A 134,465-nucleotide genomic window follows, 5' to 3' on the forward strand; every position below is an offset into this window, starting at 1 on the left:
AAACAACAAAAAGAATCAAGCTGGAGGCAAAGCAGTGAGCTCATGGAGAAGATGTCTTTAGCTGGGTTTTAAAAGAAATAGAGCGTGCCTGTTGGTGGAGTTGACAGACAGATGTTCTAAGTGCAATGTAAAGACTAGAGCTGAGACAGAACCATCATGTACTAAAGATGTAAGACCATTTTAGGCCCGGAAGAAACAGAAGAGACATTCTGGAGAGTAGTGCTATGGAACTGCATAAAGAAATTGAAGCTAATGAAAGGCCTTGAATGCTACCTCAATGGTGTGTGCTTGATACATATAACAATGTGTACAAGATCACAAAGCAGTGGAATAATGAGGTAGAACTAGCGATTTAGAAGCAAGCCATCTGCCATCAAGGGAGTGATGGATTATGTTAGGAAAAAAATCTCTAAGTAGGTAGAGAGCAGGCATAAAGGCAATTCCAATAATCCCCAAATGAGGTGATGTCTGCCTGAAATAGGATAGCAGTGAAGAGTCCAGCTTCACGCTGAAAACCTGTGTTTGACCATAGGTGATTACCAAGGCTTCACTTGCTGGCCTCCCAGGGAAAGGCAGCCCTCCCCATGCCAGACTCCCACACAGCCTGTGCATTGCAGTCTTGGAAGGGAGTTGCTGTCGAGGACTCGGCCCCCTGGGCAGCGTGCTCTATGCATATCTGCAGTTCCAACCCAGCACCTCCATTCAGTGGCCTCTTCCTCCAAGGCCTTCCATGGAGGCCTTCCTCTGGCTCCTCCGCGGTGGGTGGGGGGACCTTGAAGACACTTTTATACACTCTGACTCAGGATTTGCTGCTTTTCCACACCTATCCCTGCGCTCGCCAGTTGCCCCTCCCCCCACCCCACTCCTGGATCCATAAAATGGCAGGAACCTTTGTTTGGGGCTTCCTGGTGGTGGGACCACTCCCGCCCACCCCTCCCATCTGTGATGATACATCTGACCTGGGGAAAACTAGAACACTGAGGGAGTTGGAGCTTTTCCCTCTTGCTTCTACTACCTCGGAAAGTAATTAAAGGCCTGGCTGGTAGTTTCAGGTTGGCTTGTTGTCTTAATTGACTATCCAACACCTGCCAGCTCAGCTCTTGACAGGTGGCAGAGGGAATTGAAAAAATGTCGAACCTAGAAGAGCCCCTAGTTCTCATTGCCATTCTTGTTTGAAGCAAATTTCCTACATTCTCAGTCACCAGAAATATAAACTGTATTTACAGAACATTTGGCAAAACCTTATGAATAGACAAAAATTCATTTTAAATTCTTTAAACCACGATCACTGCAGAATTTCAAATGAAGGATAAATTTCAAATTTATGTACAATATACGAGAAACCCATATTTCATGGTATGGACTAATTTGAACAAAATTTTCATGTCGCTAGCATTTATAACGTAAATTGAAAAGTCAAGAGATCTCTAAATTATTGCATTTCAAAAACCCTTGCTGAAAAGTAATAAACTATGAGGATCTAAGGTCTCGTACAACTAGGACAATGACTGAATACCTAACATCTCTTTAAATGTAGGAATGTGGGAAAATGCAAAGGAAAGGATTTGTTTACCTCCATTGTACCCATCGCTGGCGTTGAACATTCAAGCCCATGCAAAACGCAGTGTGAATATTTGACTGTGCATCGATGCTGGGATAACTGTTGGGGCTTTTTATGGGAATATTGCTGCACTGCGGTTGCCAGAGAAGCTCGGCCGTCGGTGTTTCTCAAATGCCGGCAGCTCATCAGGGCAGCCTCGTCCGGGGAGCACGCAGCTCTCCCTCTGCCTCATCCTGCAGTTGTCACGTCTCTGGACCGTCGTCACCATTCCCATCATCTTTCTCTTGCCTCTTCTTTCGTTATCATCTGCTCGCTTTCCCACCTGGCCTAAAAGTTAGACACCTGAGTACTTGCTCATTTAGGTACCTGAGTACTCAGTCGTTTCTAAACTGGACAGAGGGTGAATAAAGGAGGGGGCCTAAGCATCTTTCTCTTCTTTCACCCTGTAAATCCTGACGTGTGCGTTAGTAACGTCACATTTAGGGTATTAGCAGAGTCCATAAGAAAAAGTCTAGTATAAAAATCTTTTAAAATCTATTCTAGACACTACTGTGTTGTTGTAAAATTCTTTGCATATAAGATTTTCAAAATGTAATAATAACATCTTTTCTACTCAAACTGTGAAACTGTACTGTTTTGCATAAAGCTATTAAATAACTGTTTGGGATCAAACTTTGCTTCTTTTTTCCCTAATTCTATTAGTTGGGCATCTTTTGTCACTGACTGTTTCCTGAGAAATAGCTACTATTTAATATACACACATTAAGATGGCTTTTTGTATTTAAAAGCTGCATAAATTTCAACATAGGCCCCCAAATCCTCAATAATTAAAGTGAAAAAAAACTGGGTGATTTTTAATAATGATTTTTATTTATTTTTTATTCATTCCTTCATTCATTTTTTTTCTTTTCTCTTTATTTTTTTTGAGGAAGATTAGCCCTGAGCTAACATCCATGACCAATCCTCCTCTTTTTGCCAAGGAAGATTGGCCCTGAGCCAACATCCATGCCCATCTTCCTCCACTTTATATGTAGGACATCTGCCACAGCATGGCTTGACAAGCAGTGTGTAGGTCTGCACCAGAGATCTGAACCAGTGAACCCTGGGCCACCAAAGTGGAACATGCGAACACAACCACTGAGCCACCGGGCTGGCCCCTTATTCATTTATTTTTTGTGAGGAAGATTTGCCCTGAGCTAACATCCGTTGCCAATCCTCTTTTGTTGCTTGAGGAAGATTAGCCCTGAGCTAACATCTGTGCCAGTCTTCTTCTACGGTGAATGTGGGTCACCTCCACAGCATGGCTGACGAGTGGAGTAGGTCCACACCCAGGATCTGAACCTGTGAACCCCAGGCCACAGGTGTGGAGTGCACAAAACTTTAACCACTCGGCCATGGGGCCAGCCCCAAAACTGGGTAATTTTTGTTTTCCTGGTGGCAAAGGGCCTGATGACAACAACGGTCTCTGTGAGAGACAGAAGCAGGCTAAGCTTCAATCTCCTGGGAAGGCTTCTAGCTCAGAGCCCCTCCTTCGGGAAGAGCCACCAGCTGTGAGCGTAAATGCTCTTATTGAAATACAGCATGCAGCCCAACAGTTTCAATAAACTAATTTGAAGTACGAGAGTCAGAAACAAGCTTGCAGAGAGGTGATCAGTTTCCCCGTAATAAATTGAGGATTTGCTGAGAAAGGAGGGCTGGTAATATTGCTCCCTTTAAGGAACATCCTTTTGAGAATAAACTACTGATCTCTATTAAAAGGAGAAAGTAGATTTAAAACACAAAGATAGTTTGAGAAACATCCAAGGATACATGGACTTTTGCATGCAATTTATTTTCCTTTTGCATGCAATTTATTTTCTTACTTTCCCAGTTTTAGAAATGGAAGAGAACTTATCTCATATGAGTTAAGCTTGTTTGGCTCTGGTTTCATAAAATCTGCCCTTAGCTAACCAGCCCAAGGCTGGCACCAACGGCTGGACAGAATGACTGTTTGCTCTAGAAGCAGGAGTGATTAAAAAACACGTTGTTTCACACACATCTGCACAAATATACACCACAAACCACATGCCTTTCTTTTCATTCTAAACTATGGAGTGAAATCATAACCTCACATTGACACCAGGAGTGATTTGTCTTCTCTTGCAAGAACAAATAATTTTACCACAAATGCATATTTATATTCCCTGCGTGTCTTCCTTGTTTTCTCCTTTATTTTCCAGTTATACATTTTAGAAACTGAGATGGAGATTTAAAAATAAAAAATTAAATGAGAAAATAAAAACTCATCATTGCTTGAGTCCAAAATGCTTCCAGCCCCTGATAGGCTAATGGATGATATTGTTACAGTTCAACAAACATGTATGTCATTGTGACATAATAACTAAAGGTGATTTCTCTTCCGCTGGTCCAGGGCAGGTGACACCAAAGGTGGGCTAACCACAGGGAAAGACTGCCATCTGCTGGATTTTAAGAGAAGGGAAAAGAAAAAATGTCAAGTCTATAAATGCTCACAGTTAACCATTCTAGAGTCCATCCATGTCTACAATCTGTAACATATCAATGTTGCTATCAATCCTTGGGAATAGAAGGCTGGCAGAGTGTAACAGGCAGAGTACAATGTGTGATGCTGTGCTGCTACATTCTGGTAGGTCCGATTCTACAACCTCTATAAATACCATGTGTCTGTTCTCTGTGATTTTCCACATCCTATTGTTGATTTCTGTCATCTGTGGCTTCCCATCAGCTTGACTCTGGCTAGATCTGTGCCATCAATCAAATGAGGTTTGCAAACCGACCTCCAAGAAATTAATCAGAAGCGGTCCTTAGAAGGGTCAAAGCACAACTTAGCCCCCAAATGGACACATCCATAAAATCAGACATTGCTCATTCATTCCTTAATTTGGGCTTTTAAACTGAGTTCTCATTTTAAAAACTATTTCTTAATGAGGCAGGGGGATAGCTATTTATTGAGAACTTACCATGCTATTTCACTTAGGCTGCACTGCACTTCCATGAAGCAGGTATTTTTAACTCCGATTTATGGATAAGCGGAGTGTCAGAAAGGCGCGGTAGCTTGCCCAAGGTCGTACAGGTGAAGGAGAAGTCATTCACTCTTCAGTTCTACCTGATTCTGGGGTCTGCACTTTTCACTGTACAAGCTGATTCTAGGCACATGATATTTTTGTATCTTCCAGTGCCGGAACCATTTCATGCCACTTTTTAATCATACAACTGTTATAGAAGATAGTAGGAGCTGTCCATAAATACTGACTAGACACCCTGATTCTTCACTCATCATCTGGTCCTGCTTTTGGCCACTGCTTTGTGAAGACCTCCAGATTAGTGAGACTGTGCTCAACAAAGAGTCAAGAGAGATCCTGTCTCCTTTCTTTCTTAAGTACAGTTTAAATGTGCTCCAGACCCTCAGTTTGCTTATTTGTACAATGGAAGAGGTAGATGAGGAAGCTCCTAAGACCTCTTCCAGCTGTGCATTCACAGCAAAGGAAACAGACTGAGTTGAGGGTTCTTTATTGTTCTGCAATAACACACGCACAGAATCAGTATATATTGTACTCATCATTCAGTCATTGAAAGAAGTGGCATTTATTTTTTAGAATTTTTGTTTTTGTTCATAATGTCTCATGGCAATTGAAGTAAAACCACGTACTCAGAGGTGGTCTATTTTTACACACGAGCAACCACTGGGGATGTTTTCTCACCCGATGGAAAATTTGAAAAAATGCAGCCCTTACTCTCTCAGTGTTCTGAAAATGAAATGTGTGCTTCACCTGCGAAGAAAAACAGCCATGAGCAAAACTTACGACACATGTAAAAATGAGAAAAAAGTGTTTTTATAATAAAAAGATCATTTTTATGAATTGCATAAATAGAAATATCAGATATCATATCAGCTCCTTAAGATGTTAACAGTGTTTTCAAATTTCCAGGTTACAAATTTTGTTTATTTTACCTCCAAAATGAATAAAAGTGGTCTGAATATTGTTTTGAATATTCATGTAGAGGGGAAACGTAACCTCATATAAATGTTTTGGATAATTAGTCAAATTCCTGCATTCAAATATCCAGCAGGTTGACTAGTGGACTCAATAGTGCCATCTAGTGGAATGATCCAGAAACGCTAGTTTTCTTTCATCGTTCCAGTGCCCAGCAATAACTAATGCAGAGGTCCAAGGACTGGTGGGAACCTCCCTTTGTTATTTCTTTGCAACAAAATGTTGTTTGCTTGAGACGAACTTAAACTCACTTACGGAATATACTGAACAATTTAACGGAATATTATAAAAACATAAATATCTAACTACGAGCTTATTCTTAACCAATCTCTCATCACACAAGATGTTGATAAGTGGTCTTGCAAGGGGTTAAATTGCGTGTGTGTGTGTGTGTGTGTATGTGTGTGTAGCAATGACTCGTTCACTCATTTATTATCAATCATTCTTGATTGACAGTTTCCTTTATTCCTACTCCTGCAGCTGTGTTTATCTTGCATAAACTCCTGCACTCTGCTTAATTTTCTGCACATGGCACCAACTTGAGCCCCAGTGTGATGCCACCTTGCTCTTTCTTGCTTTTGCTATTACTGTTGCTTCCTGAATTATCCGGGGCACCTGGCTCATGCTGCCCTTGCTCCGGATAGTTCCATTCTTGCTGCTGTAGTAAAAATTTGTCCCCTTGCTGGCTCTGTGGCTGAGTGGTTAAAGTTCTGTGCACTCTGCTTTGGCAGCCCAGGTTTGCAGGTTCAGATCCCAGGCTGAAGACACTCTCCACTCATCAGCCACGCTATGGAGGCATCCCACATACAAAATAGAGGAAGACTGGCACAGATGTTAGCTCAGGGCTAATCTTCCTCAAGCAAAAAAAAAAAAAAAAAAAAGAGGAAGATTGCCAATGGATGTTAGTTCAGGGTGAATCTTCCTCACCAAAAAAATCCAAACAAACAACAAAAAACGTCCCCTCCTAGGCAAGGTTGTTCTGAAATGCTCTTCTAAGTTAATTCTGGGTAGTGGTAAGACCAAGTTAGTGAAGCGAAATAACTGGCTTCTTGATAAAGTGCCACCAGAATGAACAGTCCCTCTGGGCACAAACAGACTTATCATTTATCCCTGACAGCAACCAGAGCCAAGATAAAAGAGAATATAGGTCTGTGGGGGTTTCAGAATCAAAAGACACTGCTAACTTTGTACTGTGTATATACTATGTATATGTATACTATGTGTATATAATACTATGTGTGTATATATAAATCTATACTATGTATAGATTTCAAATAATGCTCCTACTCAAAGATGGTCTGAGAGATTGGCATTGCATAATTTACTGTGTTTGTTTGGGTTTATTGTGAGGAAGATCGTCCTGAGCTAACATCTGTGCCAATCTTCCTCTATTTTGTTCCTGAGACACCACTTAGATGAGTATATATGAGACGTGGCTTAGATGAGTGGTGTGTAGACCTGGGATCTGAATTTGTGAACCCCGGGCCGCCGAAGCAGAGTGCGTGAATTTAATCACTAAGCCACTGGGCAGGCCCCTACTATGTTCTTTTTTTTCTTATTTTCCAGCTCAGAGATCCTAGAAGCTTGCACTGATGCTGAGTCTCCAGCAGCCTAGGTCAGAGGCTCTGATTACAAAACCCAGAGCCCCTGCCCCTGCCTTGTACCCTCTTGAATCAGGAGTAAAAAGTAAATATGTATTGTTATTAAGCCAGTGAAATTTGGGGATTGTTTGTATTTGCAGCATAACCCAGCCAATCCTGATGGAAACAAAGGGTTAGTTAAACGTAAAATAAATAAGGTAACGCATAAATTCATGTAACTGGATAAACAGAAATACATATTAATATGCTGATCTCTCTGCATCGGGGAACTCCCACTTTTCCTGAGGATACTGTGTACATTGTATGTTGTATGTGACATGTGAATCGTGACTTGCTGACACATTGATTGAATGAAAGTCCCAGAGTCAATGGATATTTAACCTCTCTGATCTTGCTTCCTCCTGGCTCTGTAACCATATTTCTGCTTGATAATTAAGACAAATATTCAGTCAAAAGAGAACCTTGTTTTAGCTGGTATGTCCCATGGCAGAGGATCTCAAAGGGGCCAGGTTGTTCTTTGAACTTTCACTTCAAAGGAGTCATGTTTGTTTCTCCCAGGGGGAGGCGCTCCTCCCTTGGAAAGTAAGACATTTAGATAGCACAGCTTAAGTCATGAGAACAGAAATGAGAAGGACAAGCAATGCCAGGGGGTCATTAGGTGTGAATGTTCCCTCTTCATCCCTAGACCCATGAGTGTGGCTATGGTAACAGCACTTGTCACTGGTTCTGAGTATATACTGCATCCTACTGGAAAGTACTGCCAACTTGCAAGGTGTTATTTGTCAGATGGTTCAATAAATTAGTCTTCAAAAAGCCAATCCATCATTCTTAAAGACCAGCTATTCTGGGCAATGAGGTGAGACCAATTATTCCATAAAAATCAGCCTTACTTCTCTTGCCCTAAAACAATTTCCTCGTCCAGAAATAGTGTCGTAAAGGACACTAATACTGCTAATTAGGCATTCAGAAAGTTCACAGCTGGTGTCAAAATGCAAATCTGTTTGCAAAATAAGAATCTATTCCAGTGATGGCAAATGCCTGCTTCCTTCCTATTAGGAGTGGTCTAATATATCCAATCAACCACTAGGTGACATGGTTGCCTCCCGTGCCCCTCAGGATACGATGCCATATTGGGGACCATCAGTTGATCGATGCTGCTGGCAGTCTGAGTGATCAGCAGTGGTAGAAGCCGCCTCTAATTTGGCAAGTGGGGGGATCTTTTTGATTGAGCCCATGAAAAACTGCCATGCCTGCTAACGTGGCCACTTAGTCCTGAACACACTGAACAAGAACTGGAGGAGGTGAAGACAGAGGCTAACATTACAGGGCAAGTCATCTTTTCCACTTGGTGATTAAGAGCTCTGTCTTCAGTGAGAGCCCTTTGGTGAGTGTTTACTTGAGCCACTAATGTTCTCACATTCCGGGCCCATTATTGAATATCCTGCCATATACTCTTACTTACTCATCATCAATTCTCCAATTTTACTTCTTCCAAGTGCTGACCAACCACCAAAACTATGAGCAAGTCCCCAGGAATTGGTGTAGATCCAGTCCTCTTGCAACATCTCTTTCCAGAAAAAGTGGATCATGAGACATACTACTTAAACAGCAGGTGACTGAGATGCCCTTCTCCACTCTCCTGAAGGCCATTTCTGAGTCCTGAGTACTATAACATTAGAGCATGTCGCTCCTGGCTAATGCAGAATGTTGTGTAGAGCCATCTTGGAACCAAACTCCATTGCCCTTCTTCCTCAGATAACTCCGTATAAGTTCACAGATGTGAGTTGAGAAAGGGATGGATGGCAATAAGCTTACTAGGTCATTCAGGGCTTCTCTTACCCCATATAATCCTTTCAATTTAATGTTGGAGAATTGTAATGATTCAAGGCTGGGAGGACCAGACAAAACTTATTTCATGATGAGACTCTCAAGTCTGATAGTTACCCGGCATTTCAAAGCCCAATAGTAAGCCGAGAATTCTCTCCAAAGAATATTTACTTTCTGAGGAGAACGTGGTTTTGTTCCAAAACCCTAAGTGTTTTCACTCTGATTCACCTGTTGGAGCCCACCACAGGCTCCACACAGCATCCCAATCAGGCGCAGACTCTTGAAGCATCACTGGACCCACCAGGACGTTGGCAGAACTGCTTGCATAGCAAACTGGAAAAATGGAAGGATCTTCTTTTATTCTGGGCCACACTTTGACTTATTGGGTTATTCAGTATTTGGATTGGAGCAGTACACCAAAATATGGTATATGTTGCCTCTTCAACCCAAGATGTCCAAGAAGAAAGCTTGCTTCCCCAGCGGTACTTAGTACAAGCGGCTGCCACCTGCCTTCCACTTTAAAAGTTACGTACTATCATGACCCAGATTTCTGAATCCCCAGACACTTCACAGCAGTGACAGCTCCCTGATATTTGTGGGAAAGAGCGCCCACCTCTGATATATATGTATATTCATAGGCTATCCGGCTCACAAAATTTTATCAACATGATATCTCCCAAGTCCTAAATCAGGAATAGATCTTGCGGAATGGTGACATAATTAGGCTCTCTGCTGACTAAATTATAGCAGAAAACGAAACTATCCCCAAGGGAAGAGAGTAAAATTTACTTCAGTGTAAAAGCAAACTTCTGGCATTCTCTGCTTATTGGGAAAAAGAGAGAAAAATGCATTTGCCAGATCAATAGCTCCGTATAAGTTGCTGAGGGCTGTGTTTTTGCTCCAACAGAGACACCTGTATGTCTGCAGGACTAGATACTGTAAGCTGCTGTCCTGATGCAACACAGCTAGATCCTAGATAAAGTGAAACAAATGGAAGTTTGATGCATTTCTAGCTCTTAAGAAAACATAAGAAAGCTCCAAGGGAGGGCGGGAAAACACCACTGAGTTCAAACCTAAATGTGAGCAGTAACCCAAACCAAAATTCAGGATTTTCCAGAAGGCAGAGGTTTCATAGAAAGTTAGAACCCAGAGACTGAGCCTCAGGCCCACAGAAAGGGGAAAGGGAAGCGGGGAACCTGGAACTCCCACGATAAGTCACAGCCCTTGAAACGTCTAATAAGGTCGGGGGTCAGAACAATGAACTCGATCCAGGCAGAAGCACATGTAAACCCCGCTGGAGGAGAGTTTCACCACTTTAGGAGCTCAGTATCTCTACAAAGTCTGTCCTACCAGACGTGGGCTCACAATTTAAAACACAAACAAAACAGATTGCCCAGAAAATACCATTTTTCATACTGCTAGTGCGTTTGTTTTTAATCTGATTTTCAATGACTTTTAAAAAATTTGTCTTGTTTCAGTGAGAGGGGATTTATTGGCAATGTGAACACAGACGTGATCAGACTGACTTGTTTCTGTTAGCCCTACTCTTAAAGATTTATCATTTTTTTCCATGACGTTGGTGTTCAAACCTCGTCTCAGGTTATGAGATTAGATATTGCTTTCTCTTACCTTAACACTCTCAAAGCTTTTAGCAATTTTTATGTGAGGCAAGAATAAATGAACTGACAAGTGCACATTCTTGTGGGTAATTTTTCTTTATGCTTTTCAGGGTTGTAAATCGTGCACGTTAGACAGCAATGCTACATAGCGTGAAATGCTGGGGACTTAGTATTCTCCCCAGCTATACCACCAGAGGGCACCAAAGCGCCATTAATCAGCAAAAGTAAGCCAGAAAAAAGACAAAGATTGTATTGTTTTTTCCATAGTTTTTCACAAGAACACATCTGGCCAGGGTGAATAATCTCCACTTCTTGAGATACCAGGATAAAAGAATTACCAAGGCACGAAGGTGTGAGTCGGAACAGAGCATAGTCCCCTGCTCACGGCGCTTTGTGTCTTGGCACTAAAACGTTTACTGAAAAGAAATACATTTTAAAATCAAGACACTGGGAAAAAATTACTTCCCTCTCTAGTGATTTTATAGGTGGTATTGAATTAAAAATATTTCATTTATATAGAAAATTATTCTCCTGTGCCATCTCGCTGAATAATTGAAATGCAATGCACTGTGGACATATTTGCCTCTTTCTGCTATTAATCGTTGTGACGCTTGTTGGGCCTGAGTGTTTTTCTTCTATTGACAAGTTCCTTTGTTATGGAATTTCTGGCCAAGGATACTTGACTGCTTCGGTTCACCAGAAAATATGTTTGGTGCCATCAGATATTTAAAGTTGAATATGGATGACACATAGTAGGTGAGCAGTAACCAGTGCACGCCGTTGTCCTGAAGAAACCCCTGATGGGGTCCACCCGACTGTGTTCAGATCCCCCCAGAGCTGGACCTTGAGCTAAATTTCCAGAACCTGTTTTTCCACGTCTTTACCACACTCTGTCCTGTTCTCTGAATTCTCTCCTCAGGTCTCGCTCTTCCTATTCCCTGGGCCAGGATTCCTCTCCACCTGCTGGAACAGTGCCTGGCTAATAGGAGCACAATGAATGCTTGTTGAATAATGAATGAATCCCAAGAATATTATGATTGATCATGTTTATAAATCACCAACCACGGAGGAGCTAGTAATGTAGCAGCTATTATGAATTTTTGTTAGACTCTTAATTTCTTGACTCCTATTCTGGTTTGAACTGACTTTTTTCTAAACAAGGAGTCTTGAAATTGACTTTCAAGGTATTGACCACCAATTTTTCTTTAATGCCATTGAAGAAGGGTAAATGAGCACATCCCCATAGTCGAAGTGCTATTTTGTGAAACTTAAATTGCAATTGTATGTGTGGTATGAGTGTGTCATAAAAGCACAACAGACACTGAAATGGACCGAGTGTCCTTCATAGATTGGCCTGGAGATCTTCCACCTCACAAATGGGTCTTCCTTGCTGGACGGGAACTAATCAACACAGGAGACTTAGATTTGGAAGGGTTATTCCCTCTGGCCTCATCTAGTGATTCCAATCAGGAAGGCAGCCCGCCTGTTTTATTTCCCAAACCCTTCCAATAACATCACCCAATTTAGCACGCAATGCAGCTCAAAGAATATGTTGCAGAAAGAAACAGGTAAGACCATCGTTTGGATAAGACTATCTGTTTCTCCAGCAATGCTGTGGGCGACCTGAAGTTTTCCCTTGGAGTCTGAGCCACTTCCAGTTCACGGGTCACACAATGGGCAGCAGCATTCCACCACAGCGAGCTCTGCTCGGCCTTAGACAAGCCAGGTTCCTGCCCATCTCCACGCAGGGCGAGGGTCTCATCCATCTGGAAGCTTAACCTTCCTAGACCATTGAACCCGTTGGGAGTAGAATCTTAGCTAGGTGATTCAACGTGACATGTGCCCTGCCACCAACCCACTTTAACGTTTATTCTTTAATTAATAATCAATGCAATTACAATACGTTATTTCTTAACTCTCTAAGTCAACTGGAGAAATCTTAAAGGCGGGGCTGAGAACTCTCCACTTTATCACAAAAACAAAACTTCCAAAGAATGTTTAAAAGTGTTTTGATGCTGTCTGTATTACCACCCATCCTGTCCCAGGGTACAAGCAGTGTCTGGCCCATTTAAAATGCTGAATAACACACGCAAATGAGAAATGTAAAGCTGGTGAAATCTGAATAAGGTCTATGGATTGTACCAGCATCAATTTCCAGGTTTTGATACTGCGCTACGGTTATGTAAGATGTCACCATGAGGAGAAATGGGCAGAAGGTACCATACATAGGACCTCTTTGTGCTACTTTTGCAACTTCTGATGAACGATAATAATTTTTTTAAGGATCAATAAAGACCTTTAAACAATGTATTGTCTCCTTCCCATCCATCATCCTTTCCAAAACCAAAATGATTGTTATATTACTTACCAGAAATGTGTTTCTAACTCATAGGGATGGGCAGGCAAAGGAAAACTTTCAGAACCTGTTAATTGTCTTGCAGGAATATTTCATTATCAGAAAGGTTATCAGATATTAAGTAGACACCCAATGGAGAGAAATAATGTAATACACTGATTTTAAACAGAAATAAATATTCGGAACTTGGCAGAAAAGGTGCTGAGTAAATACTAGTGTAAATGACTGTCTCAACTATTGTTGTATAATCAAGTGTAAGGAGCTGGTGATCAGTGAACTGTCAGTCTTTAAGTTGTAAGTCATGGGAGACGGAACAGCTTCAGGTCCCTAATCTCTTTGGGGTGCTGAGTCTCCTGATCAGGTTTCTGACATGTTACTTTGACCACTGTAACTTCCTGGATACCGACCCACAGTCTTGCTCCCACACGAGAGGATTCTGCGTTTTCCTTAGCTCTCCTAATACCAGTGACAGTGTGGAACTTTTTCTGAGCCCTGTGCTCCCAGAAAGAAGCATTGTTTAAGAAATTCACTACCTTTGATGTTCTGAGAAGCAGCTAATTTCCAGGGCCACCTCCCCCGAACATTCCGAGAACAATGGCTTCCAACCTTCCTCGTGACTTCCTTGTTTACCTGCCTTTTAAAATCCCAAGCCTCTTTCCGTTGCTTTGACACCCTCTTGTGCAGAAATGGACGTTCTCCCAGTTGCAATGGCCAGAATAAACTCATCTCCTTAACAGCCTGGGGCCTTTGGTCTTGCACAACAACTGCCAGCCAGTCAAAGCTTCATTTCTTGTTTTTTCCTGGCCCTCTTATTCCAGATGGTTAAAATGAAGGTAAATTTTTACATACTTTTCAAGATCATTAATAAATTAATCTACATGGTTGAGCTAAGAAATTGATTTTTTTCCATTTTTACTAGAAAACACTAGAGCAAGACTCGCTGTTTTGCATCAAGTGAAATAACCACATAATTGTTCTACAATTATTTGTAAAAGAAAACATTTGTCTTTGCTAAGAGACCTTAAAGTCTGTGAACTGCTCAGCTGTTCCTCAACTCCCCTATATTTCACAGAAATAATAAAAACCTGCTATGCGCCAAGAATGCAGAAGGTCCTTTTCCCACATGTTTGTTTCCCACAGCAATTCTGAAAATAAGATCATTCCCGTGTTTGTGAGGAACCAGCACAGCCTGTGTGCAGGATGCCAGGCTTTAAACATTGGCTTTACCACTAACAACCCTCCTGAGCTTGGGCACATTACTCACCTATCTTTACTTCAGTTTTCTCCTTAAAATCGGAATGATAATAGTACCTCCCTCATAGGGTTATAGTAGCTCATTTAACAGTGAGGTCAATATACGCAAAGCACAAGTAATGCCAGGCACATGCAACTCAATCCACATCAGACATTACGTTTGGACAAGTTATTCTGTTATGAAACTGAGTAAACTTACCCAAGTTCACACAGCTTGAGAGGGGCAGAAGCTGAACCCAAACTCAAATATTTCTGACTTCAGAGCTGATATTCTTTCTCTCACCTAGCACCACATAAGCCAGAAGAACAGTTTAAAAGAGTCTTAACTAATAAAGGTGATCCATGGCCCCTCCAGGACCAGTGCAACTGATCCCATCTCTTTCCAACAGAATGATTAAACGTAGTCTTTCATGTGCAAAGTCACCTGGCCAGGCATGCACAGAAGAAATCTTGACCTGAAATGATCTCAGAACCAAAGATCCTCCACCCCTGGAACCAAAGGACCAGGACATGACCCGAATTTGAAAGTAGGATTCTCATCAGAAGCGAGGGGTACCCTCGCTGAGGAGGTATTAAAATTCCTTCCTCACCTCATCATAAATGTTTAGAACCCTGTCATAAAAGTTTCAAACCTTACCATCAATACTTGAAGCTCACCAATCAAAACCTGTGCCACCAGCATCTCTGTGTGCCAGCCTGTTCTCCCTAACCTCTTAAGTTTCACCCCAAATCCTGAATCAGAGAGACAGATCTGAAGGCACATGCCCCCATCTCCCCGTAGATCAAGCTCATAGAGTAAAGCTGATTTCTCCCCCAGAAGTTCATGCCATAATTAATTGGCTGTTTATGCACATTGGGCGAGAGATCCCAATTTTGTGTGGTAAGAAGTTGGTGACCATGAAGGGACAAGGTCCCGTGACCACCTCCTGAGGCTCTGGAATCCCTGGATGGGTATGGGGGCTTTTCATTGACCCTGAGTAGCCACCTAGACCATTTTTGTCTAGAAGCTTGACTGGATTCCATTTTCCCGCTGCTGTTCTCCAAGCCTCAAGGAGTTTTTTTCTTTTGGGAGAAGTAAACTCCTCCAGGATCAGACGTCTTTTGGGTGAGTGACCTTGTTAAATGCGCCTGTGCCAAAACTTGTCTAGTGTTTAATCAGGATCATGGGTTAGAGGCCCCACTGGGAGATTTTTTGCTGGGTTAAAAGTACCAAGGCTAGAATCATGGGTTCAAGGGAAACAATATAAAAGGCTTACAGCCACTGGGGTACTCAAAGGATTGGGTTATTGGCCCAAGCTCTGGGATAGGGTCTCAGAGTACTCTGGCTTAGAGTTCCAGAGTATTAGATTTCTGTGTCTGTTCATGTTTCTCTCTGTCTATTTTACTTGTTAAAATTTGCCATTTGAGGACTGAGTTTCTCGGTGATTGTAACAAACTCTCTTTAGAAATTGCCTCGTTTGTTGCAGCCACCTTAGGAAAAGCCCCCTAAAATGGGGATAACAGTAAACAGCTGGCACGATAACCTTGGATGATTTAAAATTACAGTGGCCGCTTTGGGCTCCTTTGAACTTTCAAACTGAGAAACAAAGAAATCTTTACAGAGTCAAGGACTCCACCGTTCAAACTAGAGGTTCCAGAAGCTGTAAATATTTACAGAGAACAGTAGAATCTTACCAAGCTTGTTCTGTGTCCTGAGGGCTTGGCTTGATAATCAGGTTGGGGGGAGGGTCTCAAAATATGGTCGGACAAAAATTCAGTTACACTCCATTTTGCAGTCAGAGACAGTCAGACAGAAATGCAGGTTGCAGTCCCATTGGTGGTTCAGGGTCCTACCAAACTGCCATCAGCCTCAGAGGAATTACATTGGCTGTTAGAAAGAAACCTCACTCTGGCCTTCATTGTGAGGGTTTTGGTTTTCATACTTGTCTACGCCGAGTATGAAGGAAGAATTAGGGGATCTGCTCACAGAAGTTCTCTTGGCTTGGTTTGGTTTCGAGATCAGATTCTAGCTTTTGAGCAGCCACGTCTAAATTCTGAAACAGTGGGAAACGCTAATTTGATCCCCACCTGTAGCCCCTTAGGCTGCATTCTCCCAAACTGGGCAACTTTTAGCTACAAGCCCATGAAAGAGGAAAAGGTGATATTCTTTTATAAAACTGCATGGGCACAATATTCTTTAAACTCTGGAGAAAACGGCCAGACAATGGATCCTTCAGCAACTCCGAGAAATCTGGTTTGAGTACTCATTGGTTTATTGATCCTTATCCTCCTAGAGAGGGTCACTAGTTTTCCTCTTCTCTGTCTTTTGCATCATTTGTCATAAAAAGGAAAAAGCTATAGGGTAAGATCCAGGCATCTCCATAAGCCTGTTGTCTGGGTGGGCCAGCAGTAAATTTTGCTGTAGGTTAGTATGTGCATAAGGTGAAAACTATTGCTAAGGGGCATCTTGAAAGCCAAAAAAGGCCACAAAATTGGTGAGCATGGGTCAAGCTGTTAAAAGCCATTAGGGCACTCGCCACCTCAAGGACTCCCATGATACGGATCACTTGGTCACAGAACGGGGTAGATGATGACAGATCCCCCACCAACCTCAAGAAAATGTCCATGCAACAAGGTACTCTGTAAAACACACACAATCCCCAACCCTGTGGCACCTCCCTCCTAGGTATTGTTTGGCTCCAAGGGACCTAAGGCTTAGCTAAAGATGTTAATATGCTTATAAGATGAGGTTTTATTTCTTTTGTCTTGTACGTTTTGAGAGCTTGGCTTTGTGACCTCTTTGGTCTCTGTTATCTGGAGGATGCATACTGGCAGGCATCGTGGTGGCTAGTTGAGTAGACTGAGTTCCAAGATGAACTCTCTTTCTTTGGCTATATCAGTTCTCAGAGAAGTTTGTCACAAGGGGTCCCAGTCCTCACAGGCCTTTCGTTGTATCAACTTTCGTTGCTTATTAGCGCAATACCACCTGTGCAGCGGAGGCCTTTGCTTTCTTGGACTCTTTTTGGGAGTGAACTTTCTGGATCCTGAGAGGGCTGCTTCTTTTGTACTCTCTTTTGGGGATGACTCTTGCGTCCATAATTAAGCCATAAAAGGCTACTGGTTTGAGATGCTATTAAGATCCTACTCATCCTTAAATTGGAAAAACTTCTAAATGGGACACATTTTTAGAGACCTCTCATAAGGACTAGTCTTAAGAACTGAATAAAATTTGGAGTCTCCGCTTCCTCTCATGGTCTCACAGATGCTAAGGAAAGCTCCACCTCCACCTCCAGGGTAAATTGGTTTAGAGTTGAGTTGTGCACTTGGAAAGAAGGTCTTTATTAAACACTTTGTGCAGACTTTTTAAAGGTGTGATACATTGTCCTGAAGTTTTAGAACATAAAAATCTTTTGATCCACCTCTTAAGTTAAAAATCTCCCAGATATAAAGAAGCAATTGGAAAAATGCAGCTGGAAGGCTGAATCAACCTCTTTTTTTTGTTAAAGATTTTATTTTTTCCTTTTTCTCCCCCAAGCCCCCCGGTACATAATTGTATATCCTTCATTGTGGGTCCTTCGTGTTGTGGCATGTGGGACGCTGCCTCAGCACGGTTTGATGAGCAGTGCCATGTCCGCACCCAGGATTCGAAGCAACGAAACACTGGGCCGCCTGCAGTGGAGCGCAGGAACTTAACCACTCAGCCACTTGGCCAGCCCCTGTGAACCAACCTCTTTTATCATTCAGTCTGTAATCCAGTTCTTTGGGGAACTGGAAACGACCATTTTTGTCTTGCAAATCCCTGCAAGGGCCAGAGGTATGGCTCTAGAAGGCAATTAAAAGCTCACTTGTCCTTTTTCCAATCCCAAGGCCCACCCCCCCTTTTCCTCTCAAAATGCTTGTAGATATTGGGAAGTTAGAAATGGATAAGGCAAATATGCCCCAGAAACTCCATCTTGGAGAAAACTTGAATGGTTTCTCTGTGCCTCTGTGATGTGGTTGGACAGGTAGATCAACCTATAATGCCATTTAAGTTACAACTCAATTTCTGCGGAATTAAGAGCAACTGTCCTGAAAAAAATCCTTGCAAGACTAGAAATACAGCTCTAGAGGCAGTTCAGATTCCACCCATTTCCCTTATCTCAAAGAGCTTGCACACTCTTGGGGAACCATCAGCCCATCATCACTTCCTAAGACTGAAGAAAAAAAGGAAAGAAAAATGGCCATAAGAGCACCCTCACCCAAAACCTAGCATCTTGAGTGTCTTCTCCACAAATATTACTAAAAAAGCTTAAAACAAAATTTGAATTCATAACTAGGGAGCCTTGTAGTACTGTATCTGATTCATGGCAGTAATTTTAAAACAACAGCTGTGGAGTGTCTGTGTATGTGTGTCTATCTGTCTGTGTGTGTGATATCTTACCTCTGGATGGTATAATTTTTTTCTTAAAGGAAGACTGACTCTGAGCTAATATATGATGGCAGTCTTCCTCTTTTTTTTCCTCATTTCTCTCCAAAGCCCCAGTACATAGTTGTATATCCTAGTGGCAAGTCCTTCCAGTTCTTCTGCATGGGATGCCGCAACAGCATGGCTTTATGAGTGGTGTGTAGCTACATGCCCAAGATCAGAACCACTGAACCCTGGACCACAGAAGCAGAGCTCAAGAACTTAACCTCTATGCTACTGGGCCGACGCCTGAATGGTATAATTTCTAAAGAGCTCTATTCAATTGGCTTAAAGTAAGTGCTTATATAAATTATTTCTAAATGTGATAGCAGCTAGCCCAAATGTCTTTCAAGTTAACATAATATAAATTAATCATTGGTAAATAGAAGCTTATTTAAGACTGGTTTGATTAAAATGGACATGTTCTCAAAATTATCAGCATTGGATATGATGCAGACATGCAGCATTTATTCTATGTTTATTTGTCAAATAAGGTCATGTTATTTCTCTCACAAAACTGGTTAGCAAAGGGGCTGGCCCCGTGGCCGAGTGGTTAAGTTCGCGCGCTCCGCTGCAGGCGGCCCAGTGTTTTGTTAGTTCGAATCCTGGGCGCGGACATGGCACTGCTCATCAGACCACATGCCACAACTAGAAGAACCCACAACGAAGAATACACAACTATGTACCAGGGGGCTTTGGGGAGAAAAAGGAAAAAATAAAATCTTTAAAAAAAAAAAAATTAAAACCTTTAAAAAAAAAAAACTGGTTAGCAAAATAATAACTCAAAATGACCGCTAATTTTGCCTAATGTCTCATGAAGTTTTGTAGGCAATCTAAATAATTATCGGGAACAAATAAACTAAGTAGATGTGAAAAAAGATAAAAGTTTTTGGGCGAACTTTTTAACAATAATAATGTGTTATGGCACATGTATTTAAAATAACTCCCAAAATTTCTTTGGTAACTTGAAACTTTGAAGTTTTGCTAGGTGAAATTAAATGATAAAAACTCATTGAATATCTGGGTCATTTTCAAATAAGATAAAATACTGAAACATTATTGCTAAACATGTCTCTATCTACTTTGGGTTCTTATTATAGAGAAACTAAGAGATGTTTGGGTCTATTAGTAAACGTGTCCTGCATTTTATTAAAAATTGTACTGTGAAGTAGTATGTTTCTAGAAATTATGAAAAGTATTTATAAATTTGTCAAGCCACAGAATGCTAATGTAAAGGACAGATCGTCATTGTTTACTTCTTAGTTTTCAATGAAAATTAAGGTCTGTAAGTGTTAAGAATTTTAATTAGTGTGCAATTAAAGCTGATAAAAATTAATAAGGAAAATATCTTTGTATTCAAGTAAAGTAAGATGCATATTTTCAATAAAGAAGGCATAAAGAATTGAAATATTTTTATTTGTTTTGTTAAGAAAGATAAATTTGTCCTAAACTACCAGGAGGGAAGAAAGAAGGCATGGGACAAATTCTGAAAGTAAAAAGAAAGTTATAAAAGGGTTGTGGAAGAGGAACCCCGAGGAAAGAATTTTGTGCGTAGTCAAGCTGGCTAAGATTTAAACAAATTTAATTAACAAGTTTTTTTGTTTTGTTTTTTACATTTTTTAAAAGATTGGCACCTGAGCTAACAACTGTTGCCAATCTTCGTTGTCTCTTGTTCTTGTTCTCTTCTCCCCAACCCCCTCCCCTCCAGTACACAGGTGTAGATTCTAGTTGTGAGTGCCTCTTGTTGTGCTATGTGGGACCCCACCTCAGCATGGGCTGATGAGCAGTGCTGCATCTGCACCCAGGATTCAAACCAGTGAAACCCTGGGCCACCGGCGCAGAGCATGCACACTTAACCACCTGGCCACGGGGCTGGCCCTAATTAATAAATTTTATTATAAAAAGTAAGCTGGTGTAAAAATTAGAATTTGGTTCTCTCTCTCTTAAAAGGATAATCTTTTTGAACTTTTTTTTAGTCTACTCTTGATAAAGAGATTATAAAAGGTTTTTCTTTACTTTTGAGTAAATCTACCTAAAAGACAAATTCTATGTTTTGTCAAAATAATTTCCTATGTTCAAAAAGCTAAGGTCTTTCTATTAAGAAAACAAAGGTTTAAAAAAATTTGTTTAGGGGCAGCCCAGTGGTGCAGTGGTTAATTGTGTACGTTTTGCTTCGGCAGCCCAGGGTTCGCCGGTTTGGATCCTGGGTGCAGACATGGCACCACTTGGCACACCATGCTGTGGTAGGTGTCCCACATATAAAGTAGAGGAAGATAGGCCTGGATGTTAGATCAGGGCCGGTCTTCCTCAGTGCAAATGAGGAGGATTGGCAGCAGTTAGCTCAGGGCTAATCTTGCTCAAAAAAAAAAAAAAAAAAATGTGTTTAATTCTCTTTGTTTCCCTTAACATCTTCTGTCACTTTGACTAAATGGATAACTAAGCATTGTTGCACAGCAAGCAGTTTCCTATTTGACCAAGTGTTTTAAAACCTTTTGATATTTTTGACAAGCTTCCCCCCAAAATTCAAATCCTAGATGAAGTCTTTCTTTTGACTTGAAGGGAAAAAACATTTTTTTTTGAGAATTTTCAGAGGGCTCCTGGGGCTTCTCAAAGAAATTTGTTCTCCTGTCCTATAAAGAGGGAAGTATAAACTAATTAGGTATATTTGTTATGTTAAATTACAGAGAAAGCTCTGTCAAATAAGTGATGACAAACCTTCTTAGATTATATTGTGTGGTTAAATGTTATTAACATGTGTTTTAAAAATTATGTAATATTCCTAAAATTCTGATCTATCCTGGTTATAAATCGTAATTCTAATTATTATCTTGACATGTTGTACGTCACAGAAATAGCCAAGTTTCTTTGTCAATTGTCCTTTTTGAGTCTTTTTTCATTTGCAGATAGCTGTTTTACTCTGATGTTTTTGCAGATATATTTCACCTTCAGAGAGATTCATGCAAAGGACTCTGACACTCGCTTTAGCATGTAGGTTTCTGGTAAACAACAGATATAAAACTGAACTGGGAAAGAAATTATAGAGCTCTAATGGAGAAATTGATGGCCTCATGAAACTGCTAGCTGAGGGTTAGATCAAAAATTGATTACCTGGGACTGAATGAATTGATGAGGATGATTATAATTTTTATGACTTTTTCTTTGAGATACTGCTGATTTTTGATGTTTCGTTTTCTTCAGATTTAAGGAAACCTTTTTCTCTTTTCTCTTAAGCTAACTATGACTTACAGCAATTTGGTAAAATTATACCTTTGTAAGCAGAATTGAAACATTTATCTTTTTTCTCCCTATCTGATCCCTCCAGAATTTGGAATCTCTTAGTATTTTCTTCATGGCAATACAATTATGTGCATAAGTTCAATAAGAATCTGTTCTCTTTATAATAGGAGACAATGGGAAACACTGGTTATATTACCAAAGCTTTGACTGGAAGGTCATATTTGAGAGAAACATGCAGACTCAGATATGACAAGACAGCTAAGTGACAAAGATTGACTTCATGAAATAAAAGTCAGTTGCAGATATTGGCTTGGTACCTTGCTTACAGGTTCCCAACAAACTTACTAGATGAATAACGAATGTCAATTCCATGGCAAGCACAAAGGACCTCAGGATATTTTGGGGAACCTCAAGACCAGACAGGAATTCCTTATACACAAATCTATAGGTACTGCAGGCAGAGTCTGATGACAAGCCTTTGGCTTGGCTTCCCTGGCCTTGAGTAAGAGTCCTTTAAAGTTCAATCTGAGATTCCTTATGAAAAGTTCTAGCAAAGCAGATATAAAAGAGCCTACATGGGGGCCAGCCTTGTGGTGTGGTGGTGAAGTTCTCACGCTCTGCTTTGGTGGCCTGGGGTTTGCAGGTTCAGATCCCGGGTGCAGAATCACACATTATGTATCAAGCCCAGATGCGCAGTGTCCCAGATATAAGGTAGAGGAAGACTGGCACAGATGTTAGCTCAGGGACAATCTTCCTGAAGCAAAAAGAGGAAGACTGGCAGCACGTCTTCCTCTTTCTTTGGCTTCATAGCCAAAAACACAAAAAGAGTTTATATGATCAATTGCTATTCTTACTGTACTTATGTAAATAATTGGGCCACGTTTATTGAAACTAGACCTATTTTGCCAAACAATTAGTCCTAATTTGGCTATCTTTGGTAAAAATGAAGGTGATTTTAGAGAGAAAAATTATCTTTCAATAGAAACTATACTATACATCCATGGATATTAAATTCTAGTTCTGCTAATTGTTTTTGAGGATTTGTTTTATATCTGTAAACTGGACCAGATCCTGAATTCTTCTAGTCTCCTGAAATATCTGGCTACAAATCTCCATACTACTGTTTTCAATTTTTTCCACCATTTTCATTTGGAATCACTGAGAACTGAAACCATCCTTTTTCCTGAAGCCCTGGAAACTGAAGTTGGACAACTTGATATAAATTTAAGAGAGATTCATGTCTGTTGCTGTGTATCAGAAAGATACTTGAATACCCAATGACATCATCAGAGACACTTCAAACTGCAAAAGATGCTACAATCCTGACATCTAGAAATCTTTTTGAATGGCTGCCCCCTGGGTTCAGAAACTGGTTTATAATTTGCTACAGACATTGACTTTGTCTTTCTTTTTATTTCTCTAGTAATGCTTCTTATTAAATACCTGGTTACTTGCTTACACAATATAAGCCTAACTTTGAGAGCCCACCTGCATCACCATCTTACCAAGAGACTGGTTCAATAAGACAAAACAACCTATGCCCCTTATCGGCTGGAAGAAACTAGAGCAGTTGTCACTCTATATCCATCAAGACTGAGGAATGAGCAACCAAAAGGGGAGATTTGTAACCACAGGCCCTCCAGTACCAGTTCAACTGACCCCATCTCTTATCAACAGAATGATTAAGAATTCTTTCAGAAAATGTGCAAAGTCATGTAGCCAGAGTATGCGCAGAAGATCTTCATCTAAAATGACTTCAGAACCAAAGATTTTCCTCCTCATGAAACCAAAGGACAAGGACATGACTAGAAGTTTAAAGTCAGACTCTCATCAGAACCAAGGGGTCCCTCATTCAGGAAAATCCTGTGTTAAAATTCCTTTCCCACCTCATCATAAATGTTTAGAACTCTATCATAAAAGTTTAGAACCTCATCATGAATGTTTAGAACGCTGTCATAAATGTTCAAACCTTACCATATATGCTTGAAGCCCACCAACCAAAACCTGTCATGCTAACATTTCCACATGCCATCCTGTTCTCCCTAACCTCTTAAATTTCACCCCAAATCCTGAATCGGAGAGACAGATGTGAGGGCACACTCCCCCTTTCTCCCTGCATATCCATCTCACAGAATAAAGCTAATATCTCCCCTAAAAGCTGATGCCATAATTAATTGGCTGCTTATACACATTGGGCAAGAGAACCCCAATTTTGTGCATTAACAAAAGAAAAACTGATCAATCTGATTATATTAAGAACTTTGATTTATCAAAGGCACCATGAAAAGAGTGAAAGTGTGAGCCAGAATGTGATGTGTGTAATTAACAAAAGGCTCAAACTGAGACCATCTGAAGAATTCTACAAGTCAATTAAGATAGACAATAGAGAAGGGGCAAGACCTGAACAGGCACATTTACACAAGAAAACCAAATGAATGATAAACATCTGAAAAGAAGTCAAACCTTTTAGAAATCAAAAAAACATAAACTGAAACCAGAATAAGATACCATTGGACATCCACCAGCCTGGCAAAAACTAAGATCTGCAAAACCAAATGCAGATGAAGTATAAGCAAAGAGAACTTAACACTTGGGAAAACCACTTTGGGAAAGTTTGGGATTACGCAGTAAAGATAATAATCGGAATCTCCAAGACTTAGACATTTCCAATGTTAGGTGTGTTTGTCAGATTGGGGTCTGCAATTAGGGAGAATAGGACACTTTGTTCATGGGGACAGACTGCTTTATGGGAACCAGCTCTGCGCTCTTCTAAACTGATCTGGCAACAACACACCCCAGCTTGTGGTCCCCCTTCTCCAGCTCCCCTCACGAGGGAAGGTGTGCTCCTCCAGGATCTTACTAGGGCATGTTGCCACAGGGAGGAAACCTTGGCGGTGGAGAGAGAATTGGACAATTCCCTTAATAAAAGCACTCTTTTATTGATCCCATCTCACTAAGAGTTACAGTTATTTAGCAATTATTTATCAAAATTTGTAATATACGTATCATTTTGATCAGTTTTTACTATTGCTGATTATAGAAATAACTTACTAACCAAAATAACTTTTAAACATTAAAACATTGAGGTCACAGAAAACTTTGAAAGCTCAACTCCAATTTATGTACGTATTTTTGTTGCAAACAAGCGTGATAGCTTTATCAAGAAAAGACTTTTGAAAATAGAACTCTCTCTACTATTATCCATTAGGATAGAATTTTTCTGGGGAAAAGGCATACATACATGATTTTAAGAAGAAAAGAGAATGATAAAATTTTTAACAGTGAGGAAGAATTTGTTCATTAGAAAATGGTTAAAAATATCAAATCATTGTAGCATTTATATTCCATCTGATATATTTAGATACATTTTTTAAAGTGATGTAAGTCTTTAAAATGCTAATATTTACAATATGCCAAAAATTACTTGGGTTATACTATTTTAGCAAGATGAAAATTTTAGATGTTTAATAATGTTAGAGATTCTTTGTTTTCCCACAAATCTTTTATGCACTATGCAAGCAACAAAGTTTGAAGGTCTCTTTCCTAGAGAAACACAAACATATATACCAGGCTACCTGTGCAAGAATATTCATAGCACCTGTCCATCAAGAGCAGAGTAGGTAAATCAATTACGCACACGATGGATTGCTATGGATTACTATAAGCACTGGATTACTACGTGCAATGAAATGAATAAACTATAGCTTCACACAAAACATAACTGAATCTCCTAAACGTAATGCTGAGCTGAAGCAGACACAAAAGACACAAAAAAACTCCTATGGTAAGATCCACTTATGTTCATAACCAAGCAAAACTAACTTATATCGCTTAGGGATGTATGACAAATTACATCATTACTCGCGAGAATTCTCTCCCTGTCCCCATAAGAGGATTACGCAGTGCCATGAGATTCACTAGCCCCTGTTGAATTTAGACTCTTGGCTCTGCCACGTGACACACTTGAGCCAATGAAGAGTAGACCCTATGCTTGCCATGTTCAATCAGAGACTCCAAGAGGCATCAAGTTTCTGCCTCAAAAGAACTGTCCTTTCAACTTGGATTCTGGAATGAACACATGGGGAGAACACCCTAAGCCAATCCTAAGGCCTCATCGAGGCAAAAAATACATGTTTGTTTTTGTAAGCCGCTGAGATGTTGCTACAGTTCGTAATGGCGGCAAAACTAATAGCATGCAACATAGGTAGCAAAATTTTCAAGTAAAGCTAACAAAATAACACAAAAATGAAGACACTGGAGAGGGAAGAGGTTGTGATCCAGAAGAGGGACAGGGAGGGGGCTTGGGGTAGTGGGATTGTTCTGTTGATGGAAGTAGTGGCTACAGATGTGCATGCTGTGTAATTATTCACCTATATACAAATATTTCATGCACTTCTGTTTCCTTTTTCCTATTAAAAATGTAAAACAGGCAAAAGACCTAAAATAAACTTCTAAGAATTTATGGTTGTCCTTTGCCTACTCATTTCAAACATAAGTTACTCCATATCTCTACCTTCTTCTCCATTATTTAATATTAAGCATTATTACCAAGAGATATGACTATGAGACAACTTTTTACAGTTAAAAAAAAGTTCATTTATCCTTTGAAAATTTGTCATGGAATGTTCTGCAACGCCATCCTACATCAGACAACATACCTGTGTAAACTAATATAACTAAAGTTTTATTATTCACACTCATTTTGCTGCTTTTCATTAATCCATTCCATAAATATGTATTAAGTACCTTGTATGTAGAGGTACTGAAAAAACAAAGAAACATAGCTCTCCTTATCATGAAAAAAATCAAAATATAAACTAAGCGCCCCTTCATTGAAGCTTAAAAAAAATTACTCTAAGTTCTGGAGGGAGTACTAGGCTAGAAAGATTAGATTTGTCAAGTAACTATAATGCCTGATAAGTGCTTTAAAACCTAACTCTTAAAATCCAATATGTTCAGCCTTCAGAAAATCCTTAACACTACATACTCCAGACAAGATATGGACGAAATCAATGGGTTATCCCCTACTGGGATACAGCAGGGGCTGGTCAGGCAAAGCTGGTGAGCACAGGCAAAAAGTGACAGATGGCAGCTCGCAGGAGTCATGCTTTTCACCCATCATATACCTGTTCCTGAGAAGTGAGTGCCCAGCTGAAGAGTCCCCTTCCCAGACGCCCCATGAGTCTATGCAAGGCCATGCAATTCGTTCTCACCCCTGGAACATGACTTGGTGGTATGTGACACTTCTGGGCCAAGCTAATTAAGCAGGTGGACTTCTCCATTCCACCCCCCCCCCCACCACTCCCCCTGGTCAGTGAGCATCAAGTTTAGGACTGAGAGCCCTGGGGTGGCCGTCCCGAGGTAGGAGGCACGTGGGTCCTTCAGTCACGCCATGTCAAAAGCTGCCTGAAAACCACACTAGTCCCCTGCAGGAGCAAGAAATGAACTCTTATTTTCTTGTGATGATGTCTATTACAGCAGTCAGTCTTATTTTAACTAGTAACAAAGAGAATTTAATTGGGCTTTCAAAAGTGAGCTGAGGACAACAGGCAGGTGGCACTCAAGTCTCTCCTAATATAACAGTATTTTCAAACTTTCAATAACAAGGGAACATGGGTCCCAGCTACAGTATTACTAGTGCCTGCCTATCTCTGCACTGAGTATTATGACATTCAGGGGTCTCAGAGGCAGCAGCAGAGGCTGCAGCAATGGGATAAGCCTAAGCCCCAGACTTCTCCAACCTGGGAGACGCCCAGACAACTTGGGGAAGTCTTCTAACAGGATCCAATTCCCTCAAGTTCGAGCTGAGCTTGTTCCAGAGCCCTCTGAGAATCTCAGCACCGTCCTCATCCTGACTCACAGCCGCCCTGTGAACTCTCTCATTTAACAGGTAGGCCACAGCCCTTCCAAGCCCCTGAGAAACAAGGGAGTGGGCTGGTGGCACAGGAGGGTGGCACTGAGAAGGAAGGAGCAGAGGCTCTTTCGTCTCAAGCATCTACTACTGATCAGCACCTTTACTTTCAACTCCAGATGCCTATTTCCAACTCCCCTCAACAAATACACAGTGGGATATGCATTGACTCCACGTATTTCAAAGAGAAATGCCTCACTATTCTCAAGTGGGAAGGAAAGGCCCAGGTAAGAAGCTATTTCAAGCTTGAGGTCTCCTCAGATAGACTAAGGCACACGCATATTGAAGTGACCAATTTTCTTTCTGCAGGGATAGCTCATGAATCAGGCAATGGTCTGCCGCACCCAGAATTCTTGCTGTAACATATCACCTGGAAAGAAGGAAAGGGACAAAGGAGCACAAGAGAAAACGTCTAAGGACTGAAGCTCTGACATACGATTGCCCAGGTTTGGAGAAAACAGAAAAAGCAAAATCTAGCTGACCTCTTGCATCATCCCAGAAAAAACACACTTAGATTTAAAAAAAAGCTCACCCTCTAAACTCAATTGATTTTCTATTCTCTGGAGGGAGTATTTCTATCATTTCAGTCATCTGAGTCCATTGGTTAATGTTCTCTGAGAAACTCCTATCTCTTCTGAGATAAAAAGGAACAGAATTTCCACAACTCAGTAAACTTAGTGTAGTGCAATGAGCCAGCTGTGACAGCTGTAAGCCAAACCAGCTGATAGGCCCAAGAAGCGGGGAGAGGCTGGGCAAACCAGACTTTCAATGGTCAGCTGTATATTCCAACTCATTTCTTCATGAGCTAAACAGACATTTTGAGACTTTTTATAGTCAGGTCTGTTTTCCTCTCCTAGAGTTATTTAAAGTAAAGCAATTTACCTATCAATCTTCTCACCTGGTCAGTCTCCCTTGGCTCCGAACAGGGAGAACATGGGTCATGGCAGCTGGAGCCAAGAGCAGCATTTGTCTTGACAGAGCCCTTCAACTGGGCTTGAAGGGAAAGACATCTAACGTCCCCAGCAGCTCAAGAATGAAAAGGGCAGGCCTCACAAAGGAGGAGTGCTAACTGCAACGCAGCCCCCATGGTTTGGTCCCTTTACAAAGAGAATGGCTTCATTCCTCACCAGTATTTATTGGGAGTCTATTGTGTGCAAGGCAATGTGCTGTGTGCCAGGGAAGATGCAAAGATCAATCTGACAGGACTGCCCTCACAGAGCTGACAGTCTCTGGAGCAGCAAAGTCTCCGGAAAGGGTGTTCCAGGTGTAATCAATCAAATTCGCCCCTCCCCCCGCCAACACACACACAATCACACACAAAGAAAAAACTTGTTTACTAGACTTAGTTTCATCTATTTTCTTTTAGTTCAGCGCTTCACGTAAAAAGCATAAATCTGAAAGTCTTTTAAAATGCATACTTTTACTCGTAAACAAAATTCATTTTCATTAGAAAAAATGCTGACTATTTATTGCAATTAAGAAAATCCTCAAACATAGCTTCAGTATTTTCACGATTTTTTTCTTATGAATCTGTATTTGTGAAATAAACAATTTCCCGAATTGCATCAAAAACATGCAACAACTTTTTGGAACAGATCTCTTCAAACCACTGGCAGGCACATGAAAGGTACACGGGCTCTCCTAAAACCAAGGAAAGCTTCTGAAATAGGATAGATGTTTGTTTACAACCAAAGATCACAGCTTATGGTTTTTTCTCCCCATAAACCCATTTCATGTCAATTCAAAGTATTAGAAAATAACACCTCCATTAACCTATACGTCAAAGATCCAAAGCTTTAGCTCACTAAGCTTTAGACACCATGGTGAAAAGTGTTCACTGTAACCTGAAAGCCCATCTCTCAGTGCTATTACTAGGCTGGCCAGACCCATCAAAGAACTGTAAAATAATTCCAAGAAAGGAAATCCAAAATATCTACTTTCCTATTACACCCTAAGGAATTTCTTAAGTTTTTCGTTATTTTCTTTTAAGCATCAAGAAACCAGATGTAATCAACTGGGGGAATAAAAAACACTGATACAGCTGCTTGTCTAGGTTAAATTGCTAGAGAAAAGGGAGCACTATCTTTTAAAATTAACTCACTTCTAACTGTAATTACATAAGTGTCTTGCAATTATTCTCTTTTCCCAGAATCATCTCTGGGCTCAGACATTTCTATTCATACTTAGGTTTTCTTAAGTATGAAGCCTTGGGTCTTTGTGGAGACTTTAGAAGACTACTTTAAAACACTGACACTAAGGTAGATGACACGGTTATCAAACTGAACAAAAGTCCATTTTTTTTAAAAGTAGAATCATGGTAAACGAACAAAGCTGTGCACACCCAAAAGTGAGTTCCTGAGACAGAGGTTTCCTATTCCCATATTGGAGCCTTCTAGTCCTGAGCAGTTCCCCTTAGTTGAGAAAGAACAGAACGCTGTTTATCCATTGTGCTGGCTGGGCCTTTCTACTCCTCTTCCTCACCAAATTCCAAAAAAGTGGGTGGGCTTGTCAAATACACTAACTCAGGTAAACGTCAACACTCATCTCCACCTCACGATGGACCCACTCAGCACAGAGGGATGACCGACTACTGAACCAGCACCCAGGTCTGGTCAGGACTGCAGGCTTACTGTGCACGCATTCCTTAATGAGAACACACTCAAGTTTTAAGCTTTGACGCCTGAAGATTGTGTTTCCATGTCTAGTATTTGTACAAACTGTATGAAGTTAAATTTTCTGGAGGTAAACTCTAACAGAAATAAAGTCAGATCAATGTGAGTTGTGTGTTAATTAGTCTTTCAATCATCTTCCTGTCTTCACATCACGAAGGTGTTCTTGTGTTCATCTCTCCGCTGAAGAGATACAATACACTTTACAGACTTGCGTGGTGTAAAACAAACCCTATCTAATTAACTAGTCCAATCTGTCATTTTACATATAAAGAAACTGAGCCCCCGAAAAGTTCAATAAAAAACTTGGGAGCCAAACCCCGTCCAGCATTCATGATCCTATAACTTTGACCTTTCACATGAACACATGCTCTTACATGCAACGGCTGTTAAAACTAATGGAATTTAGTGGCGATGTATTTCATGTAAGGTAAATATAATAAATTAGATATTAATTTAAACTACTCTTAGAAAATATTAGCCCTTTGTTAACTGCTGACCATGTAACTACAGTGCTTGGTCATGCTTGAAGGGAATGGACTTGTGGTTGCTTCCTTTGAGAAGGATATTTATTTGCCCATGTAGAAAAAAGTCATGTTAAATATGATCATATATTTAATCACGTACTATTATGTACTTAATCTCTGAATTATTTTTACATATATTTAGATTCTTATACTTTTATCATAAGTAAAATTAATCGAGATATTGCCTCTATATAAGTTGTTGGCAGCTTGAAAATTAAGTCACTTCCATACAGGATGGGAAATCTCCTCTAGGAGTATGACAGAAAGGGTGTCCATGGTCACAATAAATGTAACGAAAATTATAAGTAAATTTTGATTAGTCTGTAATCTGAGGTATAGGAGAAAAGACAAGCTTAGAGAATTCAGATCTGCGTTCAAGTTTTAACACCATTCCTTGCTAGCTATGTAACCTTGAAGCAAGTCAACAAACTTCTGGGTTTCAGTTTCTTCATCTGCAAAGAACTAACATTTGCACTACACGTAACCTCATCAGATTATTGAAGATAACACACAGTAAAGTACACAAGAGTGCCTGTAAATGCAAAAGCACACCAAATATTATTACCCCAGTAATTATTAAAATGTGGACCTACAGAAAACTTTACATAATTACCACTCAGTGGCACTAGACATGTTCACTAGAACAAACTTAACTCAGAGGGTAAACCATGCAAATATTTCGACTTTCAATGGCAACGCTAAGAAGTCACACACAGATATAATACAATGGAACATTTTTAGAGAAAGCACTGAAAGACACATATTTGGTTGACTTAAGAGACTTTAAAATGAGTTAGAATGATTTACAGCATATAAAGAGGTATTTAGTCTTTAAGTCTGGAGAAAGTTGCTAGTCACCTGTAAGAAAAACAAGCATTATGGGCATTCCTAAGACAAATGGAATAAAACTCCATCACTTTTGGCTATTTTGTAAACTAGGCTTCTCATAAATAATCATATTAATTTTTCCAGTAATCAGACATACTCTAAGATAGAAGAGAATGTCTACTTCTAAAGCACATCCACTGTGAACTTGCATGAATGCAAGGCATAAAACAGAGTTCTCATAACTCCACAGGCACCTGAAAGTTTTAACTACCCTTCATGCTCACTTTATATTCCATAAAGAATAATGGAAATACAGAGAATACTTCAGATTTTAATTTTTACAAATCCTTATTATGTAGTTGTCTTATTCTTTTAACACTCCGCTCCGGTGGCCTTCTTTTTTTGTGTTTTGTTTGTAAAATTAAGTTTAAGTGGCACATTAACCTTTCCCTTCAAATACGCCTTTTGATGTTAGTTCTTATAACCAAAAAAAAAAAAAAAACTATCAACCAAGAACAAAAGAAGATGCAAGGGAAGAGATAAATGAGATACACTTCGTTAAGTATAAAAATATGTTGTTTCAAATTCAGAATAATTTAATAACTCTTCGTTATTTCATATGTATCTGGAAATGGGACAGATACATGTCCTGATCCTGTCACAAGAGGTAGAATTCCAGCATTTGGTACAACGTTCCAAGACAGGGTTAAAGTGACATTCCTGTTTCCCCTATAAAAAGATACAATAAACAGATGTCAGCAGAAACACTTGTAGTTCAATAAAAACATTTTAATTCAAGCATTGAGGCATCAAATACTTTATATGCAACCAGCTATTCCTAACTAGAGTCCTAATCTACAAACTTTTCTCAAGTCTTTCGAAAGCCAAGAACAGCGCTGGGAAACACTAGCCTTCTATGTGCAGGTACCCCACAATGACCTAGCCAAACTCACTGTTGCAGTTCTCAGAGCATCAACCAAGAAGCTTGAGTGAGTAAAACACCGAGAATATAAAGAGAGAGATGAGCCAGAAATCAGAAGACAATGCTTGGAGACCTAATTCTATCAGTATCCAGATGGGCAAACCTAACAAATCAAAATCTCTCACAGCTGGAATTTTTCATCTGCAAAAGCAGAGGTCTGGTTAAAACAGCTCTCCCCTAAAATTGCTTCCCCTGTTTACTCACAGAGCTGAGCTAAAAATGACCCAAAAGATCAACCATTCGAATGCCTTCATTTTGTATAAAAGTTAACCGAGGTTCACAGAAGTTAAGGGAAGCAAAACTAGAAACCTCAGCACCAACTCCGAGCCCAGCGCGGGCTTCCTCACTACGGTTTCCCTGCTAGGTCCCCCTCACATGGGTCACGGAGGGAGCCCTCCAACCATCAACATCCTACCTCCACAGCAGCAGGCCCAGGCCCCCCGGGCACTCCCGAGCAGAGCCCACAGGCCTTGACTAGTGTCACTATTACATTTCACAAACTGCCAAAAAACTGAGCTCTTATCTGACATCCCGGTTTGTGGGGCAGTATTTCTAGCCAATCTTCCACTTCAGATCTGTATAAATACTGTTCTTCTCTCTCAACTTTCCTCTTTTTACCCTCTAATATTTTTCTTTAGAATAGAAACACATCTTTCTCCCCCCTTCACGTTTCATTAAATGAAAAAAATGACAAAGAATTGCTCACTTGAGACCATTTCCATCGTCAAAGAAAAAATATTTTGTTTTCATATCTTTCAGCAGCAGCTTCGGATTATCACCTCTCAGAACAATCTTGTCCCAAAGGACAACTTGGTTGAGAGCCTACATTAAAATGAAAATTAATTAGACAACTCATCAGAAATAGCATCTTTGTCAAATTAAAAGTATTGGTAAGTAAACAGTTTAATTTGTATTAATGAATCCGACTTTAAGGGAATTGAGAAAATCCTAAAGCAGACAAAATGACGCCAAGTGGTTAGAGACAAGCAGCAGCATCACACTTTCCTTGGACAAAAGAAAGATATCCCCCTAAAGAAAATCATTCCTTTTGCTAAGGCAAAGGTATTACTTAGGGCCCTCAGAACTTAGTACAAGGTTTTAGACACGTGCTCTCCAGAGTGAGGTCCTTGGAGAAACAGAAGGGATTAGAATCCCTGGAAGGGAGGAATTCTTTTAAATCACTTTTCCCTGTACAATTTCGAAGACCCTCCAGACCGGTGTGGACCCTGTACGGGGATAGAACTAATCGCTGTTCCATCACACTGTTAATACAGGTCACCACTGGCAGATTATGTCATAAAAGTTCATGTATCTCTGAGGTTTTTAAATTATCACGGAATCACTAAAGAAATGGAGCCTTTTAAAGATTTTTTTCCTTCAAATTAAAAAACATAGGCACATCATTGTTTTATTATGGTAAAACCTACAAGTCAGACAATTCTTTTAAGTCGCTATTTTGACATATCATAAACAAGCTGTCTAGAAAATTAGGGGCATGAAATGAAAAGAAAATACATTTGTGACCCCTACTAAATCCCAAGACATTTGCTCTTAGCAGGCTATCGTCCATTAGCTTGTGAGGCCAGTGCTCAGCAAACTGTGACCACGTTCACTAAAGAGAACTGCGAAGAGTTATTTCTAAATGAGGAGTCAAATCTTCACCTTTAAGCCTCTTTTTAAGATTAAAAAGAAACATCAAGACTGAAGACCACAGAATCAAAGCCATGCCAGAGTGAAATCTTTTTATGTATATTCATTCACCAAAGCAAGAACCTATCAAATCCCAAACTGTGTTCACTTACTGGTCACGCTGGTTCTGACTGACAATGATGACTATAATTTAGGTATACCGTCACCAAGATGTCATAGTTATTTGGGGAATTTGCTGAGGCCTGTAGAATGTGTTTACAGTTGTTACTCATCTTCAGCATGATTTTTTCTATCTGTTCCTTTTAACATTTTGTTGATTCTTAAGGGCAGGGATAAAACTTATTCAACTCAATATTCCTAGTGCCTAATACCTGGCAGAAAACATATGCTCAAATAAATGTACAGTGAATGGAAGTGATAAAATTCCAATTAACTAATCAAACCAATCAACGGATAAATTTGTCATCCCTTGAAAATGAATACAGTTCAAATACAAGACAAGAGCAGACTCACCTCTAACTATAAGACCTCCAGGCTATGCTGATGACAAACACAGGGTGACTCAAGTGAAAACAACAGGAAGCACACTTTAACTCCAGAGTTCACCTTCATATTTTAATTCACTTATCAGAATCATCCACCTTACACTTTTAGGAGATTTCTGTCTTTGCAATATTCTATATAGCTTAACCCTTACTCTAACTGCAACAAAAGCTCTAAATCAGAGTGGATTAATAAATTTCAATTACAAACTAATAGTTTTAATAGGTTTTAACCCAATAGTTTAATAGCTTTTAATTATAAAACTTCTGATAAACCCTTATTTATGATTAAAAAGACTACTTTAAGTACTGAAATTGGTGAATCCCATACAACTCCAAAACAAAGAAAAATATGTCTCAATAGAGATATTAATTAATTGCAGAAACACAGCTTAATAAGACTATCAAAACAGCTCACATCATGTATTATAAAAAGAAAAATATAAATATTTAGATGGATTTTAAAATAAGAGATGATTAAAAAATTAGTTATCTTTACAGCTTTTGATTACGTATCTGGGTAAGAACATAGGTCACAAATTTTGTTGACTCAAATATCTTGCTGTCTATCTCTCTAGCCGTAGCCGTGGAGACAGAATATTTTAGCTTAAAGGGTACTATAGCTGAGTGAGCAGCGACACCACCGCCTCCCCATTTCCTGGTATACTCAGCGCAGCAACATCCTTTCTGATCTCATCATTGCAAATGGTCTCCTAAGGTTTTTGATCATGAATTAAAATTTTGAGCACAAATCCCAAAATACGTATCTTTATCTACAAATTATGTACATAATATATATTATCATTAGATAATATCATCCTTAGTAGTGAATATAACTTTGCATTTCAAACAGTCTTCTTGACTAATGCTGAATTTTCTCAGCCAACTTTTTATCAGATCTAGATCTATCTAGGTTCTCTTTTTGTTTTAATCCTTTAATGGGGCTGAGCGGCTCAAAAGAGGAACAGACATATCAACTCTGCCATTTTCCTGCTGCTAACATGTGCTAGGACCATTAGCATTATCTTAACTAGATAATACAATCCACTTCACTGGGTATATTCTGCAAAACTTTGCAAAATGCTGAAAATGACTGATTGAATGTATGCATGTAGCCTGATCAAGCTGTGGCCCTAGAGAACTGCTCCTCTTCCTCTGGAGAATTTGCATGTTGTAGAAGGCACGTGCCCATCTGAATTAAGAACTGACTATGAGTCTTGATGTCAGTCCACATAGCAAGTAGTAGTAAAGTTTAACTTTTATTTTAAATTGAGAAACATATAAATAGACTTCCGGTGTCCAGTATGGCATGTAAGGAGTTTGGAAGTTGCCACACTCCATGCTAACATCAAGTAAAAAGTTGAAGGAACTAAAAACCTGGAAACTCTTCTTAGAACCCTAAGAGAAGAAATAGTAGCTGTTAATTGTTTTCCTTACATACTTATGGATCAGCTTGCATGCACTCCATTCTGAAGACCACAATGCTAAAGAGTGACAGAAACAGACAGGAAAAAAAGACAGGCTATTAAAGGAGATAATGTCTTGGTAGAGCCACTTCTCCACAGGCTTCTGATTTTCATTAAACTACTCCAGTCAGGTATTTTGAATGTACAAAATTTATCCTCTTTCATAAAAAATGAGGTTTTAAATATCTATCAAAACACTTGTATATAAATACTTACATTATTTTTTGTTGAATATTCTGCTGATAGATAAAGAAACAACTGCTTAACATTCCAATCAAATATATTCTCTAGATGTAAACAAATTAAGGAATATACCAATCATGAAGCAGCACACAACTTTTAAAAAGATGTTACTCTTAATTATCCATAACAATACTGATACTGATCAGTGAGATTATCAGCATCCTCCCTTGCTCCTCCAAGCATTACTGGCTGATATACTTTGATTAACAGAAAAATAAATACAAAATTTAGTTTTCTGTAACATCAACTACCTAAGTCTAAAAGAAAGAGGACTGTATTTCAAGCACATGATTCCACCCCAGTTCTAAAGTATCACCAATCATCACAACTGAATTTAAGGATACGCAATGTGACCAAGGCACACATAATTAAACCAAGCATACTAAACTGTACATGTCGCTTTTGGACACATGCCACTCGAGATCAAAATATCTCAATCCACCAAGTGCTTTGGTAAAAATATGCAGCTGAACACTAATTTGGTTTTATCAATTTACCAGAGTGCAAAAAACTCACCAAGATTAATTACAATACTGGTGCCACTGAGAAATTAATGGAGTTAATGTTGTATTGTATTAAGCATTATATGTAAATGTTGTCATTTGATTATACGTGTTTACGTACTGATAGCAACACCTTCGTGACATGCCACTTTTAGATATGCATATCCACTAAGAATCACTATTTGAGAATGGAGACATCTAGGAAAGCTCTAAGAACAATTTCAAGTTTTGGTGGCATCATTAAGAAAATCTGACTAAACTATAAATGAAGAGATTAAGAATATAAAATATAGTAGTTGTGATATCAGGAAATATCCTTACAATTCTCCAGATACACAAAGTTCCTGATTTCACACTAGATCCAAACTCCCTCCTACTAGAGGAGTTTTTTTTAACACCTGGCACCTGGGCTAACAACTGTTGCCAATCTTTTTTTTTTTTTTCCTGCTTTATCTCCCAAAACTCCCCCTGTATATAGTTGTATATCTTAGTTGCAGGTCCTTCTAATTGTGGGATGTGGGACACCACCTCAACATGGCCTGAAGAGCGGTGTCATGTCCGCGCCCAGGATCCGAACCCTGGGCCAGTGCAGCAGACCGCGAGAACCTAACCACTAGGCCATGGAGCCGGCCCCTAGAGGAGATTTTTTAAAAAACGATGTGAAGATTTAAAAGCAGACACAAAGTTTAGCATAGGAGTTTTCTGGTGGTGTACTCTATTTCCTTAATAAGTGACTCTAGAACTAATTCCTACTCTACTTCTAAACCCAGTAACTTATTTCTAAAAAATCAAGTTAAAAGTAATTCCATGGTAGGAAAGGGGCAGGTAAACTCCCCATGGCCATGATCTGCTTCAACTGTTCAGACAGTTGCTTTACACAAATTCAGACACTTCAATCTCCATAACCAACGTGAATCCTGGGGTCTTTCAAAAGGCAGGTGAAATCAGGCTAGAAGTGGCAGGGAACAATGCTACCAAGATATTAATCTAAGACCCTAAAAGAAGATTAAACTGGCCAAAATGATCAGAGCTGTCAAAAGGTGGAAATTCAAAGAGAAAATATTTAAGTCATCCCCATTTTAAAGTAACTCTTTTAATTGCTAAGATGTCTTATTATAAAAGTACTTATAAAAAGAACTATGACAAAATGCTAATATGGCCTACCAAAAATCACTTTGATAATGACCTTCTGAACCTTAACAGATCCAAGTCAGTTTTTTAATATATGTTTCTCTCTGCTATCAAAAAACACAGACATATTCTTTGGGATTATACGTGAAATATTCCATCTACGTAGGATGAGCACTGGTAACATTCTTCCTTCCTTAACCTAAATGATCTAATTTCATTTTTTCTTTCCTAAATACAGATTCAAAGTCCCTTGAAGCTTTCCATCTATTTAATATTTCTGTGAAGAATTTAAAGTATGTTCACATAATAACTCATGAATCTCTAAGTTTTCTGGAGGGGTGAATGAGGATGTATTAACACTATTTTACTGATAGGTATAGAAGTCTGCAAGGTCTGGTTGATTCAGGGGAGAGTCAGCCTCACTGTCCCCCAAATCACTAAACAAGATGAATATTATTATCCAACTACAGACAAAGCAATGAAATATTTTCTTAAAGGATATCAGCAGTTATATCAAACGTAATGAATCCCAGATCACTTCTTTCTCTGGGTCCGGTGAAGTCTTCGACATTTTTTCTAGAAGGAAAGATAAAAGTTTTACCATCCTTCAAACATAACAGCACACAGAATTCACATCATTCCTCAGATAACGTGCAAGGCAGGCTCTAGTTGTGTGCACAGGTCAGAGCACAATCACGCAAAGAAACAAGGAAAAATCAGAGAAACATGTGAAGCGTGAAAACAGGATCAACATTCGAATCCAACATAAAAGCAGGTCTTCAGCTACTTTCCTAAACCTCAGAGAATTCCTAACAAAACCCAGGAGGGAGAGAAAAACGCTCAAAGTGTAAATACTTGCTATCGAGAGATCTGGAAGAAGGAGCAGAAGAAAGTTACAGATGACTACAAGGTGGTGTGGAAAACTAAGATAAAATGGTAACTGCTACTGATTGACAGCCTACTACGTGTCAGGTCCACCAGGTGAGGTCCAGGTTTCACAATTATCTCAAATAATCCCCAGAACAGCCTACGAGTTGGGTATTACTTCCATTTTAGACAAAAGGAAATTAACGCCCCAAAATGGTAAGAAACTTGCTCAAGATTAACAGCAGCAGCAGCTAACGGTTGTTTGTTCGGCGTTTACTCTGCGCCAAGCTCTTCGAGACCCTCATGGACTTGACAGCGGCAGCGCTGACTTCCACCCGGGGTCTATTTGAATCTAAAAAATAGTGTCTAACAAACATCAACATGGCCAAAAAAAAGGAGGGGGTTAGCTATTAAATGACAGGATGGTTGGCGATTCTGACAAAGAACGAACCAACACTAAGGTGGAAGAACGTGACAGGACTTGTTGGAAGATGGGATGGAGGAAAAGATCGGAGAACCAAATTTTAAAAAGGCTACGTCTCAAAGAAAAAAGTGCCCGAGAGTAAAAATTATCAAGGAAAAAAAAAAAAAAAACAAAACCAGGCATCAGCCAAAGGACAATGTCATTCCGAAATGCCATTTTTGGCATCTTCGCATATTTATTCGAGCGACTGGCTCTTGAAAAATAAAAACCACGCTGGAGCTGAGAGCTGGGATGTTCGATGCTCTCCCAACAGCTCCTGCCAACTTCAAAGCAGCTGCGAGCATTCACCGCCCCACGGGAGGAGGGAAGACAAAAACGGGAGAGGGGATGTCAAGCCGGGGGCACGAACTCAGGCTGCGAGCGGCCCCCAGGAGCCGCCGCGGGAAGCACGGAGGCCGGCCCGGAGGCGGCGGCGGCGGCGCGGCTGTGCTGGTGTGTTGCTCCCTCATTGGCCGGCGTGGGCGGAGGGAAGTGAGGAACAGGAAGGAAGCGAGCGGCGACCGAGGACCGCTCCGAATGAACATTTAAGAGCAAGCCCGGGAGTTCGCCGAGGACGCCGGGAGTCCGAGGGGAAGCCGGAGCGGTCCCCCCGGACGTCCGCCCTCGGGGGCGACGGCCGCTCAGGTGGGGACCCCGGGCGGCGCCGACGCCCCGCCCGCGGCCCCCGCGCCCACCCCGGCCCGGCCCCGGCGCCCTGCCCCGCGGGCCCGGCTCGGCCGCACTCACAGCATGATCCGCGAGACGTGCAGCCGCACCGGCACGCTCCTGTCTTTGAAGGCGGTGGTGATGAAGCAGCCGAAGGTGAGCGCCGCCATCACGCTCAGCGAGAAGGCGAACAGCGAGTTCGCCCGCGACAGCACCGTGTTCATGGCGCCCGTCTCCCCGAGAGCCCTGCTCCGCACGCACCCCGGGGACCCGCTCCGGCCGCGGACCGGCTCCCTGCGACCCGCGCCTCCTGCGCCGCGCGCGTTCCGGGAGCGCGCCCCGCCGCGGCCCCGCCTCCTTTCCGGTCCTCCGACGTGAGCGAGCGCGCGCGCGCCCGCCTCCCGGGACACGCCCACCGGGCGGACCGGCCCTCGCAGACAGGGGAGCCGAGCAGCGCGCGGGCCCGCCCCGCCCCCGGCGGCCTGTCGCCGCCGCCAATCAGCGACGAGCAAGGGAGGGGGCGGGGCTTCTCCACGGAAGGCCCGCCCCCCGCCGTCCTCGCTTCCCCTCCTTCGACCCCTTGGCTCGCCCGCGTCTCTTTCTCCGTCCCTGAGTCGGGTGTTCTGGAACTGCGGCTTCGTGATAGCTGGTGTTTCATTGATTTAACCTTAACCCCCGCGGCAAGGCAAGGTAGTTTGGGGCGTGTCCTGACGTGTCACGTTTGGAAGCAGCACTTTGCAAAACGCCGAATCCTCCCCTTTGTCAAACCGGTCAAAGTTAGCACTTTAGGTTTCTGTGGAGGGTGTGGGGAGAGGGAGGAAAAGAGGCCGCTCGGGTCCCTCAGAGCAGTCCGCCTTTCCTTTCCTTTCCACGTCCAACTTGAGTCCAGTTCCTATTAATGCTTTGCCTTCCAGGGGCAGCTAAAGCTGTTTTAGACGATAAGGGTTGATGCTACCAGTTCTCAATGTTTGCATTTTAACATGGTATTTCCCATAACTAAAAGGATAACCTCACCGGGTACTTAGGATCAAAGGAGATGGCTGTGGAATTGCTGTACAGCACTATGTATAAGAATTTAAAATCACCGAGCTATTAATATATATTGGCCATAAAGGGCCTCGGGGTTCAGACTGCCAGTCCCTGACTTTAAATATACAGTCTGCCGACACGTTTGTTCCTTTCACCGCTGGGGATTTTTGTAATTATAAAAATGGGATTCAGAGGGTCCAGTAATCCGCTGAAATTAATTTTTTTTAAAACTTTGCATCCGCAAATCAAAAGAGGTCTAGAAGACTTGAGCTGGTATATGATAGATGCGAACCAGAAAATGTTGATCTGACGCTGATGCTGGTTTACATTGTCCATGGTTGAGCCCTTTTTTCTTTGCTTTATTCATTAGCATTCAATTAATTTTCATACAGCAATACATTTAGGATTGTCACTAAGTGCCTACTATGTGCCAGGTACAGTTCTAGTTCTAGCCTTTGAGAGTACGGCGTTAATGAGGCTAAGTTGGAATAGAGCCCAATAATGAAAAATGAATGAACTAAAGAGAGATCCTGAGTTGCGTTTGAAACCTAAATTTTTATAGTCCAGGCAGCCACAGTTTATTCAACGAAGCATGTTAACTTAAAAAGCAAATTCTCCTATTAGTTTACCCTCAAAATGAGTTTATTTAGGAAAAGCCAAAAGAATTGCAATTGAGGATGTGCATGTTATGGCAAACCACTGGCAAATCCAGAGAACGAAGGAGGTAAGTGAGGAGGGGCTGTCCCACTAGGGGAAAGTAACAGTTCAGGACGGCAGCCGGCTTCGCATTGGCCAGGCTGTTGCTGGTTGGGGAGAGAAATCTTCCTTGTAGTAAAGGAATTTTACTTCCTAGGGAAGGTGCTGGCGGTGGTCTCTTCCTGTTCCCTGTAATCAAACATGTATGGCAGGGTGTGAGTGCTCCCCCTACAGGCCTTCCCAGCTCCTTAGTTAAGGTTTCTTTTATTAATTCCCACAAGCAAATATTTATTGAATGCCTACTGTGTTGCAAATGATACAAAGACGTGTGCTAATTACTTTTGACCCTCAGGAAGTTTATAAACTAGTAGAGTCAATAAAATAAAACCAGAAATCTGAAACGTGTAACACGAATACCAAGAAAGTTACAGAATGCTGTGGACGTCAGAAGAGGAAGAAATCACGTCTGTGGTGACAAGGGACAAAGCAGTATCTGTAAAATATTTAGCACAGTGCCTAGACAAGAGGTGTTTAGTATTCTTGTTATAGGATGACTTGGAGAAAGGATGCTTGTTTGTTACAGATCTTGATGTCTAGGAAGATTATTCCAAAAGAGACTGAACTACAAATACAGATGTGTCTAAGAGATACCCAGTGGTCTGGTCCAGCTAAATAATGTATGTCGAAAGGATTAGGCAGAAATAAGTCTGGAAAGGTAAATTAAGGGCCTATTGTAGAAAACCAGGCCAAGGAGTTGAGACTTTATATCACAAGAAATTATGTATTAAACAAGAGTAGCATCAGTAAACTGACAGCCATTTATAAGTTAGAGAGAGAGAGTATGTGACTGAGAATGACAACAATGGGATGGAGAAAAGGGAGACTGAGAAGGACATTTCAGAGGCAAAATCTGTATGATTTAGCGACTGCTTAGATAGGGTTGGGGTCTGCACAATATTGAGGAAAGTAGTTTGTCAAGCCACAAATGAAATTAATATTATTGTTATGACACCACTGTTTTGAACTTGAATGGGCGTGCCAAAAACACATGTAAGTCCGCAATAGGATCAAGATAGGGATGGAGAAGGAAATTCTCTTACTTGGTTATATTTCTCCAATTGTTTCTTTGGATTTTCTAGATATTTAATCATATCATGTTTATTAGAGAACATTTTACACCTTTTTCCTTTCCAGTTCTTATATTTCTAATTGTTTTCTCTAGTCCATTGCAGTGTCTAACATTTCTAACATAATGCTCAATAATCATGGAGATAATTAGCATCCTTTTCTTGTTCCTGACTTTAGCAAGAAGGTTCTTTCGTTTCTCCATCAAGGAAGATGCTGGCTTTGAGATGTGAGTGTCTGTGTGTGTGTATGTGCATACATATATTATATATATATGTATATCATGTTGACATTAAGGAAATAGCCACTAATTCTTTTTGTGTTCAGAGGTTTCTTTTTGCTTTTTTAACATAAATGGTATTGAATTATCTTCAAATGTATTTTCTGTATCTTTGGAAGTGATCATATAATTTTTCTCCCTAGCTCTGTGCTATAGACTAAATATTTGTGACCCCTCAAGATTCATATGTTGAAATTCTATCACCCATTGTGATAGTGTTAAGAGATGGGGCCTTTCACAGGTGATCGGGTCATGAGGGTGGAGCCCTCATGAATGGGATGAGTGCCCTTATAAAAGAGATCTCGGAGAACTCCCTTGCCCCTTCCTTCATATGAGGACACAGTGAGAAGACAGTCCCTCTGTGAGCCAGGAGGCAGATTCTCACCAGACACTGAATCTACCAGCACCTTGGTCGTAGACTTCTGAGCCTCCAGAACTGTGAGAAATAAATTTCTGTTGTTTCTAAGCCACCCAGTCTATGGTAGTTTATCATAGCAGCCTGAATGAGGTAAGACACTATTAATATGGTGGAATATATGAATGGATTTCCTGATATTGATACATTGTGCATTCTTGGAATAAGCTTCATTTTGTCATGGTGAACTAATTTTTTAATATGCTCTTGGGCTTTCTTTGCTAATTATTCTTTTAAGTCATTGTCATAAATATTCATAAGTGAAATTGATCTGTGTTTTCCTTCGTTGGTTATAATATATTTCTCAAATTACAAAATGAATTTGTAAGCTTACCTTGTTTTTTTATACCCTGGGATATTTTAAGTAGCATTTGGGTTATCTGATCTTTAAAAATTGGGTAGAAATTCCCATGAGATGCTATTCTCCTATTTTGATAGCTATTAATTGTTAATTCTAATTACGTATATCTGTGCTATCTTCCTTTTTCTTTATTATTTTAATTAGTATCTTTTCTTTGTTGATTTTTTCAAAAAAACTGTTTTTTACATTTCCTAATTAATTCTACTGTTCTTTGTTTTCTTATTCATTAATTTTTGTTTTTAATATTGTCAATTTTTTCTATTCCACTTTTCCTTGGTTTACTAGCTTTAGGAATTAGATATTTAATTGATATATTTTAATTTTATTGTTATGATAACTACTTTAGCTGTATCCTGAAATTTCTGATATATTGTGTTTAAATTTTGTATGTCTCCTTTGATTAAGGAGTAATTTGTGTGTGTGTGTGTGTTTTAAATTTCCAAGAAGAAGGACCTGTTTTCTTTTGATTGTTTTAAATTAATATCTGATTTTGCTTCATGTAGGCAGAGAATGCTGTTTTTATTATTTCTATTCCTTGGATTATTAAGATCTTCTTTGTGGCCTGAAGTATCATTTTTGTGAATATCCCATGTGCATTTGAAAAGGTGATGTATATTCTATTAATGGTTTACAGATTTTGATACATACCTATGAGATCTTCCTTATTGATTATGTCGTGTCTGTGATATACTTGTTAATTCTTTTTCTTGATTTTCTTGTATTGAGAGCAGTGTGTTAAAGCCTCCAAATGGTTTTTTTGGTTTGTTTTGTTTTTGTCTGTTTTCCTCTCATCTTTATGGTTTCTGCTTTATAAAATTTGCTGTGTAACTGTTAAATGTTGTGGATGATAATCTTTAGTATTATAAAGTATTCTTCTTTTACTCTTAATGCTTTTTGATCCAAGCATTTTTGTTTTTTTAGCTTGTTGAAGGTACCAAGATTACACAGAGGGAAGTTGAGGCTGTTATTTATCGAAAATAATACTGTAGACCTCAAATTAAAGTTTTGTGCTTTTTCACTAAACATCTTCTGCTTTTTGATAATTTCTACTCAGAAGCTAATGGCAGTAGCAAGAAGAGCTATTGGAGCGCTTTGTCAGCGCTTGAATAAGTAGAGAATGGTCAATTGGGGAAAACATTCTTAGTTATATTTCTGAAGAGTAGGAGACTTCTGGGATAAAGGTCAAGTTTCCTTCTTATCTGCAAATAATTATTCTTCTGTAACACTCAGTTAAGAAGAGAGAAGAGGAGTAAATTATTTTATGAGGAAATACTTTAAAGACAGCTGTGTGCACATAGATAGCTAAGCAGTAGATAAAGGAGGTAAGCCTCAAGAGATAAGCATTGCAATCAAATATGTTGTTGTTAGGGATATCTAAAGTGTCCATGAAACACCAAACTACCTAAGCAAGTTGCTGCAAAGGAGGATGTTATAGATCTGACACATTGAGGACTCCAATTTAAAATGTTTTTCGGAAAGAGACTATAAATTATACTGTCCATCATGGAGGGTTGTACATTTTTTTTCTCTCTTTCAATGTCCAGGATAGAATCTTGCATATTAACAGATACTAAAAAATTGTAATGGAATTGAGATACCCTGAATCCATAGACTGTAATATTTTTGAAGAAATTTCCATGGGAAAAAAATGCATTTCAGACAGAAGTAACAACTATTTAAAGCATAAATTGGTAAAATGGTATATAGCGCAAAGCTAAATTGGATATGTAGGCAAGAACAAACCGTAGAAGGCTTGAATGCCAGGCTCATAAGTTTGAACTTCATCCAGGAGACATTAGGAACCTTTGAGAATTTTAGATCAGTTGATTATAAAGATCATGTGAGCCATATGTTGATAAGTAATTTCTTAGGGTGAAATAAGTAAATTCTTAGGATGAAACTGCCAACTGGTAGACCAGGTGAAAGATTACTATAGTAGTTGAGATGTGAGATGATGAATGTGTGAATCGAGGTCATGGCAGTGCAAATGAGGTGAAGGAGCAGCTACATCTATGGATGTCCCCTAATTTCATCTATAGCCTCTAGATGCTTTTCATCTATAGCATCTATAGAAGTCTAGTAAAGAGTTCTTTAGTAGAACTCTTAGAATTAGCCGTATAAAGTCATTCAGCTTGAGTTCCAGTCCTGGCTCTAGCCGACTGGCATTTCATGGATGGAATTTCATGGATTACTGTTCCATGGATGAAGGCAGAAGTTATGAGACTCCTGGGTCAGAGACAAAGGACTTTCTTACTCATGGCAAAGCATGCACTATTACACTTCTGTGGACCCTTGTATTGGAAGGAAGTAAAAAGTACCTTTCAGGTAATGTGACTATACTACTAAAACTGAAATTCCTGAAGCACAAGTTCTGCTTCTGAGGTTTAGTCCCATGTCATATTGCAAGAATCAGTTATAAGTGTATGATATTCCAGGGGTGAGTGGAGAAGCAAAGGACTAGTGAGCTGGCATAAGATCTGTTAACAGAGGCTGAGAAAGTGATCTTACTGTGTGCCCTGATTCTACCACATAAGGCAGGCAAGACCCTGTTCCCCAACAGTGTTCTGAGGACAGTTGTGATTGAGGCAACAATCAGCATGTGAGATCTGTGTTATACATGAACTCTTCGGTTGTCTTTCTGCATTTGTGTTGCTCATTTATATAAGACATATTTCACTATAAATTATCATATTTAGCCGTTGATAATTTTTGTGAAAACTTTCCTGGCAAAAACCCCACGTGATTCCTGATGCCAAGAGATTCTTGACACAAAGATCCCTAGACGAAATCAGTGAATAGATCATGTCTTCCTTCGTTTCTCACAAAAAGATAAAGAAAAGGCAAAACTTTAGTCAATCTACAAACTACATTCCTTCACTTTCTATCTTCATTGAGCCTTTGATATAGATGTGGATGCAGAGACGGGTGTACATGACACTTACACTTCCCTTTGGTTCGACAACTTAGAGTGAACTAGTAATTCTTCTTCCAAGCCTAGAATCAATGTTTTTAATGTAAGAATTTTTTCTTGTGTGTGTAACGTCTTTTTAAAGTTATTGAAAGGTTTGGGGAGAGAATTGCTGGAATAAAACATGTAGATGATAGAGATCTGGAATATAGCTGTACCAATTACCTTGATTCCTACAGAAGTAATTCTTGGTAAATCTTTTCTCTGAAGTTGAGTTTTCTAGCAACTTAACCTTAACATGTTACATGCACTCATTGGGCTTGATTTTCTGATTATAAGGGAATAATTTAGTGTTGGGGAACTTATAATAGAGGCAGTACTCAGGCGTTAGGCAAGTATGGTAATTAAGAATGTGTGTCCATGCCAGCTATAGGACGTCAGTGGATATTCAAGGCAAGACTACGAGAGTACTAAGTTGGATAATCAAGCTGAACTTAGAGGCAGAGACCATGGCAGACTCTCAATCCTATCTAAGCTGGGGGCAAGAATGAGAAGGGAATATTGCAACTTGGGGGCACACATGGCTACTCAGAAGTCACTAAGGAGGCTCAAGGAGCAAAGCTGTCGTAGGTGGGCTCCCAGATCCCAACTAGGGATCTTTGGCTAACTATGCTGAACTCCAGAGCTTGGGGGTCTGATGCTGTTGATAATCTTGCTTACTGCCGTCAGGATTGACTAAACAGCTACAGACTGAACCTATAGCTCATAGGGAAGAGGAGGGGTCATATATCACAGCCATAATGAGCTGAGAAACAGAGGACAGAGGGAGAAGATATGGGGAGTGAGAGTGGCTGACATTAAATGCCTATTTTTATTTCTGTTTTAAAACAAAATATCGATAATTATATGAAGTGAGTGAATCAAATATTGAAACTTTTTTTAATAGGGTAATTACAAATCTAAAAGTTACTCTCATACAAATAAAAAAGTCAGTTGTTTTTAACTCTCAATTATTCTATGGACTTTACCAAATTCTTAAAATTTCTTTTCAATCTATTTGTATGTATAATATTTAAGTTACTCTATAATCATATGATGAGTACTAAGTGCAAATGACTATTTTTAAAAATTTCAAAATCAAATAATTTCCAATTATTGAACCATTCCAACTATTCATTCTGTAAACAAAGAGCAGCCTGTAGTATAGATCTTTTCCCACTGAATAAATGCACATTGCTGCTTGCTTTATATAAAGTATCCATCATAACACCTAGAATAGTGAAGGGACTCAGTAAATGACAGCTGGTAGTATCGTTGTTGCTAAAAGTCAAACAGTTTTATCTAAAAAAATATTTTGAAAGTAAAGACTTATACATGCTATCAATGTCATGCTTACACTTTTTTCCCCAAACTTTTATGTAGTAATCACATTTAGATAGAGCATTGAGATAAATATTAATTAAAATTTAATGCCATAGGTAATAGGAAGAAACACCAAGTGTATGAACCAGAAAGAAGACTTTAAAAGTACATTTCAGAGTGGAATGTAAAAGACTTTAGAGGTTACCTGTAGATATGAACATATTAAGTTAATTATTTAAATTATTTTCTATTACCTGACGTAAAAGAATGGCAGAAAGGTTTGGGAGGTGGGGAAAAGAGTAAGAAAAAAGAAAACTTATCCAGAAACATGCCTAGGAGGAAAGCCATGTGTCTGAAGGCTGCATGTGCATAGGATGGCCTCTGCAGATCAGAAGTCAAGGTCTTGGCTGTTTGGGAAGACCTTGCTTCAACACTAATGTGACAGAAGAGGCTGTTCGAACTCGTCTGGTCCTGTTTCTGCACTCAGCACTCCTGGGATGCCTGAATGAAAGCCACAGCACAACCACAGAAGCTGCAGCTGTGACTGTCATCTGTGCTCTCAGCTCTGCCATCACTCCTTTTCAGACCAAGCTCTAGATAGAAGTGGTCCCATATTCAAATTTGAGGTCACACCAAAGCTACAAAACAGATGTCAGATATGGCTGAAATAATAAATAGTATATGACAAAAACCTGAAGAATAAAGGAGAGGGTGATTCCCCAAGCTGTCCTCCGCCATTGCTTCCCGTGACCGTGGCTCTGCCTCTGCGAGAAGCGATCTCTTTGAATGAGTGAGGCTTATTGTCTACATCATTTTTATGATAGCTACCATTTACTTACAAGCCTCCTGTGTGCCAAGCATCCTGTTCCATTTACTAGGTGTACAGTAGTGAGCAAAACAGATCTAGTCTCGACTCTCATGGCCCATAGCCTAGTGCACGGATAGACTTCAAACAGGTAACAAATCGATGATTCAAAATCGTAATAAGTGCTGTGAAGGAGAAGAGATTGCTGAGGGCGATTATAACAGAGATTGTGCGCGTCGGGAGGCCTGTAAGGAATTCTACTAAGATATTTTCAACTACAGGAAAAAGAGACTGAACCAAAGTGGCTTAAACGATAAGGGCATCTTTTCTCCCAGAAAGTAGGTCATGTAGAGGTTAAAGCAGGCTTCTTGGTGGGTGGATGCAGCGGCTCAGTCTTGTCAGTAGGAGCTCGGGTTCTGTCTGCTCTGCTGTCCACAGTATCAGTTTCCTTTTAAGACTGGGTCTTTTTATGCTTATAAGTTGTCTCAAACAAAATGGAAATTTATTTTCCTCTCCCTTAAAGATGGCTGTGACTAGGATTGCTTGCTTTCTTATTCATATCCAGCGTGAGAGGAAAGAGAAACAAGCTTATAGACTAAGTCTTTCCCTTTAGTCTAATTGAGCCAGCTTGGCAGAAACGCTGCTAGTTGTCCACCAACATCCATTGTCTTCAATTTTTAGCAGAACATGGAGCCACCTGGAATGAAGATTACATTTCTCAGATTTCCTTATCACTAGGTATGGCCTTAGCAATGGAATATAAATGGAAGGAATTTGTGTAATTTCTGAGATGTATCCTTACGGGGCGAGAATGCCTTTCCTTGTCCCTCTTCCCTTCCTGCTACTTGAATGGGAATAGGATGGCTGAACATCTGCAGCCGCATATTGAAGATAACAAAGCAATATAGATCCTGAGTGCTTGACACCTGTGGCACCATACCAGCCCTTGATGACATCCCTCCTCACTTCTTTCAAATGAGGAGAAACAAATTTTTATTTTGTTCAGAGCACCAACTGAGAGTGTTCTCTGCCATCTGCAGCTCCCAGCTGATATACTCTCTTTAAGTCATTGTCCAGAGAAAGGAATGCCATATGCTGGCTGACTTATTCCAATCAGCATTCCTCCCTGGATTGAGGATGTGGTTAGAGTTCCCAAGTTGCAGAGGTTACATGAGGGAAGGCTGGCCAATTAGGTGCAATTAGGAAGGAGGAAGCAGGGAAAAGTTGCTGAGTAACTGACCAACAGTGACCACTACGGGAGATTATTAGTTAACCAGGCAGAGAGAAAAGGGCTGAACAAGACAGAATAAAAGTATGTATTGAGTCTCTGAACAGGAATGAACTTGAATGTGGGTGTGTTCGAAGAACTGAAAGAAAGTATGAGAAATGAAGGAGGAAAATGATGTAAGACAGGGGTCAGATTATGTCAGACCTTATTGCAAAGCTCTACCCGTGTTTACCCAGAATGGTCCTGGTTTAACTATGTTGTGCTGGGAAAATTGTATTTCCTATCACTTTCAAAAATGCCCTGGTTTGGATCATAAACTCTCAACATGTTAAGGAGTTTGGACTTTATTCTAAATACAATGGGATGCAGTCTTTCTCCTCATTTACTTTTAGTGCAGACATCAGGCTTTTCTTGTTGTCTCACACTTTATCTTCTAGCTCTCCCTTGTTTATTTTCCTAGGCCAAGCTAGAAAATTCTTCCTGAATTGGCTCCCAAGGTCATCCAGCCTCAAAGAACAGATAAAAGCCCATTTCCATTCTTCTGAGCCATCTGACATTCCCTCCAAGGTTGCTTCTGTCTGCACTTCTAATCCAGCAAAACGATCATTGTATAAACAATCTTGCCTGTTGTTATAAACCATATCTTTGTTTTAAATATTCTTGCTTATGGCACTTCTTTTCAAGCTTATTTTGACTGATCTTGTAGCCATTCAGTCTGCCGAAAATTATTCTGCTGTCTGCTTTTTGACCTTGCATAGAATATTGTACCTTTCCTAGCCCTGTTTCCTTATTTGTAAAGTCGAGCTATTAACAACTGTTACCTCGTAGGGGCTGTATTAGTCCACTAGGGCCGCCATAACAAAACATGACAGACTGGGGGACTTAAACAACAGAAATTTCTTTTCTCAGCATTCTGAAGGCTTTAAGTCCTAGATCAACATGCATTCAGGGTTGGTTTCTGGGGAGACCTCTCTTCCTGACTTGTAGATGGTGCCTACTTGCTGTGTCCTCACATGGCCTTTTCCATGTATGCACACAGAAAGATGGAGAGAGAGAGAGAGAGAGCTCTCATGTCTCTTCCTCTTCTTATAAGGAGACCAGTCCTATGGGATTAAGGCCCCACCCCTATGACCTCACTTAACCTTACTACCTCTCTATAGGTCATATCGCCAAATAACAGTCACATTGGGGGTTAGGGCTTCCACATGAATTTTGGGAGAGAGATAATTCAGTCCATTATAGGAGTATTATGAGTAACAAATGAGATACTGCCTGGAAAGCACTTGGAATAGAGTTTTATATTTTAAATTTTGATATATTTTAGGATATATTGAAATAAAGATAGATATTTCTATGTATTCTAAATTTATATTGTAGTGCTCAATAAACCTTGTCTGCTACTATTATGGTTATTATTTTTTTCCCTAAGGCTTAACTTTTTCATTTCATCCCTGCCCTCCTCTTCAACTCAATTTGTATATCCAGGCTCTCAATCCTTGGGACAGTCATGTACCAAATGGACTTTAATGAGTCAGTCTTCATCCAAATCAATGATTATCAGGTGTAAAATTTGAAATTGCAGTTTACGCTGTCTACAAGAACACAAAAACTTGGAATATGAGTTAGGTGCTTTATTGTGACTGGGTAAAGTGGGGCAGTATTACATACAAGATTAATTGGGAAGAAAACAATATCTTTGACACAAGTCATACTAAGTATTATTTGAAAGAATCCAACATAGTGATAACACTCATGATTATTGTCATGATCTGTTGATTCAAAAAAGGAAAAGGGCTTAACTCCTAGTGACTTTGCTATAGCTGACACAATTATGATATGCGCAATCTTGCTATTTTGTTATCACCTATATTCCTCTTATTCATCGTCTCTAGGTTTAATATAGTAACTCCGCTTGTAATGTAGCCAAATGCTATTTTAATTCTCCATCAGGTACATTATAGATCCGCTCCAAATGCTCGACCAGGTATTCTTAGGCCCCCCGATGTAAAGTATCAGAGCCAAGATGTTCTGGAACAATGGTTCCCAAATATTGCTTCATGAGTTGGCTGCAAAAGAATCATCTGAGATATTTGTTTAAATATCACTTTCTGGGCCCTACTGAATCAAATCTCTGAGGATGATGTCCTACTGACTTCTCAAAATTAGACTTGTTGCAATGATCCTGGCTTTGAAAGAACTAAAGCTCGTGAAAGCCACTATCTGTAGTTAGTTGACACTCCACCAGATTTAGTCATTAACTGCTTATTTTCTGGAAACCTAAGAATTTCATGGAAAATAATTTGAATCCTGCCTATTATTGTGGTTTGTAGATAGAAAAAGGAAGATGCAGAAGGTGTTGATGAAAGTCATTATATAGCAAGGGAGAACAAGGAAGCTGATAGGCAAGAAGATATCACTTTAAGTGAAGGATTAGTGAGCAGAAGACACTACCACCGCTCCATCCCACTTTCTGAGGTAGGAGGAAGCTGAATGGATGGAAAGCCTTAATATTAACAAAAAATCACCTCCCCTCTTTCCCACGCCCTGCAGTGAGTGACTAATCCAATTGTCAAGTGTGGGGAGAAAAATCTGGACATGCACACCTCCGTTCTTTATTTTTTTTGAGGAAGATTAGCCCTGAGCTAATATCAACCACAAATCTTCCTCTTTTTGCTGAGGAAGATTGGCTCTGAGCTACCATCTATGCCCATCTTCCCTATTTTATATGTGGGATGTCTGCACAGCATTGCCTGATAAGCAGTGTGTTGGTCCAGGCCCAAGATCCAAACTGGCAAACCCTGGGCTGCTGAAGCAGAGAACATGAACGTAACCAGTACGCCATGGGGCTGGCCCCTCACCTCTGTTCTATGTTCTGTCTCTTAGGAGCTAGTTTCTTACCAAGAGGAGGCACTCTCTGCTGTTCCTCCAGGAGCAAGCTCTTCCCTATCTCACAGAGCAGTCTGATTCAGTCCAGAGCTGCCAGCAACTGGGTAGATAAATTCTCCTAATTCTTATAGTAAATGTAAGAGTCAAATGGATGGTATCCTTCAACCCAGCCTCTACTGGCAATAAAGGCTATATTTTGACTCCTGTCTTCTGTACTATTTGTCTTCGTCATTGGGAAGGGATAAAAGGTGTTATTTGTTGTCTTCCCTCAGGACTTCATCATTTTGTCACATTGGCCAGCATCACTGAGAAATAAGTTATAAGGAACAAAACCCAACATGGAGTCATCAAAACTTGGGCTTGAGACTACGACTTTCATGTGTGGACAGGGCATGTTGGCCTGTCATCAGGGCCAGGGCCACGATCCTTTTAGGGGTCCCAGAAAATGTTTTCGTTTCTTTAAAAATCTGAAGAAAAGAAATAGATATAATCCAACTTGGATTTGTCTTTATATCAATGCAGTTGTAAAGTATAATTTTTGATATTTTATAATAATTCTTTTTTATTTGATAGAAGGGCTCCCTGAAGACAAAGTGCCTAGGGCCCACAGAAAGCAGAATGCAGCCCCCCGATGGTCTCTAGAAGCTTTTATTAGACTGTTCAGCCATTTACAGTGATGCAGTCAGCTTTTAGCTGCTCTGACCTAAGTTCAGTCGGCTGTGTGGATGTTGACCCTGGTGGGTGCGTGTAGCTTAGGGCCTCTCTGTTCTCTTCACAGGTGAATGGCTGCTCCTAATGAAGGTAGAATTACAAGTGTGCAAGGCTCCGAGAAAACAGCCCTTGGAGAGCATCCTTCTGAAGCAAAGGCAGAAAGACGTCTGCAAAGGTGCAGTCTCGAGGTAGAGGCTGCCACAGCTTGCCCTAGAGGTACACTTGACGTACATCTGCAGAGTGTGGGGCCTCAGCGGATGCTGCTGTGACAAGAGCTGGAAGGAGGACTCCTCACAGAGAAATAGGTCTTTCTGTATACAGACCTTTTAGATATTAGAAGGCAGAATGTATCCGCTGCTTTTAGAATGCGGGACAGCTGATTGCTTTGCTCCCACAAAACACTAGTAAGGTTTTAGAATTAAAATCGGGATTCCTCAAATTCGACATTTAGGTGTAAGCTGGACTACAGAACAATAATATTGAATTCATGTGGCTTATCTATGGGATCAAATATAAAAATGCCCAGAGAATCAGTAGACAAACTTGAAAGTGACAGTGGGCATGAAGACTAGAACCAAGCTGCTGATCAAGCCTGCACTACCTGGACTGAGGAAATGTGCCTGGGGTTTTAGAATTCAGAGTGGAGGAGAGAGAGTATCAGGAGAAATTTATACAGGCCACTCAGGGAACAGGCGTTCAAAATCCCCAAAGTAGCTTCCAGTTCGGGAATTTATTGAGAGTGATTTTCAAGTTGCAACAAATGTGGAAAACCTGATGAACACTTTCTCTCAGATACAAGTTTCTTGAACCTAAGCAATTCTACAAGAAGAGACAGTGGCAGCAGCCTCGGAGGCACAAGACTAAAAATGTCGCCTTACAAGATCCGGTGGAGGCCCTATTCCCTTAGAGAGCTCTCACACAAAGCTCAGATTGCCGGAAATGTGAGGGTCAAAAGGGAAATGGAAATTCAGATTTTTTACTGGACGGGAAGAAAAGTACCCTAAACAAGACCTGATCACTGGGACTGTCTCCACTGCAAATTTAATATCTTTTCAAAAAAGACTTCAGTGTCACAAGTGTCACTCTCTGAGAGAGGAAATAGTAAGTATGGGTGGGCTCTTCCTTCCAGATATAGTAAATTCATCGTACCAAATTAAGCTCTCGCTGAGAGATTTCTTCCGTGTAAGTTCACAGTTATGGATACTGTACAACTGGCATCTTTTGATAGGCCATCTGGTGAAGACAGAACCCAGATTTTTTTTTTTTCACCTACTCTCCTATGCTCAGATACTACAGAGTTTCTGCCATGGCTTTTGGCAATATTAGTTCTGGGTTCTAGGAATGTAATTTTTCCTGGGATAATTTCCAGGAGCAGGTAATTGCCTTGTGTCCTTCGTTTGTTGGGTGTGGGGCTAGGGCTGTTGATAATCTTAGAAGTCCTACTATCTCCCTGAGCCTTCTAATAAGTGAGGAACAGCAGAGCCCTGGCATTGAGCTAACAGGGCTTCTGATGCCCTGAAGGTGTTACAGTCACTCGAGGGAGAATCTAGGCTGGAGCTGTTGCAGGAACTCCAACGCTCCCTAGTTCCTGAAAACAACTCTGACTGCGGCTGAGCAGAATAAGAAAATAATAAATTCATGCTTGGATCTTAATTTAGCTGAAGATTCTTTTGACTTTGAACTGGTAACTCACAAAAGCAAATCACTTTGATTTTGTACTTCTATCTCTTTACACGTGAACATGCTAACAGATTTATTCCCTTTTTAAACTTGTGAAGTTCAACAACATATTGAAAAAAGCACAAAACAAATGTATACCTTAAGAAATTATTATGAAGAGGTAACGTAGGTTCAAGAAAGGGCATTGCCCCCAGCATGTGCACACCTCCCTTGTCATACCCCCTGCCCCCCAAAAATACATAGTAATTTGGTAAATGCTGCCTAGCTGTTCTTCACTATACTTTTGCCACCTAAGTATGCATCCCTAAAAACAGTGGTTCAATTTTGCCTTTATGTGATCTTCATACAAATGAAATTGTATGGTACTTTTTGGGGGGTATAGGAATCATTTCCTCAAAGTTATGTTTGTGAGAGTCATACATGTGTATAGCTGTAGTTTGTTTTCATAATGAACTAAATGCCTGGGCCTGGTTCGCTGATGGTTTGGCTAAGCTGAAACCAGATGGGGTCCATTGGGCTCCCGCAGCCTTCAGCCTCAGTGTCCGCAATGCAGACCAGAAAACAAATGTGCTGTCTCCACTCGGTGGGTGGAATTCAATTTTATTCTCATAGCTCTGGCCAATACTCTCCTTGATGAGCCTTGCTAGATTTTTATGGATTCTTGGGCTCTTGCCAATGGCCTAGCTGTTTGGTCTACCACTTGGAAAACTGCAAACTGGCAAATTTAAGACACTCCTCTGTGAGGCCACAAACTGTGGAAACAAGCTGTGCTACTAAATGAACCATCTGGGTCACTCAGGTAGATGTCCGTGGTAAGGGCTCATTCTGATGAGACCAACTCAAGCTGCTGAGTCTGCACCACGCAGTTTTTAAACATTGCTGCCTGGATCCATCATCGCACTGAACATGGCAACACATCCACCATAACAGCTTGGGCAAAAGCGAAAGATTCTGTTTTTGATGCGGAGACTAACACTGCATCAGATATGTGACTCCTGTCATTTGTCTCCGAGGACAGGAGGCAGTATGGCATGGGACGTGCCCCCACCCACTCCTGGCAGTTTGACTACATCAGAACTTTGACCCTCTCCTGGAGCCATAGATGATGCCTTACAACTATTAACAGGTTTTTTCTGTTTATGATATTTTCTGTTTTTCTAGTCCAATCATTTAACAACTGTCTCTTGAAACTAACCTGTGCCTTGTTTTTAGCTTTCTGGGCCATTTTCAGTTCCTCAATGGTGTGCTTTTTATCACAAAAACTACTCAACAACAGATGGACAGTCAAGGTATTCGATGAATCTTCCATGCTCTCTTCAATCCACAGGTGTCTGATACTGTTGAGCATTAGAACAGCTTCCTGAATGATAAACTAGGAAAGAAATTCTGTCTTTACCTCCCTCACCTCCTCCTCATCCACACACTTTAAGGCAGATTGGTCACTGAATGTGGCTGTCAGCAGAAAAGGAGCATCCCCTCTCATCTGCTTCCTCGGTAATGATAGAATGAAAGGATTGGGGAGTTACAGAGATTCATTTTGAAGGTTCAGGATTCTTCCCTGACCATTCCCAGGCATAATGCATCTTTCTTTGTCCCTAATAGCAAACCAGCCTGGTTAATACACCCTCCTGGTGGCAGCCCAACAAAAAGGGGCCCTTGGGGTTTCAAACTTAATTCTAGGTGTGCCACCTGGATGCATTTTTTTGAGTTGCGTGGTCCTAAATTGTGAGGATAATGATGACTGGTTGTGGACACTGCTTGCCATGTCCCACTACAATGGCCCACATAGGCTAAAGTTGAAGATGTAATGGGTCTCTGTGTTTTACAAAAATTCCCTTGTCCCTGTTGCGTCTGACCATTCTGAACAAAATGTCTGAGTGTGAGCAGAGGATGCTTGGGAAAAAGGTGAAGTTACAGCTATTGGAATGGAGTAAGACCATCTTGTGCCAGTGGAGTGGGAACTACAACCTGGGCACATGAAGAGGAAGTACCTTAGACCCTGGGGTGTGCAGCAAGGGAGGAACATTAATGATCTTTGCCCTTCAGAACTGCCCTCAGAGCCTTCCTCGCAAAGTAAAAGTAAAAAGGCCCATTTCAGCTTTCCCAAACTGTTCACCGCACCTTCAGTTTATTGGACAGCTGGACCTAGTGTTCCCAGCCAAATGGTCATAACCACAATTTGATCACCATTCCCCTTAACTGTATTGAGAAGTCTATTGGAGACAGCCAGAGATGGCCTCGGCCCTGCACCTCCCCATCGGTACCTCTGGAAGTCTTCTGCACTTCCACTCCCATAGCCATCACTTAGTTTTTCCATAGGGTGGGTGAATGCTAGCAGTTGTAGTATGGACAAACCAGACAGATTTCACTGACTGCCCTCAGGCAGTCTCTTCAAAATTAAGGACTAGACTCAATTATCAAGCTAAGCTGGAAAATTTAAGATTTACCAGTCATTGCAAGGCCGTGTTTGAGGCACCTGAGTTCCCCTCCCCCCAAATAATGTAGGTATCACTTGGGGTGGTCCAACAATTGTAAACAATACTTTCTTTCCAGGGGCACCATGCACATCCTTGGGGTGGTACATCTTGTGTGGAAGCCAGGCATTAACTTGCTTCCATCCTGAAACCAAAGTGGCATGCGCCCGAGGAGTGATTTAGAAAACACCACCAGTAGATCAGGTGGCCCTCAGAAGACAGCAGATCTCTCTCCCAAAATGAGGCTACCTTTTGTTACTTGGAGTGGCTCCCTAGAGAGATAAGGGACTCATTATTTATGCATATTCTGAGGATAATTATCCCTACAATGAGAGAGTTATCCCTAATTTGGAAAAGAAGGTTCAAAATTTGTCCCTAACTTTAGCTAAAATAATCAATGAAATACATCAGTGCTGGAAGGCATGCACTGATGCTTTATAGGAATTGTTCAGCTGGTTGGGTCCAGGACTCTGGGGGAACAGTTGACATCAATACTGCAAGATTTTCCTCATCCTGCTGCTTGGAGTCTTGTTAGCTGTAGCCTTAATTACATGCTGGATGAGACAAATTAGATGGATTTGGTCCCAGCCTCTGTTGATCAGATTAGTCACGGTGGCTGACAGAGTGACATACTCGTGGGAAAATTAGCCAGAAGCCAAGATGGTGTACAAATGAGGGGTGAAGATGTTGGCACACAATTCTCCATGGGTGTCTTGTGTCTGTGCTCTTCTAGTAGGCAGAGGCACTTGCTGCCTTTTTTCTAGACTATCTTTTCAAGGACGTTTGTATAGCAGATAGCCTTGGGACATAGAGATCAATGTCTTTCTCTGGAGCAGAGGGCAGGTTTGTTTATTGCACAGTATAATAATGATAATGGTCTCCCTCCAGGACAAAGTTTAGGCAAGATTGCTGCCCATTACAAAAGATCTGGGTTCCTAAAGCTTGGAGTTCCTCAGCTGTGGCGCAAACCCACTGCATGTGCAGCATACAGCTGGTCCCCTCCACATTGCCCCGGAGGGATTGGGAGGCAAGAGGAATTGATGCAAACACTCTGCTCTTGCTACTTTTTGTGCCACGAATAATAAAGTCCTTTGACTTGAAATAAAGTGTTTGATCCAGGTGGCTCATGTGTTCTGTCAGCAGCCTGAAACTATAGCAGGCTAATTGATTACGTTGCAAGCAGGGTAAAATCTCAGATCCCTCACAGCGCTTGACAGGGAGGATTTTTGTTTATTTATTTATTTTAAGCATGCTTGGGAGTCATCGGGCTCTTAAATTTGTGGATTGATACCTTTCATTAATTTTGATAATCTTCCCAAATTTTGCGTCTGACTATTCCCTCTTTCCTCTCTTTCTAAGACCTTGATTAGACATGCACTAGATATTCTCACTGTATCTTCTATTCCTCTTGTTCTTTGTCTGTCTCTTTTATCCTGGTTGGTTTTCTTCTGACTTATCTTCAGGTGTACTAACTTTCTTTTAGTTATATCTAATCTGCTAATATACCTATCTGCTGAGTTAATTTCAGATATTGTGTTTTTCAGTTCTAGGATATCTATTATTTTATTTTTTGCTTTTTAGTTTTTCTTTTTGAGGAAGATTAACCCTGAGCTAACATCTGCTGCCAATCCTCCTCTTTTTGCTGAGGAAGACTGGCCCTGAGCTAACATGCCTGCCCATCTTCCTCTACTTTATATGTGGGACGCCTACCACAGCATGGCTTGCCAAGCAGTGCCATGTCCATACCCGGGATCCGAACCAGTGAACCCCGGGCCGCCGGAGTGGAACATGCAAACTTAACCCCTGTGCCACTGGGCCAGCCCCTTTATTTTTTGCTTTTAAATTGTGATGTCCTTTTTAAAGATTCCAGTTTCCTGCTGAGATGTTAAAATTTGGCTTCTGTCTCTATAAGCATAGTAAAATATTTGATATACATACTAATATACATTTTGTATATTTCTGGAAATTTCACTATCTGGAATACCTATGAGTCTCTTTCTGTTGTTTGTTGTTGTTTGTGCTGGTTCTCATTCTTGCTGATACATCTTTTCATGTGTTTCCTTATTTGTGAATGAGTGCTAGATATATTTCAAAAAATATGTATAGAAGTAATTTAAGGCCTATGATATTACCTTCTTCCAAAGGACTTTTTTTTGTTGTTGCTTTCTGGCAGGTGCCCATGGATAGTAGCAAACTTGAATCACTTTATCCAATTTCCAGGATTGAAATTTTCTAGACCGTATAGACTGTTGTCATTGGGAGGGGCTGGTTTATTTCTGGTCTGTTCTTACTCCTAGATTTCACCTCTTTTGGATATCAACTCAAGTGGTGAAGTGAGCACTTTACCGTGACCCTCAATCTTGGCAGGCCTTGTACTTCAACTTTCATTCCTTCTTTCCCCAAGAGCCCGTTAGAAGGATTGCTTAACCTCTCTGCCATCTCTTTGTGATAGTCAAAGCTTTTCATGTTCCTAGGGCACAAGTAGCCCCAAACCCTATGCCAGCCTCTCTGGATTTTCCTCTTGCCCTAAATTCTTGGCCTGATGATTTCTCACTTTCTTCCTAGCTTGTTGATACTGAGAACATGATTTTAATATTTCATCCAGAAATTTTTGTTGTCTTCAATGGGAAGTTTGTTCTGAATTAACTAGCCTGCCATACCAGAAGCCAGGATTTATTTATTTTGTCAGTTTAGTTTTTATTTTATTGCAGTGTAATTTACATTTATTTATTTGTTTGTTTTATTTATTTTTTTTGAGGAAGAGTAGCCCTGAGCTAACATCTGCCACCAATCCTCTTTCTTTTTGCTGAGGAAGACTGGCCCTGAGCTAACATCTATGCCCATCTTCCTCTAGTTTATATGTGGGATGCCTGCCACAGCATGGCTTGATAAGCAGTGACATGTCTGCACCCGGGATCTGAACCAGCAAACCTCGGGCTGCCGAAGCGGAACATGCAAACTTAACCACTACACCACTAGGCTGGCCCCAAGTGTAATTTACATTTAGTAAAATGCACAGATCATAAATATACAGTTGATGAGAGCTTTTTTTCTTCAAATATATATTCCATGTTACCATCACCCAAATAAAGATAGCTAATATTCCCATCTTCCTGGAAAGTTATCCCATTCTTCTTTCTGGTCAATCCTTCTGCCCCACCCCAACCCTAGAAATCAGTCTTTTAATTTATATCACTAGATATTTATATTGTTGATCTTAAACTTCATATAAAAGAAATCATAAACTATGTACTATTTTGCTCAACATACGTTTTTCACATTCATCTATGTCTTGCACATATCAATGGCTTAATCCTTTTATTGTTCAACTATATTAACTTATATAAATATAACATAATTTGTTTATCCATTTCCTATTAATGGACATTTGGAATATTTCCAGTTTGGGGTCATATGAATATAACCATTATGAACATTTTCAGGATTCATCCTTTAAATTTTAATTTCTTGTGGGAAATGAGAGGGCATTCATATTTAAATCTAAAGTGTGTCTATGTTATTCCAGATTCTTGAATCACACCAAGCTACATCTTCCAACTTAATCGCCGTCAGTTTGTTTTAGTTGCCATATTTTTTGTTATTTTTAAATTTATTTAATAAATTCTTAAAAAGCACTTAGTATGTGCTAGACACTGTTCCAAATACCTTTAAACAGTAACTTATAATAATCTTGACAACCTATTGAAGTAGTTATTATCAGTATTCACAGTTTACCGATGAAGAAATGGAAGCACAGAAAGGTTAGTTAACTTGCTGGAGGTCACAGAACTAACAAGTAGGAGGGTCGGGATTCAAATCCAGAGTCTGGCTCCGGTGGCAGTGATGCCTGTTCGAGAAAATGTTCATATCTGAGCAGAGAATACCCACAACATACCCTCAGATGACCTGAGAATAAATAATTAGGCCCGTTAAATATGCTGCAGCAGCTCTTTATAGTAAACCATTGTACAAAAAGTGGGTAAATATGAAATATTAAATGTGCTGCTTTGAATAGCAGGATTGTTAAACAGAAGAGACTTGCCACAAATCAAAGATGGAGAAAAGACACAATTTAAATACCTATTGACCCAAGTTAATTCTTCACTCATGTTCACTCACTTATTCAGCGAGTGATCTTGCACTTTCTCTGTGTGAGTTGCCAAATCCATGTGACAAATACGTGAGGGGATGAAGGGCACCATTATATTGCCAGTCCCTCAGTGTTGTTGTGGAGTCTGCTTTCCCTTGCCATTTGCAAAAAATTCTTATCTTGGTTTTCTGGACCTCAATGTCGTGCATATTGATCTTCGTCTTTGCAAAATATTTAGAACCCACTACTGCCTCTGGTGATACTATAGACTAAGGCCAGGTGAGGGAGCTCCCCAAAGAACTCTATGTAGAAAGCTTGACCAGGCCAAGCTAGGAGGCAGTTACCATGAAAAAATGAAGCCTGAATGTAACTGTAAGGACAAATTGAGCCTTGAGAATGGTTCATGCACCAAGTGAGCAAGACAAGAGAGAATATGAAATGCTGAACTGACGCTGAGGTTGACAGTCAAGTGAATGCTTCTCTTGACTTTTTGTTGATTTTACATTCTGGGCTTTAGACAAAGAAAAGAGCAAAACAAATTGCATAATTGAGGGAAAATCTGTTGTTAAAGATGCATATTTTATTTGTTCCAAGTACAGACGGAGTCACCTGATGCTGAGTTTAACACCGTGAGAGCCAGGGCCTTATCTGCCTTGATCAGTGCTGCTCCCAGCCCAGTGCCCAGCAGGGCCTGGCGCACAGTACGCGCCCAAGAAGTATGTGCCAAACCAGCAGCCACATCTTCCCTTGCAAAGCAGAGGAGTAGGTGGGAGTTATTTAGTGGTGGTAAGTTGGAGTTTGAGTTATTACTGGAGGGCGAGATTGTTTATTTTAGAAAGGGCAATAAAATCAGGGGCTCACAAATTGAGGGGTTGCCTTTAAAAGGAAATTAAGCAAAATGCAGGTGCAATTATACAGCCTTACAAGTCTGTGATGGAACAACTATCGTGTTTTGTAGGAAGGAGAACAGGCCTGGAGGGTTAAGGGACTTGCCCAAGTTCCTCCAGCTCATAACTAGCAACTGGGGCTTCTAAACTGGGGCTTCTGAAGGCCTCGCCCTAGCACTTTCTGCTGCCTTACCCAGTTTATCCTGGGACATGCATGCCAGCTGCTAGCTGCTCCTCAGAGGAAATGCCCAGGCTTTCAGATGGCCGTACAGCTTCCACTGTCTTCTTTCCTCTGCTTGTGCAGCTTTAATTCACAGGCTGCTGTAGGGTAAGAGTAATATATAACAAAATATATTTTGCTGTTGCCATTCTTATTATCATGGTCATTATCACATCTTCAGGTAAGGCTGTGCAGTTCCAGAACCTTAGTTTCTTAAACCGGGAACCACTAGAATTCCAGTGGAGAGCAGCTTTATTTTTATTCAGGTCTTTTATTTTTCAAACTCTCAAAATATGTGGAGCTACCAGCTTTCAGTCAAGTTTTCCTGGACCGCACATATATGACTAGAAGCTGTTTAACCTAAGGCAGCCTCTAGTTAGGGCTGACCACAACATGTGATGTTTACTGTGACTCAATTTTTAGCATAGAGGCTGTTCTGAGTTTTGGAAAAAGTCTGCGACTTTTGCCAGTGAACCTAGATGAAATATAAATTAATGACAACTTTGTGGATGATATTTTATTTTTCTTATGGATTATCGTAACACTAGCAGAAGTTACTCTTTTTTTCCATTCTACTGGAAGCACAGCTAGAGGCCAAAAACAAGAATTGACTCCCACGTAGTACAGTCAAACAGAATAGAATCGTCTCACCCAGACTTACCCCAGCTGACAATATAAACAACAATTATAGCGATGGTTATAATCTCTATGAGAGTTCATCCTTCATCAATAGTTAAAGACATCTCATAGGAACCTGAGCCATCAGTACCTATAGTGCTGCTGTGAATACATTAATTATTTATGACAGAAACATTGCATCACAATGGCTAAGTCTATATTAGGTGTTGAGACAACATGCTTTGGTTCACCTTTGTGAAGTGTCTATTTCCATTCCAGTTAAACAGAACCTACAGGATCTACTGAATGGAGAGAAGGCTAAATTCAGTTATTAATTCCCTTTGAGGATTTGAACTTAAAGTGTAAACATTTCTGTTTTTATTTCAAATTCCTCTGTATTCTAAACATGTACGGCTCCAGTGCATTCTAAACATCTAAGAGCTTCATTTGCCTTTATTTTTTTCTCATGAGATTTCACAGAATTAAAAAATGAGGGTTATCTTTTCAATGGTGTTGTAATCCCAACAGTGAGCTATTATCCTGCCAATAACAACTTGCATAATCTTTTTCCTTTCGTTTTATCAGCTACCACTGACCTTCAGGTTTATGAGCAAATGCCTTTTCTCAGTTGGCTTTCATAAATACTCCTCAAAAGCCCGGCTCCAGGGTTGGGAAGATGCCTGCCACTGTACTGAACATGAGCAACCTTGCTGTTGGAATGTAAGCCTGCACTTTTATTTTTTGGAATATTAGGAATAAAAAAGTCAATTAGGGCCTTTTGATTTCTATCAGAGAATAAAGCAGCACATTTCTTTTTTAAAAAAGAAAAAAGAGTCATTGCACTGGAGTCACTATATTTCCTCTACTTAAAAATATTTGTGCTAGGGGCTGGCCCCGTGGCCGAGTGGTTAAGTTCGTGCGCTCCGCTGCAGGCGGCCCAGGGTTTTGTTGGTTTGAATCCTGGGCGTGGACATGGCACTGCTCATCAAACCACGCTGAGGCAGCGTCCCACGTGCCACAACTAGAAGGACCCACAACGAAGAATATAATACAACTATGTACTGGGGGGCTTTGGGGAGGAAAAGGAAAAAAAATAAAATCTTTAAAAAAAAAAATTTGTGCTAAAATTTATCAACTGGAAAACACTACAAACAGGCAACTTTTGTCATGTCCCATTGACATTTTCGGTCTAATAACTTGGGTCAATACTCTAGCTAAGTCAAAACAGTTTAGCCCTATCATCTCTGGAAATGAGATTCTCTCTTCCATGAGAATTTAAAGACGAATCTGGCCACATTTGAAAGTTATTATCCCGTTCAATATCTGAACGACATGAAATGAAGTCCCTGAAATATAATTTAAAAATGGGAATTCATGTAGGACCCTGGGATGCTGAAGGAGGGTGAGCAGGAGACCTGGAAGAGAAAGGGTGGGAGCCCCAGGAGGTGGCCTGATAGAGGACTCTCCTCCAACATCTGTGTGACGGAGAGGAACAGAGACAGCACCTAGAGAGGTGGCAGTGGGAGGAAGCCAAGGAGCCTTGTTTCTTTGGAAATTGCTTTAAGGATCATCCTTTCACACTGATGTCCTGATTCCTACTCCATTATCTTATTAAAATAATAACTTGAGGGGCCAGCCCAGTGGCGCAGCAGTTAGGTTCACATGTTCCGCTTTGGCTGCCAGGGTTCGCCGGTCTGGATCCTGGGTGTGGACGTGGCACCGCTTGGCATGCCATGCTGTGGTAGGCGTCCCACATATAAAGCAGAGGAAGACGGGCATGATGTTAGCTCAAGGCCAGCCTTCCTCAGCAAAAAGAGGAGGATTGGTAGCAGATGTTAGCTCAGGGCTAATCTTCCTCAAAAAAAAAAATAACAAATAACAGTGACTTGAAGGTCACCAGTGAACACCTTCTGGCCAGACCTAATGTCCTCTTTATCCCCATTCTTTTTGATCTTAGTCATTTGACTGTTTTGAACACTCAAAGTTTTTTGTTTCAGTTTTTTTTTGAAGAAGAAAATTAGCCCTGAGCTAACTATTGCCCGTCCTCCTCTTTTTTGCTGAGGAAGCCTGGCCCTGAGCTAACATCATGCCCATCTTACTCTACTTTATACGTGGGACGCCTACCACAGCCTGACGTGCCAAGAAGTGCCATGTCCGCACCCGGGATCCAAACCGGGGAACCTTGGGCCACTGAGAAGCAGAATGTGCGAACTTTAACCACTGCACCACCGGGCCCGCCCTCAAAGTTTTTAATGTACTAACTTTCACCTACTTGATTCTTTGCCCTCTCTGTCTGCTTCCTCTCTGTTGTTTATATAGGGGCCACTCACCCACTCTTAGCTTTGAAGAATCCAGAAGTATTCACTGAGTCATGAAACATTCCTCTTTTCCTTTATTCCCATTTGTTGAGCGCACATAAGATTTCATCTCATTTAATCATCAGAGCATATATAGCCTGCCCTACTAATGTAGGTAGCTGATTAAATACAGTCTTATACTGATCTCTTCACTGGGCGTGTGTGTGAATCTGTGTCACTCTGTCTCCATCTCTGGATGCATAAATTGTCTTTGTTCATTCAGGTCGTAACTGCATAAAAATAGAAGATGTGAGTGGTAACTTGAGCATCTATTTTAGAGTCAGAACTATTGCTCACAATGAACTTTTATACGTCACTAAAGCTCTCTGAACCTGATTTTCTTCATCTTTAAAATGTAAATAACAATAATACTCACCCTTCTAAGATAGAATAAGATAGTAAATGAGGAGATATATCTAAGACATGTGGCATATAGTGGACTCTCAGTAAATGATTTCTTCTTGTGTTTTTAACTTCTCTCACATCATCCATTCTAATGACACAATTGTTGTGCTCAATTTTGGTTTGATGGATGGATGGATAGATGGATTGATTCACTGAAACTAACAAGGTTAAGATGGTTGGGATATACTGGCTAATCAACCAAATCTTTCTACCACATCCTGTCAACATGGTAACTTATAAAAATATTTACCCAATAAATCATTTAAGTTCTTAATCAATCTTTTATTTATTTATTTATTTTAAGAAAATGCTAATGCCAGGAAAATAGGTGCAGAATACTTTTCATTTGTCTTTTAAATGTTAATAAAGTGATTCATGGTGTTATTTGGAAGAGTCTGTAATGTGAAAAATACATGATGAGTTTGCTTACTGTGAGTTATTTTATGTAGCCTTAATTTTTATTTAGTGATTAGTAGAATTAGAGGTGGTAAAAGTTGATGAAGGAGTGTATACACCAACACAGAAAATAGAGATGGGAATCAAGGAACTCATTAAAATAAAACCTGACATCTTGACATAAAATCCTAAATACTGCATAGTAGTATTTTTCTGCTAGTAAAACTATAGCGATTTAAACCTAATGCCCCAATTAGAGCAGCCTTATTGAAATAAAAGTCTTCCTCAACCCCGAAGAATCCAGGTCCCTGATTAGCTGATGTGGAGATGATTATTTATAATAACATTTACCGGTAAAGAGGAAGGAGTGAAACCTTAGACAGACATTTAGATGTGACTTAGGCGGGTTTTATTTCTGATTCTACAGCACCAAAGTGGAAGTCAGTGCAGTGACTCAGAGCATTGTGATGGTCCAGCTGTCCACGGGGCATGCTTCTCCAGTGTGTAGTCACGCATCCCCGTGCCAGAGGGAAGACTAACAGCAGGGTGATCACCATGTAATCACTTAACTGACCCACTCTCACCACTAGTGAAAGAGAGGAACATACAGTTACTGTGTCTTCAATACTTTGAAGTTCATTTTTATCAATTCCCAAAGCACATGTGAAATGGCATGCTAGGTCCAATTCATGGCCACTCAGTGTATTCTGTGCCTCTGAGGACCAGACCAATGGCCATTTTCATAAAGAGCTCAGTATTTTCTTTCTAATATATTGACCTAGTTTTTTTTCTGGGAGGCACTCAGTCATTGGAGAAAGAAGAAGCCTACTTTATTTTACAGCATTGTCTCCTTTGTCTTAGAACTATGTCGTACAAATCAGTCCAATCAGAAAAGATAAACGTAAAACGCATACAGCAAAGCAGACAAGCACACGACGCTTACCAATATGACCAATCGTTGATATACTCTTTTATTCCAAGAACAGCGACTTCTATTTTCTTATGTCTTTGTTGTTATTTGTTATTTTGGAGCTTCTCAGAAGAATTGGGAAGCAATATAAGAATTAATAGGCCCCAAATCTGTTCATATAAGTGTATAAATAAGCTCCCTGTTTAATATGTCACTTTACCATTTGGCGTATTATTTTTGGCTTATGTGCCAAAATATTGCCATCTACATTGCTGTTGTTAATAATTTATTCTATTTCTCTTTTAAAAATTTAGTTTGCCTAAGGATGTCCTTATGGACAGTTGCATTTCGTTCATAAATTAAACCAGATTTAGGTTAACAAAGATTCTAGCCCTAAAAAGCATATTGTCTCACTTGGTGTTGGATGGTCTAGATGAAACACTTATGTTGACTTGATAATTCTCTGGATATGCCGCCTTCTCCAGAAAACATTTTCTGACTCTTCCCTATCAGGATTAGGCCCTTCTTTGTGCTCCCAGAATACTCTGTGTTCACTTGTATTTATCTGATGTCTCGTCTGTTTCCTCCTCTAGACTATGAGATCCTATGGCAGAGACATTACATTCTTCTTTGTCTCCCCAGCATCCAGCAAAACGTGTGACACATTGTAGATGCTTAAAAAGTGTTCACTGGATGAATGAAGAGTCTAAAGTTATTATTCTATGGTTTTCCAGTCTATCCACTTATAAAAAAAAAGTTTTTTCTGACAGCAGTGAAAGCAACAGAATTGGCTACTTTGATGAGTAGTTCTTAAGATCATCATGCCATGGACTATTTGATGAGTTAGTTCATGGTCTACAATTAGGACCATTTAAAAGGCTTCCATTGATGAACTTAATTTTACCTTGCTATTATGAATATCATTTACAATAACAACAGGAACCCCATACACAAAATCCTCAAAGTGTTTATGATCATTAGATACTAAAAAAGGAAATAATCGGTATACAAATTTCAATACCTAGATTTTGAAATTCAGAGCAGAGAGGTGGGGTGTCATTTTAGACGGAGAATGGAAAGTCAGGAGTCTTGCAATGGGGCATGTGTTGCAGTTGCTTCCATGGAATATTGTCAGACCAATAGGAGTTTGCAAAGAACTTTTATGGACAGTATAAATATTTTGAGCTGGAGGCATCATTACCAGCTGATATTTTCTTTCCTCAGGACCAGCTGTTCAGGAGCATCCCGGACCGGAGCCAGGCACATTTAAGACTTGGATCTAACCAGTGGCCGCTGCAGATTGTAGTGCAGCAATGTCGGTGTTAGAAGAAAGCCGGCCATTTGCTCAACAGTTATCCAATGTCTACTTTACGATACTTTCACTTTTCTGTTTTAAGCTTTTTGTGAAAATCAGCCTTGCCATCCTTAGTCACTTCTACATTGTGAAAGGCAACCGCAAGGAAGCGGCCAGGATAGCAGCTGAATTTTATGGAGTAACCCAAGGACAAGGTATGTTTACCGTCATGCTCTCTTGTTTCCAGTTGAGTTTAACTACCGTTTGATCCACAGTCCAAAAAAATATGCCATGTTTTCTTTATGGACTGCTTCAAAGTGATTATTTTGTAAACTTCTCTGTATGGAAAATATTTGTTAACTCACTTCGTAGCTTCATAAAAAAGAAAATTAGTTTGCTGTGTAAATGTCTGGGTTAGTAAAATCAAGGTATCATTGCAAAATAGATTAATGGAAACTACTATTAAATATATATTTCTATCAATAAATAATTTAAAACTTTAAATATTTAATTTTGTAAGCCATAGTTTTAGAGGTTTCAATTACTGATCACACTTCAATTGTCCTTTAACATGTACTTGAATTTTTATGATTTTTAAATCAAATCTTTAGTTATATGTAAAATAATTGTTAGCGGAGAAGATTTGAAAATTTTGTTTTTCACAGCTTTTGTTTTACCAAGATTAACCACTTGATTATAAAATAAAACACAATGTGTCAAATATTAAGATTTATGGCATGTGTTTTCCTGGTGAAATTGTTGTTGCTTTGCTCAATTTGCAAAAAATTGATTATAAGAGGATAGGAACATGAATTAACAAATTTAACAAATGTGTGCAACCAGGTACATCCATCCACGTTTCTTAGGAGAAATTAAAGTATGAGACCAAGTGAGAAACGATAATTGTAGCCATAGACTTTAAAGGTTTTAAAACCATTTACACTTTATTGGATAGATATTCTGTACAATAGAAACAATTCTCATAGTGAGCTTCAAGGTGATATTTTAATTTCTTATTGTCTTTTGATTAATTTCTGGTTTGAAAATCAGCAGGCAATATGAACATTTGAAGGCCCAAGTACCTCTAAAGTAACTTAAATTTTCAGAATCAAAATATACTGTCAAATAATTAGAGAATGTAATTTAAAAAAAAAAGCCCTTAGAATAGAAAGCTTGCCTTCTTAAAATCTGCTTTCCTACATTTTTTGATTTGTGGAATAATTCATTTTAAAATCTAGGTTACTCTGTAGGTACATGGGAAGTTGAGTGAAGGTTAGAAAGTCTGTTTTGATGTGTGAGGTAGATAATGAGCACATTTTTCCTCAGGAAGATAGTTCTCACAGAAAGTGAGGAATTTATGTTCTTGTTCAAAGTGAGGAAAATCTAAAGGCCAGGATGAGATTCTCAGAAGGCAGATGAAGTCTAGAGGACATGGGCAGTCTTAAATCTTCCCCCACCAGCTCTGCTTCCGAACAGGTGTACTGTTTCAATGTGGCATACACTGTGTTGGTAAATGGAATATTTTGTTAAAAAACAAACAAACAAACATAAAAACTAGATTTTAACACAAAAACCATATTTCTAGATATAAGACTAAATAGATTATATGATCATAAGATGGTAAAATATGCTCTCATGGGCATCCTATAAGCTCATTACTTCAGAGTCAAATCTTGCCTATGTATTATGAGAATTGCCATAGGTAAAAATGTGAAATATTGGCTAAAAATCCACATTGTTTTTGTAGATTGACCAAGGTTTTTAAGAAACTATGGAAGCTCCTTTTTATACATATTTACAGATAACAAGAAACCATCGTCCCTCTTTAGCCTGATCTCAGTGAGCTTATGCTGGGAAGTCACGGGAATGTATGAAATGGCTTCCATGTTCCCGTCCACTTTTATGAGTCTATGTTAAGATCAGTTAAAACTCTAGGATTCCATCCCAGCAAAGAAAGAAAGAAATCAACACTCACTAATAGAAAATCCTTTTCCTGGGAACATAAAGTTTAAAAAAAATTTTTTTATTTTTTTTAATGTTAAATCTAACAAAATTCTCCTTTCCAATATCTTACATTAATCTATATATTAAACAATAGAATATATGTTTTATTCAGTGTAAGCATAATTAGTCTCAAATTTTATTTTAATATTAGGAGGACAATGTGGTACCTTACAAATTCTTTCTTGATCTCCTATCTCTAAGAATTAATTCTTCCTTACTGAGGAAATTATTACTTTCTCCATTTTAATATAGCTTTTTTTTTTATTTACTACAATTAAACTATTTTTATTTTGTTTATATTTTTAGAATTAACTTAGGCTTAATTATCTTTGTTTAATCTAGCAATTTCCTCCTTCCTAAGAAAGATTATCACCTTCATTCCACTTTGAATTAGGTTTCTCATTCCTCCTTTCAAGACTTAGCCAGACTGTTCCCCAACATTTCTGATGTAGAGTTGCCAAATTCTATGAAATAGGAGATGATGTGTGTATTTTCATGTCTTTCATAATCACAGAAGACCCTGTTGACAACATCCTGGATGTCCTCCCCATGGGTGGTGGTGCTTTGTTATGAAATAAAAGAAACTGTGTCTTCTTAGATACCATTGCAAATCAGCTCATTGTATGAGACCAATGGAGGGTGGTCTTTTTTAAAGCACTTTCCAGGCAGGCTGGAGACCACAAGACCACATTCTTGTTTTAGTCCACAACAAGAATGCTGAAAGCTAAATGATAGCTAAAATAACTCAAGATCATTTCCTTCTTGATCCCTTTGCTATTCCAATAAACCTTACAAATTTGCCTTCTCATCTTTTGTACCAAAGACTTTTATCCACTCCACCATCAAATTGAAGGGATTTATTTGTTATGCTTTTATATATAACTAGCTCCCGTATCCTTCTTGCTGTTAAATGTCCTGATTACAACCTCTGTATATCAGAGGTCTAGTCTAAGCCAGCACTATACTTTGAGACTAACAGTGAGATTAATAGGAGTTGAAAGATGTTTTCAGCTGTAATATCAAAGACTGCAGAAAGCAAATGAGGATGTAAGGGAGAGCACTGATTTGATGAAACCACTCCAAGGGCCTAGAAAAAGCCATGAACTACTAACATCCAAGCAAGCTTCAAGAGGCAGCAGCTCTCTTCTGTGAAGGGTAATACGTTTCAAGTTCTATCATAGGCTCTGAAGAAAGATCATTCATTTAGTCATGTGCACAGGGCCAGTTCTATACACCTGCTATCAAGGCACTGAAGAAATAGGATATAACACCTCTAAGTAGTTTATTCTAATTAAGGAGATAGTATATCTACCTAGAATAATTACTTTCCAGCTATACTAAATACCAAATAAGTCTAAAGAATGGAAAGGTCGATTTCAGATTTGGACTTTTAGAGATATCTTTACTGAGGAAGCAGATCTTGAGTTGACCCCAGGAATGAGCAGAGGCATGGATTTAGGGGTGCACAGAGAATATTAAGAGGTAGTAGGATTAGCTGGAGTAGAAGTTTCACACGGTATAAAAATGATAACAAATTGAGCACAGATATGAAAGAATTTGAGTGGCAGGCTAAGCAATTAGAACTTAACTTTGAAGGCAGTAGGAGTCACTGACAGTTTTTGAGTGAAGGTGGGAAAATGGGAAAAGTATAAAACCCTGATTTCAGGCAGATTTACATAGTAGTGATCTCTGGAGTTGGGCAATGGGACAAGTTTGAAGTAGGTAGCTGAGTTAGGCCCCTGCCATAGGAGATGAGGACCTAGACTTGTTTGGTGGTGGTGGTGTCTATTGAAAAGAAAGAAGGACAACAAGAAATACGTAAAAAAAGAAAAAAAAAGGAAGAAAAGAAGGGTGAATCTGATGATACCTTTAAATAGCATTGGCAGAGAAGTGATGTTATCTTAGGGTAACTGATTGTCTCCCAGAACTAGATATTAACATGTCTAAAGGAAAAATATGTTGGAAGAGGATGCATTAGCCACGCAGATGAGTCCACAGTTCCCAGTCAATGCCACCCTAGAGATGTGGACACAGCTGTTGGCGAGTCTGGTGGGCCACCTCCCTCTAGTGTGAAATATCAGGGGAAATCAGGAAGCAGTTGAACTAGAATCTGAAGTCTAGTCTTGCATTTGAGTGATTTAATGTGTTCCCTTTGCTGCACTTTTTCATCACCAAGTAACCTCCTGAGCATGATTTGGCTCTCTGTCTAGATCTGTCCCAAGAAAGAGAATGTGCTGGCTTGCCCCCAGGAGTGTTTTGGTCCATCTGACATTTATGGTTCTCGTTGTAAATTAATATATTTGATCTTGATGTCAGTCTTTAGTGTTTTGTGGTCTTTGAGTTGTAAGTCTACCTCTGAGACGTGAATTTGCCCCAGCTTTGCTGATAGATCAAGTTTCTGCGCCTGCAAGGCCGTGGACTAAATTGTAGACTGTGGAAAATTCATCAAGATAATGTCTCTCCGTGAGGCTGCTTGAAAAACAATCCTGTGATACTCAACCTCTTCAGACACTCCTTTCATGTTTGAAACTTCACAGAGAACGTAGAATGTATGCAGAATCATCTGTTAGAGTATTTGTGCTTGTGATTTCATAGATTTGGTTTTAGGGTTGCCATTAAGCATGCTTTTTTGTTTTTTTCCCACAAGTCTATTGTTAACAACTCGGAAATAGGCTTCAGTGTAAACATGCCACCCCAAGTCAAATGGCAAAAGTACTTGTCATTTTGGAGAGTAGTGTAACCCTGGATAGGAAAAGCAATTTTCTATAAGGATAAGAATTTTCGGGCCAGCCTTGGTGGCTTAGTGGTTAATTTCGCTGCGCTCGGCTTCAGCAGCCCAGGTTCGGTTCCTGGGCGCGGACAGACACCACTTGTCTACCAGTGACCAGGCTGTGGCAGCAGCTCACATACAAAAAAAGAGGACGATTGGCAACAGATGTTAGCTCAGGGCAAATCTTCCTCAGCCAAAAAAAAAAAGAAGAATTTTATATCTTGTAATATGAGTTTTCTCTGTCAGTAAAGTCCATCCCAGGTTTAAAAACAACTTCAGAAATTTAACTTTACAGCAGATGCCAGCAATGGCAGCAGCAGTAATGTTCATTATACTTATTTCCGAGGAGCAACTTGTTTCATGTGATTTTTGGTGCTGCTGTGCTGACTGTGTATAGGGTTAGTTATGTTAGGAACATTTCTCTGAATCTCAGCAGTGAAAAATTTCAAGAGGCAAATCTGTAGGATGACTTCTTTCATGGTGTTCATTATAGAAAGGTCTAAAAATACCTTGAAGATGTGAGAATCTTTGGACACATTTTCTATACTTAGATGGAACTCTACAGAAGAATAACTTGAATCAATAGAACTCCTCTTCGGTGACAAAAGACATGACATTATAATCAATAGTGTTACAAAAAATTTTTTTGAGATTTTAATTTTGTTCAAGCTTCATTATTTTTTGGAAATGCCAGAGCACTTTCTTGGAAGAGACCATTATAATGGTGTGAATTAGAAATGGAATCTGGGAACAAAGTTTCCAAGTTTACAAAAGACTTTGTTATATTTTAACATATTAATATCTTTCTGCTTCCTCTATATTTGGAGAAATGCATGAATTTTTGGAATTAAAGAACTTGGTGTAGCTGACAACAGCTTAGGAGGGATCAGTTTTCCCAAGAATATTCTTCTCATAACTTTTTGTTCCTCTCTTCTTTCTTCAGTCCTTCACTTATATGCTAATTTGTTACTATAGTGGTTACTTGTATATCTTCTATGTCAAAGGCACTGTGGCATTAAGGATAAAACATACAAACAAACCATGGTGTCTTTCCTAAAGGTGTGCATGGTCTATTGGGAGAGACAGACAGGTAACCAAGGAATTTAAAAGCATAGTAAGTGCTATTTTACAAGGTTAAAGAAGGTGCTAGAAGAGCACACAGGAGAGGGTCTAGAGAGAAGAACAGTTCTGCTTGGGATATGCCAGTGAAATAAAAGCTGCACTAACATCCATCGTCTCTCCCGTCATCATGCACGCATCCTTATTCTTAATGCTCTAGAGCTTCCCAATTCCCCATTTTCACTCCCTATTCACTTTTTCACCTCTCAACCGATTATTATTATTACTATTATTTCCAGCTCGTCTATCTCCAGCCGAAATCTTTACCTGAAGACTCAGAGTTTCATTGTTAAAAGAATTTATTTTTAGGAAAGAACAAGTATGCTCATTGCTTATTTACTAAGCTTTTTGAAAAATGGCAGGTATTTTGGTGAAAAACTTCAAAATGAATTTTGTGTATATTGTGAGGTAACATTGTTATAGTCAACTCTATAATTTTACATAGTAAGAACAGTGAAAGTATGAAAACTAGGTCTCGACCTTGAGCTTTCCAATGTACTATATTTTAGGAGATAGTAAATTATTAAAATAAGCTATTTTTCTTATTAATTGACATAACAGGTACAGTTTTTAATTTAATTCAATTCAATTTAATCCAAATGATTAGATACCTACTCAGTTTCTGGTACAATAGTATGTCCTACATGTACATTGATGAATACATTTATACACATATATATGTGGGTGGACATATATATACATATTTGTATATTTACCACATAAGGTATATGACTTACTTTTTGAGTGAAAGGAGACTTGGGTGTCTGGAGTAAAACCTGGCCCATGTAAAACAATTGAACAGCAAGCAAGTAGAAATTCATAAGGTGCTAAATTGAAAACAGCTATGTTCTGCAATGAACGTTCTCTAAGGAAATCTCTTGAGAGTATCAGACACTTCTTAGAGAAGATGGAATTTAAGGTAAAACTTCAAAGGCAGACGATACCTGGTTGTGTCCATGTAGACATGAAAGCAAGCTGACTATGAAGAAAATGAGAAAGTTTAGGATGTGAAACTAAACAAGCCTGGCTCATCTGGAGCACAGGTTGAAGTATAAATATTAGGTAAGGATACATAGCTGAGTGGTTGGTGCCAATGGGAAAAATAAATATACATCTTCTCAAATTATACATCCAAAAGTAAAAAGTTCTACTAAGCACCTTCTAGTGCCTTTACTGGATTCAGCCTACGAAAAAGAGTCATTAGCTAGTGATGGGAATACATATTTTACAAAGTCCTGGGTGTCATAGTTACTATGTCTTTATGTGTATTTCGTGAACTACCTCTCAGCAAAGATGGAATACACCTCAACATCGCGTCAGCATGCACGTCCTCAGAGTGGCTCCAAGGCAGGGCCCAGGATTCCTCAACAATGTTAGCTCATTAAGCTCATTTCCTAACCTGAGGAGGAGAGAGGAAAGTTTAACTGCAGTGACAGACAGCCATGTCATTGAAAGCAGGTGGAGTATTTGGAACACCTTTTCCTCCAAAACAGTTTTAAAGAAAGAGTTTGCTTACGGGCTGTATAGAACTTTTGGCGTTTATTCTTTACCAGCTGCATAAAGAACAAATCATTCATTCTTTCCAGCCTTCTCTCAGCAACGCTACAAAGCAGACCATTGGCTTTTTAGACCAGAAATGCCCAAAGAATATCAGGTCAGGGAAGGAGAGGCTTAAGGAGTCTCATAAATTGTTAAATTGTTAGCACTTCCGGAGGCCTGTGATTAAACAAGTCCACTCTGTGAAATTTAGGTTGAGGGAGAATGTATATCAGAATGATCTTCTTTCTCAGTCTAATTCTCCATCTGTTACTGTGGGACAGGATTTTAAAAATATGTCCTCCAAGTAGATGTAGGAGTTTCCTAGAAGAGCCTCAAGGACTGAGCGGCGAGGGTGGCGTGAGGGGACAGGCTCCGTGGGCCTCCTTCCCCTTTCTAAAAAGAACAGCTCTATTTTCATGAGTCTTCGGAAGTTGACTTTAAGAGGAATTTTTCTTTAAAGAAAAAGATAAAATCATGTTTAAAACTAAACTGCCCTAGTTTATTTAAAATATTATGTAAGTTACCTGCATGCTGATAGAACGTAACCACAGCATAAAATGAGTCAATACTGAATATCCTTTCAACATTCTTTCCTAGGGATTAGAACAACAGTATAAACATTTTGGGCCTGTCAGGAATGCGCATAACTGTGCAATGGCGAGAAGGCATCCTCTCCCCATCAGGGCAGCTAAAATTTCCATGTCACCATTACCTACTGAGCAAAATAGAAACATTCAGAAATACATACACTCTTTCCAGAAGGCTTATAGTCTTAAACTATGAGCGGAGTACAAACAAACTGAAATTTAATACCGAAATGCCATTCACGTTCTTAAATAGAAACACTGGCTCCTCTCAGTCGTCAAGTGTGCAGCTTGATTTAAATGAAAACTGACAATGATACAATTGACGTGAAGGCCCATCCTTGAAAATCTGTGGTCTGCCATCATAATGCTGTGAAGTTTCTTGTTAGTTGACTGAGTCAGGTAGGCTGCTGCCAAAGTGCTAGAGGGAGCGATTCTTCTTCTAAAGAGGTCTCGACACACTACAATGGCAATTAAATAAGCATCGTGTGAGTAATAACTCTGTGAGTGATGAACTCCTCAGAAACAACCAAACGCATCTTTGATTAGCCACTGAGATTTATGAGCCACTTCTGTTTTCCAAACTCTACCTCATTCACTAGAGAAATGAGGATTCCCGTCATCCATCAAATGAAAGTAGTAAGTAATTTTTAGAATGAAGTGATGCACCAAGGGAATTTCTGAAGTTGGAAGCTTTGTGTCTTATTTCCCTCCTGAGTCGCAATCCAGAATGGAGAATTAGGAAAAGGAAAAGGGGCTGATTCCTTTAGAGTTCAAAGAGACACAATCACAGATCTACGGAGTCTGGGAAAGAATGAAGACTCCTTCACAGGGACTCTCCAAGAACCAGAAGAAAAGCAGCTAAATGAAAATTTGAGCATTTCTCTTTCTCTCTCCACTCCCTGTAGTTATGATGAACTTAGTAAAATCTAGGATAGGAGCTGAATTTTATGGCTACTTATCATTATTCAAAGAAATCAACCAAACAGAATGGTTTGGGTTGGAAAGACTATTTCCTGTATAGTGAATTTTAAATCCTAAAACAGTGCTTGCTTATCTTTTTGCTTAGATATGTGAGTTTCCAAGAATGTGAAAGAAAGGGGAATCTGTTAAAGTAAGCTCATGATTTAGGGTCCACTGGAAGTATTGATAATATTTTTGGAACAAAAACTTTTATGAAACAATTAGATTTGATATTTGAGATTTTTATAATCATTTAAAGCTTAATTCTAAAAAGAATTTATGAAAAGTGTTTAACTTTAGCTAGAAGAAGGAAAAAAGAAGTTTGTAGTTAACCTAAGGTTCATGAGGGGAACATGATTCTTGCCAAATAACTTGGATACTGAATTGTAACAGAACTGTGGGGAAAAAAATGTTATTCTCGGGCCGGCCAGGTGGCGCAGCGGTTAAGTTCGCACATTCCGCTTCTCAGCAGCCCCAGTATGGATCCCGGATGCGGACATGGCACCGCTTGGCACACCATGCTGTGGTAGGCATCCCACATATAAAGTAGAGGAAGATGGGCATGGATGTTAGCTCAGGGCCAGTCTTCCTCAGCAAAAAGAGGAGGACTGGCAGTAGTTAGCTCAGGGCTAATCTTCCTCAATAAAAAAAAATGTTGTTATTCTGGAGAAGGAAATTACAATTTACTGAGCATAGAGACACTTGGTCCTTGAAATAACTGCCAATGGTATAATAGGAAAAACAATGCCTTCGAGATTGAAGAAGCTCAGCAAATATTTGTGGAATGAATAAAAGACCTTCAATTAGAGGGAAATGGAGTTTAAAGTCACATTGCAGATAACACAGTGATTTAGCCACACATAAATGGTTCTATCACGGCTCCAGCAGTTTCTAGCTGTGTGACCATAGGAAAGTGGTTTAAATTCTGTAGCCTTCAGTTTCTTCATCAGTAAAATGGAGATAATGATTCTGACTTCAGAGGGTTACTGTAAATTTTTTATGAGATATAATTTATTACCACAGTGTCTGGCATATAGTTAAGACTCCATAAATGTTGGCTCTTTATATTGTACTTTAAAAATTTTTAAAAACAGCACAAAACCGTCCACAGTTTAGTAACACAGAGAAGCATCAATAAGAAAAGATGGTGAAATTATAATAAATTGTGTTGCCAAACAGTTGCTGTAAGCATGTGGTAATACTAGGACATGTATGCTCAGCACGTGTACCGCCCCAGCTTCCTGTTAGCTCTTTAGGTAGATGGTTTCAGAACTTAAGTGGTTGGTTTTATTTATATGTTAATTAAAAAATAACAAACTGAAGCTCTGAAAGTTAAGAAAGTTGTCAACCTTTCCAGTTAGTAACTGGAAGAAGTAGAATTTCAACCCAGATCCCATAGGCTCCTGAGCTCTCATCTCAATTAGTTGCCTCTCCCACTACTGCTCTTTCACAGCATGTGAACAAAGGACAATGGCAAAATGGACCCTCCAGCCCATGAGGTCTCTGTGCCATCCATGTAATTTGTCTCCTGGCCCTTTCTATACAGAATTTTTTTTTTCCTTGAGGAAGATTGTCACTGAACTAACAACTGTGCCAATCTTCTTCTATTTTGTGTGTGGGATGCCACCACAGCATGGCTTGATGAGCAGTCTGTAGGTCCACACCCAGGCTCCAAACCCATGAACCCCAGGGCCCCCAAAGTGGAACCCATGAACTTAGCTACTATGCCACTGGGCTGGCCCCTCCATACAGAATTCTAACTGTTTAAAAAGTAAAATACAAAATTTCTCTAAACTCTAAGAAAAATAAGCAGTGCATTTTGTGTCTTTAAGACTCAAGATATTCTTGTCATTCAGATAGCTTCTCTGATGGGGAAAAAAGCAAGACATTCTGAGCCATCACACAGGATGGGAGCAAAGCAATGCAGAGGGCCCGGTTTGTGTGGCTGGGCCTAGACGGGATGCTGTGGTGGAGAGCCTGCTTCAGAGCTGGGAGTTCTAAAATTACTTGCAGAAATTTCTTGTAGGATCTTTGTCAAAGAAACTCCTCTTGACAGAAAATCTTTGGGCTTATTGTTTTTCTGGGCAAACCTGGTCGAAGACCTGGTTGTGGATATAACGTAGGAAAACCTGGGTTTTCTGGAAGGGCATTATGATAGATGTGTAATGGCGTGTGACAATGCTGTGTGACAGCACATTTCTGGTTATTATTTTATAGTAGTTGCCATAGAAAGAGTTGAAGCTGCTTAACCTCCAACATACTAAAGCACTGGATATTAATTTCCTCTGCCAAACCATCCTTCTGTCCCTTTTCTTTTCTTTTCTCTTAATCTCTGGCAACTAAAAAAGGAAGGCAAACAACAGTAATGACAGCATTAACAGAGAAGAGCTGAGTCAGCTAGTTCACGGATTTGGCTTTTCTCCTTTATTTTCTCTGCTCATTGCTGCCAGCTGGTCTCTCCCGGAAGCCAGCAAAACATGAGTTTTTCACTGGACATATCTTACCAAACCTTTTTTTTCTTATGAGGAAGGAGAAAATAAGCCTTTTTAAAAAATAAACAGATTATATCTGGAAATAAGGACGCAGAATTATTTCATAGAATCATTGAATAACCTCAAACTCTATCAATATTTTAAATTGCCTGGAGCCCTACATGCAGGTTTGCAAAATATCCCTGCAAGAGGTTTCAGGAACACTTGCTGCTTTATCAGGCCACTCCAAGGGTTTTCCGAAGGTGGCTCAGCCTCCACTCAAAAAATAATAAATCACAAATCATGATTTTGTCTTCTCTCTTCAGTATGAGACCATCGTATATATGTATATATTACAATTGGCAGACAAAGTGATGCAGGCAATAGGAATATTAGGGCTGTGTTGCAGGTCTGAGGGGCCACCTTCTCCCCTACAGTTTACCTGACAAGTGTGAAGCTCAACCTCAAGTCAGAAACAAGGTTTTACTACTGAAAGCTTGGCAGGAATATGATGGTGGACAAAGAACTTCCTCAAAATGGAAATTTTATGGTGATAAACCAGAGAGTAGTATTTCTGAGTAAAACCGCAATACATGATGGCCCCCCAGATTTTCAGAAGGTAGCTCATTCTAGCCTAGTCTTCAATAGACTCTGAAGGAATAATGCTGCTGATACAACACTAGCCATTTGTTTTATGAGATGATAGAAATCCAGTTCCAAGTTGTAGTATCAGAATTGTAATATCCTAGCAGAAATGCTATTTTTAAAAATAGCTAAATCCTAGGTGCTTTTAAAGCTATGTTTAAAATTTTGTAAAATACCGATCAAATATATATATATATACTGGAATATGTGCACGGTTGTGCTTTATAAGTTGTGTATAAAACAGCTTTTAGTAAATTACTGAATTTTTATCTTACCACGTAAACTTGTTGCTTGAAAGAGTCCCTCTGGAAATAAACAATCTATTCATTTTATAAATGCAAATTTTTCTTATGCTACCTTTTCTTAAATTGAGGTACATGTATGTGTTGCTTTTCTAGTAAATATTATGTAGTTAATATTGTAGAAGGCGGAGAAGATGAGAAATGGAAGAAAAGTAAACATCCTGTCCAACATTACATGAATCATCCCTTGTTTCTCAAATTCCCGGTAATTGGACTCAATGTGTGTGGTTAGTGAGTCTCTTTTGACATTTTCTATTTCTAGCTTTGACTCAACATGACTTACCTCACACTTTCTAGTGATAGTATGTCATATTTTTATTGTCATTCACAAAGTCTTTCCATCCATACTATCCCTTTTCATCCTCATAATTGTCCTCTACCCAGTAGACGGGATTGTGCTTCTTTCACAGAGAAGGAAACAGGATAAAAATGTAGGGGAACTTGCTCAAAGTGATTGATCGCATGAGAGGAAAGTCAGAACTTGAGCTCTGGTTTTCTGATGTTGCCTCTGACATCACTCATCCTGACCATTCGCGGGATTTGTCTCTTTGATTTATATTATGAAACAAGTAACGTTCTTTTTCCAGAGATCTCTCTGTATTGGGTTGTAGTCTTTCTTTCAAGGTCTTTGTAACCATCCTAGCCAGACACAGAATGCCTTACCCTTTCTGTGCTGTGCTCTCCCCATCCACGTGATATCCTAAGCAAATTCAACATGGACTATCCCACCCAGTTGGAGCATTGTCAGCTTGTAAGCCTTCTAAAGACAGGGTCTCATTTCATCCTGAGAGCTTAGAAAACTGCCTGGCACATGGCAGGTACTTAATAAATATTCAAGGAAGGACGGAATAAAGGAAGAAGGAAAAAAGGAAGAGAGAAAGCGAGGGGATTCAAGCTTACATACATGGATCTTACGATCATTTTCAAAACAGGGATTTGCCTCTTCTAATCACGCCTCGTCCGGTGATGTGGCCCCCGTATACACTGGATAATGTCAATGGAGAGATGCTGGGAGTTATTTCTCAAAGAAAGAATGAAGTCGGAAAACCAATGCTTTCCAGAAATTAAATCTATAACTGATGCCCTCCTCTCCTCCTCCTTCTTAATCAGACTTATTGTGTCTTTTCCCTGATTCCTTTTAACCTCGTGAATTGGCCTTAGCCCTCCTCCCCAAATAAAGCAAACCCTTTACATGTTTCTTTTTAACTGGAGTCAGTTAATGGCTGTTAGTGTATTGAAGCATCTTCTTCATCTCCTATTAACTCAGATTGCTCGCCTTTTGGTGAGGCGTGCTCCTTGTTTACCTTTTGACTTCTCATTTTAAGCAAATGCATTTCTATTCTTGATATTTTAAGCTTTCTGAGCCAATCTTCAAATATTATTCAGTGTTTTTTCTTTGTTCATTTAAAATCAAAGTCTCAGTATGGTGCTTCAAAGGTTGTAGAGCAAGCAGAAAACACTGCAAACACCAGATATCAGAACTGTAGTTGACAGAACGGTGCTCTCTTTTCTTCTCCAAAGCAGATCAGAAAATTGTCAAGCGTTAGAAGGTGTTGCAAGAAGGGCTTTGGCTGATGTAAAACTGAGAATCAATACCTGCTGGAAACAGTACCTCTGGACATTTGTCCTTTACCCTTCGAGCCACTCTGTATGTTCTTCATGTGCACCAAATTCTTTAGTAACTGTTTTAGTTAGCAAGGTGGTAGGAATCATCCAAATAAATAATTTTTTAAAAATCTTGCTTCTGCCCACACACGCAACTGGCTTCTTCACACACAGGCAGCTAGAGGATTACCACGTGGGGAATGGTGTGTTTCAGTGTCAGGAACTCCCTTCTCTATAGCTGAGGAAACGAAAGAGAAAGAGAGAGCAGCAGCCCCCACACTGTGGGGTAGGCCTCTTGCTTGGAGACAGTGGGACAAGGACAGGCTGCCCACAGGACACCGGAGCTGGTCTGCCAGTGTATGCCATGCCGCCTTGGAATGCATAGTTGGAGTTGAGGCCACCACATCTGAGTCTCCTGACGTTCTACGCTTTCTGCTTCAAGACCTGCTTTTGCAAGTGTATTCAACATGGCAGAAACAGATGTCAGCAGACCTCTCTCTTCAATTTTCTTGAAAACTATCAGCATAAAACACCCTAGCTGCTGCCAAGGCCTAAACCTTCCATGAGCACATGGTTAATGGTAATAAAGCTATCCGTGGCTAGAACTATGGGGAGGAGAAGGATTATGTGTAAAATTGTTCTTCCATTAAGTCCTTGTCCATGGTACATATCAGATTTTCTTCCCTGCAGCTGTTGTCCTCAGACCCGAGAGCACAGCTTGCTGATTTCAGTCCTGCTTGGATTTGTGGACCTGTTTACATTGCAAGCTGGCAGTTGGTAGAGAACTTTGTGTGAACAAAGTGTGTAAAGAGAACGAAGGGAGAAAAGTGTCATTTATGAGAACGGTAAACACTAACCCAGTTCTTAGTTACGTGCCAGTGACTGTTATAAGCACCTACAATCATAAACTCACTTAATCCTTACAAAAACCTTATGATGTAGGTGCTCTTGGTTATTAGATCTGCTTTTGCCTTCCTTGTTTTCTATTCGCTGGTTCGGATTTGTCTTCCTGTGGCGTTAGGCACAACATCGTACCTTGGAAGGAGCACAGGTAGGAAGCAGGCAGTGTCGGTCCCAGTCATGCTTTGCTGGTAACCTCTGGTTGACTTTGAGGGCACCAACCGCCCTCTCTCAACTTCAGTTTCTTTATCTGCAAAATGAAGGAGTTAGCAAGATCAGTAGATTTTGAATCTTTTTTTTTAAGCCGTGGACCTTCTTGTGTGTGTGTGGTGATCCAGAAGCTCAATCTGGAAAGGTGGTAGAGTGGAGGCTGCACTGTCTGAAGACAGAGCCCCGTGCTTGGCTGGTACACCCCAAGGTAGTTCTGTTGAACTCAAGAGCCCTTTGAAGCCATTTATAAATCACTAAAGTAGGTGATATCTAAGTCTACTTTTAGCTCTGAAATGCTATGAATCTTTCATGTTATTTTGACTATTAGTGAATCATTTTTATACCAGAGAAGCTTTTAGCACAGAGAACCAAGTTACTTTTCGTGAATGTATTACCCCTATGACCTTACCTGCCCTATTCCAAAACATAGAGAGTGTATTCAATTGAACTGCTCAGAACAACTGTCGTGAGTCACCAAATAACGTATAATGACAATTATTTAGAACAGTCCCTGCAGTCTTTCAGACAGATTTTCTCTTACTCGCTTCAAGGATCACCCAAGGTTACTTGAAGCACACTGTTGGCTCTTGGCTGTTGTACTGTTCCATCCACATATTTTCTCATCCTCCCCACTGTGCCCACTTCCGGTACTCAGAGAAAGTCCCAGGTCACCTTGGGTGCTCTGTTGGTTCCACAGAGGTGAACAGTAACTCCTCTGCACAAATGGGAAACTATCTAAAATGTCTTACCACCCTCAGTCACAAAGCAGATATTCAGCATGCTTAGGCAGTCGAGGTGAGCAGGCAGCCCCAAATACAGCAGCTTAGAATAAAGGACCTCAGAGTAAGAGGAGCCAAGGGCTTCTTCTTCTCTTATTGGGGTGTTATATTTTCTGTTAATTTTCTCCTCTATTTTAAAATCTTTTTGGCTGGGCTCTTTTTGTTAATTAGTATTTTCTTAATCATAAAATAAACCACATCGGGAAAAAGTGAACAGAACTCATTTATAGAATTTAATAAAAGACAGTAAAGCAGAAACCCATTTAACCATCATCCAAGACAAGAAATAGAATGTTCTTGGAACCCAGAAGACTTTCTGGCACCCCTTCCTGAGCACAACATCCTCTGGCTCTCCCCAAAGAGAAGATGACTAACTTTTACATTAATCATTTCCTTGCCTTCCTTTATACTTTCTCTCCTGTGAATACATTCCAAATGGATAAGGTTTGGTTTAGCTTGTTTTTAAATTTTACATACATTGAATCACTCTCTAAATAGTCTTTCATGACTTACTTTTCCCACTGAACAGCATAATAAAAAAGATTTCCTTCTTTGTATCTGGAATTCATTCATTTTCAATAGCGTAAATTTCATTCTCAATTTAGGGCATTTGTGAATGATACTGCTGTAAACATCTAGTACAAATAAGTTTATAGAGCTCTGGGAGTAGAATTGCCAGGTTATGCAGCCTATATATCTTCAGTTTTTAGATAGTGTCACACTGTTTTCCAACGTGGTTGTACCTATAGTGAAACCGGCAGTGTATGAGAATTTGTGGTGCTTGCCATTGTGGCTAATATTTGATATTGTTGGTTTTCTTAATTTTTGCCAATCTGGTGGTCATGTAGGCATATCTGATGGTTTAACTTTCATTTCCCTAATAATGTCATCTTCCTATGTTTATTGGCTATCTGTACATCCTCTTTTGTAATGTGCCTGCCAAATATTTTACCATCTATTCTATTGGGTCATCTGCCCTTTTTTCATTGATTTTTAGATGTTATTTGTATATTTTAACAATTAGATAGAAAATGAAAAAAACTTAAAAGAACTGCTTACAAATATCTTCTGTGATTCGGCTTTTACTTTTCATCGTTTTTCTTTTGGTGAACAGAGCTTTTAATTTAAAAACACTCAAGTTAGTAAATCTTTCCCATTTATGTTATTACTTTTTGTGTGATTTTTTTTAAAAAAATCCTCCTGTACTTCGAGATAATGAAAGTATTTTTCTGTATTCTCTTCTTAAAGCTTTCCTTTCAAATTATTCACTTGGAATAGGGTTTTGAGTGGTTTTAAGTCCATTTTTTTCTAGGTGGATAGTCAATTATAGTCACCCCATTTAGTGGAATGTCAGTCACACATTCTATAATCTACAGTCAGTGCAGTGTCCCTTCTATCTATTCGTGCATCAAATATCATGTGTCTATTCATGCAAGTGTCTGTTTATGGGGTTTCTTATTGGTTACATTTCTCCAGACCTAAACTACATTACATTGATTCCTACAGCTTTAGAATATGTCTTGATACCTGATAGAGAAGCACTCCCACTCTGCTCCATTTTCTCAGTAGTGTTGGCTATTCTCAGTGATTTGAAATTCCATCTATCAATTTTAGAAGAAACTTCTATGGTTCACAAAACACCTCTTGGGTTTTTTGTTGGAATTCATTTAACATATCAATCATTTATTTGAGGGAGAATTCACATCTTCGCAATACTTGGCCTTCCCATGAATAAACATGATTTATTTTCCCATTTATGTAGGTTTTGTTTAATGTCTTTCAGTAATGTCTTATTATTATCCCCTGAGGAGCTCTTACACATTTTTGCTGAATTTATTCCTAGGTACTGAATTGTTTTATGCTACCATAAATAGCATATCTTGTTCATTTTTTCCACTTTCCACGTGTACATTGTATGCATAGAGAAATACAACTAATTTTTCTATATTAATTTTATAACCAGCAACCTTGTTAAACTCTTCTATTAATTCTAATAAGAATCTGTAGGTTCTGTGGGGTGGTTTAGGTAGAAAATCTTATTATTTGTAAATAATACCAGTTTTGTTTCTTCCTTTCTAACTGCTATACTATTTTTTATTTCTTCGTCTTCCTTTATTCTATGGGTTAAAATCATCAGTATAATGTTAAATAGAGTGGTGATCATGACTGTCCATTTTTGTTTTTCGATTCAGTGGGCAAGCTTTCAACATTTTCCCATTAAGTATGTTTTCTGAAGGTTTTCGTTTCTTTGTTTTTGTAGATAATCTTTACCATTTTAAGGAAGTTCCTTACTATTCCTGACATGTCAGCTGAGTTTTTTTTTTAATAACTCCAGCACTTTTAGCTGTGCGTACATATGGACATTCTATTTACTGAAGGAGCTGGCTTCTACAAGTGCTTTTTGTTTTTATTGAGCATGCCTCGTATCGTCAATGATGTAGTTGATGTTTCAGCCTTGTTATCAGAACACGGCCCACAGTGCCTAAACTCACTAAAGAAGGGACTGCACTGTGGCATGGGTTGCTAACACCTGCATTCTGTGGTCACGTCTGGTGCTGTGACACTGGCTTAAACTATCCGATCTTTCACAATCCACTCTGTACATCTCAGATACATGGATTGCACATTCCTGATAGATGCTCTGGAAAGTTCTTCTTTTTAAAGATGAGATGGGAGTTTTTTTCAACTTATCAATAGCTTGTCTCAGAAAAATCTGATTTAACAACCTCCTTCTTCCTTTCTCCTTATTGTATCCTGGCCCATGAATTGTGTTCATCGTGTCTGTAACAGAACCGTTACTAATTTTATACCAAGGTCAATTTGGGGGGATTTTTGTGTGTTTTATTATGTTTGCATAGTTTGCATCATGTGTCTCGTTGCTTCCTGCTACTGAACTGATGAATGATTAAAGTGATCTGGAAACTCCTGAAAAGCCAGGTTCGAAGGACAAGTTTTAAGAAGGGTGGTGGCTAACGTGAGGCGTGAGTCATTTTAACCGAGGCGACTGTTCACAGTTTGGCTGTTGTCACTGGGTAATGGGATAAAATTGAGATTTATCAAAGAAGAGACATTTTTAGAGGAAGACTTTCTTTCTGCACTGGATGTGGGGTCTTGTTTCTAAAGAGCGGATCCAGATTTAATTCATATATAGTAATAGAGTGATAATTGGCAGATAACAAGACGCAGTTTTTGTATTTTGTGCTATCCATATAAGTAGCTGTGGATGCAAATGTGGTTCACAGGCCACGCCCCATACAACAAGGAATTTGTGCTTTGGTGTATAAGGCATGTGTCACTCCAAACTTATACTAGAAAGATGTCACTTTCAATCCTTTCCTAATCTTTGCAGACAAGATCAAGTCTGAATAAAATTTTAGGCACAGACAGTGTTAAAAAAACAAATACAATATATGACTTTAGGAGAAGAAGAGGGGAAAATGGAATTATAAAATTAATCAAATCTAAACTGAAGAAAGGGAACAAAAAAAACATAGAAAAGATGGGAAAAATACAAAGTACAAAAATAACATCGGAAAAATATATCTAAATCTAAATACATCAGTATCTAAATCTAAATATATCAGTAATTTAAATAACTATAGACTGAGTTCTCTCGTTTACTGATAACAATTTTCAGATTGCATTTTCGTAATATCCAGCAATATATTTTTTTAAATAATCCATCTAAAACGTAAGGATTCAGAAAAGTTGAAAATAAAAGGATCAGGAAAGAAGTGCCCAAGGGAGATATTATTTGAAAGTGCTGTCACTATATTAATAAGAGATAAGTAAGACTTTAAGGCCAAAACCATTCCTTAAGTGCCACTATATAATGATAAAAGGTTGAATTTACTAAGAAGCTCTAACAATTCTGTGTATCCACCCAATAAAATTACTTCAAAATATAAAATTGAAATATTGAGATCACTACAAGTGGAGAGAAAAATTTTAATAGAATTCTCTTAGTAATCGATAGGTCAAGCAGACAAAAATTTCTGACTATATAAACATATAGAAGAAATTAAAAAGATCTAATTGACATATGGAATTCTACATCCATATTCTTTTCATGTACATTTTGAACATTTACAAAAATTCAGTATGCACAGGGCCATAAAGCATGCTCAATACATTTCAAATGATTAGTATTACATAGACCAGAGGTTGGCAAGCTTTTACTGTGAACGGTCAGAGAGTAAGTGTTTTGTTCTCTGAGTGCCATATGGTCTCAACCCTGCAGCTGCAGTGTAAAGGCAAAAATAGATGATATAGAAATGAATGGATTTGGCTCTGTTCCAATGAAACTTTATTTACCAAAACAGGTGGTCAAGGTGCTGGCCTGGTGGCATAGTGTTTAAGTTTGTGTGCTCTGCTTCAGAAGCCCAGGGTTCGCAGGTTTGGATACCAGGCGATCAAGCCATGCTGTGGCAGTGTCTTTCATACAAAATAGACGAAGATTGGCACAGATGTTAGCTCTGGGACAATCTTCCTCACCAAAAAAACCCAAAGCAGAACAAAATGGATGATCGGCTAAATTCGGCCCATGAAACAGTTTGCTGACATCTGATATAGAACATACCCATTGCCCTGAGTAAAATTAATGTAGAAATCATTAACCAAATGTAATTGGAAAAAACTCATATGTTTGGAAATTAAGAAAATATCTTTAACTCATAGGTCAAGAAATAAAAATTATGAAAAGAACAACACAATCAACTTCCACAGACTGAAGGAGGAAAGTAACAAAGCTGCAAGCAGAAATTAATAAAGTAACATAATAAACAAAGCTGAAAGATGGTCTGTTGAAAAACTGCCAGGATTAGTATAACTCTGTCAAAACAAAGGTGCAAATAAACAAGAGCTGGCATCAAAAAGAGAACATAATAGCAGATGTTGCTGATATTTTTAGAGTAAGTGGTTATTATGTAACAGCTTAATGCCAATAATTTTGAATATTTGGAAGAAATGGACAATTTTCTAAAAATACAACTTATCCGAGCTGAGTTTTGGAAGACATGGAAAACCTAAATAGTCCTAAAATCACTAATATAGATATAATCACTAGTTTTAAAACTTCCTCAAGAAAACCTCCAACAGCAGATAACTTTACTAGTGGCTTCTACTAATCATTTTAGATAGAAATATTTCTAATGGGTGAACACGACAGCAGAGAAAGTGAGGGACTAGTCCCCAACTCATTTCACGTAGCACCCTGCTACCCATGGTGGCTTTATACTGTGTCAACTTAGTTATGCAGGAATTGCTTCCCATAATTTCCTTTCCAGTGTTGTTCTTGGTTGGGAATGTCCAGAAGAAAATTTGTATAAGATTTGGGTGGCAGAGTGGAGGAGCTGCCATTTTACACTCTGAATGTTGGTGTAGGTACTAGCGCTGTGGCTGCTTGCACACCGCCCTGCTCATCTACAGGGAGTTCAGCCCCCACCAGCTTGCTCCCCTTCGACTTCTCTGAGTCCCCCGCTCAGTTCTGTGGTGAAGGACGCCAGCTTCTCCTCGGGTCACCTACATCATTCAGGTTGGAGATGGTGATAGGCAAATACCATCCCAGGTTCCCCTCACAGGGTCCAGTACCTCTTTGCTCTCTCCCACTTCACATTCAGCCTTCATTGCCCACTGTCAGCCACACAGCCTACGGTAACTTCAAGCCCAACATACCTGCAAAGACAGCAGACTCGAAGAGACTTCTGAACCCGCAATTGTGGAAGGTATAATTGGTATAATAAATTCCTCATTCTAGAACATGCTGAGTGATTGAAATTTAACTGTTACATTACCAAAACTCGAAAAGGTCAGTGGAAGAAAGGAAAATTATAGGCCAATCTCTCTCATGAATATAGCTGCAGAAATCTTAAATAAGATTTCAGCAAACCAAACCTAGCATGAGGAATCAGCTATCTAAGAAATCTATTATAATAAGGTTTCCTAGTTTAGATAACATCCTGGCCCATAAATTGAGCAGAAAGATAATATCCTATTAGGAGATACAACCCTGCTTTTGCAGAAGCACACAATGAAACCTGCAAAAATTACCCTGGGATTATTTTGAAACAAATTGCAGACATATTACTTAATCAATAAGGAGAGAATGGATTGGACGATGGCCAGACTGGACATAGGGGGAACAGTTAGTAACTATTAAGCACAGTAACATACAGTCGCTTGGTCTTTGATTCAAGGGTGATGGTACTGGAAATGAATGAAAATCAACATAATCAAGGGAAATTTGGGGAGAAAAATCAGCATGATGAAGTAATGGCTTGGTTTATGCACATTTCCACATCAACATTTGAAAGCCCTGGAGTAATGACCCTTAAATTTATCAAGGAATTTTCAGCATAAGACATTATAGTACATTATTGCACATTTACGAATTTTCATCAGTTCTTTGTCTGTTAAGCTGGCATTTACTTGGGGAAAAACTTAAGTAAAATTCAACTTGGGTTGAATTGAATTCAACCCAGCAAACTGGCACTTAGGGACTGTCCAAATTATCTGGCTTCATCACTATTGGCAAAACCTTCCAGAACCTAGGGACGGTTGATAAGGATGTTCGACAGACTTCCATGCTTCCGAGAACTGTTTTACCTACACCACAGTCACTGAGCAAAGAATGAACTATGAATATTTGTGGGGTTTACTAGTAACTGAAGTGCTTGAGAGTTGTGAGTTTTTAATTTTCTTTTTAATTTTACTACTAGATAGAGAGATAAGATTCAATGAAGAAAGCATGAATGATGCATTTATATCTCCATTGTACACTAGTAAGAAAAACACCACAAAAACTAACATTAATTGAGGGAGTACTGTGTACCAGGCATTGCTCTGATCTATGTATTAATGTCATTTAATTGCTCATAGAAATCCTGTGAAGTAGGACTGTTATCCCATTTTCCAGATAAGGAAATTGAGGCACAAAGAAATCAAGTAACTTTCTCAGGGTAACAAGTTTAGTATTTGGCTGACCTGGGATGCAGGCCCAGCTTTGGCAGTTAGATTGCAGAGTGAAAGTTCCTAACTGCTAGGCTATATCAGAACAAGTAGCTTTATGAGAAAGTGGTTCTACTGAGATTTGTTAAATCAAATGTAGGTAAATTGCTGATGCAAGTGAGATTGATAAAAATAGTCTAAAATCTTTTATTTGTAGGTATTGTGGTTAAAAAATAAAATTAGTGGCCAGCCCCAGTGGCCTAGTGGTTAAGTTTGCCACGCTCAGCTTTGGTGGCCCAAGTTCAGTTCCCAGGCATGGACCTACGCCACTTTGTCAGTGGCCATTCTGTGGTGGTGGCTCACTTACAAAATAGAGGAAGATCAGCACACACGTTAGCTCAGGGTGAATCTTCCTCAGCAAAAAAGAGGAAGATTGGCAACAGATGTTAGCTCAGGGCAAATCTTCCCTAGCAAAAGATAAAAAATAAATGAAAAAACAACATTAGGATTTTTTTGATGCAGTACGTACTTTCTTCTAAATGTATGTTCAGCAGAAGTGTGGAGAAATGTTGAGTCCTGTTTTCAAAGACAGAATTGATATCTTTGGTAAGATTTTCCTTGTTTATTTTTTTCTTTCACAACGGCATCTTTCATTTTGCTATCTTTCCGTTAATTTCAGCGTGCACGCTAGCCCAATGCTTTCAAAGACACCACATTAAGAATAACAGCAACTGCCTAGTTTTCCACAAATTGTTTTGGGCTTCATAAGCATCTTAGTAAGGGAAATATACTGTCTATGATAACGTCATGTACTCTGAATTGAGAATCACTATTTACTGCTTACAATTTACTTAACTTGAGTGAAAATTGTATGTAAATCAGATGTTTTATGGCAGATCAGATATTTCTAACAATTAGGAGGCATCATTGCAAACTAGCTATGGGAATTTCTGAGTTTGTCGTGACTCTAAGAACCTTTGATTCCAGAAGTACAAAGTTGCTTCCATGGCAATGGAGCTCCATGCAATTCTAAAATGCCTTCTAGAGTTTAAGGTCCAGTGGGCAGCGACTTTTCTTTTCATCTTGATGTCCTCAGGACATAACACCTGGTTGGCACCTGATAAATATTGAATAAAGGAGTGAATGAATGAATGAATGACATTTCAGCACTTTGTTCATTCATTATGCAACTGAAAATTAACATACTTTAGAAGTTAGAGTTTATGCTCGTTCTCTCATGGTTGAAGCACTAGGTGTTTTGAATTAAAATTGTCTTTTATTATTTTCTTTCTACATATAGGGATTATTTGTGTCTTTTAAAAAAAATATTTACATCATTCGGTGGAGTTTAAAATGTTCCAAATTCAGGGACATCTCCTATAATGTTATACAAGATATTTTAAACATTTTGAGATTTTAGCTCTCGATATTAATAAACATTTGATTATTGTAGAAATCACCTTTAAGTAACAGCTAAAGGAGACTTACTCTTCATTGTTCAGTTTCCTGGACACTGGGGACAGGTACATTTTCCTCAATAGGAGCCCCTTACCATCTTGTTTCAGGATCTTCAATAAAAGTATATTTTGTGCAAGCATACAATGTTGTTTCAGATTATATTTAACTGGATTTTATATTATGCTTATAGTTTTTTTGATCATACCCCCCAAAAGTTGGAAATATTGAAAACATCTCCTTCTATAAAGTTTATTCTCAAAACCTTGTACACGCAGGCTAATAAAATATCCTTCATCATAGTGTCTAGGCACTGCTGTGATGTGTGTGGTTTTGTAATAATCCCAACCATATTCTCTCTAATTGTGATTTTTCAGACCCCTGTGGCCTTTCCTATCCACTCAATTCCAACTGAGAGAGGAGCTACCATGGACCACAAGATGTCACTGTAGGTTTCCCAGCAACCTTTATATAAGACATGAATGACCCTTGAAACAAGAGTTAACTGTTAGATAACAATCACTCTATTTTCCCAACATACTCAGGTCAGACTTGCCCTCAGACCTCAGCTGCCCTCATTCCCCATCACTAGGCCAACAGATTTAGGTACTCATGTTAAAATGAAACAGAATGAAAAATAAAACGGAGCAAGAATGTGGCTCAGAGATGACTCTTAGAAGTTACCTGTGTGTGTGGCCTCTTAAAGAAACCCACAACAAGGCAGCCGCCAAGAACTGAATAATGGCCTGTTCCAGATGCGACTTTTCAAGGGTGGAAATTTGGCTCTCACAGGTAAAAGAGAGTCTAGCGTATTTTGGGGATGATTTAAGGTGAAGATTTTATCTTATACTTCATGAGTCCTTGGTAATGTAGAGAAAACAAACACTCTTTTTTGAAGATGGGAATGTTAAACTTTTTAAAAGACATTTAGAAGATAGAGAGATTACAGACTTTTGCCTAAAGAGAAAGTATTTAAGTGTCATACCAATTTTGGTGTCATTATAGAAGGCAGTTTACGAACTGAGCTGCTCTTTAGAAAATAAAAATTGCCAACCGTATTTGCTGATATATTGGAATTATTGTTTTTGTGTGATTTTGATATTGTAGTTATGATTACAAAGAGTCCTCATCTTTTAGAGACACAAACTGAAATATTTATGAGTGAAATGATATATTGAGATTTGCTTCAAAATAATCCTAGAAATGGAGGTGGGGAGAGAAAAGGGTGGGTTGTAGATGAAACGAGACTAGCCATGAGTTGATATCTGTTAAACTAGATGATAGATACCATGTATGTTTGAGATATTCCATAGTCGTAAGTGGGTAAAGTGCCAGCCGGGATACAAGCAGGAGTCTCTTCATCTTCATCTTCTTTTTCTGACAGTGCAGGAACTTCCTGACCTATGTCCCTAAACTCAGAAATATACCCTCAAAAATCTTTATCTGTGGATTACTCACTCATTAGTTCAGCTAAATACCACCTTTTGGAAGCAATGAGCACCTGAAGCTTGTGATTGGCTGTGCAAACTAAAAAAAGAGTTTACATTTGTGTCCCAAATTTAGCTTTTAAAACTGTAAAAAAGTGATCCAACTTTCTAGTTTTTCAGAATTCCTTGAAAAAGTTTCTTCGCTCCTAATGGTGCCTTGCATGATTATGTAGATTTCTGTCATAATCTCTCTTAGATTTCAACTTTCCATTTTGAAGCATCTAAAAGTATTAAGATTTCTCTCTTATAGAAGTGCCTCCATCTCTTTGATGATTTCCAGTGTCCTTCTTTGAAACTTTTCCAGCCTTAACATCGTTTTCACACTGGGGATGAATAACCAGACCTAACACAGGTCCCTGTGTTTTCAGACACAGTAACACGGGTTAAAATGGGAATAGAATAGCTCTTGGGAACAGAATTGCCATTTCATTTTCCATATCCTTCCTACAAGGTTTGAAATTTTATTTTACCCTTTGTAGGTGGTAATAGAATGCCATCTCCCATGCATAGTGTATCTTAGATGCCTTTTCCTGAGACATAATAGTTCAGAGCCCATTATCTTCTATAGAGTTGATTTGTATTGTTCTCCTTAATGTTTTATCTAGTACTGGTTTGCTTTAAAACCTCTGCCGACTCCCAGAGCCCAATATCCTGCAGTTTATCCAATCCACTTTTGTGTTTACACTGGGGAAGACGCTAGATTCTTCCATACATCTAGAGATCTCACAGTGCTTTCTTATTTATATAATCATAGATACACAGCATTTAAATGATTCTGTCCCAAATGCGTTCACTTCACTGTGCATTCTCTTTTATGAAATCATAAAGTTGAGCATACTCAAGTCATTCAATCTTTTGTTTCTTATTTTTTTTCTAGTAGATTAGCTGTAACAATTTCCTTCAGTTCCATGGAGTCATTTTTAAAAATTGCTTATGCTTTTGATACATTTAAAATTTTGGAAAGACATAATTATTATCACCTTAGTCCACCTGATTATTTATGTGAATTATTATATGTTTTCCTCAGGCCAGCACACAGCTCAGTTAACTAAGCATATGATTATAGTCAAAGCCAATGGTTTTTCTCCCCACTGCTCTGGAAATTTGTTTATTATCCCTCGTGAACTATAGAAAGCCCTTTTGAAGTATTCTTGGGAATTCCATATTGAAATTACTCTTCAAAGTAAATTTTTTTTTGAATGCCCGCTATTTGAGGTGCAGTGGCAGACCTGTGAAATAACAGATGTATGTCCTCAGTCCCTCCAATCAGAGCGCACAGCCTGGTGGAGGAGACAAACATGTGAACAGGTCCTCATAATACCAGGTCTCAAAAATTGTTTTAAGAATAAAAATTGTCCCATTTCTTATAATAAAGCATTCTATACTTATTTTACAATAACCAGAGAAAAGTCAAAAGCTTAAAATTGAAATTTCTTTTAAAAACAAAAAATAGTATTTACTTTTACTATGTGGCTTGTGTAGATCACCACACTCCCCCTCTGGGTACCAATTAGGGACAAAAAGCCAGTGGTCAGTGACAACTGGCACAGGAAGAAACACTGGATTGAATAGGACCCTCACTGGCCACACTTCAGACTTTTCCAACCACCTAGGAATGTGCCCCACACACAAATAGCCTCGGCTGAGCTGGCCCCATGCTCCAGTTTTATTGGGAATGTCTGGCCTCCTTTGTAGTAACTTAATATGCCCAGAGCTCATATACCACCTGCCCTTTGTATGTGAGTCACAGAACCTGAATCAAAAACTGTTCGAGCCCAAAAGAGCAATCTGATCTTAGCTCATATTACAGAAAAGGAAACTGAGGTATCATTAAACTCCTTGCCCAGGTCACATAGTTGGTGGGATTGGAAGTGAATTCAAGGTGAGGAAAAGATATTCTTGGCATTAATTAGTGAGAACGTTGAGGTAAATATTGGCAATGTAATATGGCAGCAAATATTAATAGGGAGTGCATGGGAAATCCTTTTTTTCATGAAATGTTTTTTCACATACCCAGCTTGTTATGTGAAGGCAATACCCCAATAATTGTTTTCTTCTGTATATAGCGATAGAAAGTAGAGCCTAAAAAATAGTGAAAAATACAGATACATAATAGAATCTGTGATCATTTTTTATCAAGACGGATCTCCTCTGTTCATGCTCTGTAACATGATCACCAGCTCAGTTAATCCCTGGAGTCCTATCCTGGGGCACTCACTGCTCTTGACTCACTCATGGAGGACGCACCTTGTTCAACCCTCCGTGCCAACAACAAATACCAGGCACAGGTTTGGTTTTTCCTTTCATCTCTCCAGCTACTCTTTTGTCTGCCTTTTAGGGTGAAAAATCTCAGCTGTACTTAAATTGACTGCTGACATCTTTTGGTCTCGAAATGACCTCCGGAAAAATCACAATAGTGAGTTGTGCCTATATAAATAAGAGGACTGTGATTTTGTAAGGAAGCCAATTCTAAACTTAGATCCTTACAAGATGAAAACATGAGCTCTCTACCAGCTGACCCTAATGCACATATGCTATTTATTTCCGAGGATGGAGGAGAAAGGCTAACTTGTCACTGATCACTACGGAGCTTTCTGGCTGCGACGTTCTCTCTGTAGCTTTTATCAAGGGCAATTTTACATTGCATAGCCTTGTAGCTAATTCAAATAGGCTTTCCAATTTTAAAGGTAGAGCTATTTCTACTCTGTTTCCGACTAGGAGAAGCAATTTTACACATTTTTACTTGCTGTATCACACAAGTCGTTAATTACTTCCGGCTGCAGCTGAGTCTCTGCTTTAAAAATAGAAAACGCTGCTGCATTTCTGGCCCATCCCCCACACCCACGCCGCACCTACCAGCCCCACTCCCAGTGTTTCCCAGTGTTAGAGTTCAATGTTGAGGCCATTCTCCAGTTAGCACACAGGAATCTTTGTAAAAGTTGAAGGGAAGGAAAAGGTAGTTAGAAATCCAGTCGCTGACATTTTTTCTGGCTAGAGCGCTTGCATTTATGACACCTGGTTGTCGCAGGCAGAAACATCAACCGCACCATGCCCGCAGATATTGCTGTTGAAAGGAACTGCATTACGCAGATCCTCACGAAAAGAAGGCTAGTGAGTGTAGAAGACTGTTCTTCTAAACGAAAAGCTAGCTGGGGTATTCTGACCAGTCAAGGTTAGTATAGCAGCCATTGCAAATCTGTTGGTGTTGGTGTCCTGAAATAAACTATATTGACCTGTTTTTGCAAATACTAACTTTAAACTGCGGGTGCTTTCCAGAATGCAGATTCTGAAATGGGAATGTATGGCATGGCAAAGGACTGCACTGTAGTTTCACTTTTTGGTGCATGGAAAATGCATCTGCGGACTCACTTTTATGACACCCTGGTCTCTGGGTTGTTTACCTCCCTGTGTCAGCAGGTGTTTCTGAGTAGGTATGGAAACAAGGAAAGACACTACCAAGCAGGAAAAGACTGTTTACAAGCAATTAAATATAGAAATTTTGAATCATTTCAACTGAACCAGAAAGTAGTTGGATGATGTAGGCGGGAAAATGAATAGAACAACTTCTTTAAAGTGCTCTGGCACCAAGTTATTAATTTTAATAATAGAAAAAAATAAAAGGTGGAAAGGAGAATGAGCACAGTACCAAAGAGGAGCTATGTAAGTAAATAATTTTTAAAAAGATTAATCTAAGTGTAAATTTTAGTAGAACGCCAATATGGCCAGTGACAGACTTAAGGTTGGAAATGCAGATTTAGATGTAAAAATGGCCCCTACTTCCAAAAAAAGTTGTATTTACTATGTAATAGTTGGAATCTGAAGAATATTGCTTATAAATTGTTATAAATTTTAAAAACATAAAAGGTGTAGTTTTAAATAGGATAAAATACTATCATTTTTTAAAAAGATTGAGAAAGCAACCTGATTCTTGCCCCCCACCCCAACACACATTTCCTTTTAATTACTTTTTAACAATACAATTTTCAATAAAGATTAAGGACAAATTTGCATGGATAAAAAATGGTTAGCTACAGAGAAGAGAAGACAACTTAACAATTCAACAAGTGTTTACTGAGTGCTTACTATGTGCAAGGCATTGTGCTAGATACTGGGAAGCAGTAACAGTCTCAGGGTCCCTACAGTCCAAGGGCAATGCAGGCAATTAGTGTAGAATAAAGAGCATTCTATCATTTCTTAAGTGAAGAGTAAATCACCTAAATCTGCACTTGACCACAAGTGTGAGCAACAGAACAGGGTTGGATGAAGTGGCAAAAAATTAAAAACGTAAGTAAATTAATTTGCCTGGATGGGTCTCACACATCCTCAATGAAGACAGACTGCAGAAGAAGTTGAAAATAAGTTTTGAAATTATGTTAAAAATCTAATTTTGTGTGAAGAAAATACAATTTTACACAATCATCTTTGACTTAGTTTAAATATATTGAAAATATAATGAGAGAAGTGTCCTATGTGTCAATAAAAAAGAACAAGTCTTAGCAAACTTTCATTAGATTTAGCTTCAAATTTTTCCAGCACTGTTAATGAGAATGTAAATAGGCCCAGTCTTGCTGGAGGTAATTTGATGACATATATCAAAATTTTAGGAATTTACCCTAAGCAGGTAATAAGACACATTCACAAAGATGAGAAATAATGTTGATTTCCCAAAACTAAAAGCTACCTCAATATCATTTAATGGGGGATTAGCTAAATATAAATAATGGTATATCTATAAAATGATGTATATATTATAAAATAGTCATTTAATAATGTTATAGAATTATATTTTGTGACATGGACCAATGACCATGTGCTATCCATATATGAAAACAAAGGTCAAAAGCAATATGAATAGTATGGTTGATTAAAAACTGTGTATTTAGAAAAAAGCTGAGAAGGATATACAACAGAATGTTTGTAATGGTTATATTTGGAAAATAGCATTATGATCTTTTGGGTGTTTTACAATTTATTTATTGTCCTATTTAATATACCACTTTTATAACTGGGTAAGGCAATACAGCTACTGTTGCTGTCTTGCTATGCTGTTGCTACTATTTCAAATATGCATATTATTATATGAAAATGTAGAAAGCAAAATTCCACAGTTCATTTTTAGGAGTAACTCTTCACTTGTTTAATTAGTTAGTTAGTTATAGTATTTATTATGGACCCATTATGAATTAACAGCCCGCTAAGTACACTACGAGTTCTGAGGTTGAAGAGAAATATTGTATCATAAAATTTTATTGAACATTCATAAGAACTGAGTTTGGTTCTTGGCTCTGTCAGTTATGGATTATAATGTGAGGCAAATCATCTGACCTCTGTGTTTGTCTGTTCGGGCTGCCATAACAAAATACCATAGAGGGGACAGCTTAAACAACAGAAATTCATTCTCTCACAGTTTTCTAGGCTGGGAAGTCCAAGATCAAGGCGCCAGCGTGGTCACATTCTCCTGAAGGCCCTCTTCCTGGTTCATTGCCAGCATCTTCTCACAGTCTCCTTGCATGGTGGAGAGACTAGGGATACACTTTTATAAGGCACTAATCCCATTCGAGAGAGCTCCACCCCTCACCTCCACCCACCTTTGAGAGGCTTATACAACTCCCAAGGACCCCGTCTCCTGTTAACATCACATTAGGAATTAGGATTTCAGCATAGGAATTTTAGGACACAATTCAGTCCATAGCACTCTGAATCTCAATACGGTGGAATTAATAATTGTGGTTTTGTTAAGGACATACGTTGTGTCAAACACTTTTGCAGGGCCCATTTAACCCTTACAACAGTGGGGAAAATTAGATATTTTTGTTGTTGTTGTTGTTGAAGAAGATTAGCCCTGAGCTAACATCTGTGCCATCTTCCTCTATTTTGTATGTGGGTCACTGCCACAGCATGACTGATGAGTGGTGTAGGTCCGCACCCGGGATCAGAACCTGAGAACCCAGGCCGCCAAAGTAGAGTGCACCAAACCTAATCACTATGCCATGGGGCCACCCTGAGAAAATTAGATGTTATTGCCTACACTTTATAAATTAGGAAACTGAGATTTATCAATTTAAGGAAACTGACAGAGTTGCAATAGCAAATACGTGATAGTCAGATGTCTAATCCAGATATACCTTCCTCCACAGCCTTTTTTTAACCCCCTACACAGTCCCACATGACCTCTCAGACAAAGTCCTTGTGAAGATCCACTTGATCATGTCTGAGAAAGCAGAAAAAGCCCACTGCAGAGCAGCACGAGTGAGACTCTGATTTAAGAAACTCTGAATTTGCAGACTGTATATGGGCAGCACAGGAGGTCACGTGACAGAAATGCTCACACGTAAAGGAGCCACGGATCACAGAGGAGAAGGAGCGCTTTTGTTGGCGTTATCAGAGCATTTCTTGGAGGAGGGAGGTTTCGAGCTGAGCTTTGCAAGAGGGGCAGGATGGAAATCAAGGAGAAACCATCCTAATCTAGAGAGAAAGAATCTTACTCTGCAAATTGACCTGATCAAAAATGACAACCTCCTTTAGTTTCCAAATTAAATCTGGCCTCAAGCTCCCATCCCCCAGGCTGCCTGGGAATTTCTTCTTTTTTAATAATATCTCCTCCCATCTTTTCCCTTAGACTTGTGCAAAGATGGGAGCTGAATGCTGGTGCATTAGAAGGGCACAGCTGGCCTTTAGTCCATAGGCTTCTTGCTGATGAAGCCACTGACCATCCTTTGAAAGAAAGTCCAGCAAATCTGCCACCTCCATGCCAAACTTAAAGCATACAACTCTGTCCTGAAGGTGGGAGTGTAAGAGCCTAGGGCCCATCTCACTCGTCCAGTCTTATCACCTCTTGGGGGCATGGCCATAGCGTGGACCTGGGTTCCTGCATGAAAAACCTCTTTCTAATGCTCTCTGCCTCTCCCACTCTCTATTCCTTTTGCTCCTCGTATCTCACACTTTCCTCCCATCTCTTTGTTCTTCCTTCTCTCCTCCTTTCTCTCTCACCCACCAGTGTACATTCCCCTCTCTAGGAGCCTGACTCCTCACTTAAGAGAAGTGATCTTCAAGCCACTTCTGCTGTTTGGACTTCCTATGCTCCCATAAACTGAGCAGGAAGAGCAAGAACCAAAATACCGATACACCTCAATAAACTACTCTGCAACATGAGAAGGAGAATTGAGCAGGGGGAAGATGCTATGAAAAAAGAAAGAAAAAGATTGTTTGGGGGGAACGTGTACAACAGTCTAGTTTAGCTTAAGCACGGGGTATGTAAAGGTAAGTAGTAGAAAATAAAACAAGAAAGGAAGATAGTTCTATATTGTAGATCACCTTTAATTCCAGGATAAGAATGTCAGACTATATTCCATGGGGAGCCATTAAAGTTTTTGAACCTGAGAGCAGCAAGATCCCAGAGTTGTTTTCAGGACAACCCCCCGTGCTGTTGTGCAGACTGGGAATGTATGCCCAGCGTAGGGCTTGGCTGCCCAAGGAAAGGGGAGCTTTTTCCAATTTTCTAAAAGGCACAGCATGGGCTAGCTGGAACTCTCGGTGTTTTGGAAGTTTAATTCAGTGGCAGTATTTGGCAAGAATGGTGAGATAGAGACTGGTGTCAGGAAAAATCATTTAGGAGGGTACGGTCCAAATTGAATTCAAACGGAAATAGACCATGCTTAATTCATCTCTGTGTATGTCTGGCATCTAGCAGGGTGAAAATTGCCTAGTAGATCACTGTAAATGTTTAATGAATGAATAAATGGTTAACAAATGTGAGGCGCAAGATTATTGTTTAAGGAAATACTCTAATGACTCGTCGACCGGAAAGACAAGAGGCTTGGCACAATTTAAGAACCAATGAATTCAGGAGTCAGAGCACCCAAGCTCTAAAGTGTCTCTACAACATCAGTCGACGAATATTATTGATATGCTAGATGTTGGGGACACAGCAACCGACAAACTATACCAAGTTCCGCTTTCTGAGATCTTACATTCTAGTGGGAGTAAATGCTAAGAAGAACAGCAGACCAGGGTAATGAGAGAGAATGATGGCGGAAGGACAGGGAGGGCTTCTTCATATACGATGGTCTAGGAAGGGCTCTGATAAGGTGATCTTTCAGGGGGCAGAGGAAGTCAGAGAGTAAGCCACGTGACGATCTCAGAAGGAAGCACTGCAGGTAGAGCGAAGAGAAGAGGATGTGGGGGTGTGAGGGAAAGCCAGTGAGGCTGAACCAGGAGGAGGGAGGAGGGAAGAGGTAGAACCTGGGGTCAGAGAGGAGCGTGGAGACACTGGCAGGTCATGACAGGTACTTTGGATTTTACTCTGGCTGAGATGGGAAGCCACCTGACTCTTTCTGACTTTAAAGGGATCATTCTGACTCCTGTGTTTAGGACAGACTGTTGGAAGAGCATGGGTGGAAACATACAGACCCATCAAGTGTCTTGTGTAATAAGTCAGGTGAAGGTAATGGTGGCTTGGACAATGGTAGCAGCAATGGAGGCTGTGAGATTACAGTCAAAGTCTTGGTTACATATGAATGGTAGAGGCAAAAGGATATACTGGCATTTTCCTGTGGGGTGAGGAATTATGGATTACACAAAGGTTTTGGCCTTGAAGCACCTGGATGAGCGGAGTTGCCATGTACCGATAGGGAGGAGATTTAGGAAGATCACAGTAAGAGTTCAGCTTTGGACATGTTAAGTTGGATTGCCTATTTAGATATCCAAGTGGAGAAGTGGAAGAGCCAGCCGGAAATACAAATCTTGATTTAGAGGAGAGAGCTGCTCTGGGTATGAATTCGGGGTAATCACCATGGGATTAATATTTCTATCAATGGACTAGAAGAGAGCCCCACAACAGCGAGTATAGGTAGATGCAAGGACTGAACTTGGGATGATGGAGATTCATGAAAAATAAAAGACTTAAAAGAAAAGCCTAGGCCAATAATAAATGTCTGCTTGCAAGGAAAACCATGAAATAGTCAATGTATATGAAGTCTCTGCAAAAATCATTGTGCTTAAATTTAAGACCATATTATTAGTGCCAGGTGACAGAGAGAATGGTAACACTGTTTAAACCAATAGAAGAGCAAAAAGAAATAGCTGGTTTTGAGAGAATAATGATGAGTTTGCTTTTAGAAATGTACTGAGGGGCTGGCCTGGTGGGGAAGCGATTAAGTTCGCACGTTCCGCTTCTCGGTGGCCAGGGGTTCACTGGTTCGAATCCCGGGTGTGGACATGGCACCACTTGGCACACCATGCTGTGGCAGGTGTCCCACATATAAAGTAGAGGAAGATGGGCACGGATGTTAGCTCAGGGCCAGTCTTCCTCAGCGAAAAGAGGAGGACTGGCAGTAGTTAGCTCAGGGCTAATCTTCCTCAAAAAAAAAAAAAAGAAAGAAAGAAATGTACTGAGATGTCAACAAAATATCTATGTGAATGTCCAGAAGTAAATTTTAAAATGTGGCATTAAAATCCATGGGAGAGGCCAAGTAAGGATGACAGATTGGAGAGTTACCTATAAGGAGACAATAATTTCCCTAAATTTTGAGTTATTCTATTTTTTGTTTCGAAGATGTAGTAAAAAGCTCATGGAGCAGATATATGGAAGTAAACATTTTAAATGGAGTTTGGATTGTACTGTCCTATATCAGTTGTGTTTAGGGCTATTCAAATGTACTTCACATTCACCACAACCCTGTGGTGTAGATGGAATTAGCCTTCTTTTTCCATTTGAGGTTCAAGAGGTTAAATAAGTACCCAAGTGATACATCTAGTATCTGTGCTGGAATTTGAACTCAGGTCCGTGTGAAAATGTCAAGCATAGCACCAGTGATCAAGAATGATTCCTTGGGATGATGGAGTAATCTCTCCCGAGAGCGTCACTATTTTCTGAAAAGGGTCTTAAAAACTCTTTCTTTCTTGGTTTTGGAGATTCACTGGGGAAATTGCTATCTTCTCTTAGTTGAAAATTTAGTCTTTTTTCTTAACATAAACCACAGCAGTGTTGTCACTTATCCATTGGATTTTTCTGTTCAGCTCCATACACTGTCTTCTTATGAGATAATGGAGGACTCTAGTCAGTGAACAAGAAACCAATGAGAGTGAGTTGCAGATCCAGACAATTCATTATACACACCTGAAGTTCCCCAGGTAAATCTGGTGCTTTCAGATCTGGACTAGCATTATTCTGAGGAAATTTTCAGAGAGGTGATAAGAATGGAAAGACAAGGTCAGTCTCAATCTTTGAAGATACTGGTTTTGGCAACACATGACTTCCCTCTTTATCAACCATGTCCTCAAGGATTTATGTGGCTCTTAATCTGATAAACAGAAAAATACACACTAAAGGTCAGTACACACCTGGTGATTTTGAGTTATTTTGTAAACTTGTGAGTAGGGATGGGCCAGATGTTGTTGAGCCTGAAGCTTATCCATATTTTGGAATCTTCTTTAAGAAAAATGACGTGAAATTAGATAGAGTCTTAGAAAGTGTCCGTGCAAGTTGGGGGTCCTGAACTTAAGTTTCACTGACTTCATGGTAAATCTACTTGCATTCTGAAGTAGATTGTTGATTCGATATTTTATGGCTAAGCAAGCTATAAAATGTATTAACATTTTGCAGTGAGATTCGTGTATGAAGCTATCATAGCCTCTCACCTCTTCTTACAGTTTGCTGTTTGAGAGAAGTGTCCTGCCTTGCCTAGTTTGAGACCACTGAGGAAAAGTGGGTGTGACCCAAACTCAGAAAGCCATCTGCACCTCTCCTAGGTTAGCTCTCGAAGGAATCTACATTCCACTCTGCCGAGGGAAATAAGATGGGGAGAAGGCAAAGACTTTCTAAAAACTAAAAGGGTTTCATCCTAGCCATGGGAGGAAATCCAATTGTAATACTTTTATTTCATTGCAGGGTACATACTGCAAGGAGAAAAACTAAGTTAGGATGAGCAATTTGTCAACTAAAGAGGAGCGATCAATAAGAAAAGGCAATTTTGAAAATAAATCAGCTTTTCAAAAGCCGCTTCTCTTTTTGGAGGTGAAAGGTCATACTACAAGGAGCCTAGGGCTCCTTAAAATGGCCGAATAGAACTAGCAAATGACAAGCGATTTTTTTTTTCATGCTGATAAAAAGAGAGATGAGTCGGATTTACCTCGACAGTGGCTGGCTTGAAGTGCCGTGGGGAGATGGTGACTTAGGTATGGTATAGACCCTTCTCGAACTGTATATGTCTAAACCGTGAATGTTTTTGCTCTGGCAATGTGATGTTTACAGAACAGGGCAGGCTCTCTCTCTGTAAATTATATAGCAGATGTCTGGGAACTCGTGTTGTTTCTAAATATAGTCGGTGACCTCCTGTGCAGCTACAGAGAGACCATAACAGTAGGCATTTGGATGGTGAAAGTTACAACATTTTGTAAAACAATTTTCACACTGAATAATTTATCCTAAAGAGTTAAACTGAACATTTTTAAAATCTCAGATACCCAATTAAACTCTAACAAGATCGAAAAGTTCCTGAATTATTGTATATGAAGATATTTGTATTTTGTTTGGTCTTGAGAAAGTTTATAGAAATCTTTCTAATAGAAAGCATATCTTTATTAAAAGGTAAGGTATTTAATATTGAACACATTGGAATAGGAATTTGCAGTTGCTAAAGTTCAGACTTTGAAGGGGAGAAATAGGGAGGAGTGGAGACTTAGTTCAAAACAGAAACTGGAACATGGTAAAGTATCTTTTGATTCTCACATGTTACCAGATTAATTACAGATATTCTTCTAAGGAATTACAAGGATTCAAATGAGGTGGCGTTGCTTGGGAGTTTAGTACGCAGAATTCAAAACAAACAAAAAATGTGTTTCATCGAATGGCATGCATGTACTATGAATCACTTTTTAGTAGATTGATAGATCTTTATTTCTTATAGCTTACTTAGGAAAGAATATTGTAGCTGGAGCTGTTGACTGTTGGCATAAACACATTTATAAATCATTCAATTGCTTTTATATAGTTTATTTAATTAACTTGATAGCACTGAAAATCATTTTAGTCAGTAGATGCTGTTATTTATGGCTTGAGTTTCCCTAGTTTTGGAGAGAAAGGATTGTTCCCCAAAATTCACATTAAAATCTCCCCTATTTATCAGTTTATGTTTAGCAAAGAATACTAGGTGTTATTTCCTGTGCATTTTTACAGCAGGCCCTTAGAGGCTCATTTCCAATCCTCCTTCAGTCCTGCCTCACAGGTAGTGCTCTTCCCATTTTAGGAGGAAACTGACTCTCAGGGAGGTTAGACGTCTTCATGCAGGCTGCAGTCCTACACTGGAGGCAAATCCAGGCCGGCCTGGCCCCTCAAGTCTTTTTCCTCATGAGCCGCTGGGCTCTAGACTCCATCTCATTTCTCACTTCCTCTGGTCTCCACTTCCTTCTCCTCCTTCTGCTCCCTGCCCTGCCTCCTCCTTTATGGAATAATGGCAGACAGCAGGGGTCCTCTGCAGGTGAGCAGAGCTGAGTTAACGGGGCAATGCACTGTTAGTGTTACGGGCACATTGGGTTCTTATTGTCCCCCAGGACAGAAGTCAAGAGAGACAACAAACCGGAGCAGAAAAGTAAAAGTTTATAAGTTTACGCGCAGGGGAGGAGGCACAAGAGAGCCAGTGCAGAAAGGAAGGTGACAGGTGACCGGCTTCTTAGGGAATGGGATTGTGGGGCTTTGATTAGACAAAGGCTGGGGAGGAGTGAGGAGTGCCTGTCATGGCCTCTAGAGGTGGAGTTGTGCTTGTGCCTGCACTGTCATGTAGCATGCTTCTATATGCAATGCATATGTCATTAGCATGCTAGCTCCCCACCCCTGGGTGTGATTTTTACTGTGCTAATGGGGCTAGGGTCACCTTCAGTGGACTCCTGGGTACTAGGGCACATATGTAAGCCCTGGAGAGTCCAGAGGCTGCAGAATGTGGATTTTGGTAGTCTCTGTCTGATTCTCCCAGCTTGCCGATTGATTAGGGGCCCTACCTTGTTAGGCCAGGGGACTTACGGATGGCCCTATCTTGTTAGGCTGGTTCCTGTCTCATTAGGAGCCTTTGTACCTGCCTGAAGGGCTGAGGGATCCCTCACACAATACCATCTATTGTCAGTGGTTTTGTCACTGACCACCCACCCACACTTTCCTGCAGATTACTGTGATGTTTAACTCCTTTTTCATCCCAATGGAGGTCACATTAATAGAAATAATAGCAAACGCACACACATAAAATCTAGTTTCAGCTTTTTTTCTATCCATCATAATGGACTTAAGTCTTAGTGATAAAGAGAAGGCTATGTGACAGTCTGGGGGGAAGGTAGGGGTTGGGTTGTGGGTGGTAAATTCAAATACTTAACTGTCTCGATTTTGGCCCTTTTGTGACCTGTTTTTCAAATGACCTTTTTCCTTTTTTTCTCTCTTTCTTTTGTGAACACCAACAAGCAATGCTGAAATTGTTCAGAAGACTAATACAATCATTTTGATGGACAAACACACTAGTATGCAAAAGAGGAACATCAAGTTCCCCTCAGCTGCAAATATTGTTAGCTTTGCAGCCTCTTAAGGTCATAATATCCTAGAAAGAAGTGAGTCCAAGAGAAATCCAAAAGACTATTTCTCTGGGCTTTTCTCAATCCCAACATTTGGTTAATTGCCATGTTAGCTAGTGACAATGGAAGAACAGGCAGTGACAATGAATCTGCATCCTATAATTCTGCATGCAGCTTTTAGAAATAAATTGAGGATAACAAAACCTTTAAGCCATTATACAGGAGGCAACACATGATCGTTATAAATATGAAAAAGGATTATTTAAATTCAAACATATGCTTAGGCATAGATTATTTAAAACTTGATTAATTTACTATGCAGAGCAGATTAAACTGAACATGATACTTCATGTATTCAATCTGTTTGGAAAGTTAATATTATAATTTTCTGATTTAAATATTCACAATGAAATTGATCTATGTTCTGAAGTCCTCAGAGTTTCACTCTGTAATCAAATTGTTTAGTTTAATGATAAAACAAACGGATGTGTATGACTTTTAAAACATCCAATTTCATCTTAGAAGCTAGAACTCGAAACATAGTTGTTCCTCCAAAGAACATTATTTATGATGGTGACTTCTGAATTTTATTTAGCAAGAACATAATTTTCCAATTTCTTATAAGTTATTATTTTGCTGTCAAATCTTGTCCTATCAACAAGTATTTATTGGTGTGCATTATTTCAATTCTGCTTTTAATATGTAATAGGAGTGTTACACACTAAAAAGAAATAATACACAAAAGCTAATAACAATAACTCTTCTTTCAGTTGAAAACTCAAAGAATTGGATGTCTGGCTTACTAATTTTTTTGGATAAGCAAGAAATAATGCTAGATGGAAAGGCAAAACAAAGACAACAGTGCAGTGTCTCAACCAAGGAGTACTGGCCCTAGAGTTAGACTGTGTGACTCCCTTTGAATGATTCCATTTCTTCTAGCTCTCATTTCCTCAACTTTAAGATAGAAATAATAATTTTCTATACCTCAAAGAGTTGTGAGAACTGGATATTGTACATAGTACTAAGATAAGGATCATGCACACAGTAAACACTATTTCACATTAGCCATTATTACCATTGCTCGTAAATCAAAAGTAAGGAGAAGAAAGTCTCTGCTTTCTTTCCCTTAGGATTTGGATTTTCCATAAAACCCCATAAAATTGTTGGGTATAAAAGACTCATGACTGGCAGTTGACGTCTGTCCTCTAAACCAGGTTTACTCGATTGTTTCATTAGCCTTGTGATGTGTGTCCCACATTTTATTCAGTGGAATTGCTTGGACCTCACTTACGGTGCTGTGGCAAAGTTCTACTATAACATTGCAATACAGAAGCATAGGCATCTGTGTCAACTTTTCCAAAGCTATGAAATGTAGGAGCAATGAGGTGGCTTCTAAAGGACCACCCCCTACTATGTTTCCAGTAATTTTGCTGACTTATTTAAGTAAGCTTTAGACATGCTTTTCCTAAAATTTATGTTTCTGATTAACAGCTAAGTAACTTTATTTCAATAGTACTGGGACTGATTGACAGTTTTTTAAAAGATTATTTTCATTTATTGCATCCTATGCATCCAAAAAAGGGAGAAGGGGTGGTAGACAAGGAGACAATTATTAGCAAACATTATCACATTACAGTGGGAAGATCTGTCTGTTCAACATTGCTTTAATTTGTAAGCTAATCATACCCTTTAAATTAACGTTTTCCTGATTTGCACAGTCTGCATGTTTAATCACTTTAAGACCTCCAACGTGATCTCCCGCATCCGTTAAATGGTCCTGTTTCCATTACAGGAGAATCACTGTGCACCAAGCCTATAAAGCCACCTGGGTGGGCCACAAGGATGGGAGAGGTGGGAGGGGAACCTGTACCTCGGGGAGGTGGCTGGGACGGCACTGATGTTTCTCATTGGAGGAGTGGAAAATGCCTGTGCGGGAGTGCATGACACATCAGTGCTTTTTCCACTAGGGCACATAGTTGGAGGGCTTCCGTGCCGCCATCCACCGACCACTGGCACACAGAGAATCGGTGACCCCTGAGTGAGCCAGTGGCACTGTCATCACCACTGCAAAGACCGATGCCTGTCTGCTCCTCTCAACTTGTGACACCCCCTTTCTAGGGCCGACCCAGCTGGTTCCACAGTTCAGGACTCAGGGACGAGCTACTCACCCTCCTTAGCAGCATGTGCAGCCGCCTTGCCCTTCAGAGCAGGGAAGCCTGGGGTGTGGACAGCAGGGGGACAGCAGAGTGGGCTGGGAGTGAGGAGAGCTGGGTGTTCCAGCGGCTGTCCCTGCTAAACATGCAGAAAAATTGCTTCCCTGGGTCCTGTCTGAAAAACCACGAAACAGAGCTTTTTCAGTGCATGTGGCAGATCTAGTGACCTTAGCTCTCCTCCTCTTTGGAGGATAATTCAAAAGGTACAGTAAGTCTGGGGTAGCTCCTTTCCAGAATATGCGTTGTGGCCCTCTGGATTTGGAAACTGCCAATCTGGATCCTTCAGAGAAGAACCGAATTTCCTGGTATGTGGATAAGTGTGTTGGTCACCTTCTTGCACACCGAATCTGGAGAGTGCATATTTCACAGGAGTTGATTGTATCTATCAGGGTTTACTTTGACTGATAGATTTTGTTTTCTGTCTTTCCTGACAGGTTCCTGGGCAGATCGATCGCCACTACATGAAGCGGCAAGTCAAGGTCGACTTCTTGCTCTGAGAACGTTGTTATCACAGGTGAAATATTACATACTGCCTAAAACATGCCCTGCCCATGAGTATAGGCGTTAATTGTCAAAAGTAATGAGCTCAAAAATAACAAAACTGCTTAATAAATTTTACTGGTTTTATTTTAACTCATCTATCAGTCAAGTCCATAGTTTCTCAATTATCTTTGAAATTTCTTTATAAATATTTTGGTATAATCTTATGTCTTAGTATTTCAAATTCCCCATACAGTATATTTGTTCATTGATAGACATATTAAAGCAAGAAGCAATCCGATGTATGTATTATTCATTAAGCATTTTAAGTATGCTTAATTCTGTACAATGTAGACAGCTGATCACAGACTTAGTTTAGTCATAAAATATCCAAAAAGGGGTAATCAGACCAGATGCCTCAACAATCTTTTTTACATTATGGAATTTGTTATGAGGAATTTTGTCTGAAAGCTACAGAACAATCATTCCTACACCTGCCTGCTCATCATACACAGAAGAGGGAAAACAGATTCCTTACTGAAAGAGAAAAATCTCTGGCTTGGCCTGTGCATTTTTAAAATTTTCCAACATGATTCAAATGCACACCCAGATCTGGAAGGTATTGCTCCAGTTCTTCCAATATCAAGGAGGAAGGAATTTTCTCAGCTGGCTATGAGGGAAGGAAGGGTAGTGTTGTCCAGTTTAAACAGCACTGCCCTGGGACTCAGAGGACCTGGATTCCAGGCTGGCACTGGAGGGGAACCACACCCTATCTGACCCTCCGTTTTCTCATCTGTAAAGTGAAGATGTAGGACAAGATGCTCCTGTAGGGCCTTCCAGTTCCATGATAACCATGTGACCATGCTGTCAAAAGGTCAGTAATTTCTAAGGGCTACCCACCCCCGAAAGGGTCATGCAGTTAGTTCTTTGAGAGAAGAGCTGTCTTAGGATATTTCTCAACATGGATCTCGTATCCACCGACAGGCCAGCCTAAAAGAAGCAGAGGCTGTCCCCAAAGCCCTGTGTGAAAGAGAATCTTGACCTTCGCAGATGCTTCTGTCATCGGGTCAGCCTAGTGAACAGCAGTTAGGAATTAGCTCGCCAAGCCTGACTTTTGGCCAGCCAATTTGAAATCTTTGACAGGATAATTTAAGGGATCTTAAAAATTGCTACTTGCAGAGCCAGCTCAGTGGCACAGTGGTTAAGTGTACTCCACTTTGGTGGCCCGGGGTTTGAAGGTTTGGATCCCAGGTGTGGACATACACCACCCATCAAGCCATGCTGTGGCGGTGTCCTACATACAAAATAGAGGAAGACTGGCACTGATGTTAGCTAAAGGCCACTCTTCCTCAGGCAAAAAGAGGAGGATTGGCAACAAGTGTTAGCTCAGGGCCAATCTTCCTCATCAAAAATATTGCCACCTGCTAGTGACAAAGATTTGGGGTGATTATTTATTATCTTGCCTTCATTTTAAGATTCTTTGTGTCCATTCTTGTATTACAGATCATGGTAATCTGTAATATGCTATGAGGATTTGGCCATGAACATATTCCTGTTACAGTGCTTAATATGATTGTCAATAGACAATGAATTACCAAAAATAGCAAGAAGGCAAAGAATCTCATGTCCTAATAATATTTAATTTTAGTCTGATGTCATTGGTTTAATTGGAATAAAATTTTTTAAAGTGTTTACATACTTTTGATTGAATGATAAAATAAAATCGAATATTTTCTATATTCTGGGCACTATAATAATTGTTTTACATGCATCATCTCATGTAATATTCGTGATAATCCTAAAATTTAGAAGATATTATACTTGTCCAGATTAAAACAATTACTGCATTATGGAGCAAGATCAAACTCAAGTCCAACCGACTCCACAGTCAGAGCTCTTAACCACCAGCATGGAGCCTAGTCACCTATCTAGGGACAAAAATTCACAAAGAAGTTTACTATAATTTAACATTTTTCCTCCCATTCAGGGCTGACCCATAATTTTATAGCCCCAATCAAAATAAGTGATCCAGCCTATAAACGGTCTTTAGCTCTACAAAATAAAAAACAAAATAACAATAACAACCAAAATAATTCACAAAGACCAAAAGTTAAAAAAGCAAAATTTAAAGAAAACACTCAGAATCTATTGAACACAATGCTTAAGGCAGTATTGGGTTTAGATACGATAGTGTTAGAATAATGGGGCTCAGGAATTTTGACAACCGAATGACTCAATGGCGTTTGAGCTGGCCATTCCTGCTAAACTGAAACTTGATTTTCATGAGATTCTCTGAGCTTTTATACTACTCTCTAAGCACAATCATAGAGACGATTTTATGACTTTTTGCTCACTTTTCAATATTATTCATGTTGTGTTTAGGGTTATAATGTAAATGCAGTGACCATAGACCATATCACCCCATTGCATGAAGCCTGCCTTGGAGATCATGTGGCCTGTGCCAGAACTCTTTTGGAAGCTGGAGCTAATGTAAGTACCTTTTAAAAGCATTAACAATTTCACATGTACTGACTAAGAGAATCAAGCAAAGTTCTGATTTTGCTTTTCTTTCCTTCCTAGTAGTTTCAAAAATAGCAGAATAAAAATAAAGCTCTCAGATTGCCTCCGCCTTCTCATTGCACTCTAAGAAGGATTTCCAATCGTTGCAAAAATGGGTCGCCTGCTGCTTAAAATAGAATATTCTTTAGACTATTTCCTGCTTTCTTGATTCTAAATAGCAGTAGATGAACATCTTTATGCCTATAATGTTTGCCCATCTTCGGATGATTTTCTTTGGAAAAATTCTCAGAAACAGAATTTCCAGTTAAAATTGCCACCAACAAAGCAGCTTCATCATGACTCTCATCACCATCACATTTGTTGACTTTTTTTTCTAACTGCAAAGTACCTAACCAATGAATTAGTTTTTCTATATTTGATTCTTATGTATTTTTTTCATGATTTTCACTAGTTGCATGCCCACTCCTGTGAATTATCTACCACATTATATTTCTGTTTATCTCTTAAAGTGTTAAAGCTTTGCTTATTGATCCGTATGAGATAAATATGCTTTGTCATATTTACTGCACACATTTTCCCAATTATTTCTGTTAGCAGATCACATAACTTTTAAAAATGTCTAACAGTTAATCACATATGATTCTGTGAATCTCATTCTTAGATTTTTGGTTTGGTTTAGGTAAATGCAATCACAATAGATGGTGTGACTCCATTATTCAATGCATGCTCACAAGGCAGTACCAGCTGTACAGAACTTCTTTTGGAATATGGTGCCAAACCCCAGCTGGAGTCATGTCTTCCTTCTCCCACCCATGAGGCTGCCAGTAAAGGTAACAGTTATGGGATCAAGTGACAAGGGGAGAAAGTTCCTGCAGCAACATGCAGTGCTCCATTTATCTGTCAATGAATAACATTGTGTGGAGAAGCATGAGGTGAAGTGTGTGTGGCAGGGGTGGGCATTAAGGAAAAGTAAACTCATCTCTACTTTGTGTTGTCAGGTCACCATGAATGTCTAGAAATACTGATCTCCTGGGGCATAGACGTTGACCAAGACATTCCTCATTTGGGAACTCCTCTGTATGTAGCTTGTATATCACAGCAGTTCCATTGCGTTCGGAAGCTTCTTTATGCAGGTAATTTTCTTTAAAATATCTTCCATTTTGTCCATTGATGCAAGCAATTGTTCAGATCCATATTTATTTCTCTAAGCTCCTTTAAAACACATAAGTATAGAAGCCATACAAAGAACACTATTCTTAATAATTCCACTTCATCTCAAAGCTCCAAATGTCCTACTTATAAAAGGTCATAAAATTAAGATCCTCAAGCTTATCCTCCTGAGAAACTTTTCCTAATCTTTTGAGACCACAGTGGTCTCTCCCACTACGGGACTGGGAGCTCTTGTAAGATGTGGATTATGTCTTTTTTCTCATCATCTCTTTTCTCTAGCACAGTGCCTGTCATGTGGTAGGTGCTGAAAAAGTATATGAAATGAGTAAATGCATTAGTATGCTTTTTATTGTTTATGACAATCATCTGGCCTCTGATATATATTTTTATTAACTCCTTTATGTGTTACTCATATTATCTTAGCTAAATTATAAACTTCTTGCAAGCGGTATCTGCATCTACTGTTTGATTCCCATCGCATCTAGTAAGAGTCTTAAACATGTGTTCCGCTAATAATCATTGACATTGTTATTTTCTGGCTGTGTTCTCCCATAAATCTCTATAACTAGAAGAGTTTATTCTTTATTACTTTTCTTTACTTTGCTAGGAATATTATTCTTTTCACCAAATATTTTATATTGGGTAAAAGAAATATTGAAAAAGTCCTGTCAGTAATTGTGGATTGATTGTTATTCTCAGGCTCTGTTCTCCCATAAAATTGATATAACCAATGGAGTTGATGCTTTCTCTATGGAGATCTTGTCATGGAATATAATTTTGCCACTAAACATTTTATATTTGGTTAAAAAATATTGAAAACCATTACATTCATTGAAACTTGAAAGTAGCAAGAGGGTCATAAAGAGACTTAAAATGTACTGCTTCTTATAAACATCATTGGTTTTATTGATAGTATCAGAAAACAGAGTTGAAAAGGACATAAGGATTTTTATTGATAGACATTTCTTGGGGTGGTAACCATTTATGTACTGGAAAATGGGATTACTATTCTTTACAATATTTAGCAGCATTTATTTGTTGCCCATGCGTTGAACGACCACCATGTGCCACAGCTTGCACTAAGATAAAATAACTGTGCAATAGGTCATTTAACATATAAGGGTTTTTTTTTTAATGTAAGCATTTTTTAAAAGCTTACTTTGCATGCAGAAATATAACATGCCTTTCCCTTTAAGAGGCTCAGTGCCTTCATGTAGTTATTGACTTAAACTACAAGAGTGAGAAGTGGTAGGAAAATCTACATATATTTCACCTAAATAGCTCACATATCTAGATTCATGAGTTTTCCAAGAAACAAAAGAGCTCCATGGCCTTAGAATAAATGAAAATAATAAGAGCAAGAAGCTCTCGAATAATCCTAAAAGCTATCAATCTTGATTAAAATAGATATGAGTGAACCTAATTGTGCACTGTTCATAATAATAGTTAATAGGATTACTTTGGGAACTGTTTAAAACATTTTTTAAACTTTTTATTAGGAGATCTTTCAAGCATAGCGAAAAATATCAGAGAATATAACAAACGTCTGCACTCTCCATCCAGAGGTAACCAGGTTTAAGATTTAGTATATGTATATGTGTATACATATATAAAGAACTCACTACAGATGGAGTTGGGGTCCTCTTTGTGTCACACCTTCCTCCCCGAGCTGAGGTAAGCGACTCGTCTAACAATTTTTGTTTGTATTTATCATCATTCCTTATTTACATGTAGGTGCTGATGTCCAAAAAGGCAAATATTGGGATACTCCATTGCACGCTGCTGCTCAACAGTCCAGCGTAGAAATTGTCAACTTACTGCTGGAGTTTGGCGCAGATATCAATGCCAAAAATACAGAGCTTCTGCGGCCTGTGGACATAGCTACCACCGGCGGTCTTCTGGAAAGATTACTGCTGCAACATGAAGGTGAGAAGAGAGCCCACGGGTGTTTAACAACACAAGATACATTTGCCTGAAATAGATGAAGTTCCAAGACACTTTGTTGGCATGTAAACTAATAATGGCATAGCAGTTGGAATATTTTTTGTGAAAGTAGAAAATTTTTTAACTTAGGTTTTATCCATAAAGAAGATATCACGATGATCTTTTCTTTTTTCCATCTTGCCTAAACTTTATTTTCTTGTAGTTAAGTTAATTCTTGTTTGTTTTAACAGTACATAATATATTATTCTGTTTGATATCTGCTAATCCATACTTAGAAATCCGCCCCATTTTATAAGTGCATGTGCTTTCTCTAAAGTGTCCTAGAAATATTGTCAGGAAATATTTTCACACTTTGTTCTACCACAGAATTTCTTAAGCCTGGTCCAGACGCTATAATGAAATTTGCTTTGGCTTAAATAGTAAACCTAATTCGAGACAAAATATAATTTAAAAATTTCCCCCTTTAGGGCGTAACACTTCTTGGGGCTTTTGATTTCTGCCTCCTTCAGAAAGCAGAATTTGTTTCGGAGGCATTAAATGGAACAATAATTTCATAAGCCTGAAGATTATAATGTTTTAGAGAACTTATATAGAATATACCTCATTATAATAAAATCTTAGAAGTAAAAGCAATATAAATGCGTATATAACTTTCCCTACCACAGTGGTCAGACTACCCTAGTTTACTAGAAACCGTTGTAGTTTGTTATGGTTTGATTTCATGTGTCTTACAACATATAAGAATCCATTTTGATCTTAATTAACAAACACTTTCATGTTTTTGTAGCTACCCCAAGCTCTCTTTGCCAGCTTTGCCGACTCTGCATCAGAAACTACATAGGAAGATCAAGACTACACCTGATGCCACAGCTCCAGCTGCCAACGTTATTGCAGAATTTCTTACAGTACCGATAAAGCAGTAAAATAATTCTAAATGTTTGAAAGTCAAAAATTTCTATTTCATCTGCATAGTCTCTATTTCGTATTAGGATATGCTAAAGATAGGGTAAAAGTGAGTTTGAGACCACACAGGGAAGAAGTGAATGAAACAGCAATTTTAATTTTAAATGTACTAGTGAGAGCTACTGCTTTTTGCATTTTTATTGCTTTTGGACTATATATATTTAAAACATCTATATCTTATTAGCTACTCTCATATACCCTTTTGTTGATTTAGGAAAAAATGAGAAATTATCCATTTTATGCTTTTTAGAGTGAAAAAGAAAAATGTGACCTCTTACTAAAATTATTCACGTATTATATTCTAAAATGTCTGTATTCTTCAAATAATTTGATAACTTTTTAATTTTTACCCCTGTCATTGATTATCTATGGATTTTTTTATATTAATACAAAATATGAGTTTGGTTTGGGGCTGGCCCCGTGGCCGAGTGGTTAAGTTCGCGCGCTCCGCTGCAGGCGGCCCAGTGTTTCGTTAGTTCCAATCCTGGGCGCGGACATGGCACTGCTCATTAGACCACGCGGAGGCAGCGTCCCACATACCACAACTAGAAGGACCCACAACGAAGAATACACAACTATGTACCGGGGGGCTTTGGGGAGAAAAAGGAAAAAATAAAATCTTAAAAAAAAAAAAAATATGAGTTTGGTTTAAAAAAGACCAACTAATAGGCTTTTTGAAATAAAGATGACTCTCATTCAGGAAATCCACCATGTTGAAGGCGCAGTTATCGTTACAATGATCAATTCGTAAAGAAAAGATAAATTGCTCCCTCCCTGCGAATTTCTCACTAGTCGCTTCACCACCGTGTTGGCTGGACCTAGTCCAGAAACCAGCAGGACTAAAGTTATCACCACCGACCTTTCACCCTCAGATGTTTAGAGCATCGTACACCTGCTGAGGCTATTTTAAGACCTCCTCCTTCCAGGGGTAGCTGTAGCCTCTTAAGGTCTCTCTTCAGTGTTTTTGTACATATCACTCCAGCCTTCCTCCATTTCAGAAGTTGTCAATAGCTGGTGATCCCTGGGCTGAAGAAAATGAACTTCACATCTAATTGATAAAGATGCCCTGGGTCATACCCCAGGGATCAGGGAAGTCCAAGTCTGTGGAAAATGGAAGATAAAAACTGCTTAACTTGTGGAGTTTTCAATGAAAAGGAAAAGGGGGTGCCACTTAGTAAAGTTAGAGACCTTAAATCCCTACATGTAGACCTTAATAGTGTTGTTTCTGATTCTTCTTAAACAAAGCTAGGGTTCAGTGTAGACTGTACTAGCAAGGGAGTGTTGTGTAAAGAAGATACTGCTAAAGTAGCGTCCTCTGCAATGGCTTGCCCTGTTTATTCTCTTCCGCTTTAACTGTGCTGAGTGCAATATAAAACCTAATAAACAAATGTTGTGCCTCCTTTGTAATTTAGACTAGATTTGAGTCTACTGTGGATTTAGAAGTAAAATAATCAAGATACTTACAACTTTGTCTAAAGTAGAAGAAAATATTTTGATGAGTTTTATAAATTTATCAAATTTTGATAAAATATTTTGACCACTATTTTAATAACCCAGGGGCCTAGTTTCCTTTCTTCGTTGTTCTTGGTTGACTCCCAGAGACCCATGGGAAATAAACTATTAATGTACGTAACCCCAAAGTCACTGAGATTGCACTTGTTAAAAATCCTTTGTTTAGATTTTCAAAAATAGAGGTAAGGCTATAGCATGTTTGTTAAAAAATGTCTTCTATGTGGCTGGTGACTTTTAAATGTATCTGTTTTACTGAATATCTCAGTTTAACAAATGTGTAGTGTCCTCATGGATAATGAGCATTTGTTTTTTTATTATAGAATAACCTCATTAAATATAATTAGATGTTAAAATTGCTTTTTAATTAAAAAAGATTTCTACTAGTATTTTCCCTGAGCTAGATTGAAAGTCTCAGAGTGTAAGAGTAATGCAACACATCCCTCTTCATTGGTCCTGTGCCAATAAGAGAAGTAAATATCAAATATTAAAATTAAAATTGACACTTTGAAATTTTAGTATGCTGGTACCTTGCATCTTAGCTTGAGTATGATTGTCTTATCAAAGAACTGTTCTAGTTTAAATAGGTAATATGTTTGTTAATATATTAAAGTGTGATTATTATCCCTGGAATAAAACACTTTTTTCTGTCCTAATTAGTATTTGATTTTATAATGGAAGGTAATGGAGAATGTGATTCAATTGTGCTCGTTTTTTTTACCACCAGCTTTCAAACCACTGTTCCATGGGCATTAAGAGCAGAGTCATGGGGATTGAAAATAGATACCTTGAAGTCCTTCTAAACCAAATCTTATTTTATATATTTATATATAACTATCATCCAAGGACAAAATTCCACAAAGATAAAGACCAAAAAAAGTACTATTTGACATGAGATTAAGAAATATAGTGAAACAATTACTGCAATGAGGAACTGATGCAACATTTATTTGGAGGAAAAAGTAGTTTCTGTTATTGTTGTAACCGCAGAGTATATTTGATGTTTCTGAGGAAGTAAGCAGAAACACAGTGTGAAAAGACGGCTTCTCCGGAATGAAGGTCTCAACGTAGCTTTTGCGTTTCAGTTGTTGAATAATGGCACTCAACCGAACTAAATGGTTATCCATTCACAAAATAACTTTAAAAATTATCCTCTCCCTCGGATTGCTCTTACTTTTTTTACTCTAATTTCTCTACTTTCGTATTCTCGTTATCATTTAGAATTCGTTTAAGGCTTGCCGTCTCTTTTAAAAACCTAAATACTCACACTCAGACATTTTCAGAATTGATGGAAGAAGGTTTATTTAGAAAATCCAGGCTAGTTATCTCCTCTCCATTTGCTCTAGGATCCTAAACACGTCACTTCAGCTCTGTAGGTCTCAGGTTTCTCATTTTTTTAAATGATAGGTTTCTTCCTATTTTGAGTAGTGTGTTCAAATTCAATGAGTCTCTTAATGAATAATTTTCGGGGTCCAAATATATTTTTTAAAACACTTATGGGGGGGTGGCCCGGTGGCGCAGCAGTTAAGTGCACACATTCCGCTTCGGGGGCCCGGGGCTCGCTGGTTCAGATCCCGGGTGCAGACATGGCACCACTTGGCAAGCCATGCTGTGGTAGGCATCCCACATATAAAGTAGAGGAAGATGGGCATGGATGTTAGCTCAGGGCCAGTCTTCCTCAGCAAAAAGGGAAGGATTGGCAGCAGTTAGCTCAGGGCTAATCTTTCTCAAAAAAAAACCCAAAACACTTTTGGTCTATAAGAGGTTTATATTGTAGGTGCAAGTTTTATAAACCACATATTTAGGTACAAAAGTCAACTTTATTTTTCTAACAGAACTTAATTTTTATCCCAAGCTTCCCTTTCACCCAGTGAAGTCTGGTCACTTTTGGGTGAACTCAGTCAATTTAGTGATTTCTGTCTCTTCAGGTAAACTTTTCAGATGAACTCAGTTAATTCAAGCCTGTCTTCTCCCACTCCATTTCTTCCTGGGGTGGCATCTCAATTCCCGAAGATTTCTGTGAAATCCACTTTTCAGTCAGAGTGTGTATCTGCCAGTGTCTGTCCTCTGGGAGACTCACATTCGTCAGGAGAGTGAGTGTTAGTCGGATGCATGAGGCAGTGATTAGGTGACAAATCGCGAAGGGCCTTTACAAGGAAGCTCATAATATGAAAGTCAAAGAACAGATTTGATTCTCCCCAAACTCATCTGGCCTCCTTGCCTTGGCAAATGTTGTTCCCTCTGCCTGGAAGACACCCTACTCCACCCACTACTTTGTAATTGCTATACTTCCACCATCAATGAGCTCGGAAATTACTCTTCCAAGAAATCTTCCTGATCCTCACCCTTAGTCGGGGTTATGTGTCCAGCTGTTTATTCCCTTTGGGAACCTGTGAAGACTTCTAATCACACTCATAATGCTATCGAGTGACTTTTATTTACTTGTCTGTCTTGTCCATAGACCATGAGTTCATTGCAGACAGGACTGTGTCGTATTCACATCTTCCTCCTCATCAGCCAAAGATAGTTTATATCTCCTTCCCTTAAGGGCCATGGTATGCCTCTTCAATTTGCTTGAAACACAAAAGCTCTTTCTTTCCCTGCCCACTAAGAATGTGTGTGACCGTAGGTGGAAAGATAGCATCCTCTCCGCTAGAGCAGGAACAAGAGAAAGGAGATGTCAGATTAATTCCACTGCCTCCTTAATCACTCTCCCTAGCACAAAGACTGAAGTAGAGGACTTCCTTGATAAAGAGAGTGACTTTATCATGTGGAGTGGAGAAATTTGAGGAGTCAGGAACTGCTGACCCCAGGTCCTTTGGAGCAGTTACCACTGAGCTCTCCCTCGCTCCCCGTCTGCTGCACAAGGATGTTAGATAAACCTCTCATGATTATTGAACTCCGAGACTTAGGGTTGGAATACAATTTAAGTTCTGGGGCAATATGCGATCAGACTGGCATAGCTTTCTCAAGAACACTATTAAAAGATAAATAAATCCACCCAAAACTTATTCATCTTTATTGAACAACATAGGCATTGAAAATTTGTCACACCTACAGCTACTACCAAGTCCAGCACACGCAGTATGAGTGAAGTGCCACCCCACTCCATAGCTGATTGTGCATCTTCCCCAATATCAGACAACAGTCAGACATGTGACTGGTGTGTATAGCAGGGCATGAAAAGATGAGTTGGGCCAATGAGATTCTCTGACTGATGTAAGATGTTGGAAAAATAAATATGCCATAAAGCAATTAACAAAGGGATGTGAGATGTAACGAATGAGATGACATAGAAATGCCAGGAGAATAAGATTGCAAGGGCATGAGACAGAGGGCCAGAGAGCCACAGATTTATTCTGATGGTAGGCTTCTGCACAGAACGCAGAACCATGAACTCTGAGAGGAGATTTTTCATGGACTGTCTCTCCTTGCCTGCCTGCATCCCACCTGTCTGAGGTAGCCCAACCCTAGGGCCACTGCCACAGCAGCAACAAATAAAGAGAATCCCAGAACTTTCAGAGTTGGCAGGACACTATAATAGCTGAGCACTGACCATGAGCTCCGGCACTGCAGAGAGTACCGCGTTCCCTCTAATCATTTGAGGTAATGTTAGTCTCTTTTCCTTGAAACAAAAAAAGATAACTAAAAGTCAAAATAAAAAGATAAGATACAAACATTCACATCCCCTCAAAAAGGAAAGAAAATCCTATTTGGATACCCATGCTTAACTGGTCTTAAGGCAGCAAAAGTTTATCAATAGAGATGGAAAGCCCCTTGCTCCCTAGCACTCATAGCTAGTCATTTTCACAATAAGACTAAACAACCATGCCAAAGATGGAAAACGACCATTTACGACGATGGATAAATGGTCCTTTTTTAGCATGTCCAAAATACCCATACTCAAGATGGGAGAAAGCAGAGATAAAAATATGATGTAATCTACTATGGTAATCCTTCTCTTAGGAAGGTAATTAAATTTTTGTCTCCTGTGCTGATCCCATGTAGTCCTATGAAGTGAAGGCAAATTCATAAATATCTAAAAGACTAGGCCAGAGGGAAGCCATCCTTCCATTGTTCAAATGGTCTAGCTAGGGACCCACTAGCCCTGCTTAACCAGCTCTGGCACTGAGGTCCTTGTCATGTATATTATATACTAATTTCCATTAAGTAGTTAAAACACTTAAATCTTTAAAGCCATTTTGTAAGTCCAAGCAGCCAAAATGTGCCTTGATGGGGAATGTAAACATTGAAGTGAATTGCATCCTCTTGCAAGGATGCTAAGCAGTAATGTGTCTGTGGTGGATACACATAGAGGTGACACAATGACTCTTACAGCCGACAATCATTATCTTTAATAGCTCCAGAGATAAGGCCATTAAAATCTTGACTGCAGTGAAAGTGGAGCTCTAAAATCCCTGTCTCCTGCAGGCCAATAATATTACAATTTTTTTAAAGCTAATATAGCCAGATCTTTACCTTTGACATCTCCCCCCGCAAAAAAGTAATTGTCCGGACAGGATTTTCCACAATAGAAAGGGTGCACTCCAGGGAATATAAATGACCTAAATATAAAACAAATATCTAACTGGAATTGCTCTCCTAAGTGGATACATTCACTTTACATTGTACAAGAAAAACAGATTAAGTCCAGTTGCTAGAAATATGAGATTGCAGTGTCTGTGCCAGAACACTAAGAGAGCACGCTGGTGAATCACCGAAAAATGAAGATTCCCAAAGACCAGGGAAAGAAAAACTGGGTTCTTGGGAGGCCTAGAACTTGATATCACCCAGGAGAGGATTTAAAATCTATCATTTGATGCAGGGCAGGAGGAGTGGTGAGTCACTATGGGCAATGTGAGGACAGCTCCCGTCATGGGGAAATGTTTCCCCTCTACAGGGTCCTAGAAAATTATCCAACGTGAGGAGTGTTGACAGAGAACATATGAAACGTGAGGAACGAAGAACGGGTTTTCTTCCCTGCAGAGGTAGTTGAGGCTGGACTGCGTGGCAGGATAGGTCCTCAAACTTCCTTTATGAGAGTGTGAGCATCCTGAATTAGACCAAAAGGATAAAGATATGGAGAAAACATTGTTCCCAATCTCCCCTTACTCGTAAACAAGGTGGAATTAACACCCTACACCAGACTTTTAAAAAAGAAAAGTTTGAGGTTTTTTGGGGGAAAGGGATGCTGTGGACAAACAAGGAACCAGTGATTCCATCTCTCCATGGATCATTCCTGAGCTCAAGGCAGGATTCTTATAGTTGATTCATTCTTCAACATGGAGGAAGCAAACTTTTTGGACATGACATCATCTTTCAAGCCTAGAACTTCAGTTGCTTATTCAAGAGGGGAGCCAGGGGTCTTGAGAGTGAAGTCTGTGCCCCTTAGCAGTCCCATCTGTGGCAAGGATTCAGTCTTCTTATAGTTGCCCCTCTGGATCCCATGCCCTACCCTTCTCATTATAAGAAGGAGAGGCTTCATCACCATTGGTCCCCTTTCCCCAAGGGTGGTGGCTGACTGCACATTGATAACACTTGCAATGTGAGCAGAATGGTGTCTTTCTCCCATTCCTCTTTGCTCTCCCAGGTGGAGGGAGCTCCTCTAGCAGAGCACTTCTGGGGTCTCCTCGGTCTCCCAGCCTGCATCCTCCACCACTCCCACCTCCCAAGGGAAGGGGTGACTGAATGGGACCGACTAAGCTGAAAGGAGAAACTGAGTATGCACAGCCCCTTCCTCTCCCAACCTGAACTTAGCAACCCACAGGGGCAGCCAGCCTCCACTCTGCTTGCTTTGTTTCTCTAGACCACACAGTTTGCAGCCATTGATTCTGCCCTGTCCTAGTCCAGCACTGCCCAAGACTGGGCAAACACTCAATCTTAACCTCTGGGCTCAGTATTAGGACGACCTTGGCCCATAGACACAAGCCACATTCTTAGATAAAAACTTATCAGTAATAGACTGGATCTTTTCCAAGTGTCTCAGTCTTCTGTCTGATTTCAGAATTGTTTCAGAATTCAGGAAGGGAAGGAAGAGGGTTTTTGCTCCCCTTTACAGATCAACAAAGTAGCTTACTCGCAAGGTCCACACATCATAAGCAGGAGCCGACTTTTCATTATCTACTTTATCTTGTAGCGACAACATTTAAGAACACTAGGAAATGAAATCTATTAAAGACAAGTGCACAATTATAACCTTTGTTTATTACCATTGTTCTCACTCTTCATGAATACATATGCTGTTCTCCTTTCGCCGTCTCTCCAGGCCAGACAAGTGTTGGTAGAACATAGTTCTAACATTGCCCGCCCCCTCCTTCTGTCCTCGGGTCTGGGAAGGCAGCTGCATTTCATTCATTGTGTTATCCTCACACAATGCTTTTCAAGAATCCTCACTATCTACCCACAGCACCGTACTTACCTCAGAATCTATGCCTCTCCTCTGCACTACATTTTCGCAAGTTTGAATTCGTCTAGAACTGGGTTTGTCAACATTATGGACATTTGGGGCCAGATAAATCTTGTCCTGATGGGCTGTCTTGTGCATTGTAGGATGTTTAGCAGCATCTCTGGGTTCAACTCACTCAACCCACGTCAGCATACCACCTCCTCCACCACCCGAGTTATGGCAACCAAATGTCTCCAGACGTTGCCAGTGGTCCCCTCTGAGAACTACTGATGTTGAATAATCCCGCAGTGACCTCATTAGAAGAGGTATAATTCCTTTGACATGCAAATGCCTGAAGACATATTTGGGGTGAGTTTTGGGGGCTGTTAAGGGGTATCCAGGTTCATAATTTCACAATAAAAGAGGAACAGCTACATAATTTATCAGTCTCAAGGACAGTGCCCCTCTAAGTGTGGAGCTTCATGCCACCACACAGTTCCCACGCCCATGAAGCCAGCAGCCCTGCAGTGGAATCTGGGTGGATTCAGGCATTCAAAACCTGTCCTGGCTGGGACTCTCCCTATCAGTGTGAGGGGTAGACGTCCTTTTACGCTCTCTATTGCCCAGAAGGTAAATTAAACGCACACCCATTTCTACACCACCTAAAGGCAAATATTAATTCTCAAGGACACTATAATTCACACACATAACAGGGAAAGAAATAATTTCATAACTACCTCATAATTTCTGAGGGATCTGTCTCACAGTGAAGTCACATTGTTATGTTTCAAATTATTATGCAGATCCATACCCGTTATGTGCATAAAGACATATTGCCTTGGGTAAGAATTTACTCCTTGCAAGGAAAGCCGCAATTTAATTTTCAGCCAAATGGTCTCAGTCTGGGGAAATGGAAAACAGTAATTTTATACTTTCAGTTACATTCTCCTTAGGAAAAAAAAAAATTGAAGGTATTGAAAAGAATCTCACAAGCTTTCTTCTTGAGTTCTGAATGAGGAGGAAAAATTACATCATCAACACCCCCATATATGCTTGTTTAGGTAACACGGAGCTGGACTCTGTTCCAGGGCCCACACTTAAGAGGGCCGCATGCTTGGTTAAATGGTCTGCTGTCATCATCTTGAAATTCTTAATTTTTGAACAATGGGCCCCGCAGTTTTACTTTGCACTGTGCCCCGCAAATTATGTTGCTGTTCCTATTCTGCTGTGACGCTATTAACACACCAGTAAATAACATCCACCTGGAAGAGAGTATTCCTCTTCAGGTAAGTCAGATGGAACTTTCTCATGTAATTCCTTTGTGCCATTCTAGGACTTAAAAGAACTGGAGGGAGACAGCTCTACTCACAAGGCAGGAGGCAGAATTAGCTTTTCTCCTTGTGAATGCAGCTTCTCCCTCTATTCTCTTGAATCCTGCACGAAACCGAATTAAACTTAAGACCTGAAGGGCATAGAGGAACTGAAGTAGATTGTCTACAGAATGTCCCCAATAGTTCCTTCTGTCCCTGTGCACACTCTTTTGCAATATGACTTCCTCTCTTTTGCATCAAGAGCCTATTTCCCCTTCTCTTGAATTTGGACTGGTCCTGCTTCTTGCTGTGACTAAAAAACATGGTGGAAGAGATGTTGGGTTACTTTTGAGCCTAGGCCACTAGAGACCTTGCACCTTCTGCTTTCATCCTCTTGGAGGCCTGAGCCCACCATGTGAAGAAGCCAGGGCTAGCCTCTTTAGGGACAAGAAACCATGTGGAGAGAAGCCCAGCCAACAACTAGCACCAACCAATGCCGAGTGGGTGAGTGAGGACCTCATAGACCTCCAGCCCAGGTCGAGCATCCAGAGAGCTGCAGCCACCTGAGTGACGTCACGCAAGAAGAACCACCAGCTGAGCCCAGCCCAGATGCTGCCCCACATCACTGTGAGAAAACAAATTATTTTTTAATAACTCAGGCCACTAAGTTTGGGAAAGGTTTTGTTACACAGCAATAGATAACAGGTAGGAAATAGATACTTCCTACTAGGGAGTTACGAGGATTTCCATCTTATTTCTTCTCCTCACTTCTCAGTTCGCATTTTTCCTTATCTTGTAAGGAACTGGGAGGGACCCCGTGCAGTTCCGTGTGGGATACAGAAGTCGCTATTGGTGATATTGACTGAAGGTGGGAGGGCTGTTTTCCCACCAGCAGGAAATTTTTCCTATTTAACACCTTCATTCTTCCAGTTACATAAGGTCAAAATTCTGAGTTAACCAGGAGGGAAGAAAATGAGAAAAAATGTAAAGAAATATGGTAACTGACAGATAAAATCTCTGAGATCATTTCCTACCTATAGTCCCCCAAATTGAGTCATGGTAGAGTTTTCCAAAAAAATCCACAGGAATTATTTCTTTTTCTTTCTTTTTTTTTTTCTTCTTCTCCCCAAAGCCCTCCAGTACATAGCTGTATATTCTAGTTGTAGGTCCTTCTGGTTCTGCTATGTGGGACGCCACCTCAGCATGGCCTGGTGAGCAGTGCTATGTCTGCGCCCCGGATATGAACTGGCGAAATCCTGAAACAACAAAGCGGAGCACAAGAACTTAACCAGTTGGCCACAGCCCAGCCCTGGGAATTATTTCTTAAGTCCACAAATGCAACACGTCAAAGAGGATCAGACTGCTTTACAAAAGAGGATTCTAATCACAACAGAGATAACTAGTGTTCACTACATAGTCCATGGGCTCCCCTGCTTCCCAGGTCTCCCTCCCAGGCGTGGGGAGATGACATGATAGACATGAGCAGAAGTGACATGGATCACTCGCAGGCTGGGACGCTGAAGAGCCAGTGTGTATCCTCCGTCTCTCTGGCCCTTTGCCACAGCAACCTCAGAGGCCTCACGTTCCAGGTGGAGCACTCTGCACCGTCCTGGATCCGAGTGTGTGGAAACCACTCCCCACCCCACAGACCCACAGTAGACACGCAATGTCAGCAAGAAATAAACCTTTCATGTGTTAAGCCACCGAGATTTGTGAGCTTGTGTGTTGTAGTAATGATTACTTGACTGATATAACTTTCATTTGTTTAACCTTCAGCAATCACAGTGTAGATCCAATGGCCTCCCACACTTGCCTGTCACTTTATAGCTCTTCGATTCATTCCCATACACACTCACAGTGTATGTGGTTAGAAAGCTTTAATTTAAGTCTCTATGTATTTATGGAGGGAGAAAGATATCTGTTCCTATTGGAGTTTACATTTGTTAAGTGATGGTGATAGCTCATTATCGCTATTATCGATTGTAACTGACTTGACCATGAGCTGTAATTACAATTACAGGGTGAACATTATCCACAGTTTATCTATATGGATGCAGACGTGAGATGGCCAAATAGATTTTTAATACTCTATTAAGGAAAATGCTTCTAATATGCATCTGGCCTGAATATGAGAGAGTGAACCGCCCTCAGGGAAGATAAACAACCTAGACTCTCTGCGTCAAAGTCACTTGAAACTAATTTTAGCATCTGAGATAGTAAAATATTTAAGCAAATGATTAAATCTTGCAGTCACTTTTAAGAAGCTGACGCTGACATTGGAACAGAATATACTTAAACAGTAATTTAGATAACAGATGTATTCTTACTTAAGTTTATAGTTGAGTTTGTTTAAATATAAATAACATTTCCAATTCATATATTTAGTTTATTGTATTCTCATGGTTATGCCTTTTAACTTAGAAAGATTATGAGGAGGCAGTGTAAGTGTTAAAAGATATTTCTCCATCATGAGCACCTTAGAAACTGTATTACACTCTTTCGGCGTAACCATCTCTGAAAACCCACAGTCTAGTGACAATTATGAAATAAAATATAGTTCTGGGGTAAGACTCTAAGAAATTAGGTTTAAATACAGCTGCAGACAAAGGTAGTCCAATGATGCAGCCAAAATGGATGGTAGAGACCAGAAAATGGGCATTTCTTTGGTAGTGCTTGTGGGTAGACCCATCTGTCACGAGTCTCTTGTGTTTCTGCAAGTCTTGTGAGCAGAGGCAGTGGCAGCCTTTGTTCACAACGATCTTTTCAAAAATGTTTATAGTGAATAGCATTAGAAGATAGATATGGTGTCTTCCCTCTGAGTAGACTGCAGGTTTGTTTACTGACCAGTGTAATAAAGACAATGTCTCCCTCCAGGAAAAGGTTGGGCAGGTTTTCTTGCAGATCATTATAAAAGTTGAAGTTTACTAAGCTCAGGACTCCTCGGCTATGATGGAACCCACTGTGTGCTAAGCTTCTCCCTGTGGGACTGGAGAGGCAAGGGCAACTGGCACAAACCTGAGCCATGATGCCTCCTCTGCTGTGAGTGTATCTCCACCCAGCAGTGTCGTGTCTTCTGCCAGCCTCCACGAAACTTTGGCAAGCTAACTTATTAGTTTGCAAGCAGGGAAGATCTCATACTTGTCACATTTCTTGACAGTACCGTCCCTCCAATCTTCTGCGTAATAGGCCCATAAATTACTCTCAGTGAAAGTTATCCAAATTCTAACCTTCACTCAGCACATAATTGTGACAAATACATAGACTTACGTCTCTGTTACTACAGTTTATTCTGTACATCTGTGGCCAATGAATATAACCCAAATTAATCGCTTTTTCAACAGACTTAATGAGTATCTAGTGCACACAAGTAGGTAACGGATAGATAGATGGTAAAGATTTTAATACAATAAAAGCCATGTGTGATCTAATATCCCATATGTCTTTATAAGGAGAGAAGTACACTTCAGAAGAAAGAAGGGAATGGAAGTAAAATTCAGTATAGCGTGTTTCCAGTCCTGATTCTGGCCATTATAATGTACTTAACTTCTCTAGGGCTCACTCTCTCTCTTTTGGCCAGTGAGTCTCAACCTCTTTTATTCTTCTCTATTGATTCCATTAATCTCCATGGGAGATTTATCAATGAAGCACCAATTATTAAGTAAAATCCTTTATGATCTTTAGTAGAATAAACCTTCGATTCATCCATTCCCAGTAAGTACCAGGGACAGTGCAGGTCTTGGTGGCGTTTACTTGCACCTGGTGGACAGAAAGTACATTTCCAGAGCCTAGAATATTGAGAGAGGTCAGGATTGCTTAACAACTTCTGTGGGCTGCCAGATGGAGCACCTTGAAATTGTGATGGGGTCCTCGTCCTAAGCAGTCATCTGACAGTTTGTTGGGGACCTCTCCCAGGAACCTGGGGCCAGGAAGGTTGTCTCTCTGGGATTAGTGCTGCACATCTTCGGTTAATCCGCGTCCTTTCTTTAGGCAGTGAAGCTCTTGTAGCCTTTTTCTTTAGCAGACACATTCAGTAACATCACCGCAACCCCTGCAACAACTACAAATCTTTGTATTTTGAAACAGTGGAAATAGGTTAAGGACAAACATCACCAACCAGCCATTACTACCTCAAGCATCCTAGGGACTAATGACTCTAGAACAGGACCAACCAGACTAGAACACCTCCAAAGTCCTCTATTCCTCTAATAGTCTATTAACTATTAAACTCCAGGTACCTTCAAATGAATATCATATTGCATATTTTTAGTGATCAAAACTAACTTTCTTGCTAGGAAAAGTCTACTTTCAGCCAGGTGATGAAACTAGCAGCTCTTAAGGAATTTTAAATTATGATTATGGTGGAGTGTAAAATAACTTTTTTATAAACAATCACATAGAAACCTCAAATTTTTGATAAATTAGATTCATGTACTATTGATTTGTAGATCACAAATAGAGACATAAAATATGTATGCCAAAATTCAATGAGTATTTACAATTTATAAAAATCCTGTATTCTAATATCTAAGATGAATATCAAAAGAAAAATATCACTATTTATGATAAGCACCGGGCTTACATATTAAAAGAAATGTGCATATTTTGTTCTGCATTTTCTTAATCCCTCCCTTGTTTTATATACAATTTTCCATCTTTAAAAGTATTGGGGTCTTGGAGGGACCCAATAATTAGTATTTCTCTTTCCTGGCCAAATTCTGACCAAATTGAAAAATACAATAAAGGTGTGTCGATGGAAGCCAAAATATGACCTCCATATGGATATAGTGTAAGTTGGAGGATATAGCTCAGGAGGAGGCCCAAGCGAACTTTCCATCTGAACCCCAGAATCAGGAAGACCAACCCCTCCTCCCCGTGGGTAGAATTAGACTGGGGCGGGTCCCTCTAGAGCTGCACCACTGCCTCTAGTTGAGTCGAACACAGTGTATTCTTGCCATCTGCATCCAGCAAACTCTGAAGTGGCAGAGAGTTGGTGCTAAGATGTGCTGTAGAGAAATCAGAACCAAGGCCACAGTGTGAATACGCCCCAAGACCAGACACCCACAGTCATGTAACTAAAACGTGAACTGTCCTGATTCCAAAATGCTGACCCCGACCTTAAACAAAACTTTAAGCTTTCTTTGTGTCATTGTGACCTTACAGCTTCCTAGCTAACTGGTTACAAACAAGGATCTTATGCGGTGAACAAGAGTGCAAATTTCCAACAACCAGTCACAATAGAAAACAATGCATTTATGCATTCACGCTTATAAGCTGCCAAAAGTCAGCTTCTAACCTCCTTTAGTTGGAAGTCTCCTTGTTCTAGAACAATTTGCTTCTCGCTCAACGAAATACTCATATCAAGCAAAGCTCTCTGAATTTTCTTTTGACAAGTGATAGGTCAATAATGATTCCTGACTTTGATGGCTATTCGACTTATCCAGAAGTTGGATGGATCTTAGAGGACGACTATGGATTCTTGTAAACTGAATCAGGAGGTAACGCCTGTGATGGCTGCTTTTCCATTTGAAGTATCTTTACTGGAATAAATTGCCACCGTCTTTAGCAACTGTTGTGCTGCTATTGATCTGGAAAGCAATTTCTCCCTCTATAACAGTCTGCGAAGAACCACCAAAAGCAGTTTGCTTTTATCCAGCAGGACCAATAATGCACATTCACGATCTTGTCATAGGCCAAATCAATTTCATGTTTTTTGCTCTCCGCCACAAGGGCAGCAGAGAGTTTTGTGTGTCTTAGCATCCCAGAGAACATCGCAATGGTCCACTCTGTCAATGATATCATGCTCACTGGCTCTGATGAACAGGAAGCAGCAAGTTCCTTGGATGCCTTAGTGGGATATAGGTGAGCAGGTGGTAGAGGGAAACCTCACTCACTCCAGGTAGGAAGCAATGCATCTTTCAGCATCCAGTCAAGACCACAGAAGTCACTCCATGAATTCAAGAAGAATTTCATATAAGGAAATGGTTAAACAGACGCTGAAGAACCAAAAAACTAAAATGGGACCATCAAATTGACAGAGATAGACGATTCCGGAAGAAATTGTTACTCGTAGTGTTAGAGAACAAAGGGAAGAAGCTAGGGTTCTAAGAACCTAGACTTGAAGGAAAAGCCTTATGGACTGACTTCCGAAGCGGGAGGGCACACAGCTGGTGGTGATTCTTCAGGAGCTCGGAGGAGCGATCCTAGAGTAAAATCTGGAACTCAGAATCCTGAAGGCCACTGCCCGGTGGTTACTAAAACCTCTGAAGGAGTATGATGAAACCTGGTCCACGAGAGCTAAAAAAAGTTGGAGACTGGAACTAGCTGCCACTGCCAGATGAAGCTTTGTTGTGGTTACACACGAACAACAAGCAAAGGGGAAAAACAAATCCCTTCTCCTTTCCTGTGGCCTCCTGGTCCCTCTCTAGTTCCCCCTATTGGCAGAATTTAATACAACTCTTAGCAAAGGAGAAATCCCATCGTTGAGTTCCAGCTCCACAGGGCAGTATATAGAAAGATGTGTTGGAACCAGAGACGTATCTGCTTAACAAATGGCACATTTATTACAGGAAAAATTCTAACTCCTTAGGAAAACGTCTCAGTTAAACCGCAGTCTATAGGCCTAGTCTACCTCTCTAGCTATTACCGCCTAAATCTTGGTTTAGCCCCCATGCAAAAGCCTGAACATTTTCTTCAACTCTAATGGGTTATTATTTCCTAAAACTTTTTTAAAAACGCTCACATCACAGATATCATCTATGCTTTTGCTCACATTAGTCATTCAGTGTGGAATCCTCCCCTCCCGTCTTCATCCCACAGATTTCCACCATCATCTTAAAAACGATAATTTCTCCTTACTGAGCACTGACTATGTGCAGCCCCTGTTCTAGGTTCTTTGCATATTTAACTTGCTTGTTTAGTCCTCGACACAACCCTATGAGGGATAGTCTATTTATTTCCACCTTTTACAAATAAACATGGTTAAATAACGCCTCTCAAGTCACATAACTAATAAAAAGTAGAGCTGGTCCTCTGAAGCCTGTGTCTTAACCAATTCAAGATCTGAACCAAAGGTCACCTCCTCTGAGAGGACTCCTAGACTCCCTCAGGCCAAATTATTGGCTTCCTCCCTCATATGATTATATTTTTACCATGGCAGAGCTTTTCAG

At 39.6% G+C, this 134,465-nt stretch overlaps 2 protein-coding genes and 3 long non-coding RNA genes across 9 annotated transcripts; 2 read left to right on the plus strand and 3 right to left on the minus strand.

The window, feature by feature from the left end:
* Positions 1-2,409: 2,409 nt before the first annotated feature.
* On the minus strand, positions 2,410-4,790 carry LOC138921049 (uncharacterized). Its single transcript, XR_011433293.1, has 2 exons — positions 4,540-4,790; positions 2,410-4,020 (listed from the first exon to the last, which is right to left on the minus strand). It is a non-coding gene; the product is annotated as an uncharacterized lncRNA (long non-coding RNA).
* Positions 4,791-31,761: 26,971 nt separating this feature from the next.
* On the minus strand, positions 31,762-40,772 carry SPCS3 (signal peptidase complex subunit 3). Its single transcript, XM_023630550.2, has 5 exons — positions 40,421-40,772; positions 38,846-38,919; positions 36,683-36,759; positions 33,515-33,630; positions 31,762-32,555 (listed from the first exon to the last, which is right to left on the minus strand). The coding sequence occupies exons 1-5, from the start codon at positions 40,561-40,563 to the stop codon at positions 32,423-32,425; spliced, it is 543 nt and encodes a 180-aa protein (XP_023486318.1). The 5' UTR covers positions 40,564-40,772; the 3' UTR covers positions 31,762-32,422.
* A 3,065-nt stretch (positions 40,773-43,837) lies between these two features.
* On the plus strand, positions 43,838-45,268 carry LOC138921050 (uncharacterized). The gene is made up of 3 exons (XR_011433294.1): positions 43,838-43,977; positions 44,749-44,850; positions 45,167-45,268. It is a non-coding gene; the product is annotated as an uncharacterized lncRNA (long non-coding RNA).
* Positions 45,269-48,005: 2,737 nt separating this feature from the next.
* LOC111770898 (uncharacterized) lies at positions 48,006-64,302 on the minus strand. The gene is made up of 3 exons (XR_002804362.2): positions 64,158-64,302; positions 63,470-63,597; positions 48,006-50,017 (listed from the first exon to the last, which is right to left on the minus strand). It is a non-coding gene; the product is annotated as an uncharacterized lncRNA (long non-coding RNA).
* On the plus strand, positions 55,128-120,260 carry ASB5 (ankyrin repeat and SOCS box containing 5). 5 transcript variants are annotated; one of them, XM_070253112.1, is made up of 8 exons: positions 55,128-55,246; positions 69,407-69,691; positions 111,453-111,532; positions 113,881-113,988; positions 114,698-114,848; positions 115,017-115,151; positions 116,923-117,114; positions 117,920-120,260. In XM_070253112.1, the coding sequence occupies exons 2-8, from the start codon at positions 69,496-69,498 to the stop codon at positions 118,045-118,047; spliced, it is 990 nt and encodes a 329-aa protein (XP_070109213.1). In that variant the 5' UTR covers positions 55,128-55,246; positions 69,407-69,495; the 3' UTR covers positions 118,048-120,260. The 5 variants fall into 5 exon arrangements, with proteins under 5 accessions (XP_070109213.1, XP_023486317.1, XP_005606470.1 ...); XM_023630549.2 differs by lacking the exon at positions 55,128-55,246 and adding an exon at positions 63,065-63,175; XM_005606413.4 differs by lacking the exons at positions 55,128-55,246; positions 69,407-69,691 and adding an exon at positions 94,241-94,559.
* The last annotated feature ends 14,205 nt before the right edge of the window (positions 120,261-134,465 follow it).

The sequence above is a fragment of the Equus caballus genome, chromosome 27, assembly GCF_041296265.1.
Source record: "Equus caballus isolate H_3958 breed thoroughbred chromosome 27, TB-T2T, whole genome shotgun sequence".
NCBI classification, from domain to species: domain Eukaryota; kingdom Metazoa; phylum Chordata; class Mammalia; order Perissodactyla; family Equidae; genus Equus; species Equus caballus.

What these genes read in the sequence shown, in the direction of transcription:
- SPCS3 (XM_023630550.2), bottom strand. Translation starts at nt 40,563, where the DNA reads ATGAACACGGTGCTGTCGCGGGCGAACTCGCTGTTCGCCTTCTCGCTG. An exon ending in TACGTTTGATATAACTGCTG is followed by an intron (nt 36,760 to 38,845) that starts ATATCCTTTAAG and finishes TAATTTGTTTAC; the next exon opens with ATCTAGAGAATATATTTGAT. An exon ending in AATATTCAACAAAAAATAAT is followed by an intron (nt 33,631 to 36,682) that starts GTAAGTATTTAT and finishes ATTTTAATGTAG; the next exon opens with GCTCTCAACCAAGTTGTCCT.
- ASB5 (XM_070253112.1), top strand. Translation starts at nt 69,496, where the DNA reads ATGTCGGTGTTAGAAGAAAGCCGGCCATTTGCTCAACAGTTATCCAAT. An exon ending in TGGAGTAACCCAAGGACAAG is followed by an intron (nt 69,692 to 111,452) that starts GTATGTTTACCG and finishes CTTTCCTGACAG; the next exon opens with GTTCCTGGGCAGATCGATCG. An exon ending in TCGGAAGCTTCTTTATGCAG is followed by an intron (nt 115,152 to 116,922) that starts GTAATTTTCTTT and finishes ATTTACATGTAG; the next exon opens with GTGCTGATGTCCAAAAAGGC.